General features: G+C 39.1%; 5 protein-coding genes and 1 long non-coding RNA gene across 10 annotated transcripts; 2 read left to right on the top strand and 4 right to left on the bottom strand.

Annotated features, from left to right (window-relative positions):
• Window positions 1-15,412: 15,412 nt before the first annotated feature.
• On the bottom strand, window positions 15,413-32,653 carry raf1a (Raf-1 proto-oncogene, serine/threonine kinase a). 4 transcript variants are annotated; one of them, XM_051096196.1, is made up of 18 exons: window positions 32,565-32,653; window positions 30,290-30,496; window positions 29,554-29,666; window positions 28,169-28,271; window positions 27,924-28,081; window positions 26,390-26,482; window positions 25,219-25,363; window positions 24,959-25,012; window positions 22,725-22,749; window positions 22,509-22,618; window positions 20,917-21,034; window positions 20,735-20,819; window positions 19,115-19,291; window positions 18,961-19,007; window positions 18,714-18,832; window positions 18,499-18,630; window positions 17,582-17,716; window positions 15,413-16,044 (listed from the first exon to the last, which is right to left on the bottom strand). In XM_051096196.1, exons 2-18 carry the CDS (start codon window positions 30,470-30,472, stop codon window positions 15,904-15,906), a joined length of 1,938 nt encoding a protein of 645 aa, XP_050952153.1. In that variant the 5' UTR covers window positions 30,473-30,496; window positions 32,565-32,653; the 3' UTR covers window positions 15,413-15,903. The 4 variants fall into 4 exon arrangements, with proteins under 4 accessions (XP_050952153.1, XP_050952154.1, XP_050952155.1 ...); XM_051096197.1 differs by having other exon boundaries at window positions 25,219-25,318; XM_051096198.1 differs by lacking the exon at window positions 24,959-25,012.
• Window positions 32,654-33,528: 875 nt separating this feature from the next.
• On the top strand, window positions 33,529-36,603 carry cnbpa (CCHC-type zinc finger, nucleic acid binding protein a). The gene is made up of 5 exons (XM_051096200.1): window positions 33,529-33,696; window positions 34,833-34,944; window positions 35,023-35,088; window positions 35,173-35,371; window positions 35,601-36,603. The coding sequence occupies exons 2-5, from the start codon at window positions 34,836-34,838 to the stop codon at window positions 35,716-35,718; spliced, it is 492 nt and encodes a 163-aa protein (XP_050952157.1). The 5' UTR covers window positions 33,529-33,696; window positions 34,833-34,835; the 3' UTR covers window positions 35,719-36,603.
• A 6,139-nt stretch (window positions 36,604-42,742) lies between these two features.
• On the top strand, window positions 42,743-43,218 carry LOC127154998 (uncharacterized). Its single transcript, XR_007825523.1, has 3 exons — window positions 42,743-42,848; window positions 42,928-43,001; window positions 43,088-43,218. It is a non-coding gene; the product is annotated as an uncharacterized LOC127154998 (long non-coding RNA).
• A 1,376-nt stretch (window positions 43,219-44,594) lies between these two features.
• On the bottom strand, window positions 44,595-50,471 carry gp9 (glycoprotein IX (platelet)). Of its 2 annotated transcripts, XM_051096895.1 has the most exons (3): window positions 50,318-50,471; window positions 49,244-49,432; window positions 44,595-45,489 (listed from the first exon to the last, which is right to left on the bottom strand). In XM_051096895.1, exon 3 carries the CDS (start codon window positions 45,486-45,488, stop codon window positions 44,769-44,771), a length of 720 nt encoding a protein of 239 aa, XP_050952852.1. In that variant the 5' UTR covers window position 45,489; window positions 49,244-49,432; window positions 50,318-50,471; the 3' UTR covers window positions 44,595-44,768. The 2 variants fall into 2 exon arrangements, with proteins under 2 accessions (XP_050952852.1, XP_050952851.1); XM_051096894.1 differs by lacking the exon at window positions 49,244-49,432.
• Window positions 50,472-50,811: 340 nt separating this feature from the next.
• Window positions 50,812-142,590, bottom strand: iqsec1a (IQ motif and Sec7 domain ArfGEF 1a). Its single transcript, XM_051095944.1, is given in 16 exon segments — window positions 50,812-54,042; window positions 59,987-60,166; window positions 60,693-60,854; window positions 61,486-61,585; window positions 61,725-61,850; window positions 62,874-62,903; window positions 63,867-64,006; window positions 64,176-64,342; window positions 64,574-64,696; window positions 65,714-65,751; window positions 65,753-65,876; window positions 68,391-69,592; window positions 72,050-72,335; window positions 128,215-128,322; window positions 128,594-128,623; window positions 142,042-142,590. Coding segments are annotated over 16 exon segments (3,060 nt in total). The 5' UTR covers window positions 142,272-142,590; the 3' UTR covers window positions 50,812-54,028.
• Window positions 102,229-116,208, bottom strand: LOC127154434 (uncharacterized). Its single transcript, XM_051095945.1, has 3 exons — window positions 115,717-116,208; window positions 113,908-113,994; window positions 102,229-102,799 (listed from the first exon to the last, which is right to left on the bottom strand). The coding sequence occupies exons 1-3, from the start codon at window positions 115,737-115,739 to the stop codon at window positions 102,736-102,738; spliced, it is 174 nt and encodes a 57-aa protein (XP_050951902.1). The 5' UTR covers window positions 115,740-116,208; the 3' UTR covers window positions 102,229-102,735.
• Window positions 142,591-144,179: the final 1,589 nt, after the last annotated feature.

Genomic DNA, 144,179 nt, shown 5'->3' with positions numbered 1-144,179 from the left:
GTTCTCACATGTTATGTCTGTGTCTTCAAATTTTGATGGCTACTGGGTGATGCCACTGCTGGATGGGGAGGTCGTCCCAATGCAAGTGAACACAGGTGCAGCTGTATCGCTCGTGGCAGAGTCAACCTATCTAGAGAAGTGGCCACACCTCTGTCCCAGGGAAGCGAACTTGACCCTGAAATCATACACAGGAGAGCTTGTACCTCTTTCAGGGGTTGTGGATGTGACAGTGGAGCTGAACAAACAGAAGTAAAGTTACCACTGTATATTGTGAAAGGCAGTAGTCACACAGCTCTGATGGGCCGAGCATGGCTAGAGAAAATAAAGTTAAACTGGCAGGAAGTTCACTTAGTAGCGAAAGAGTCTACCAGTTTGCAAAACATCTTGAGGAAGCATGCAGAGGTGTTTGGTGACGAACTGGGAAACATGAAAGACATTATGTTAAAACTTGCCATTAAACCTGACAAGCTAACTTTGGCTCCAGCATTGTTCCAGCGTGCCATGGACCAGATCTTGAGTGGCTTGGATGGAGTACAGTGTTATCTCGATGACCTGTTGATCACAGGAAAAGATGATGAGGATCATCTTAGGAACTGCAACACTGCAGCGGCTAAAGGAGTATGGTCTCCGGGTAAAGAAAGACAAATGTGAATTCTTTTAACCCACCATCGAATATCTTGGGCATGTAATTGACAGCGCTGGTCTCCACATAGCATCAATGAAGGTAAAAGCTATTGTGGATGCACCATCTCCAAAGAACGTAAGCCAGCTGAGATCATTCCTAGGGCTACTGACATACTATGGAAAGTTCATGCCAAACCTGGCCAGCAGGCTTTGTCCCTTACATGAACTGTTGAACAAGTCCAAACAATGGAAATGGTCTGACAGATGTGAGAAGGCATTCAGGGATGTGAAATGTGTATTAACACAATCCAAGGTCCTCATGCATTACAACCCTTCACTACCGATAGAGCTGGCATGTGATGCTTCGCCATATGGTGCCGGCGCAGTACTTTCACACGTTATGCCAACCGGTGAAGAAAGGCCAATCGCCTTTGCGTCAAGGACCCTGAACTCAGCAGAGAGCAATTACGCTCAGATTGAGCGAGAAGCCTTAGCAATCGTATTTGATGTCAAGAAATTTCACCAGTACTTGTTTGGGTGCAGATTTACGCTACTCACTGACCACAGACCACTTACCTCTATCTTTGGTCCCCAAACAGGCATCCCCTCTTTGGCGGCAAATCACATGCAGCGCTGGGCGCTGTTGTTGTCAGCACATCAGTATGACATCAAGTACAGGAGATCCGAGCAGCACTGTAATGCAGATAGACTGTCCAGGTTGCCTCTCTAGGACACACCACCAGAAGGCAGTCAAGCTGACATCTTTTACTTTAAGGAAATGCAAAGTGTACCTGTCACTGCAGCTCAGGTGAAATGATTCACAAGAACTGACCCAGTTTTGTCAGAAGTTTTGGCCTGGATCTCTCATGGAAAGAGAGGAAAGATGACCGACAACTTCAAACCTTATCTGGTTCGACGAAATGAGCTGACGGTACAATCTGGCTGCCTACTATGGGGTTATCAGGTCGTTATACCCCTGCCTCTAAGAAACCTTTTGCTGGAAGAACTACATGCAGGCCATGCAGGAGTAGTGAGGATGAAAGAGATGACACGCATACTTCTGGTGGCCTGGCATTGATGCAGAGGTCGAAGAGGAAGCAAGGGGTTGTCCAGATTGCCAGAATGTAAAAAAACATGCCACAGAGAGCCCATGCCACAGATAGCCCCTTTGCACCCATGGGACTTCCCAGAAGAGCAATGGCAAAGAATACATATCGACTTTGCAGGGCCAATGGAGAGCCACATGTTTCTGGTGATTGTCAACGCTCACAGCAAATGGCCAGAGGTAGCAGTTATGAACAGCACATCATCTGAGAAAACCATTAAAGAGCTTATATCTGTGTTCAGTTTATTTTGGGATACCACAGCAGCTCGTAAGTGATAATGGCCCACAACTGGTGTCTGAAGACTTTTAGTCTTTCCTGCGTGTGAATGGGATTCAGCACATCAGATCTGCGCCTTATCACCCATCCACCAATGGCCTGGCTGAACGATTCATCCAGACTTTGAAGAAGGCCCTAAAGACATCGCAGGGTAAGGGTTCCCTAAACCAGCGATTGAACACTGTTGTCTTATAAGAACACGCCACATGCAGTCACTAAAGTCTCCCCAGCTACTGCCCTGCTGAAACGACAACTATGCAGCAGACTGGACCTGCTGAGACCAACAGGAACCAAGCAGATTGTCTTGTCACAACAGCGAATGCAGGTGGAGAGGCGATGTAAGGCGAAGTTTAGAAGTTTCAACAAGAGGTGACAGCGTACTTGCTCGTAATTATGAAAAAGGAGCAAAATGGGTACCAGCAACCATTCTTGCACAAACTGGCCCTGTTTCGTACATTGTTAAAACTAAAGACAATTAGACATGGAGGAGACATGTTGCCCAGTTATTATCTTCAGCAATCTCTGGTGATGACCCCTGTGATTTGGAGGCCCAACAACAATGCGCATCTCACATCAACCAGAAATGTGGTACCAGAAATCTTGCCGACATCACCTTCTACTGAACCTTGGGTAAGCGTTCCTTCTAAGAATACATCTCTTATACCAGCTACACCAGTGACTGTGACAGACACTCTAGTAAAAACACCACCTGTGCCTCCTCTTCATCGTTATCTGACTAGAGTGCGGAAACCACCACAAAGACTGGATCTCTAGTTAGTGGCTAACCCACGTCGCTGGGGCAGAATAATCCCCAGGGTTCAGCCAGGGAAACGAGGTAGTCTAGCCTCTTTCCCTAGTGTTAGAAGTTATGTGCATGTATATATATATATATATTTATATAAATATTTATATATATTTATATATTTATTTAAATATATATATATATATATATATATATATATATATATATATATATATATATATATATATATATTTAAAAGTGTTTCTATCGTTAATGTTCATAAAGTAAAATAAACAAAAGAAAAACATATGTATTACGTCAAAAGTCTTTAGTTGTTAGGGTTGATGCTTAAAGTAAAAGGGGAGGAGTATGTTGTGTATTGCTTTTCAAGCGTTGCACATTTTGTCCCTACGATACCCCATACTGGTTCTCTGTTCTATTGCACATGTGCAGTGTGCGCTGAATGTCACCTGTATACCAGTGAACAGATAGTAAAGTTGCATTGTGCAAAGGCTTTTGTCAGTGTCGTCGTTTAATGGAGTACACACTCACCTAATGAGGATGTAACAGCTGTCATATACGTTGATCCAGAGCATCCCAAACATGCTCAGTGGGTGACATGTCCGGTGAGTATGCTAGCCATGCAAGAACTGGGATGTTTTCATCTTCCAGGAATTGTGTACAGATCACTGCAACATGGGGCCATGCATTATCATGCTGCAGCATGAGGTGATGGTCGTGGATGAATGGCACAACAATGGGTCTCGGGATCTTGTCACGGTATCTCTGTGCATTCAAAATGGCATCAATAAAATGCACCTGTGTTTGTTGTCCATAACATACGCTCACCCATACCATGCATTTGTCAAACCCTGTTTGTCGTTTCATGTCGTTGTCATTTGTTTGACAAATGCTCATTTGCCCACTTAAGTCGGTTACAACGACGAACTGCAGTCGCGTCGACACCCTGATGAGGACGATGAGCATGCAGATGAGCTTCCCTGAGACGGTTTCTGACAGTTTGTGAAGAAATTCTTTGGTTATGCAAACCGATTGGTGCAGCAGCTGTCCGGGTGGCTGGTCTCAGACAAACTTAGAGTTTGGATGTGGAGGTCCTGGGCTGGTGTGGTTACACATGGTCTGTGGTTCTGAGGCCGGTTGGATGTACTGCCAAATTCTCTGAAACACCTTTGGAGATGGCTTATGGTAGAGAAATTAACATTCAATTCATGGGCAACAGCTCTGGTGGACATTCCTGCAGTCAGCATGCCAATTGCACGCTCCATCAAAACTTGCGACATCTGTGGCATTGTGCTATGTGATAAAACTGCACATTTTAGAGTGGCCTTTTATTGTGGCCAGCCTAAGGTACACCTGTGCAATAATCATGCTATCTAATCAGCATCTTGATATGCCACACCTGTGAGGTGGATGGATTATGTAGCGTCTGGACCAATCAGACATACATTAATTGTTACATTTAACAAATAGTCTTTAAACACAACAGGCCAGCTACATGCTGGAGCTCTGGAGACAAACCCTCCCAAAGCAACTAACACCCCAAAAGGGCTCAGTTGCCAGGACAACGATCTGATACCACAGGTTTTATTGCTTCAAGGAATGCACATCTGCCCATGCTACATTTGCCATAGGAAAGACACAATGCCTATAGAGATAGACTCCTTCCTATTCATTCACAGACAAACCTTTCTTTGACCTTCCTATCACACATAGCCCAGGTTATTGTGTACAGTATCACTGCAATGTATTTTAATTTTGTCTGTTGTATTTGTATTTGTCTTTCTACTGTTTTATGCATGTATTATGATAGATGACTAGTAGTATAACCCACCTATGTCATGCTTGGACTCTTTGAGTTCGTATTTTAATGATCTAAAAGATGGTGTAAATTAGATGTTGATACCTTTGCAACATGTTAGTGTTTTAAGAAACCTTAGTAGTTTTTGCATCAACACCCAATCGAATTACATATGCAAATTACCATGCTCACAGACAAAGAGTCGTAAACTTTCTCTCCAAAGGTGAAAGTTACCATTGGTTCATGGACCTCCTGGAGGCACAGCCTCCAGAGAGTTTAAAGGCATCGACCCCTCTCTCTTCCTTCTCTTCTTCACTTTCTCACTCGTCTGCAACATCTTCCGATTGCTGCCCGTGTGGAGGAACCCACGGGGAGCCGGAGCCAGCACAGGGCGTGCCCGGCGGGCCCGACAGGCCCAACATACAGAGCTGTGGCTCTTGATCACAAAGAGCCAGACAGTTCGACCTAACCCTGGAATTCATCTTCATGACTCGCCTCAGTCAGTCAGTGGTTCTTGGAGAACCTAAGATGATGAGCTAGAACTCTTCAGGACTTCCCTAAGCGTGCGCCAGGCCTTGCGGCCTTGTCTTTCCATTCCTCAAAGATCACAGGACTTCAGCTGGGTCCCTCTCAGCTCCTGGTTCTTCTTCACTTTTCACATGCGAAGAAACTCCCAGTCACCAACGAGTCAGGACATCTTTGGAATTCATCACTCTTCAGACCCGGAAGAACGTGATTGCAATTCCAAAACCACCACTGCTTCAAACCACCAAGACTTTCAGAGACTGCATTTGGACACTTGTTCGACGACCAAGGCAATGCAAGTATCGTACACTTAACTAAACATACAGAGGTTTAGTATAAGCTGTAGACAGCACTGATGGTTTCACAGCAGGTGGTTAACTGATTTTTTTTCATAGCTTCATTTCCTTCTCTCTCTCTCTAACTGCTTCTCACTGACCATTCCCCCATGTATGAGTGATTTCATGTTTGTTTGTTTAGATTAGTTATGTGTTAGTCCTTCGTTAATAAACTATTGTGCACAAATTACATGAGTTTTGATTCTGATTCTGCCTTGCAAATTAATGTCCCTTTACGATTCCGATTCGAGCTACATGCTCTAATGCAATGGTACTTTAAGAAAGTTATTTTCTGTGGCCAAGAAAATATCATTTCTTAGAGTTGATATAAAGATTATACTGAATGTTCGCTGAGCGAACAGATTAGTTGATGGAAAATTGATTCTGCTACAGTTACTACTGGCAGCTGATATAAGTAATTGTAATTAATCATAATTAATTGTAATTATTTATATACATTTCCCTTTGAGCTAAAATTTGCTACAATTATCTTGGCAAAGAAGAAGTGCTCACTAACACAGATTTAGACAGATTTGTGAACAATGTTTAAGAGAAATGGGCCTTTTGTGTACATAGAAAAAGTCTTAGATGTTTGAGTTCAGCTCATGAAAAATGGGGGCAAAAACAAAAGTGTTGCGTTTATAATTTTGGTCAGTGTGTATATATATATATATATATATATACCCTTATTCAACAGTTGTGTGAGTAGTTGTATGGCACTGCATGTGGTCTGACCACCCCAGTCCATCCTAGCAGAAATACCACATTTATTTTAACTGTACTTTGTTCTGTCCGCTGTGCATTATACCTTCTTGCTAGATGAAAAACTGGGCTTTATGCCTTCCTCAAGTGGTTTTCTCCTACAACACCACTCCCCACCAGCCTACCAGTAAATCTCCATATTGTTTGGGCAAGATCCATTTTGGCCATTTAATTTTCTCTTGGGCAAAATTGAGACCAGAATTGAATCCACTAGATTTCTGATTATCAACACAGGTGGGCCCACTGGTGGAACAATGGCTTGAACTACTTTCTTTACTGGAAATTCTTTGTATTGCATTTCAATATATTCTAAGACCAGGATCATAGCCGTTTTAATTTATAGGCATTATTTGAAAATTGTTTTGTTATGAAGTAAATAAAGACAAATGAAATAGTAGAAAATTAATATAAAATAGGAAATATACAAAGACATGTACATCAACAGGAAGAAGCAATGGCTTTAAAGACACTAATAATTTGTTAGTAACTTCTGATTTTAGTTCTTTTTCTACCCTCATTCTTTTTGATCTGAGACACTGTTGAACACTCATTTATTCATCCATCATGAAATTGTATTTTGTGTCCCAGTAACTGCTTTAATTTAATTCAGATGCTATATATCTGATCGTAGGTGGTTTGTCTCTCTGAGTGGATAGAGGTCCAAGATGGGTTCATTTCATTTAGGTGTCCCTCAGGGTTCATTTCTGGGCTCCTTACTTTTTATATGTACTATTTTGTTTTTGGTCAGCTTTTAAGATTGCTCTGTCTTAATTACCATTTTTTATGCAGATGACACTCAGATTTATATTAATTCTAAATCCGGTTGACAATGAGGCAGTCCCTTGTCTTTAGCCCTTTTCACACAAAGATTTCAGAAAATACACTGATAATTTGTCCTGGGATTTGTCCAGGATTTTGGTTCATTCACACTGATTTTCTGGAATCTGAACACTGGTTCACAAAATCACTGCAGCATTGAAAAGAAAGCTTTTAAAACGTTTCATCTCCTTGCCCAAAGGGAAAATGCTTCAAATTACTCTAAATGGGTTCGCTGAACATGGTTATCCTTTGTGTGCAGCAGCCACATCCCTATAATTCCTCCCCAGGAAGATGCTGCAGCTTACTACAATCACAAGGGATGGCATTTAATTGAACTTAAAGCAGTTGTGGACCACAATTTCTGGTAAGAATATAGTTACTAAGCTGATCATTACAGTGATCATTACAATAATTTTGATATCAAGATGCAAGCCATGTGAAACCATATAGGATGTTAACAGAAGCATTTTACAAAAACCATGACAGTGAATGGAGTCGAGGTTCCCGTGCATTTACAGTTTTTCTGAAATGCTAAAACACATTTCTTAAAACCATCACTCATTTTCTCAAAACCTTAAACACAAATCCAAATGTTCAAACTAAATTCACAGAACCCCTGACTCTTCTGGCAAAATCAATCACTTCAAAACCATTTCACCTGTACTCAAAATCAAACAAAGCTTTCAAATCATACACGTATTAGTCAATACTATACGCACTACTGATCATTTATTAGACACTACATCAAAAAAATGGAGAACACAGTGTCCAGCTCATGTAGTTAAAGAAAAAAAAGAAAGTTTACTGTATATAGTAATTATTTAGCAATAAAAAAGATACACACACTCAAATAAAAACACACCTATGTTTGGTGAATATACCAAAAAGGAAAAAACTAAGGAAAAATACACACATACACACACATATATATATGTTAAGATACAAAAGCCACTAAATCCATCTGACGTATTCCTTTAAAATGAGCATTTCTTTCTGGCTACTTTGTATAGTTTTCTATGTAAGTACTGGAGTTTGGAGTAAAAGTATTTGATGGATGTATGATATGTGTCAGGAGCATTCATTCACTATCATTATTTCATTTTTGACCGAGATGGCTTTTAGCTGGTTTTATATCTTAACTCTTCATATAATATATATATATATGTGTGTGTGTGCGTGTGTTACGAATCTGGTCGTGTCCTGTGGTCCGCTCACCGCCAGATGTCGCTCTCACCCTGTCACTTCTCACAGACTGTTGCTGTGCACCCCGGACTACTACTCCCATCACCCATTGCGCCTATTGCGTCGACTCCTGTGACCTATCAGAGACAGTATAAATACCTCGGTCTTCCTGTCACTCACGGCCGAGTATTGGATTGTGTTTTCGTTGTTTCCCAGTGTTTAGTTCTCTTGCCTGGCCTATCCCGTTTTTCCATGTCTTTGTCTGGAATTATCAATAAAAGTATGCATATGGATCCGCTCGTCTCTCGTCCCGTTCCCCTCGTTACAGAATACTCGGCCACACAAGGATCCAGCAACTTTTTCCACGGACATCATCCTGGTATGGAGTATACTTATTTGACTGTGGGCTCGTCTTTCACGGTGGGTGTCGCTAATGAGGAACGCGATACCCCAGTGATGCCGGTCGCGCAACCCGCTCGCGGAGTGGCGGGCGCGTCGGAGCGCGCTCATATAATGGCGGCTACTGTGGAGCCGGCTCGCAAAATGGCGGCCGCGCCGGAGCGCGACGCCACGAACACGCCGGCCGCCTGGCCTGCTCACGACACGGCGGCCCTGCTGGAGCACGCTCAAGCAGGGGTGGCCGCGTTGGAACGGCTTCTCGAAATGGCGGCGAACGTGGAGCTCATTCGCAAAATGGCGGCGAGAACGGAGTCCCGTCACGTCACAGCTGCTATACCTGAGCCATATGAAGGTGCAGCTGTGTTTCCTGAGTTAAGTCAAGTTTCTAAGTCAAGTCAAGTTGGAGCTGTGTTTCCAGAGTTAAGTCAAGTTTCTAAGTCAAGTCAAGTTAAAACTGTGTTTCCTGTGTCAAATCAAGCCAAAACTGTTGTTCCTGTGTCAAGTCAAATTACAGCCATCTTTCTTGAGCCACTGCACAAGATGGCTGCCGCCACGCCGAGTCTGCACGCAAGATGGCTGCCGCCACGCCCGAGTCTGCACGCAAGATGGCTGCCGCCACGCCCGAGTCTGCACGCAAGATGGCTGCTGCCACGCCCGAGTCTGCACGCAAGATGGCTGCCGCCACGCCCGAGTCTGCACGCAAGATGGCTGCCGCCACGCCCGAGTCTGCACGCAAGATGGCTGCCGCCACGCCCGAGTCTGCACGCAAGATGGCTGCCGCCACGTCCGAGTCTGCACGCAAGATGGCGGCCGCCACGCCCGAGTCTGCACGCAAGATGGCTGCCGCAACGCCCGAGCCTGTCGCAAAGATGGCCGCCATGCCAGAGCCTGTCGCAAAGATGGCCGCCACGCCAGAGCCTGTCGCAAAGATGACCGCTATCGCCCCGTCAGCCCAGCCAGCGCCTGCTAATGCCACGTCAGCCCAGCCAGCGCCTGCTAACGCCACTTCAGCCCAGCCAGCGCCTGCCAACGCCACGTCAACCCAGTCAGCGCCTGCCAACACCGCGTCTGATCCCAAGCCAACTCCTAAGCTCACGCCTGTTCCCGAATCAGCTCCAGAGATCACGCCCGTTCTCAAGTCAGCCTCTGAGGTCACGCCTGATCACAAGCCTGCGCCAGGGCTCCCGTCTGATCACAGGGCTGCGCCAGAGCTCTCGTCTGATCACAAGCCTGCGCCAGAGCTCCCGTCTGATCACAAGCCTGCGCCAGGGCTCCCGTCTGATCACAAGCCTGCGCCAGGGCTCCCGTCTGATCACAAGCCTGCTTCAGAGGTCCCGTCTGGTCTCAAGCCTGCTCCAGAGGTCCCGTCTGGTCCCAAGTCTGCTCCAGAGGTCCCGTCAGTTGGAGAAGCCGCGCCAATGCCTCCTGAGGTGTCAGCCGTGGCTGTGGATCCTCCCTTGGAGGTGGCGCCCCCCTACAAACTCTCTGCTTCTCCCCTCATTCTGTCTGCCTCCTCTGTCACTGTTCTCCCCAGGTCCCAGTCTATGACGCAGGTTCCTGCTCTGCCTCCTGTTCCGCCCCGGAAGGCTGCTGCGCCTCCTGTTCCGCCCGGAGGGCCGCTGCGCCTCCTGTTCCGCCTTCCGTTCCGTCCTGGAGGGCTGCTGCGCCTTCACCCTCTATTCTGTCTGCCTCCTCTGTCCCTGCTTTCCCCAGGTCCCAGACCGTGACACGGATTCCTGTTCCGCCCGGAAGGCTGCTCCACCTCTTGCTCCGCCTCCGGCTCCGCCCTGGTGGGCTCCTCCGGCTCCGCCCTGGAAGGTTCCTGCTCTGCCGGTCCTGTCTCAATCACCGGGTCCTCCGCAGGGACCTGGCCCTCCGGCCCTTGCTCTGTCTAACCCCCGCCCCACCGCTCCCTGGACTATGGTTTGTTTGGAGCGTCTGGAAGCCGCTCTTTGGGGGGGGGCTATGTTACGAATCTGGTCGTGTCCTGTGGTCCGCTCACCGCCAGATGTCGCTCTCACCCTGTCACTTCTCACAGACTGTTGCTGTGCACCCCGGACTACTACTCCCATCACCCATTGCGCCTATTGCGTCGACTCCTGTGACCTATCAGAGACAGTATAAATACCTCGGTCTTCCTGTCACTCACGGCCGAGTATTGGATTGTGTTTTCGTTGTTTCCCAGTGTTTAGTTCTCTTGCCTGGCCTATCCCGTTTTTCCATGTCTTTGTCTGGAATTATCAATAAAAGTATGCATATGGATCCGCTCGTCTCTCGTCCCGTTCCCCTCGTTACAGCGTGTGTACATATATCTATATCTATCTATATATCTACATAGATATATATGTATGTACGTATATGTGTGCATTTGTACATATCTATCTATCTATCTATCTATCTATATACTCATACATATGTGTGTGTATTTTTCGTTTTTTTGGTATATTCACCAAACGTAGGTATGATTTCTCTATTAGGTGTGATTACTGTAATTACCATCCACAGACCGGTCAAAATCCCATGATGGTCCCAGTCCACCACCAAAAGCACCTACAATGGACACATGAGCATCAGAACTGGACCATGGAGCAATGGAAGAAGGTTGCCTGCTCTGATGAGTCATGTTTTTTGTTTAGATCAAGTGATTTGTTGGCTGCATATGTGACATTTACCTGGGGAAAAGATGGTGCCAGGATGTATAAAAAAAACGCAGGCTGGCAGAGGCTCTGGACAGTGTTCTGCTGTCTCCTTGGCTCCTGGCATTCGTATGCAGGTTACTTTGACACGTACCACTTGCCTTGGTTGCAGACCACCTACACTCCTTCATGGAAATGGTGTTCCCCAGTGGCAGTGGCCTCTTTTAACAGGATAATTCACCATGCCAACACTTGCTCAAGGGACTCACCTCAGTTGTGGTATTGAGGCATGGTTATTCACACCAACAAAACTGATCCCAGGAGGCTTCACTTCACAACTTGCAGAACTTAAAAGATCTGCTGATAATGTCTTGGTGGCAGATACCATAGGACATGCCCATGCTTTAATATGTGAGTCAATAGTTGAGCCTCAGTTGTTGAGCTTCACTCCCTTATGATTCTTTTTCAGAGTCTTTTAATTAAAAGTGATATGTTGCTGTGCAGTCTGACATTGCAGTCTTGATGTATACAAGGCTATGCTGCAGTTTAGCTTATCACTCTTAAATCTGTTTACAGTTTTTCTCAAATGCTAAAACACATTTCACAAACGTTTCCTCCATGTTCCCCAATGTCTAAACACAACACCCTTTTCTAAAGCCACATAAACACAACCACACCTTCTCACTTCAAAACTCAAACTTTCACACCAAAAGAGCAGCTCGAAGCTTTCAAAAATGTAAACACTATACACATTACACACTATAGCAAAACAATTGAAAACACAATGCTCAATTTGTGAGAAGGTTCTTTGTTTCATAACTGCCAATGCATATTTTTAGAAACTTTACAGTAACGGATCTTCTTAGATCTCTGCAGAGGATTAGGCATTTAGATTTGTGAGTTTCATATGAAGAGTATAAATCTATAGAAAATACTGCATGTACACTACTGTAACACAACTCAATGCAAAAACAGAATCTATTGCACACAACAGTACTCTTGAAAACATGATCAGGGTGTGAAGTTTTTTTTATTTACTTTATTCACACCACAATCACTGTGCGGCATCATGTCGCTGAGCTGCATCGGGCCACATCAACTCATCCACATCGCAGGCTATATTGTCTCTTGCCAGGCACCGCGGGAAAAACGCCCTGGAATGGCGAATCCATCCTTGGAAGGCCTCCACTGGGATGTCAACACAGGCCAGCTCCATTGCCCTTAGGAGGTTCTCTCTAGTGTATGGTTGTCTGTCATAAACCATCCATCTCCACGATGAGAAGAAGGGTTCAGGAAAGGGGAGTAGGGTGGCAGACAGACGTTTAAAAACTGGTTACTGTTGGTGGTGAACCACTCTCTGATTTGGTTTGTTCTGTGGAAGCGGACATGGTCCCAAATGATCACATAAATGTGATGTGCGGGCCCAGGATGGTGTTGTTGGTGGTCCAGGAGGATGTCTCTTAGCTCCTCTAGGAAGGTGAGGAGATGTTGGGTGTTGTAAGACCCAAGGACAGCATGCCGGTGGACAAGCCCCTCCGAACCCATGGCCGCACAAAGAGTAATATTACCCCCCCGTTGGCCAGGAACCTCAGTGATGGCTCTTTGGCCAATGATGTTATGGCCTCTTTGCCTTCGTTTCTGCAGGTTGAAGCCAGCCTCATCCAGGAAGAGGTACTCATGAGAAGTAATGTAGGCCACTGAGCAACACAGTATGTCTACTAACTGTACTGTGAACATGGATGTATACTTACTTGCACATACTCGTAACGTAGGTCTTTGTGTCGCGCAGAGTTGCGCTCAAAGGGAACCCTATAGACCTGTTTCATCCGCATCTTTTGGCGCCGGAGAACTCGGTCTATTGTGGCCAAGCTGACATCATCAATGCTCTCAAAGTTGACATTATCGGCAATGACTTTGTCTCTGATCTCCCGGAGTCTGATGAGGTTGTTCTCACGAACCATATCCACAATGAGGGTTTCTTGTGCCGCTGTAAATAAGGCAACCCTCCCACCTCTATGTGGCATTCTTTCAACTCTAAAGAAAGAAACGTGTTGTCAATTGACATGTTTTACAATAACAACTGATTTGAAACCAATAGACTACTTTCACAGGCTTGTAAAACTGTATTGTGACGAAGAAAGCAATAGAGTACAATACCTGTTGTGTTGTCTGAATGCCCTGATAATGGTGGCCACGGTGAACCTACTCAGGTTTGGACGGACTCTTAGTCCTGCTTCAGCCATTGTCATGCAATGGACAATGACATGGTCAATGACTGTTGCTCGCATCTTGTCCGTAATGATGGTGCGAGGTTGTCTTGCTCTCCCTCCTGGACCTTCTCCTCTCCCTTGTTGGCCTCCTCCTCTTCCTCCTCTGATTTGAACTCCTCTTCCTCGTTGGCCTGCTCCTCTTCTTCCATGGCCAGCTCTTCTCCCTCCTCTGACTCAAATTCCTCTTCCCCTGACTCTGCCTTCATCCATTGTGCTTGTTAGGAATCTTCAGCAAACTGTGCACTCTGAACTTGCCTTTATACATGTGGTCACAGCATTAACAACAAGTGTCTTCAATTTTGAGTCGTTGTGTGTAATGAATGACGCCAGGTGTGTTCATTGTGTTCAAATATTGCTGACTGTGGCAAGCATTTTGCATCACATGAGCTTTCATTTGAGAATATGAGCAGAGTTCTTTTGCAACTTGTGTTTTAGCAAGGAAAAATGTGTTTAGATTTATGAGAACGGAGGATTGTGTTTTGTGAATTGTGTCTTCATGTGAAATGTGTTCATGATATTGGAAAATGATGGCTAGATTTAGTAAATGTGTTTAGACAACTGGTCATTTGGTTTAGAGGATTGGCTTTTGTGTTTTAGCATTTGAGAAAAACTGTAATTTATACTTGCATTTAATCAGAGTGACTTGGAAAATCACTAGCGATTTTCTCTTAAGAGCTAATAATATTCATCATACAGTACAATTTATCATACACAAATTGTAACATATAAGAGTTGTAGTAAGTCTTTTTATCATTGCTGATTAGTTAACATTTGAGGTTACACCAAACTGTAGCTGCAAATGTTACACAACTTGGACATGTTTATGTGACTGACAGCAATAGTTGCTGCCAGTTTAGACAGCTAGAAATGTCATCAGTTTTGCTCAAGACAGCCCAAGCTGAGTTGCACAACATTAATGTGAACTGTGATTAAGTAACGTCCTTCTTGTACATTCCTTAGTCACTGCATGAACAGCTCTGTGCATAATTTTAACTAAATAGGTTATGTACAATTGAACATATAGTTTTAATATTCACTATTATATTTACTAAATGTACACAAATTTTGCTGTTCAAGTTTACAACTCTTAATGTCTTCTTCATGTTGTCTTAAACATTAACTGCTAACGGTTGACAACTATCCTCCAAGTCCAGTAATTTTTTATTTTATATTTCCCAGCATGCTCTGCACATTTGCGGTTTTACTCACGGTGGTTATAGGATAATGATCTTTGGCCACTTCACATGCAACTTACAAAAAACTGACAGCAGTCATTTATGCTCAAGAAGGCAACAGCCGTTATAATTAAATAACTGTAAATAAACCTTTGATCAAGATAATTATGTACAGTAACAGTAATCCTGTAACAGTCATTATTTTTATTGTGGAATATAAAGTGCCTTGTGAAAGTATTAAAATCCCTTCATTTTCCCCTCATTTTATTATGTTGCAGCCTTATGTTAAACTGCTTAAAATGACTTTTTCCCCCACATCAAGCTACGCCTCAAACATGCAAACATCACTGGTCAAACATACCAATGACATTTGGTATCTGGACGCTTAGAATTGAGGTTGAATTTGAAATTTGTTCTGTTATGCTTTTTTTTTTTTAGCTATTAGACCTTATGTAGACAAGCGTGTGCCTTTCCAAATCATGTCCAATCAGCTAAATTTGTCAGATTAACAACAATCAAAGTGTATAAACATCTCAAATATGATCCAGTGAAAATGTGATGTTTCTGAGCTAAATTTCCAGTGTCACACAATAGTGTATGAATATTTATGCAATTATTTGTATTTATTTATTTTGCTTTGTCATTGTGGTGCATGAAGTTTAGATTGATGTGGAAAAAGAAAAAAAATTAAAGCAGTTTAACATAAGGCTGCAATTCACACAGAAAAAGAAGACATACAGGAAAGGGTATTTAACTTAATTTTATTAAAATAATTGATTAACAGTATGTACTCTGAGTCAATAACACCTTCAAAATGCTTGACATCACAAAATAGAGCTTAAATTGTGTAAGACTACATCGCATCTTACTAATGAATAGCGTTCAATGACAGCTCAATACTGACTAAATCATGAAGCTCTTTTTGTGTATATAATATTCGAACACTATCGCCCTTTGAGCATCGAGGGCAACATCTTTTCAGACACATAAAACTGAGGGTTTGTTTACTTATAATCATGTTGTCAAAGTGCATCTGTCACTGGCTTGCAAACACAGGAAACAGCCTTCATTTCAGAGATCAACATCAGCTATGAATGGAGCTCTCCAGTTGAAATTTCAAGAGTTCCCTTCTTATTCTGGTTTGCAACTCTTGCACAGTTTCAGTCATTCATTTTATCAGTCACACATTCTATAAATGGCATTGTAGCAGCACAAAGCAATAGTATTTGGCCTCTAAAAGACAGGCAGCTTCATGGAGGTGAGTGTGAAGGAGTTGATGTCTTCACTCTGGGACGCTCTGTGCAGCGAGGGTTCAGAGGCGCTGCGGTTGATTTTCGGCAGTGAATGCTGCAGCAGCTCAATGGAGGACAGAATCTGTGCACACATGACAGGAAGAGCACAAGGATGTTGAGAAAGAAAGCAAACAAGTGTGCGTTATTATCTACATCTGCTACGGCTCTCAAAAAATACCGTTCATTTAACTACATTATCGAGTTTATCAAGCATTCAACAGTGCTGTAATAAACCATTTTAATGCACAATGTGGAGGTAAAGACCAACCTGATGTGAAAGCGAGTGCATTAAAATCGTGAATTAAAATTTGACTGGACAGATAAGAGCTTAAGAAGTTCATTTATAGCTACTTTATCTGAGGGTCCTTACATGTAGAATTCTAAATGAAGTATTGCAATAACATCACATTTATTTGAATGAGTTTAAATGAATGAGACAAAGAAAGAGATTGTGCAGACCATCTCTACTAATATGTTTTGTTCAGACTGTCAGTCCAAATCCTTTTTAATGAATATCCAATTGTAATCATAATTAGCAAGTGTGAATGGCAAAAAATAAATAAAAAAATTCACAAATACATATCAAGCTATGATATCAAGATATGTTGTTTGAAATCCTATTTAAATCGCAACTGGAAACTCGGTTTCCAGTTAACACTAAAAGATTCTAAAAATACTACAGTAAAAACCTGTTAATTGGTTAACAGTAAGCTTCTGTACTACATATGGTACATAATTGTGATAAAGTACTGTTAAAATCACAGTTTTTGGCAGTGAATAAGAAGTCGTCATTGTATAACTTACAGTGAAAACACGTATATATTGACATTCCCAGAATTGACACTTAACATCTGATGTTTTTTTAATTGAAATAATCATGTTTCTTCTTAGTTTTCCTCATCAGATGTCTACATTATGGTTTTATCTAACATCTAATCTTGTTAAATTAATGTTTATTGCATTATTTCAGCATCATGTGTGTTACCATGATGGTGTTTCACTGAATGACACTGTGCACCTTCTATATATATATCTATAGAAGTATTTCCTTCCTCCTTGAGCTTTGGTTCATCATGTAACAATTTCATCACCACCTATTTTTGGTGGTTATCATTTGGTACATTATCATTATATCAGTTAATATGTTTTTTACTATGAATTTATATATATATAAAAAAAAAGACTCCCTGTGCATTCACACATCTTCCAGCCAATCAGAACCGAGTATTGAGAAACAATTTTAATCCTTTTAATACCACTACATACAGTTTATATGGAGTCTTTTTATGTACTTGCATTACTTACCAATAAGTATTTGCATACTATTTAAAATATACTCTATAATGCCAACAGACTGTGCACTGCAATTTTATTATGTGCACCAAAAAGAGAGGTAGCTTCAGTTTTCTTCATGATAAAAACCCCCCCCCTGAATATTATTGTGATGGTACTAATTACTTTTAATATAGTAATTATATTTTAATATAATAACAAAAGAAAGTGATTTTGGACGTTTTTGTCTATGCCAAGCATGCTGGAGAACAAAAGCAGCAACACTATAACTGATTTTGTGTCATGCACGTTCACTTAGATGATCTGTTAAAGGAAAACAAACACACCTGCGGGAAAAGAGGCCTCTCGTCCTTTGACTTCTTGATACAGTCAGCCACCAGTCTCTTCATGGCTTTAGGACAACTCTTATAGAGCTTACTGAGGTCTGGAGACAGATATCCCCGACCAACCATGTAAATAATCTGAAGGAAAAATAAACAGTAAGTACAAAGCTTAAGAAAGCACAGATTTATATGCAATAAAGTGTATGCAATTAAATATTTGCTACTAAAAACACAGCAGCACAGTCTTTTATTGTGGGACTTGTTTAAATAATACTTACTGACAATAGACTAAACTTTGTCATAACCTTGATATAAAACTGATAAATCTCTCAAAAACCCATTCCAGTCACATTTTGATCAAAAATCAGCAGCAGAAGAAAAAGTCCATTCTATCTTTCTATATTCCATTTTTTTTTATTTTTTTTTTTATGTGACATTATTTTCTAGACAACAGGAGCTGGACATTTTGTGTGAGATTCACCCAACTACTGAGGCAGTCATTGCGAAATGATACAGAATGAATGTGTGCTGTCTGTCAGGGCCACACACACACACAGGGCAGGGGTTAGGGTGTGAGCCCAATGCGTGGTCTGGAGTCTCTGTGGCCCTGTTTACGTGTCTAAATTTAGTCCAGAGGCGCCACAAAACACGCCTGTGGTCAGACTGGGAGAGATACTGCATGCATGTTGACAGATGCATGCACAGTCATGCTGGATAAACCATTAGCCTCAGATTAGCCTCTTGCTTACCGAATGGCTTGTGAAGCATTCACTAAGTGTTGCCCTCTACAATTGCAGATACATGTAATATATGAAGTGAACTATTAGTATAACATTAGTATAACATTAATGACTTTGGTAAACCATGTGCCTCGACTATGAACAGCTTGTTTTGCAGCCCTTCAGATTTGTGCGTGTTACCTGATCTCGGTTTGCTATCTGTGAGTAGGGCAACTCCCCTGTCATTAATTCAAACAGCACAATGCCATAAGAATACACATCTGATTGGAAACTGTAAGGGTTGTTGTCCTGCATCCGGATCACCTCAGGTGCCTGAGGGGTAAAGAGCATAAATGTGGGTAAAGCTCAATGACAGATGATTCTTCAGAATCTGAGATATTAAGTAATTCACTGACCATCCACAAAATAGATCCTGACGTTTGTTCCACCTGTTGAGAACCGCTCCACCTGGCTTTCACAGTGGCCAGTCCAAAATCCCCGATCTTCACTGTCAGACCTTCATGTAAGAAGATGTCTGTGCTTGAGTTAAAGTCAAAGTCTATTAGCTTTTGGAAGTCTGCATTAAGGCTTGTCCACCTATCCTATCTGCTCTCAAAACTCTAAAGAACAGAATGAAATTAGACGCTTCATAAAAAAGGATACTGTTTGATTTCATGTCACGGTGGATGATGTTTTTTGCATGCAGATAGCTGTCAGGAAAAAAAAAAAACATGATAAATGATTGTTGAGAAATATACAATTAAGTTATACACACTGAATGAAAACACATCCATCAGTCACAGGCCGTGAAACTCACTCCATGCCCTGAGCGGTCTGTCTGGCGATATCTATCAGCTGAAACATCTGGAAGTTGGTTTCTTGCATGTGGAGGTGTTTGTAGAGACTGCTGCCTTCACACCACTGCGTTACAATCGCAAGATTGTCTTTTGTCATGTAGCCCATGAACAAAAGGATGTTGACATGTCGGGTTTTCCTGTTGACAGCAGAACACAAAAATTCACATCCATCAAATGCAAAAACACTCTTATGCAGTGCAACAGGGGTCAACGAAATGACCAAAATCTTAAATCATGGTACAGATGTGGCCGTTTTTATGTGGCATCACAATTTTTCTCATGTGTGAGTACGATGCTTGCACACTTCACAGTATCTAGACTAGATCAGACTGCTCTTGGTCACTTCATCTTGGCAAAAAGTTTTCATTGTCTGATAATTTATACATTACTGCGTGAAAACAAAAAGTATTCACAATAAGATATGAAGGTTCATAATAAACAAACATTTAGTAATATGAACATTGGGAAATTATTTTGCACACAAATATTTCTTATATAGACTGTAACTGCAGAATTGCCAACTCATGCAGTTGTGAGTTACAAAGTCAGAACTGCAGGATATAATTTCACAGTTGCGAGAGATAAACTCAGATCTGTGAGATAAAAACTTCTGTCAATTCTGACTTTTTCTTCACAATTCAGTTTTTCTTTCTTGCAATTATATATATATATATATATATATATATATATATATATTTTTTTTTTTTTTTTGGTGAGAATTGTGAGATATAAACTTGCAAATGTGAGTTACAAAGTCCAATGCTGAGGAAAAAAAGGCTTATTTTCTGAATAAAATAATTTTATTTATAAAATAAAATAATTGCGACTTTTTATTTATTTTTTTTTTCTGTTTGTTTTTAAATATTTTTTAAATGCTCTGTTCTGTCTTTTCAACCCTTTGCATGTTCAAGTATTTATACAGCTAAATATTCATGGGGCCATGAAAGTGTTGTAAAAATGATCAAAAATGTTGCTGGCATCTTTAAAAAAAGTATATACCCAACTCTGATCATCATATAGTTTTTAGTCAAACTGTCACATGTTTCTTAACCACGTAATACTATCAAGCCTGATTATCTCTTTTTCTATTTAAATAAATGTTATTTATTCTTTTTTCTTGGGAAGTTGACAGACACAAAACCAAAAGATAACAATGGCTACAATAAAAAATAAAAAAATAAAAAACAGCTTCATGTTATGGCTCACTGATCATATGTCAATGGTGAAATTCATTTACTTTTTAATTTAGTTTTTAAAAAAACAATTGTTCTCCTGTTTGTGTGACAAATTGTTACAGTAACTGTACTGTACAGGCATTACATTCAATTAGATAGTCATTAAAGCATTAAATGAGTACACAGGGACAGAATATTAATTACTGCAATACGGCAGGTTTCAATATTGCTTGGAAAATATATACAAGCTTTCATTATAATGTCCCAACACTATATACATGTGGCATGCCTCTTCACGTCAAAAAGAAATGGCAGTCAACAAAGCAGCCACCATCATCATAAAAACTAGGCACAGTGACCCGACAACAATCAATCTTACCTTAAAAAAAAAAAAAAACATCTTACCTAAGAACTGCCACCTCATTGCGGAAGGCTTCAAACTGTTCCGGTGTTGGGTTGGTGACTTTTAATACCTTCACAGCCACATCACCTACAGCGTGTTATAACACAAGTTAACCGGGTCAAAAATTGTCATCATAGTGACAGCTAGAATTTACTGAAGCTGGCGGGGTTAAACTAATGCTTACCATGCCACTTCCCTTTGTATACGGTTCCAAAGGAGCCCGAGCCAATCCTGTTCAGCAGCACGACCTCAGTAGCTTCAATCTCCCAGTAATAGCTTGAGTCTCTCTTATCCCTTGGCCGCTAAAAAACAGTAACCAAGTAATGAAATGGGCTTTTTTCACATCAAGAAACCTTTTTAGACCATTATTATTATTAACATTCTTTCACAACCATTGCACACATTAAATCCATGTTGAAGACTCATCTGTTCTCTGCTGCTTTTAATTGTTTTTAGTTTTCATGAGGTTTGTTAAGTGTTTTGTGGTGTGTCTGGAGTGTGTATTTTTTAATTTTGGTTCTGTAAAGCACTTTGGTCAACTAGTGTTCTTTTTAAATGTGCTATACAAATAAATGACTGATTGACTGATTGAATGATTGATTGACATTTTCTGGTAACACTTAAGGTCACAATAAGGTCTGATTAGTTAACATCAGTTGCATCAATGCATTAACTAACATTAACTAACAAGGAGCAATACATTTGTTACAGACATTTAATCATCTTTGTTAATATTAGTTAATAAAAATCCAACTGTTCATTGTTAGTTCATGTTAGTTCAGGTCCATTAAATAAAAATATTAATAGATACGACTTTTGATTTTAATAATGCATTACTAAATGTTGAAGTTGACATTGACTAAGATATACTAAACACTTTAGAAGTATTTTTTATTGTTAGGTAACATGTAGTTACTACAAACTAATGAAGTTAACTAATGTTAGTTAAATGGAACCTTACCGTAAAGGGTTACCCATTTTCTAACTAAATTCTCATTACTGTAATGAATATTTAAAATTACTGTAAACTTGTAGCTTTCTGATCTTAGGTTTGTTTTGTTTTTTTGCAACAATTTGAGAGGAAAATGTGCTTAACAGTCATGACAATGCAATGATTTTTATGCTTATTTATTTACCACAAGGAACACTATGTTCAAAAAACATAGTACAAACATTTTTGTGCTATGTTCAAAAAAATGACGCTATTACCATCAGACATGGGTCTAAAATAATCATAGCATTACAATGGTACGTTTTTGTATTTACACTCAGGGAATACAAATTGAAGAATCTCTTCAAGATCTGCTATAATAAAAACCGAAGTGATGTTACACTGTAAGGTGATCATGACAACATCATCTAAATGATCGTGTTCAAGCAAAGGCTCTTGGTGCTCCTGCCCCACTGCTTGAAGTTGTGGTCATTCACATGTGGACTTCTCTTTATCTCTATGATACGGACATATATGAATGGAAGAGTTATGCTGATTGGATTAGGACTGGTAAAACTCTAGACCCTGTAAGGTTTCTAAAACTGCTTACATCCTTTGCATGTCTTGGTTAAGGTTGTGTCTTTGACTTTTCTTCCAATGACTGCCTTCTGTGCACCCTAACTGCAGTGTTTTACATTGATGGCTGCAACACGACAACAGCACATTCTCAATAAAGAGTCCTGCTGAAGACGTACCTGATTCTCCTAGTCCGAGCATTTGAGATTCCTACAATACAACTTAACAAATGACCAAACAGAATGAAGACAAAGCATCAGTAAGCTTACCATTTTTACTTTGTCCTGAGGGTTAAGGGACGGTGCCCGCTCTCTGTGGGACAGGGTGGGTATAGTGGGTTGGTTCCAGCCTGTCGGGCTCTGACTTGGAGAACTGCCAGCTGTAGAGAGATGGTTAAAAAAATTAACTCTTTTCATGACCTAATTTAACTACAGCCAAAACATTTATTGCATTGACATAAATATGTTTTGATGTGTTATTCTTACCTGAGCTATGAATACGTATGGCATCCTACATGAAAAGCAAACAGAGAAAAAATGAAGAAATAACTCAAAATTGCTCATCAAAATTTTCACTCTAACAAATCCTAGGGCACACTGCAAGACAGAAGCACACTTTATTCAATTTCCAGTTATTTTTCTGATGTTATGATGTGCGCTTATCACAGGCTAATCACAGACTAAAGCATTCTCCACTGTACTCACGATCCAATAATTCCCTTCTTTTTAATGTTTTTCAGAGTTGATTTTTGACAACCAAGCAACAAGAAAAAAGGGCTTGTGGTCATACATGTACAGAACAGAAGCAGAAGAAGAAAGTTTAAGAGCTTGCTTAGACACAAACCACTTTGATGGTCTGACTGATTGGGTTCTTTTTAGATCCCACTTCCCACTGTCTCATTTCTCTCACAGTGTCAAAGGATGTTGCTCATATCTGCTGTCTTGTTAATCCAGATAGCGTGCACACATGAAAATGAGTAAGCTAAATTTCAGATAAATTTAAAATGTACAGAAATGTCATTTAGTGAAGGGATGAAGTGGCCTATGTATGGTCTCTGGTGTGACTGAGGATGGTTATAACACTGGGAGAGCTGTAATGACAGTAGATTAAACACTAGATGTTATATCCATACTACACACATCCACCACCTGAGGTGATAGCAGATATTTCTCTCTGTGTACAAATAGAAAAAGTAAAAAAAACCTTTCCCCTTTGAAGAATTAGTAAATTGTCAACTTTTACATAAATGTTAAAAAAACAAAAATATTAGAACTATCTGAGCAGATTGAAAGAGATGTAATGCTACTTTTCCTACTTATGTCTACTGGACCTACAAATACTGCACAAAATAAGGCAAAATGGACTTATATACGTTTTAAAGGAGAAGTCCACTTCCAGAACAAAAGTTTACAGATCATGTAGTCACCCCCTTGTCATCCATGATGTTCAGGTCTTTCTTTCTTCACTCCTAAAGAAATTGTTTTTTTTGAGGAAAACATTTCAGGATTTTTCTCCTGGACTGCTATGGTGCTTGAACTGCCAAAATGCAGTTTAAATGCAGCTTCAAACGATCCTAAATGTGGTTGTAAATGATCCCAGCCGAGGAAGAAGGGTCTTATCTAGTGAAATGATCGGTTATTTTCATAAAAATAATACCATTTATATACGTTCTAATGTGAAACACTTGTCTTGTCTTACTCTGCCTGAACTCTGAAATTTTTTTCTGGTTTATGACAGTTAGTGTATGTCGAAAAACTCCCATCTCATGTTCTCCCTCAACTTCAAAATCGTCCTATATTGCTGTTTTACCTTTTTTGTTAAGGGTGTTTGATCTTCTTTGCATGTTCACTTTGCAAACACTGTGTCGGTACTTCTGCAACGATGTAGGATGATTTTGAAATGATTTCTGAAGTTGAGGGAGAAAATACGATTGGAGTTTTTCGACATACCCGAACTGTCTTGAGTCAGAATACACAGAGTTCAGGGAGAGACAAGATGAGCGTTTGAGATTAAAAAAATATTTCAACTGTATTTTTTTAAGGAAAATAACTAATCGTTTCATTAGATAAGACCCTTCTTCCTCGGAGTCCTTCCTGGACTCGTTTACAACCGCATTTGTGATCGTTTGAAGCTGCATTTAAACTGCATTTTGGAAGTTCAAAATCGGGGCACCATATCAGTCCATTATATGGAGAAAAATGCTAAAATATTTTCCTCAAAAAACATAATTTCCTTACGACTGAAGAAAGAAAAACATGAACATCGTTCATGTTCGTGTTTTATATTAGTTCTATTAGAACATTTTAACGGTATGTTTTTAAAGATAACGGAAACACTGAGAGATTTTTAAAAACTTCCTTCTTCTGTGGAACACAAAATAAGATATACACAAGGGTGACTGAATAATATTTGGGTGAACTAACTATGAAAGTGTAACGTGTAAGCGAAAGTGTAAGCGTTGTATTGTAAAGTAGGCTTTACTGCAACATGGAAACAAATAATAGGCAAAGTGTATTATTGAGCACAGCAGCTCATAAACTTACTCAGCTCATTCACACAAAATGCAGGCTGCATCCAAACTTGCATACTGCTGTTTTCACAGGCAGTGTAAAAAAGCATCTATCCATAAAGCCACTACCTAACACCTGGCCAGCGAGGCAACAAGACAGCAGCATTCTGTTTTAAACACAGCCTTGCTGAAGAGAAGAACAATACCTACTCTTCTCTTCAGACAAAACTGCTGATGGCACCAGAAGCCTGGAGACGTGTCTAGCTACTCCCCAGCATGGAACAACAATAAGACAGTGAAGAGAAAAGGGAACAAGGGGAATGAAAGAAAGAGGAGAATGGCAAATCTGCTAATTTTACTTTATTTCATGAAGCTTGTGGAAATCAAAAAAATGTGGAAGTAAAGGAAGAGAAATGTCACATACAAACAATCTTCATGACTGAAATAAGTGATTTTAAGGTAGAGATTACCTCAATCTGGCTGCTGTCGACAGCCACTGTGGTGCTGACATTGGGTGTGGAGGTGGATCGCAGTCTCTGTGTCAGAGCCGCTCCAGACGGGGGGTAAGCGCTGGTGAAATTGAAGACGTGAGGGTTTGAAAGTCTGTGCACAGAGCTAATGGAAACATGTGACAAATGAACACACATCTCAGACTACAGTATATAAACGGACAATTTTATGTAATAAAGGCTGTTGCAGTATCTAGAGACTAGAATATGATTGAGATTTGGGGCTGGTATAGTAATCTGAAACTGCAATTCATGCCCATTATGAACTGTGATGGGTGTAATATGCAAGGACTCACATACAGACGTTCTCTGTTGTTTACTGTTGTTTATGCATTAATGAATCAAGCGAATGAATAAACAATCAACTTCACACTGTTTCTGATAGAGTGTGAAAACCATCTGTTCTCTGTTTTGTGATTATTTTACAGAAATCAGTTATAGATTGTCTTTATAATTACCGGAGCAGTCAATTCAAGCTCAGAGGGAGTCTATCAGTGATTTGATTTCTGCAAATCAGAGGATAAATGATAAATGATTTATATTTAAATATGACCATTTTTGATGGAAAACATTCTAAAATTATAAGTGCACCTCAGAAAACATTACAAAAAAAAAAATGCATTTCATGACCCCTTTAAAGAGTTTGCAGAAGACCAGGAGAAGACGAAGAAAATGTGAGTGGTGTTCATCCAAGCTAAGTCAAGTCAAAAAAGACCACCATATACTGCTCTTCTTCAATGTAAGTCTATTGTACAAAAAACGTAAATCTGATTGCCTTTGGAAGTAACAGGACACCTCTCAACAACAAGCAAAGTATTATTTAACAAAGTATTATTGATGTGTGCAACTGTGCAAACAAAAGGCTAATGTTTATTATGATGTTTTTTTTAATATTCTTTAAATATACACTTACGAAACACATGCAGAATGATTTTGTCACATTTAATTATCGAATCTGAGGTTTACGATGTGTTTGTAAATCCAGAAGAGTTTTTGGAAGGGTCCATTTTAGGCACAAAGTACTCCGAATTTACTGAAAGTTTCATGAATGAGGCCCATTATAAATTAACAGAAAACAAATGGTTTGGAATCAGCCTTTCATCAGGAAGTCTGAAATGAGGGCAGTGGTTACCTGCTAGGGATTCTTGTCAGGGATTCCCTCATTCTCCGAGTTGTAAATGCAGGTAGAGATGGAGTCCCACTCTCACCAGGAGTCGGAAACAATCTGTCAGATGCATAGGAGTCAGCATTTCACATCAAGTGTCATAAATTCTGGAATAATTCTTCTCAATTCTTAATTTAAATTTAAGCTTCTGAATCTGAATATAAAGCATATTTTTTGTTAGTCCACAGCAGACATGTGCCAGTACTGGTAATGCGATATATGACAATAATAAACATACACAGTATTGTTATCGAGGACACTTCAAAATACTGTGAATAATTATTTATTGCAATATGCATTAAAATGAATGTTTTTTAAGAATACTTTTATCATCAGCTGTTTAAAAACACAACACTGCTGTATGCTGTGTCAAAGACACATGTACACTCTGATGTAAACAAGCCCTAAATGGATGAGAAGTGCAATTCACTGTCTGACAGCAGATGGTGCTGAAGGAAAAGCAGAAATGCAGCCGTTACCTCATTAGAGGATAGGCCCCATTAGCTAACAAACTGCCAATGAAAATGTTTTAAAGCATTAATTAATCTTGGTTAATTCCAAGATTTAATAACATTACTAAAATCAAAAGTTGTAACTGCATTATTTAATGGATCCAAACTAACATGAATTACCAGACGTATTTTTTAAACAACAACAAAAAAACTTAACAAATATTGCTCATTGTTAAGGTTAATGCATTAACTGTGGTTAAATAATAGTTATTTTTCACTTTGCACATCTGTTTGAAACATTTGTTTACTTTACACATTTTTTATGTTATTGCTTTATTGCATTTAAAAGTTCAGCTCTTTAAGTCTTAAGAAAAAAAAAAACCTTTTTAAATCTGTTATGTTATTACAACACTTTTTGGCTTTTTTCAATATTGTAATAATACTGTATACCATGATAAAAGTTTCAGCAATTATCACAACATGAAAATTTGATACGTCACACGCCACAGTCCACAGTCAGTACACCACCAACAAACTACACTGGTAACACTTTACAATAAGGTTCTTAATAATTAACGCTAGTAAATGTATTAACTAACATAAACAATGAACAACACATTTCTTACAGTATTTATTAATCTTTGTTAATGTTTTTAAAGAAAAAAAATTTTGTTCCATGTTAATTCACGGTGCATTACCTAATGTTAACATATGACACAATAATAACGCATTAGTAAATGATAAAATTAACATTAATGTTTCAATAAATAAATGCTGTAGAAGTATTGTTCATTCTTAGTGCATGTTAACTAATGTAAATAAATAAAGTTAACTTCTTAAGTGTTATCACTACACTTGAGAGCAGGCAGCGAATGAGTTCGTCAGTCTATTTAATTGTTTATTTGTCTGTTACAATGATGTCTGAATGATCAACACTGGGCCTTTTTGCAGCAAATACTGATGTGTTTTTTTTTGTTTTGTTTTTTATATGCAAGCCCTATTTTTTAAAGCTGTTGGAGTGATAACACAAAAGTATATAAAGCACTTACAGAAGTTGTCTGATGTTAGTCCAGTCTACACACATTGTGGGCACTTTTGTGCTGCAGTGCTCATGGAACTTGTAGCCACATGTTTGGCAACGGAAACCATTTAACAGGAACTTCTGGCATATGTCGCAGAAAGCCAATTTCAGAAATGTTTTCCTAACCTGAAAATGAAATAAATAATAGATGCAGGACTCTTTTATTTGAACTATTAAAAGATATGTTTACGATCGCAAGACTGCAGCACTTACAAAATTGTGTGTAGTTAAGGGAACATGGTCCAAAACCTCCACGAGAAGTTCCTCCCCAATGAGTGAGGTAGAGTCTGTGTTCCAGTCCATACGAGACTTCTTGCTGGAAACATAAACATAAGTTATGAGATCAAACTGTGTGAGCACTGTGTGGGACCATTATGCACTTGCTCGCAGTGTTTATTTTCACTCTACTCTAAAGGGCCAGCGTATACGGTTTTACATGCATACAGTGAGTGTGAAGCAAACTGCATCATCAGCACACACTGCAGCATTTAAGACAATTAAATTGATAATTAATTAGCTTTAGCGCTTTGGCTTTGGAGAACTGCATGTTTGCCAACAATGTTCGAGGAGAACATGAGCTGAATGCTTATGAGTTACACTATACACAGCAAGCTTTCGTCGTTACTGTTTTAAATAAAAAGAGATCACTTATGCTTTGTGTGGATCCAGTACATTTCCAATTCAAAGGTTGAAGGTAATTCAATTATTTACAATAAACATGAGTGCTACAAAAGAGAATGTGTTGTAAAACAGATCTTATTAAGTTAATTACAATCAATATCATGTTATCATATTGCACATATCTTCCAGTCAGTATCAGAAAAATTCAGTCGACCTCTAATTCTTCATTGATTCTTCATAACCCGAGAAGTAATTCAAATAATGCATGTAGCGAGAGCCCCTTAATGTGTGACAGCATTTTTTGCCAGTAAATAATAGGGGTGTAACAATTTACTTATATCATGATTTGGTTTGCTGATCTAACGATGCAGTACTCCCACAATACTTTAAACATAGCAATAATAAAAATGAAAAAAAGTTAAATATGAAGTTTTTATTATTATTATTATTGTAAAGACATGATACAGTTAACAACAATTATTGTTCATAAAAATGCTATATTGGTGTATAGTGGTGAATTTGGTCCTGGAGAAAACAGAATGACAACAAGTCCTATCAACTTAAATGGGGAAATCCTGAAATCGCAAAAACTCACACTCACAGTTAAATAACATATTTCAAATCAGCAACAGAATCTGACATAAACTGTCTTATAAATGTTTTTTCTTTTGCTCAAATAGCATTACAAAAGACTTATATTTCAGGCTGGACCAGCTAAGGCACATGTGCAGTCCTAACTGCGTGTTTCCGGACACTGACTGTTTCTATAGCAACCGGAGCCTTCAACAGCAGCTGCAATGATGCGATGACTTTAGAAATGATTCTGCCATACTATGCATTGCACTTTTTCCCATTCATAGTAACATGAGTGAAACGTGGTATTTCTGAAGTCTTTGTTTTGCACGTACTGAAATTAAAAAAAGCCCCATGCTCTGTTCGTATGGGCGTTTTTGCACGTTTCTGTCGCATGAACCGACCTTCTCTGTCCCTGGTGGAGACTGAAGACAGCGCAGCACTCCGGCTGCAGCCCTCGAACCTTCAGCGCTTTGATCAGACAGCTGTGGAGCGTCATGCCTGGCCGCACATTCACCTTCAAAAGAAGCGTGGATATCATTTCAAAGAGCAAAAACACACAAGATTATCTATGCATATGGTTTAAACTGTATTTCATTTTCACTTCCTTTAAACACTAATATTTGCAAGATTCTTCTGTAAAGCAAACTTAACTGTCTGCTCTAATGAGCTCTTTCAAGGAAGAACTGGTTAAAAATTCATGCCAAGGAAAAGGAAAATATTTTAATGTCTTAAATGTTTTTGACTGTAATAACAAGTTTTGAATAGTAACACTTTAGTTTAGGGAACAAGTCTCACTATTAACTAGTTGCATATTACTAGCATGCTGGCTGCGTATTAGTGCACATAAAACACATAATATAATATACATAATAATACCTATTCTGCATGACCATATTTTGGATCCCTTAATCCTACACCATACCTAAACTTAAAAACTTAAATTTTTTAAACATCATAGTTAATAGTTAGTTAAAAGTGAGAATTGGTCCCCAAACTAAAGTGTGACCTTTCGGCCATACTCTTCTGCATACTTTTTTAGTTGCACTACTTTTTTGCACATCAGTAGCGCAAATTTGACTGAAATGCTTTCTTCCCTGTTGCTCTATCATGAACACAGATGTAATCAGGCTCTCTCACCACTGTCCGCTGCTGGTTGGGTAGAAAGACTCGGATGGTACGGCTGGTTTTGGAGTCGTCTGAGGAGCGGTGCTGACATGGCACTCCTCGGATCACAGGAGACATATATGAGCTCTCATACACAGACTCTTTCATTCCCAGACCGTTGGTGACGGATCTCCACGCTCCCTGAAGCTGCTCCATTACAAAACCCTCTAGCACTCACGTCTGGAAAAGCAAAAACAAAAAAAAAGTGTGATTCTGAGAACTGCGGCCTGCACCATGATGCTAGCTGAAAAAACTCAGGGATACAAGATTAGTTTTGAATTGACCAAAACAAACCAATTCAGTCAGGCTGTGTTGGTTTATACCATGACACTGATCATCAACCTTCTTTGTCAGCTCAGGTTTTGATCCTGAGTTTATGGAGTGCATTAAAATCTATTTGTGACCTGTTCACTAGGTAGTAAGATACCTCTCCATTAGAACTGTGAAGTACTATTTAGTAAATATTTAGGGTATCACTATGTCATGTAAGTATTCATATTACATGTAAGCAGTGCTGACAGTATTTGTTTCTTTTCTCTCTTTTTTGGAAATATAAAAAGAATATCATTAAAAAGAGATGATCACTGATGATGATTAATATGACTGATTAAAACATATTTTTACTGCAAAAAGATAAAAGTTATCTGTGAAAGAGAACAACTAAAAGAAAAAAAATCTTGCTATGTCAGTGCAAGTTAAAGTTGAGAAGATAATTTATATAGTTGATAACATTCATAGAAACAGGGAATACTCAGGACCTCTTCAGCACAGCATGACTGAACAATATTAATAAACTGTTGCTATTTACTAAATGGTGTGTAAAAGGCTGCTATTACTCCCACCAAATAAAAACCATAGAACCTACACTTTTACATTCTGTCATGCAAGTTTCAATAGTCCCTTAGGCAAATAACAGTATAACTTTTACAGTTAAGTATGATATGGGTAAGAGGTTGCAAACAAACGGAGGCTGGGACGGTGCAATGAGAGCTGCTTATATAGGCTTGTAATGATGATTGACAGGACTGAATGATTAGGCTCCTCCCGAACCTACGTTTGGAACTTCATTTCATTAGACCTATATCAGATGTGTCCATAATGTTATCAAACAACAACAAAAGAGAGAATCACTCGCTGCTCTTGAGTAAATCACTTTCGTATCTTTATCAGTCTAATTTTAATTCACACAATGAAGACTATCCTCTGTTATCTTACATGTGACTACTCAGTTTCAAACCTGAAAATGACTGACATACCTGAAAAACTTATTCACTGCTTTTATCATTTGTATTTTTGCTCTACTGCATGTATTTGTGTGATTGCTTGTAATTTGTTTATTTGTTTTTATTTTATTACTGAATGTTTACTTGTCTAATCATGTTTGAACTTTATATTAGTTAAGCTAGTAGTTTGTGCTGTGCTAAAGAGAATTGTGAAATTCAACTGGCATCTACAATTTGATGTCGTAACATCCTTATTTATTAGAATGCATAGTTATGTGGGTCAAAAACAACAAAATTAAATTGTAATGAATTTAATGAAAGTCTTCATCCAGCTGGAGAATTAATATCACTTATTTAATTAAGAATATATAGACTGTTGTTGGGCTTCACATAACTGTACTGAGAACTTTTCTCAACTATATCAATTTCAGTTTTGCAAATTGTGTCATAATAATGAAACAAACATACAAACATCCTGATCCTGCAACCTTAATGAGCTGTCAAAATAACACACCTACTACATTAAATGAACAGTATTGTTGTTATCAGAGTCCATACATTTAATAATAATAAAAAAAATAATAAAAAAATTCGGATACCAAAACAAACGCGACTTGTATAAAACGCATGTCTATTTACATGGATTCGCAGTGCGCAGAAGAGATTCAAAACAAACAGAAGTCCAGTCCGTAAGATGTCATCGGAAAGGGTGTAAACATATTGGAAAATAAGTTTAATAACTCAAATAACGATCTTTGTTCTCGGGGCAATCATTACATACTATTATAAACGTATACATAGATAGGTTACACTGGTATGAAGTGTTGAAAGAACTGCTGAGCCGTTACTTATTACATCTGCGGCCCTATTTTTTTTAGTACATAAACCTATCAAATCAAACACAAATCTCTACAAACACTTCACAAGCAGTTCTATTTTATAATCACCAAACTAAAAACAGAGATGTGACACAACCATTAAAACCCCAAGCACATAATGCATCTTTAGAAGCGATAAACACTCACAAGAGAAAGTTTGAAGAGTTCAGCTCCGCCATAACCTGAAGAAACGACAATGACGTCACCGCCACAAGATGTGTAACCTCGCTCTCTCACTCTCTCTCTCTCTCTCTCTCTCTCACACACACACACACACACACAATGATATTTGAGTAGCTGAGGGTATTTTCGAGGGGTTGTATTTTTAATGTTAATCACTTTAATTACGTTAAGTCTTATGTTTTTCAGTACGTCTTTTGGGTTGAGGTTTTGTAGTGAATGAGGAGGTAGCGTATTTGGTACGCCATAGAAATAGTTCTCTCTTAGGACAAAGACATTTTCTATCGTTTTAAATGCTAACTTAATAACTGTTTTACTAGACTAACACTAACCTTACTTGAAAAGGTCTTAAAAATGTATCATTTAATTGTATTACTATTTATGCCATGTAAAATATGACCGAAATAGGGTAGTATGCTGAGCACACGGCTTTGCTTAAATCCGAACGCATACTACTTTATTAAAAAATAATAAATAAATAAATAAAATAAATAAAAATAAAATAAAAATTGGCTACTAGATTTGATTGTAGAGAACTGATCCTGGACCAGCGGTTAGGGTTTGCTTTATCCGGGAACAGAAATAGGAAGCTAATAGCCAAGTAGCGAACTGAGTGTTTTATTAATGTTTTATGTCCAACCAAATGCTTGATTTTAGACGCATTAAACTGACCGAACTGCCAGTTAAAATAATTAATAACTTTGGGTCAGTTTGAGTTGTGGCTCATATCAAACTCTGATATGTTGTAGGATGTGTATAAAGGTATTAACATGCTGTGTTTGGAGTATTACGCCACCTGGTTATTTGTTTCAGTAGTTGTACAAATTATAGCAGGCAAGATAACGCGACAGTAACATAGAGCAGAACGCTGTATTCCGTAACGTCGTTGTTGCTTTGGGCAGGACAGTGTTTCTTTTCGATCAGTGATTGGTCAGAATGGAGGGGTGTCTCCAGGCATTCGATCCTCATTGGTCATCCCGCTCTGAATCGGGATCTCTTATTGGCTACTGTATCTGTCGCTCTGTGGATTCATGCGCAGTGTTGAAGGGAGGAGTAAACAGCAGTGAGTCACAGCTAACAGGCTAGTGTTCTGCTATAGGTGAGTACACACATTATTAGCGATAAATCCATATTTTCAACGGATTTTGTTCATACTAACTCGATGGTCCGTTACAAATTTAATGCTAGCTGTGATTGTGTCAGTCGAAGCGTTCGTGTGTGCGCTGAGTGTGTTTAATCACGTGTGTTAAGCTAGCTGAGGCCTGCATGAGCTCGTGCCTGCGCGGGAAAGTCTCATATAAGTGCACGTGCACATGTGCGATTACAAAAATAAAACCCACAGCATTTCAAAAATACACACATCGCGGCGAAATAGTGATAGAGTTGAGTGTATGTGTGAGATTTTTGTATGAAAAAGCATGCTGAGGCCCAGTGCTGAGGTTCTGAGGCTGTGTAGCATTTAACGTACATGTGGCTTTCCTTCAATCATGTGTCATTTAACCCGTCTATCTCTGTACACATGTATTGATCATGAAGATTTCATATGTGTACTGTGCTAGCGTATCCTTGATGAAAGCAGTTTTGCTTACGTACTGCATTTTCATAGACTGGTGCATGATTTGATTATCAGTACAGGTGTTAAACCAGTATGTGTGTGTTTTGCATTTCATGAAACCTCTTTTTAAATACAGTTGTGAGTGTTTATAGTCGTTTCCCATGAGAACCCTGTTCATTTTGTTAGATTTGTTAGTCTTTTTAGCTGTAGCATTGGTGCTAGGACACATGTGCCATGTGCCATCAGCATTCCTATTTACTGTAGATTCTTTATATGAGATTGGAAGTTTTTAGTTTTATGTTTGTTTGTAATAACTTACATTTCAATGGAAAAAATCCAAAGTTGGGTGTCATAAGTGTGCTGGCAAACTCACACTACAAAGTTCAATTCGAGTGATTGTCCCTGAAATATGATGTCATTTCAGTTTTGAAAGTAGATTTTGGAGGAATAAACGAGAACTTAAAGACTGCACGGTATATGAATACAGAGACTGCATATATAGAAACTCTTGTCACAATGAAAAAATAACCCTAAATTTAAACTGCAATGTTGGTCTTTCCAGCGTGATGTTACCCCATGAGCTTACAGTTTCGAACTCCGTAACCCTGCAAAGAGATTCTTGCAGTGAGCGCTATGTGGTTAGCATAATGAAGTCAGAGTTTGTGACTTTATCTCCACAGATAATGGACATGAGTACCAGTGAGTGCTTTGGATGTGGCCGCTCCGGACACTGGATCAAGAATTGTCCTAATGCTGGCCGAGGTCGTGGCCGGGGCCGGGGACGAGGAAAGGGTAGGGCCTCTTGCGGTATTTAAATAGTGCTGCTTCTAGACAGATGCAGTCTAAGTAAGTTGCTCTTTCTCTCTGTAGATCTGTTCTGTTACAGGTGTGGAGAGCAGGGCCACATTGCGAGAGATTGCGAACAGACCGAGGATGGTAAGATGCTCTGACTCATTGCGTTTCAGTTCTCATTGTATTTCAGTTACAATGCTTATTAAGCTTTTTCTGCTTCAAATACAGCATGCTACAATTGCCACAGGAGTGGTCATATTTCCAGAGACTGTAAAGAACCCAAAAAGGAAAGAGAGCAGTGTTGCTATAACTGCGGCAAAGCCGGTCACGTGGCACGCGACTGTGACCACGCCAATGAGCAGAAGTGCTACTCCTGCGGGGGGTTCGGACACATTCAGAAATTATGTGACAAAGTGAAATGTTACCGGTAAGACCCATCAGAGCTTGGTTTAAAAAAAATGTTCACCCATGGTGCACAGGGTTCATATGAGTGCGCGCTATGAACGTTGTCACTGTACAGAACAAATAGCATATAAGTTTGTAATAACATAGCGACATGAGTGAGGGGAAATAATACAGTTTATATTTTGGGGTAAATGACTACTACTTTTATAACAGTTACAGTACAGGAAACTAAAATGCATGTTGATTTGCAGGTGTGGAGAGATCGGTCACGTGGCAGTGCAGTGCAGCAAGGCGACTGAGGTGAACTGCTACAACTGCGGCAAGACCGGTCATCTGGCGAGAGAATGCACCATTGAAGCGTCCGCGTAACTTGTTTCCTCTGTCGCCCCCTCCTTTCCTGATTGATGGTTGTTTCTCTTCTCTGAATCCTCTTCATTGGCCAAAGGCTGGCAAACAGAGGCCTTTCCCAGGCCAGTGAGCAGCTTTGAGTTTTGTTTTTCCTTTATGAAGAAAAGGGGTAAAAAAAAAAAAAATCATATTGCGTTTAAAACAAAATGTTTATTTAGGTAGAGGTGTAATGTATGACGCTTTGTCAAGGGACCCCTTTCCATGCCACTGGTGAAAAGATCCATTACTGGGACATCCTGCGCCACAGGGAACCTCTGGGTTCATGGACGTGAACCTTAGATCAAATGTAAGAGAGAAGTCAGGTGAAGGCTCAATTCTGGTGTTTTGTTTTCTTTTGTTTTGTGGTTGTATGGAGAAAAGTGAAAGCAGGCTTAAGAAAGACCATTTTCATCACAGGAAGTCCATTACGATCTGGTCCCCGCTAGCAGCTCACAGCAAAGTGTATGAGTGTCTACTAAGGAAATGTTGTATTTGAATTAATTTGACTTTCAGAAATCATACATTTTGATTTTTCTTTTTTGTATTTTTATTTCAATGGACTTTTTTTCTAAAAAGTCTTGTTTGCGGGTTCAGCAAACAGTGCTTGTTAATGCTGAACGTTACAGAGTAATTTTAGTCCTTTCTACCTTAAATTATCCAGTACAATAGAGAGACGTGAAATTAGCAACAATTTGCAAAAAGAATGTTTTCACAGAAATCAGATATTTTTGTACAATATCACTTGGACTACTGTAAGAATATCATTGCTTGTACTCAGTTTTTAAGTCGGAAGGAAATTGCAACTTAAGTCCTAGAACATAGATATGTAATTTTAAACTGTCAATAAAGTTGGAGGAGGATGAGGAATCTGCCTGCATTCATTCAATTAAATTTTTTATTAGAAAAATAGGAAATAGTTGAGTTCCATTCCAAATGGGTTGTATACGTGTGTGTGTGTGTACTTAAGTGTATTTAAAAAAACAAAACAAACAAAAAAAAATCAGATTTTTAAATTATATAAGACAGACACAATTTGCCCGTTTAGTAGTTAACATGCACAAAATGTAATACACATTTAAGCAGGACAGAAGCAAAAATAGACTTTTTCATCTCATCAGGTTGAAAGTGCTTTACTACCAAACCAGTGTTGTGACAGTCAAACAGTCTATTTAAATTAAGAGCAAAAAAAAATCTAATTTCATAGCAAATTCATCTTGTTTCAGCTGCCCTGCCATCCAGTGATTAGAAATGCAATTTCAACTGTCATTTCTGGTCGTTATTGCAGGTTTTCTTTCTAAAAGATATTTTACAACCAATTGATGGTAATTTTTTTTTTAAACAAGTTATTCATAAAATATAATTTTTTTTTTTCCAAATATTAAATTATACATTGAAATTTGTAATTTTATTTTATTTGATATTTTTTTAAAAGTGAAAATGCAGGGTAAGTAGAAATCTAAACTTCCACCAGAAAAAAGTAAATAAATAAATACTTGAGCCATGCTTAGACATTTTCTATGCCATTATTGCAGGGATTAGAGGGTATGAGTGATTGCATATGCAGTCTTGTGTGACAAGAGTGAGACAAACTTGCAGGGCATTTTAAGTGCTTAAGAAATTACCACTAGTTAAAAATATAATGTATATATTTTTTTTTTTCCCCAGTAATGCTTAAAAAGTGCTTGTGTCTGCAGAAGTATTTAGCCACTAGATGCCAGAAGTACTTTGCAGAGACAGGAGCAAGTAAAGAGAAGGGTTATAAAACTACAACAGTACCTAGATTCTGTACAGGCACCGTCAACTACATGTGAGTTAAGAGACACAGCAGAGCAAGGGCTGCGAGAGCAGCTGCTGGAAGTGAGTGGCCAGTTCACACTTTTGCTGGAACTGGACTTCACCTCTAAGTATGAGGTCTTGAAAGTGTTGCATAAAAGGAGTCAGAGATTATTTCAGATACATCACACGTTTATGCCATACAGAGTCAACACACTTGAATGCCCACTGCAGGAAAAAAGACAAAGGCCTTGGGCAACCTTGAGACAGCAGTGTTCATGTTACCTTTGCAGAGAGCCAACTGCCACCAGGCTAATAAGCCAGCATGTCCAGCAGCTAAAGCAATATGCAATTCCTGGGAGAAAACAGAACATAGCTAACATCTGACATTCATCTTTACAGAAATGTGCATCAAACCAGAGCTTGCTGTATTCAAAGCTAAAAATATATATATATATATATATAATAGAAGATAAAGTTATTTGTTGCATGCAAATTAATACACATGTTGGACATTTTTTGTTTTACATTTTAGCAGTAGTAAGCCGCAAGTCAAGTGTTGGGGGAAAAGCATTACAAGTAACGCGAGTTACGTAATATTACTTTTTCCAAGTAACTAGTGAAGTAACACATTACTTTTTAATTGACAAGAAAATATCCTAGTTACTTTTTTCAAATAAGTATAGCCAGTTACTTTCTTCTGCGGTCTACTGCACAGACGTGAATTTACTTTTGTCAAAGCCTGAGGCTTTTGGTGTGAAAAGGCTTTTTCATTTGCCAAAAATATAATTTTTTTATATTAAAAACAAACAAGCAAGCCCTGCCCAGATTTAAAAAGTAACGCAAAAGTAAAGTAACACATTACTTTCCATAAAAAGTAGCTAAGTAACGTAATTAGTTGCTTTTTTTTTAGGGAGTGTCGCAATATTATAATGCATTACTTTTAAAAGTAACTTTCCTCAACACTGCAAGTCATTTAGTTTTAATATCAACTGTATTCCATTAGCTTTGTAAATTGGCAGGTTAATCAGGTACCCCAAGGAAAATGTAAAACTGAGTATCGTCAGTGTAAAAGTGACTCCATGTTTCTAAACAAAACAAGGTTAACAGCAACAATCCTAGTGCTTAGCCTTGCAGCCTAGTAATGCGATTGATATGACTTCATTCACTACTATAAAATGATAATGGTCCGATAAATACAATTTAAATCATGCAATTCCACTAATGTTGTGGTCAATAGTATCAAAAGCAGTACTGAGCACACAGAACCATTCGTCCCGTCAAGTCTTCCTCCAGGTGAAAGAAAGTATTAGACTGTGGAGAAGGACAGGGCCTTCTAACATCCAAAGGCACAGGAAAAACTGGCAAACGAATTTGGACAACTGCAGACTCCCTCTCCCGACTACCATTACCTGAGATGAGGTGAACTATTCATTGTAGGACTGCAGGTTGACCACCGTCTAGTGCAGGGGTGGGCACTTCCAGTCCTGGAGGGCCACTGTCCTGAGAGTTTAGCTTCATCCCTAATCAAACACAGCTGATAAATCTAACCACAGCCTTCAGGGTTGCTTTAAAACTGCAGGCAGGTGTGTTTGTTTAAAGATGGAGTTAAAGAGTGGGCCTCCAGAACTGGAAGTGTCCAGGCCTGGTCTAGTGGAACCATTGTCATTGCACAAAGACTTGCTTATTTAGCTCATGAAGGGCACCAGTGGATTGTATAAAACAGTCTTCAGGAGATAAAATAATCCACACTGTTCAAAATGACCTTTTGATGACTTTCGCTGACATCCAGTACACTCTAGTATATAAGCCATTTTACAAAATTGATTCAGAAACATCCTGAAATAAATGTATTTTCCCACAAATTTTGTATGTATGCAAATTGTATAATATCCAAGGTACACATTTCTAGCAATTGTGCAGTTAATTTTCATGTTGTATTTTCAGAAAGTTTTGGAATATTTGTCACTACCAAAACACAGTAGCATATAATTTAATAAGAAGGGTTATTTTGACCTATTAAGATTTTGCTTCCTTGTAAATATATCTATTTTTTTCTATTTTATAAAAATGTTTTCAGAGATAAATCAATAACAACTACAATTTAAACAATATTTTAAGAGTGATTCATGACATTGTTCTATTTTGAATCCATTTTTTCTTTGTAAAAGCCAAAAAGTTGATCATACTGATTTCAAAGTTAAGGATTCGTTTAAGGATTTATCAAAAAGTTAAGGATTCATCAAAAAAAAAAAAAAAAAAAAAAAAAAAAAATTCATTAGTTTGAATATACATTGAACCAAACACTATCATAACATCTTAGTTCATAATTGAATAAACTTTATTTTTGACAAAACATCCCATGTTTTGGTCATGATTGCACATTTTCGGTAGTGGCAGTAATGTTTTAGTAGTGAACCACATACTAAAACACTACTAAAACACACTAAAATACAAAAAAACTTGGTAGTGACGTTCCTTAAAGCTACACACAGATTTCAGACTTTTGAACACATTTACCTCAAAATTGATGGGGCCTGTCTACTCATCATGTAGCTATGAGAGAGACTGACGCATAAATATTTCCTGATGATAAATGTAGGGGTGTAGTTAAAATGTGGGACACATTTTATTTTTTCAGTTATTTTTTAACTTTACTTTTTTACAAAATCAAATATATATATATATATATGTATATACAAAAATGTATATATATATTTTAATATAATTTTCATAAGTTGAAATGTAGGGGTTATTCAGATACAGTGGTTATTTTTTGGGGACAGCAGTTTGCACCAATTCTGTAGAATGTCCCATATACAGTATTGCCCACAAGCTAATGGAGCAGTTCAGCAATTTAGTGTTGAAACAATGTATCCAGTTTGCAATTCAGGAAAAGAAACCTGTTCAACTGTTACAATGTTCCTGCATAATTTCTAGGCAACACCACATGCTACCACATGGGCTACACCGTTTGAACTGTTTCCATGTCAAAGACAATGTGACATCTGTGACACGGTTTCGAGTTAGGTGTTTAGCGTAAAGGGTGCTGAGTAAGTTCATGATTTAAAAAAGCTGGATATTGTTCTTTTAGTTGTTTCCTGAGATTAGTCTAAATCAGGGGTGTCCAAACTCGATCCTGGAAGGTCGGTGTCCTGCGGAGTTCCAGTGGCTCCAACCCTAATTAGGCACTCCTGAACCAGCTAATCAAGCTCTTACTAGGGATACTAGAAACTTCCCGGCAGGTGTCTGCCCTCAGGAAATTCTCTGCTGGACACCGGCCCTCCAGGACCGGGTTTGGGCACCCCTGCTCTTAATACTATGTACACACTCCTCAGGAAACATTCTTCAGTGTGAGAATTTTTTAATTTTTTAAGATCGTGTTGCAATGTTTATGCTGTGAAGAAAGAGGAAAATGTTGTGTCTATGGAGGTGTTATTTAGCCACTAGATGGCAGAAGCAGTAAAGTCTAAATGATCTTTTCACTGATCAGAATGTAGGTGTAAATGCACTCTCAAATGCATTTGAGATCAATTACAATACAATTACTCAAATCACTTCAGATGGCAACAAAGAAAAGTCTTTATTACAATAATATTTGGCTTTATATGTAATAGAAGTCTTCCGGTGCATTACTTAGGCAATCATTACAACCTGCAGTCTGCAAGAAACCATATGTGCAGGCAGTGGTTTATAAAGTGACCGTCATCAGTTTGAAGAAGGCAGTCAATGCATGTGAAGGCAGACTCAAAGCTGGAACTGGTGTAGTCTCTAGTAACTTCAGCATGGGCACCCCGAGAAAAAACAAAACAAAACAGAAAAGCAGAAGGTGAAAAAAAATGTGTAACTGCTATTCCTCTTATTTCCAAGCAGAGATGATTTGGGGCATTTGGTATGATTCTGCCAGATCTAAATAATGTAGCTGAATTATAAGTTTGCAAGAAGAGTTACATAAGGTTGATATGAAATGAAGTGGGCCTGTCTCAATACACACACTTGTGGTTTTAACCATTTTAGGGCTACGTAAGTAGGTATCCAAAGCTGTCCCAGATGAAAAATATTGACATTGCAAGATCTCAAGGAGAAAAAAATTTCAGTGCAAGTAATTAATTAGCTATAACATATATTTTGGTGGTAAAAAGTATTGGTAGTAAAACAAAGTGTACTGGTGCAGAGAAAGTAGGCCTATGCTTATTTTGTTATATATCTTATTTACGTTGCAGCTGTTTTTTAATTACTTAATTAGAAGCACACACATGTGGTCTTCACATCCACTTGAGCACTTTAACCTAGCACTGGAAATATGTCATGTTAGTAGTGGTCTAACAGTGGTCAAATGCAAACACTGCAAACATAGGTATTGGAAAAAGCCCAGTGTGTCCCAAACAGGGTTTATGTGCACACACACACCTGAACCAATCGTGTTCGTGATTATTTGGAAATTACAGACAAGTATGTAGGTATAGGATTAGAGTTGAAGTCTGCAGGAAGGTATCCCACCAGGAGCAGGGCTGGCTACCCTGAAGATACTGATGCAGATACCATAGTCTAGAATTGTGCATGATAAATGGTGTTCAGCTCCTGCTGTAGGCCATCAAATCAAACTTTATATTAGACTTGCACTGAAGGAACTAAAGGGCGCAAGTCTATGCAGGGCCCTTGGGCCCAGTTGTTCAAAAGTAATCACATTAAATAAGATAAAATACCATGATTATAATGACAGAACCAAGTATTTTTCTATAATTGCATGCCTTATTATTGCTTGTGTATTTGTTTCTATTTATCTATGAAGGATCTGACTGGAAATGAAAGGAGATGTTTGTGTTGTGTTATTGTGCTGTTATCTGTCTCCACAAATAAAATACTGTACATGTTCTTTACATACAGAAGCTTACATTGTGACATGTAGCCCCATTCATTCTTATTTTCTGTTTTTTTTTTCCTGATATTTTTCAAGAAGCAAAAAATAAATAAATAAATAAATAAAATAAAATGGTGATGCAGCATTTGTAAATGATATTCCAAAACTATGGAATGCATTACCTTTAGATATTAGGGAAGCTGGTGTAGCAGAGTAAGTTATAGCCCTGGTATGATGGGCTGGTGTTACTTAAACAGGTGAACTTATCAGTGTTTTTACTTCATTGTGATTGGTCAGTTGTGTACCTTTTATGAGCCAATGAGTGCCTGTGTTGCGAGTAAATAAGAGGGAGGTATTTGGCTGCTTGGGATGCATCATCCCTGGTACCGCCCCTATGTGACATGTGGCATTTTGATTAAGGGCTAGCAGTTGGGTTATCCTCCTGTCTTTTGTGTACTTGCTGTTGGCCAGTGTTCAGGTTAGTTCCTGTTTTTTTTTTTTTAAAAAAGGCCTTTTGTCTGTTAAATAGAGAGGCTTATTACTTTGTTTGTTTTTAGTCATGAGCGTGCAAGTGGCTGTAACCTTGCGCGGTGAGCGACCATGTGTATTGCAGCATTGTACAGTTCTCTTGGTATGTATGACGAGAGTTTGTTTTGTTTGTTTTGTTTGCTTTATAAGAGTTTTTATGAGTAACTGTCTCTGTTTAATGTCTGGCAGGGCTGATGGCATGTCCAGGGGTTTTCCAATGATTCCAAATGAAGCCTAACAAACATCAAGCAACATGACTGCACTGCTGCTCTGTTTTTTTTGTTTGTTTGTTTGTTTTTTGTTTTGTTATAGTTATAACCATTTTGTCTGGAACTCATTTTGGTCTATTTTGATATGTGTTTTTATTTTGGTTAGAAGCACTGGCACAGGATTGCGCTGATCCACGCTTGAGATTAGCTGGGAGGTTAAGTTTTGTAACCTGGCTCTTTTTGGCCATTTTGTTTTCCTCCTTAGTGCCAGTGGCTGTGTTTGTGTTTTGGCGTTTTGTATAATCTGTCATTAAGTTAATTTCTGACTTTGTATGTTTTTTTTTTGGTTGTTTTTTTTTGTATTGGTGGTGCCGGTGTGTGGATTTAGGTCCTCAAAGTGAGAGGGGTTGGCCATGGTACTCTGTACTGGAGTGTCCACATGGAGTGCTGTGTTTAACATTTTTGTTTGGTTTTCACAAGTGTGTGGGTATGTGTCATGGGTATTGAGTGTGGGGTAAAAATCGGAGTGTCTCTGCCAGTCACCTCCCGCTTTATCTTTATTATTTTATTCTTTGTGTACTGTATTTGTATGTTATTGGTATTGTTGGTTTTTTTTTGTTTTGTTTTTAAGTATTGTATTGTATTGTATTGTATTGTATTGTATTGATTTTTCTGTTTTTTTTTGTTTGTTTTTTGTTTGTTTTTTATTATATTAATTGTATGTTTGAATAAAGTGATTCTTGTCGATTTTTAGTTTCATCTACATTTTAATGCTTACCCTGTCTTTGGGAATGAACCTGTGTGCCCTTGTAAGGGCTGTTGTTCCCGGTGTATTCCGGGTGGCGTAGTCGACTATAGAATTTATTTTATGTATTTTTATTTTATTATTATTATTATTATTATTATTATTACTTTTTTTTTTTTTTGTAACTTCTTCTACCTGACCGCTTTCGCCACACTAGCACACTCAGTATTTTTAAAAGGAAGTTGTGTGTGTGTGTGTATATATTTTTGTTTTTTTTACATGTTGTACAGCACTTTGAGTCGTATTTTAAAGATGCTATATAAATAAATGTATTATTTATTCATTTTATTGTTATTTTACTATCACTAATATAGCTTTTATTAATGTTTTAATGTAAAGTTTTATTGTTGTTGTTTTATTGAATATGTCTTTATTGTTTTTATTCATTTTTATTTCAGTTTTAGTCTTATGTGGACTTGGTCATCAGAAAAGTGTGTATCTGGATCAGGTTCCAATCCAATGTTTCTTTGGAAAAACTGGTACAAAAGTAAGATGTATTGCCTGATCCAATATAGCGACACTAGGATTTCCGAATCCAGATCATTCTGATGAAGATTTAACGTTTTAAACAACTGGGCTCTGGTGAGCAGCACCGTGTCCCAAAGACAGCCTCACTAACCTGCTGTGTAATCCAGACTTGAGTTTGAAATTAATAATAGTGAATAATAATTCACTCACAACCTTCTATCTGGCTTAGAGGTTGTTTTCATTTTCTTTTATTTTTTAACACAATATAAGAAGTAAAATCCAACTTAAAAAGCAAAGTATTAACGTAACTGGTAAGATTTACAATTTCCCAATATCACAGTCCATGTTACAAATCAAATGAAAGTGTATTCGATACACAGTTAACTTTTTAAGGTACTTTAATCTTAATGTTGTGTTGCTTTTGCAGGACATCCAGTATCTGAGGTAGAATCTCCATGTTGAGTAAAGGCTTGTCCATGTCGTCGGTTCCTGGCATCAGTGACCCGATACTGACCCTCATCCTCGCTCTGTGTTTGGGTTTGAGTGATCGAAGAGATTCTGCCTCAAATCCAGTATGCCTCTCATCGATTCCCAGAATAAACGTGGAGTTTCTTGCTAGTTGCAGGCACCACAGCAGCAAACCAATTAGAAAGCAAAGCATTAAGCATAAGATGCCATTATAAACCCACCCGAAGCAGTGATCAGAGGCACAGGAAGCGAAATCAGCATCCGTGAGTTTATCAATGGGCCTTCGGGCTAGTTCTGCAGGACTGGCACACACCGGCATCACAGAGACTGCTTTATTTCTCTTTAGCCATTGTGTTAAGTACTGGATGCTGCAGTCGCAGTGGAACGGGTTCCCAGATAAATTGACCAGCTGCAGGTCGTGGAACTGGTCTAAATGCCCTGGAGGTACGGTGGTCAGGAGGTTATTCTGCAGCAGGAGCTCAGTGATGCTGGCAGGAAGTTGAGGGACGTTTCTCAGGCCTTGCGAGCTGCAGTTTACCCTCAGACTTCTGGACTGTAAAGTCACGCAGCTGCAGGACTGGCAACTGACGTGTGCAAAGATTGAGCATAAGAGAAGAGTCAGTCCTGAATGAAAGAGCATCCTGTTTGTGAAGAAACCACAAATACTTTAGCACATATCTTTAGAAGCAGGGAGTTATGTGTAGATATTTAAAGCTCACTGACATTATATAGTAATTATGCAATTATGCCAATCTGAAGCCTGAGTAGTTTCAGTCAGCTTTGTTAGGGTACATAACCTCTGATTCTTTTGGCTGGAAAAGACATCAGAAAGGCCTGTCTGTTCATGAATATTGTTATATTAGTAAAGTAATATCAACCAAGTACAATCTAATGAGTATGGCAGCATGATAAGACATGACAGACCTTATCTCAAGCCTTATCTCAATTCATAACACTAAACCTACAATAACAAGTTTTATTTAAAGCTGTCAGGTACTATAATGCCTTCAAAGATAGTAATTTTGTTTCCCAAATTCTAATGCAACTGCGATGTGTCCTATTCAGTCATGCACAGTAAGAAGCTCATGAATGAGTATAATGTTGATTGTAAATAAAATTAGCACACTGATTGTTAATAAAAGAATTAAGAAAGTGTACAGTAAAATATTAGTTGTGTGCTATTACACTTGCAAATTGCACTGCAGCTTAAAAAAAACTGTGTGCGTTTTGCTTCAAGAGAGCAGCTTTACATTTGTGTTGTTTTACTTACTTTTTTATATTTTTTGTTTACTCCTCATTCATTCATTTATAATCATTTATCATTTAATCATTTTATTATTGCATTTAATCATATTATCGTTTATAATAATCATTATAGTCATTTGTATACCCATTTCATTGATTCATTATTTGATTATTCATTTATATTATATTATGGTTGTTTTTAAATATATTTTTCCATTGTTGTTTAGTCTTACGACTGTGTGGTTTTAAAGGCTGTTTGTCTTCATGAATAAGAGATTCAAGGGAATGTTTATGGAAACTCAATGTTTATGGGATGTTGTTGTAAATCAGTTTGGTGTAATACTTGTTGTTTGGTATAATAGTACTACTGATGAAGTCTGAGCACTGAGACATACACAACTAAGACTATTCAATAAACTCTGCTCCTTTGTACCATTATCACTTTAGCTTTTTCTTCATTCAACTTCTTGGCTGATAGAAGACTGTTAATAGTGTTTTGGGGTATTTTGGGACCTCCTGTTAACAAGGTTTGGATATTAGACTACCGGCTGACAAGTTGTTCTTTTACCAGACAAAATGAATATTTTTTGACAGGATCTGGCATCCAGGGCTGGATCTTAATAGGCATGGGGACTCGATCTAACAATACTAAGTGGGGCAGCAGGGGCGTGGCTAGACCTGTGATGTCATGTCATGTATGCTGTCTATAAGCTTTATGCCAAAAATTGCAAACTGGAACAAACTGGAAAGCAGGTCTCATCACATCCTCTTACTGGATGAAGTGTTGACAGCTGTTTGAACAGATGGCAGTATCTATGGACTTTGAAATTAATCAGTATGCATATTATTTGATTTTAATATCCAAATGTTAGTGAGAAGAAGAGAGAAGAAGAAAAAAATACTCTTCAGTCTGCAACAGATGTCTATTAAGCTCATCTTCGGTAGCTCCTTTAAAGGCATCTTGAGTAAAACATCTTTATATTTAATGAAGCACATACTAAAGACCTGAACCTGAAGCGATGTGACTGGTTTTACAAAATACAGAAGTTTGTTATGCACAAGGTCAGGGGTCTTCAATCCTGCTTCTGCAGGTCCAGCCAATTTAGCACTAGTCCTAATTAAACACACCTCTCTAGGTGTTGGAGCTAGACTCCAGGAAAGTCACGCTTCAGGAGCAGGATTGGACTCCGCGGTTTCAGGTGATTTAAAAGACTAGCAATGCTAAATTAAACTCTGTTGATGTAACTGGTGAAATGGGTTTGCAAAAAGGTCTGAAATAGTTTGTGATTCAGTCTGATACTTTCAGTCAGTTCACTCATGCAATGGGGGACAAAAAAGGGGGGGAAAGACTCATTTACAGAGGTTTTTCACACTGTAGTGGATACTATAAGATGGAAAACAAAGGTCTGGATGAGGTGGGTGTTTATTGTGCATACAGCTTGTGAATGACTCAGGTATTTATATCCAACACTATTGAAATAGCTTACTAAGCTTGTCTCTGCAAAGTTACTTCAGCTATTATATATAACTTACACAACTCCTGTAATAATTATTAAAAGACTAATGAAAATGAATGTAACTTTAGCATGATATGCACAAGTTTAACAAAAGGTAAACTATTTACATAGATTAAAAGATTTAACGGAAGTTCATCCACCTTGAACAGTAGTCCCACAACTCTTCACTACTGTAAAAGCTTTGTGACCTTGAATTGGTGTTCAAAAATAAAGCACAACAATAAAACAGCTATTACAAAATGTGACACCAGTGTATAGAGTGTTTCGGTAACACTGTCCAACAGTGACTTGGAAGAGGTCAAACATCTCAAAAGGTTAAACAGCCGAGACATTTTAAACAGCCCTGAGGAGGACTGTGGCTGCCACAATCCAGTGCTGCGTTGCTGTGCTGTGACCAAACATATTGGCTACTTTATAGTGCTGTTTCTGTTTCAATATATATACAATATATATACACTGCTGTCCAAAAGTTTGGGATCAGTAAGATTTTTTAATGTTTTTTTGACTAAGTTTCTTATGCTCATCAAGGCTATTTATTTAATCAACAATACAGAAAAAATAGTAAATGTAATATTGTGAAATATTATTATGATTACAATATTATTATGTTTTTCTATTTTAGTATACATTAAATATAATTTATTCCTGTGGTGGCAAAGCTGAATTTTCAGCATCTTTACTCCAGTCTTAAGTGTCACATGATTTTTCAGAAATCATTCTGATATGCTGATTTATTGTCAGTGTTGGAAACAGCTGTGCTTCTTAATATTTTTTGGAACCTGTGAATCTTTTTTTCAGGATTCATTGATAAATAAAGAGAACAGCATTTATTTAAAATATAAATCTTTTCTAACAATATACACCACTGTTCAAAAGTTTGGGGTCAGTAAAATTCTTTTTCTTTCTTTCTCTTTCTCTCTCTCTTTTTTTTTTTTTTTTTTTTTTTTTTTGTAATATACATATGCCTTTTATTTATTAAAGAACCTTGGAAAAAAGTCTTACAGGTTCCAAAACATATTTGGAAGTAAAACTCTTTCCAACATAGATGATTTTAATAGTAAATCAACATCATAGAATGATTCCTGGAAGATCATGTGACACTTAAAGTCCACTTCTAGAACAACAATTTACAAATAATTTATTCACCCTTTTGTCATCCAAGATGTTCATGTATTTCTGTCTTCAGTCGTAAATAAATTGTTTTTTGAGGAAAGCATTTCAGGATTTTTCTTTAATAAAATATACTTCATTGGTGCCCTGATTTTGAACTTCCAAAATGTAGTTTAAATGCAACTTCAAAGGGCTCTAAACGATCCCAGCCAAGGAAGAAGGGTCTTATCTAGCGAAACGATCAGTCATTGTTTTAGAAAAATTTGTATACTTTTTAAGCATAAACGCTCATGTAATACTAGCTCTGGGATGCACGTCTACAATGCTACACACTATTGAATCATGTCAAAAGGTCACTCCGAACGTATGCGGAACTACAGACCCAGTGTTTACAAAGCAAACGTGCAAAAACTAATGAAGTGCAAGTAAGTCAAATGCAGTTTACAAACAAAAAGGTACAACGATGTTGGACGATTCTGAAGTTGTAGGAGAAAATGAGATGGAGTTTTTCGCCATACCTTACCTTTTTGAGCCAGAGTACACAGATAATGAACTTAGACAGAGAGAGGAGACTGCTGCGGAGACACAAGTCTCTCAAGCCTCGGGCAGACCATGTTCAAACGAGACACGGTGGTGCACGTGTGGAAAATGCCAACCATTGCCAACGGAGCAGGAATCTCAATGCTGTCAAGAATGGACCATATCTATTCCACTGTCAGAAAGAATCAGCAAGTCAGGTGATGAGTCATGCGTGAACTTTCAACGTGATTCTGTAGTACGTAGCACCGTGGACGCGCATCCCAGAGCTAGTGCTACACAAGCTTTTGTGCTTAAAAAGTATATAAATTTTAATTTTTCGGAAAAAAAGGACCGATCGTTTTGCTAGATAAGACCCTTCTTCCACGACTGGGATCATTTAGAGCCCTTTGAAGCTGCATTTAAACTACATTTTGGAAGTTTAAAATCGGGGGCACAATTGAAGTCCATTATATGGAGAAAAATCCTGAAAGGTTTCCTCAAAAACCATAACTTCTTTACAACTGAAGACAGAAAGACATGAACATCTTGGATGACAAGTTTGTAAATTGTTGTTCTGAAAGTGGACTTCTCCTTTAAGACTGTATGTAATGGTTGAAGAAAATTCAGCTTTGCATTACAGAAATAAATTATATTTTAAAGTACATTAAAATGGAAACCATTATTTTATGTTGTAAACTGCATTTTGTAATTTTGCTGTATTTTTCTGTATTTTAATCAAAAAAATGCCTTGATGAGCATACGAGTCTTCATTAAAAAACATTACAAGACCCATACTTTTGAACAGCAGTATATATCAACAGATTGGGGAAAAGCTGACTACCAACAGAAAGGCCATTTTGTCATGACCATTTAAGTCTTAAAATAACACAAAATAATTAAAAAGCCTTTAAGCAGAAATGCCTGATTCAACACTTTGTAATTACCAACTTATAAATTATTTGAAGTACTTAAGGATAAGGATGCTATGTGTACATAGAGGGACCCCAAAATGCAGACAGTCTCACTTAAAACGACGGCACATACTTGAATAAAACTGACTTCTGTATGTAAAGCTTACCTTTTAGCATGTGATTGACAGCAACTGAAGATGTATAATAATCATCCTGGCTTTAGGCACAGAGGTAGATCTGCAATTTCTTGCAAGTGCTTCTGTATATTAAAACAGGCATTACTGGCGCTGTACGTGTAAACGACTGGAGATGTTTCTCCTATGTCTGATAATCTGTATTGACCATTGGGGGCTCTAGGAGCACTGTGGGTCATGTGATCAGCACAGGGTTGGCCTGTGTGAGCAGAGGATAAGACTATCTGCCAACAGCACATTATAAATGCCCTGCTTACCGAAAGAGCTGCGTGCTTGAGATGAGTTTCAAAATTTCAAAAACGAAATAACTTGCTATACACAATGAATGAGCAATGTTTAGCCAGCTGTTTGAAACAAAAGACTCACATTTAAAACATCATTTTAATCATTTGCTACAAGCCACTTATGCATATCTCTGGAAAACTTTCAGCTTGGACTAACTGAAAAAAATCAACCAGTCAACCATATGTATCATATATTCGTTTTATTTTATGTTCTGAATGTCATCACAGTTTGAGTTTTACATTGACTGTACACTGACATAGATAACCATTACATAAAATAAAACTTCAGATGACAAGCATTCTCTGTTCTACAACAACAAAATAAAACAATGCCCTTTTCTATGAGCCAGAGTGGTTGATTTGGACAGTGTGATAGCAGCCTGTGAGGAGAAAAACATCCAGACAGAAGATCTCAACAGTCTGTTTCAGTAATGCACAGTAAAACAGACGGGAACACACCGCTCATATAAAGATAGACGTCATATTATGCAGTCAGGATACTGTACACACTATATACACAATGATTCCTAGCTTGGTCCCCTTATATATTTATTACTGCTCAAATGTGTCTTCACAAGCCCTCTTTACATGGGCTAATAGTGGGACACAATCATTTTATGCCATCTTTTACATGGATGAGTTGCATTGTCTGAAGTAACACACAACACAGTACAGAACAACAGGTCGAACACATGAAAATGCTGCTGAGATGAAACATAAAAAGAGAGAATAAGAAATACACAGAATAATAAGAAAGAGAGGTAAAGTGAAATAAAGTAGAGTTAAGGCTGAGTGTTGATCAGCTCACGGTAGAAAAAAAAAAGAATGATGCATTTGAACCTTCAGTGCATTTTGGGGCATCATCTGTCAATCAAAATATCAGAATATCTTTTCATGTTATGAACATTTTATGCAGAACAAAAAATCTTTGGAAAGTGTTACTATGTAAGTAATATGAATGCAAAATCTTACACATTTTTCTTAAAGTCAACATGAAATAACACACAAACCTATTTTACTTCCTTAAATGTGAGCAATGTAAGGCGGGATTTTCTTTTATCCATCAGGAATTGATCAAATTGTAAAAGAAAAAGGTGACTGAAGGAGCTGGGTTGACAAATAACAGGGTGTGACGATTTCAAGCAAACTTTTCAAACAGAATATGAAGACCATTTTACGCAATAAGACCAGGAATGTGTTAAGAAAGCGTAGGGTCCGTTTTAATCCGTTTTCATGTTGACTTTAGTACATCAGAATGAATATTGCACTCAATATATGTGATATGTTGAAAAGAAAACCTAACGCTTTGGTTTGGGGTCATGAAAACGTGCTCTGAAACAAAGATTACAAAATTTTGATACTGAAAAAACGAAAAGTTATTCTTCAGTTTTCAGCTTATGTATCTGATCAGAATGCATCTTTACAACAATCATTTTCATTTGCCTCACTTCACAGATCCAAAGTTAATTTCTAGATACATTCCTTTAAACATACAGATGCTTGCATAATATAGCAGAATATTCACCTGAAACAATCTCCTGGTTGTTTGAAAGTAAAAAAGAAAAGTACTTTTTACATGATTGCACTTCATTGCCATGGTAACACTGGTTTATTTTCAATAATAAATAAACACCCAAGAACAACATCAATAACAAATCACAGTTAAAGCCTAGCCGATCACTTTGACATGTCATTCCATGTAAAAACACTTGTTCGATGAGAATCTATACGCCACTATGAGGAAGTAATAGTAAAGATGCTTCAGCCGTGACCAGTTCATAAAGACAAACATATTGCACTTATGAACAAACAAGAACAATCCATAAAATATAGAAAAATAATTCCATCACTGGCCCTCAGAAGTCCTGGAGTTTCCTCCAAAGGAAAAGAAAATATGAAAAAAATAAAATCAGAAAGAGTTCCTAAAAAAACTTACTCCAGGCATGCAAACATGTCTCCTCAAAACCCTTACTGTAAGATTCAAACGATGCTGTACAACGTCACTGTAGTTGAGCAGTTCAAAGTGCCGCATGATACTGCATTTGTGCTTCAGTCACCTTATAACAGATCACAATGGAAGGTTTCTAATAGCTTCTTTAAACATGACCTCGACTCAAACCGACCAAGATATTGTTCTCAAAAATTTGTGAATACATCTTTTACAGTATTCTCTAACATCGCTTTTTGCTTACAATGGTTTTAGTTACACTACTGTACTACTGTACTACACACAAAATATAGTGGGTGCAATGGTCATTGGCACGTTCATTTATGATTAAGACAACATGTAGAGCTGTCATCTACAACAAATACAGCATTAGAACATCTACTCTGTCATTCTGCTAGTCTGAACGAATGTCAGGCTCAAAAAACACAATGTATGAATGCAAGCAAACCTACTATTTTGTTGTATGTTTTTATAACCTCAGCAGGGCATATTTAACGAAACCCGTCAAGGAGATCAAGAAACCTGTCGGAAAAAAAATCTATCATATTTTGCATAAAGGCAGCAAACCCATATTTGGGACCATTAAGATTTTTTGCTGATATTATTAAGCACAATTCTAACATTCTAAATAAATATACAATTGTGAATCCTATTAGGACCAAATTACGGCAATGTGAAAAAAAGTATTTTTTTAAATGTAAAAATATTTGTGCAGCACTGGATTTAGTGTATGCTAATATTAATTGAAAAAACATTGTTTTACAATATTTCCAGGGTTAGATAAAAAAAAAAAAGCCTTTAAAATGCATTACAGTAATATAAAATGTGTCATGACAAAATATGTTTCAGTGCAATAGATCTTAATGGTCCTTAGCATTCTTTATGCAAAACATAAATTCCTAATTCTAATCCTGTGACATTCACCCGTAGGCAGAATGCTATTAGTATGAGAGACATCAAACACAGATGCTGTTTTTGCACATGCGCCATTCTTTTTGCACCGTTCGGATTGGCTGGTATGGCTCAGTTTTGCTCACCACGTGTCCGTATAAAGCTCACACCAGCGTGCTGATAGCGCAGGGTTTGTGTTTGGTGATCATGTGTTGTTCTCTGTGTCGGGGCTGATGGTTACTGCGCAGCTGTTTGAAGAGATACAGGCCACGTTGGCTGCGTGTTAGTGGGAGGTGGTGATAGTGCGGAGGATATGGGGGGAAGTGACATCGATGTGAGTGCTGTGCGTGCAGCTGGGCCGTGTGATGCAGATTGAATGGATGTGGCATGTGGAATATGAGGGTGGGATGGGGAGGTGGAGATGGAGGGCAGCCCGAGACGAAGTGCTTGACCCGACTACTGTCGAAAAGTGACCCAAGGTGGGAGGAGGAGGAGTTTGGAGCGCTGCGTCTGTCAGGAAACAGATGGAAGGAAGGTTCTCTCCGGCGCAGAGGAGGACTGCTAAAGATGGAGCCCTGTGAGGAGAGATGTGGAGCGAACATTAATGAACTAATAAAGTATTTAAAGTAGGGCAGTCAGTCGATTCAAATTTTTAATCTAATTAATTACATGACGTGTCGATTAATTCATCTAATTAATCACAAAATAAATTTAACTGTGAAAATACCCACAAAAGAGTATTTAAAGCTTTTTTTGTAGCTTTAGAAAGAAACATTACATTTGATTCAGCATAAATTTTATTACACATAAACATTTAAGCTGCAACGTAAGGCTCTAACGTAAACTATGGAACATAAAAGAAGATAATCTGAGAAACATCTCAGTATATTCTGTTCATATAAAGTCATTGGTAACCAAAACAGCTTTGTTACCAACGGTCTTCAATATACCCTCTTTTATGTTTCACAAAAGAAAGGTTTGAAACGACATGAGGGTGAGTAAATGATGATAGAATTTCTTTAATGTTTTTATTTTTTATTATTATTATTATTTTTTTAATAAAAAAAAAATACTCTAAATAAAAAACTAAATCTACCAGCAGGTGGTGGGAAATGTCTTTATGAGTCATTCACTCATTCGATTTAATCAAACGGCAGATTCATCCAGGAATGATGTAAAGGCTCTCTTTATAAATGGGCCTTTGAATCATTGATTCACACGATTCGTTCAAAACGTGGATTTATTCTGAAACTAAACACCGCTGTGTTGCTTGGAGATGTGCAACAACTCTGCTATGGTTTCAAAGGTAATATGTTCTCTGCAAAACTGAGCAAAAACACATAATATTGTCAAGTCAAGTCAAGTCACCTTTATTTATATACCGCCTTTAACAATACAGAATTGTGACAAGGCGGCTGTACAGTATTAAATAGGAAACAGTACATCTACAATGCCAAAGGCAAAATTAAACACTCACATTATAGGTAAAGGTAGTTAATCAAAAACAATAAAATAAAATGCAATATTGTGTTAAGAGAAAGTGTCCCCAACTAAGCAAGCCAGAGGCGACAGCGGCAAGGAACCAAAACTCCATCGGTGACAAATGGAGAAAAAAACCTTGGGAGAAACCAGGCTCAGTCGGGGGGCCAGTTCTCCTCTGGCCAAAAAAAAATTGTGTTTACAATATAACACAATATCAACTTTATACTTACTGAACTGCTGTATAAAATCACATTTTAGCTTGTGATAGACTGGGACAAAATCAGCACTTTTGTCATAGGCCTATTGCTCTTGCTGTCCGTGTGATATCGTGTGATATCATGTGATACGTGATATATATATAACTATGAGACAAAACACATATAGGGGCACAGGTGGACTCTTTTGGCATGAACAGCCCTATATTTACAATACATGCATTCTGTTTTTTTTCTGTGCTACTCTTTTCAGCAGGGGATGGCTTCTCTGTTTGGGAAATCTTGTCTCACTGTAAAGATCTGCAAATAAACTACTGAAGCTCATCCCATTGCTTAACAAACCTCTTAAAGCAGGTCTATTTGAAAAGTTTAGGTCTATACATTATTACTTAAATTATTACATTATTACCTGAATATTACTCAAATTCTTCCATTTGTAGGGTAGATGAGTTGTTGTAATATGATGAGTTGTAGAATATTCATATTAAAATAAACCTAAGTAACATAAGAAAAATCCTCACACATGCACATACTAAGGAAGAACAGATCTTTAACATGCAAAGCCTGAAAAAATGCATTGATCTTTGGAGTGAGCAGTACTTCTGGCATTCAAAACTGACACATCTTCAGATGTTTTGTTTCTTTTCTTTGACAGACAATTACATTGTTTGATTCCCAATGTTAGATATTTTAAATGGATAAGGTAAGAAGATCTAAGCAGCAATCCACTTTTAATGAATACTCAAATCATCCATTAAAATCAAATAAAAAAAAAAGCATGAAATATAATGCATGAACAAAACCAGACCGGAATCCTCATTTGACTCAGTCTTCAAAGGTCCAATCTACATGTTCTGATGAGATTTGCAAGGATATCTGGCATTTAATTCAAGAAGAGCAACTTGGGTAAAAAGGTAAAAAAAGAATAAAAAAAGTTTCACTCTGTGTCTGTAGGTGTGAGGTTCATCAATCATCTAACAGACACAAGTGAAAGCCCCTCTTTTTTTAAAAAAAGAACAGACTTGCATGAACATCAAGAAGCCATCATCAGACTGTTCGGAAAAAATGCATGCTTAAAAATAGGTGCCAGGTCTTTCTGAGCGCCTGCACTTACAGACAAGCTCCAGTTTCAGTATGCGAGCAGTTCACGCATGCATGTGAGCAGGCGGGCAGGTAAGGCATCAATAAATACAATACGAGAAAGAAACAAATGGACCGCTTTTTGCAGTAGCATAGATTAGAGATGTACATCACACCTGTAACATCCCTCTACTCAAAACTGATGAAAACACACAGCAAGCTGAGACTTTCTGAACTTTCTGAGTCATTATCGGCAGTAACTGACTGCCAGTTTGCTGTGTTTACTCCATCTGTGCATACTGCTGCCTTTCATGAGCCATTTTAGCAAATACACTTAGGCCGAGACACATGATGCTCACAAACGCTTGGATAGATGATATATAAGACTAAAAGAGCAGTTAAATACAATGTAAATACAGCAGAATGAAGAGAGTTTTGTGCCTCTGCTGTATTGCAAACTGACCTGAAAAAATCACATGGGATTTTTTTTTATTTCTCAAAAGTTGCCTTTATCTGTCTACCACAGCAGAGCCTGGTTACTTCACAAAAAAAATGTTTTCAACAAAAACTGCTCTCTAAAAGCGACAATCACAAGTTTCAAGGAACATCTCTTTCAAGACATACCTCTTAAGTGTACGGTCTCTGTGCATTTAGCAAAGCAAAGGTCCACAAACCAGGACTCAAACTCAGGCCTCCTGAAGTGTAATGGTGCTATATGTCAGTGCGCTGCTCAAAAAGCTATTGCCGTCAACAGCTCCTCTGCATTTTAGCATTCTTTCTGTTTGCCTGCTTTTGCTAGTTCCCTTGTTTCCTAATTTGTTCCTTCTCACCTGTTCTGTTTTACCCTGATTACATCCCTGTTATATAAACCTTATGTTTCTTCAGTTCCTTTATCTGTTCTCATCTATATTTTGAGTGGTCATGTTTCCCAGTGATTCTCCAGAGTGTTGTGTTGGAGTTACGATTAAAGTCAGTTTTGTATAATTTGAAGTGATCGTGCATTTCTTCACAGCCACCACATGTGACAGAAGAATGGACTCAGACATTTTTTTTTTTTTTTTTTGCAGCGTTTTTTCCCCTTTTGATTATGGACCTGCCATCCAGTTGCTCTGCTTAGAACAGTGGGATCGGCTACTGGAGGACTTTATTAATCTGTCTCTCTTCCAGGACTGCTCAATGTGTGTCTTTTCTAGTGAGCGGTCCAAAGCCTTTCTTTCAGTGGATGGTCCAAGGGAAGATTTGACAATGAATGAACAATGAATTGGCTTTCACCAGCATTCCCACTCTTGATCCAGAGCTGAGCCAGCCATCACCCCCGCTGCACAGAACATTTATCAGAGCCCACCGCTGATCCCGCACCAAAACTCCTTGGGACAAACCAGGCTCAGTCGCGGGGTTCTCCTGAGGCCTGACAAAACCAGACGTTTAATTCCAGGCTGCAGCAAAGTCAGATTGTGCAGAGGACTGGTTCACGACTGGTCTTATGCTGATGGCTGTCTAGGTGACGAGGTGTTCATCTGACAATGTGCAACACTGTCTGTCATTGTGGGAGTTCTTTTGGAATTCGAGGGTATGGAAAGAACCCCCCTCCACACTCCCGCCACTGAGGTTTTAAAAGGAGCTGGTCCCCTGTTTCTCTCATCCCCACTAATCCTGCCCAGCTCATAGTCTTTGTTGTCACTGGTCCTGTCTAGCCTCCCACTCCCTCCTCCTCTGCCTAAGCAACCCAATTCTTCAGTCTCCACTTGCTTCACTTAGCCCTTCGGGTCCTTGTTTGCTGGCTCCCTCTACTTGCCTGGATCGACCTAGGGCTTCCTGTCAGCCAGCTTTGCCTCGGAGCGTCAGCCCTATAGCTTCACTTCAGTTCTCCGACCCTTCAGCTCCTCCTTGGCTCCATGCTCCCACAGCTTCACTGGGGTCCATCAGTCCTCAGACTCCACCAGGCTCACTCGTCCTTCTAATTCCACCTTGGCCAGTCATCTGCCTGCCTATACCACGGTCTTCCAGTCTTTTGGGTGTGCTGAGCTCCTCCTTCCCTCCAGGTCCACCTAGGTCCTTGGTCCCACCGACTCCATCCCACAGTCCCACGGTCCCACAAGCATGTGGCTTCGTCTTGACCCCCCTTGCCTCTGGTGTCACCATCTCTTCGTCTCCACTTGAGTCTCCGCTTCCATTGGCTCTGGCTTGTTCATCCCAGAGTTGTCGTTGAGGGCATATTAACCATGGCTCCTCCCTCCCCAGTTCTGGGCCCCACCATGAGAGAATCCCCATCAAAAAGACCCACAAGGGCTCACAGGTAAAGCCTGCAAATCATCAATCCTTTTGAGAGATGTCAGGACCACTAAAACACTTGAATGGCTCAAATAGAGACTGCATCAGACCTTATAAGATTAAAGAGAATTCCTAAGAAGGAAAAAACTGAATGGAAATGCCTAAGCTGTCTAAGCTGGAAACAGGATTGTCTTCTCAAAGAAACACCATTAACAGGGACATAATGAGCAGCAAAACCCTCTACACACATCTTGTACAAATATAGTTGAAGTCACACCAGCAGAAAAACACTTCCAGAGGAATGCCACCATTGAATCATCAGGGAAAGACCAAAATGGAGCTACCTGGACTCTGGATATGCTCATCAAAACTGCTGGAAGCAGGTGTGTTAGCAGGAAAGCATTCAGAGTGCCAGAGGAATGGAGGAGACATTAAAAAAAAACAAAAAAACAAAGGGTGCTATGGGATGTTTTGCTCTGCTGTTTCAAACCTCAGCTAAATCAGACTGACAGTCTGAGATCGCAACCTCCATTCTCCAACATTCTGAAACAGCACATACTGAGCATAAAGTTCATTGTACAAGTGCTGGATCGCCTGCAAACCATTGTTCTTTGTGAAACAAGCCCATTGCAGTCTACCAATAACAACAGAGTGACACTAGGAAAACCCATGGGCTGTGAATGCAGTTTTACAGTACAGTAAATGATTTACAAAGGAAATGAATTAGGTCAATTCGAAGATGTTAAAATAGTATAAATACAAGAAAAAAACAATATGTGTATTACCAGGACTTTGGTGTTAAATCACTAACCACTTGCTTATTACACAAATTTACAATGTTTAAACTCTACATACCCTATAACCCTAAAACGACAGTAAAAAAAGTGAAGATGTAAACAACTTTACAGCTCAAATAATGTTTCTAACAGAGGAAAAGAGCTTTTGTAAAAAAAAATATTACTGCTTTTAAAACCTCCTAACTCTGAGCAGATTTATTTTAATCAATATTATGCCACAAATGCTGTTCAACTGAATTGAACCCAGAATATTCTTTTATTAACACATCAGTTGAGCAGGATTGTGTATGACCATTACTCTAATGCTTCTATGGACCCCCAAAAGCTCTGACACCATTCGAACACTGCCAAGATCAATTATTACTTGTGAAAAATGATTCAGAATATAAACAGTGGACCTATTCACACCACGGATTAACATTTTTTTTCTTCATTCTGTGAATACAAACTGCAAACCCTGTATTGTAAGTCTGCAGTCATCTAATGTTACCAGTGAAAAAAAGAATATGTAATATATTTATATATGGAAAGATTAGGTTTAAGAAACTTCAGCAATATCATTCTACATAGGGAATCAAACAAACAAACAAACATGAAAACATAATTTTATTTTCTGGTTTTGCTGGCAGGAAAGGCACATCTGCTCATCAGCACATCAGATACACTGAGCTCACCTGCATCAGAAAGATCACGTAAGGAGCTACTGAGCGCACTCCGCTTCAGCCCCTCCCCCATGGCGTACGTGTCATCCAGACTAGTGCGGCCCATGGTGCCGTTTCCGGTCTCTTTCTTCAGGCCTGACATGCTCTGAGACATACTGGGTCTGACCACTCCTTTCTGTTTCTCCAGCTCAGCTACAAACATTAAAACAAACATACAGTCAACAATCATTTCAAACATATAACACTTCCACAAGAACACTATGACCTACATAGGAATTGAAAATTGTTAGACTGAGTTTTACTGTTTACATGGCCATCCAAAAAATATGATTTGGGCCACACTGGGGTTTTGATGTGGGAACGTAGCCCTTACAATCAGACATGTAATTGACCATTATAATATGTTTGGATGACCTTGTTGCATGTAAAATGAGTAACAGCATTCCTGCAAAGTTGAATATGCATTAACTTGTAAATGGGGACAGTTGTATGTTAATCAGACCATGGGTATGAAATTACAGATTTCATAAAGATCATGAAAATTTCTGATTTTTGCAGTATATAAGAGTGTTTCTCCTGACTTTAATCCTAACAACTGTAACTTTGCATCTGCTAGTACTCTGATGCTCAGCGATGTCTGAAACAACATTTAACGCGCTCAGCTCACAAAACCTGTTTTGGTAATGGTGAGGATGAAGAAGAATAAATGTTTATTTACACTCTATCCGGTACTTTTCCATTTCCTGGACCTCAGCGATGGATTCTCGCAGGTCACTGGTGAATTTCTTGCGGTCCTGAGAGTTGGGAGCATTGAAATTGATCAGGACTTTGAAGTCTGCACCAGGAATTGCTGAAGTCAGCCTGATACCGTTAGGATAGACTGAGAACATACGAAAAATAAGAAAACATCATTTTACTCCAAAAAAAATATTATGAATGAAAATAAAAATTTATTTGGATTAAGGCCAATTCACACCTCACCGACAGACACTGACAGATGGCAACAGACAGTCGGGTTTTGTGTGATCAGTGTGTTTCCCCTGTCAGTGTATGTTTGTGTCTGTCGGATCTCACTTTCACAGACTGAATATGCTGAATCGGCTCTTGTGGCGTCGTGAAACGTCTGAGAAGTGACATCCTGTAATCTGGTGACTGTCCACGTTGGTCGGTGTCTGTCAGTGCAGTGTGAATTGGCCTTTAGGGCACATGCAGCATTACACAGGACTAAGAGTGCCATGGAATGAAGGAACAAAATATTCATTTATTCAAAATATTAAAGTCAAAAACATCAATAAATCACTAAAATAAGCTACAGTACATTAATGTATCACTTACAGCATGTCGCAACTTAATGTAATTAAAATAAATATTTCTACATCATCTGAGAAATGATTAGTGATTTTACATTACAATTTTTTAATTAATACAATTTTTATTGATTCCTTAATTTTTTTTTTAATGGCATTCCTAGCCTTGCATTCAGAAAGATTGACTGTGCTTTTATTTCTTACACTGGTTCTCAAAGAGCATCACTTGCATCCCGTACAGAGAGAAAGATTGCCTGAAACTATACGTCACTGAATTTTTCTTCTTCTGGAAGATCTTGGTAACCTGTCACAAAGTTGCAGAAATCACAGTGATCAGCATCAGCACATTTGTAGATATTTGTCCATTAATGAAAGTATTTATCTTTAATAAGCGTTGTAACATTGTAATGTCATTTGTCATGTGTATCTTTATGATTTCTCACCACCAGGAGGTCATTAAATAGGAAGATCTCCCGCTGGTGCTGCCCGAGTTTTTGCAGTCTGTTAGGATCTGGGACCTCGAATAGTCTGCAGTAGCACACCAGCCTGCGATGGGCCTGAGACAACACCTGTAACACACACACAAACATGTTTGTTTCTCCATCATGGTTTGGACTTTCCACTGACGCCTATTTTAATAATGAGCTATGATATTTTCTCTCTTCTACTGTTATTATATAGAGCTAGTTACAAAACACGCCCTAACCCTTTATTTACTTTTTAAATATTGTTTTCACAGATGAAGATGTCCCCAAAAAGAGGATGTTTTGTCAGATTTAGCTTGCTTATGAGGAAAATCTGCATCCAAAATACAGTTTAAGGGATAGTTCACCCAAAACATGAAAATTCTGTCATTGTTTACGTTCCCTAAAATTGTTGCAAAACTGTATGAGTTTCTTTCTTCTGCTGAACACAAAAGAAGATATTTTGAAGAATATTGTTAACCAAACAGTTGACGGTACACACATGCTTTCAGACTGCCAGATTAATTTATATGAGATGTCAAGCATTTCACTCAGATTCTAACTCTTGGAAGTGGCGTTTTTTGTGAATATAAGGGTCCACTTTATATAAGATGGCCTTATCTACTAGGCACTTACCTCAAAAAATAAGTACCATGTACTTATTGTGTTCATATTATATTGCAAAACACTTTGCTGCTATTGAGGTGGGTTAAGGTGTAAGGGATGGGTCAACAGTGTAATTATAAAAGTAATTCTAGAAAACAATTACAGATGTAATCACATGCAGTTATTTTTTAGAATACAAGTACAATGTAAAAACGTATGTATACAACTAGTGCATTGTATTAAACAATTAATTTAAATGTAAGTACATAGTAGTTAAGACCACCTAATATAAAGTGGGACCAATGTGAGATTAAATTTGGTTCTGTTACAAAATCTATACATACTGTATCAGTATTTAAATTCTCTATGAGAATATTTAGTTATTGATTTTAGGCTCACATGTGACATTTGGAAAGATAATGATAGAAGGAAAGTGACTGTAGTAGTGAAGTGTGGAAAGGTGTAATGATTTGCCACACAGAGACTGACAGCTATATACATCTTGAAGATGTAAACACTTACACATCCAAGGCCATGGTGAAGTGATCCCATCTGTAATGCAAGAAGAAAAGTCAAGATATATGTGTGTACTAATGCAATTCTATTTACTAAATTCAAATTGTAATATCTGAATATTTGAAGAATGATCAAGCCTCCTATACTACAACTAAAAGACTCTCATTACAGTTGAAGTCAAAGGTTTACATACACCTTGAAGAATGTGCAAAATGTTAATTATTTAACCAAAATAAGAGGGATCATCCAAAATGCATGTTACTGACCTGAATGAGATATTTCACATAAAAAGAAAATTACATATAGTCCACAAGAGAAAATAATAGCTGAATTTATAAAAAATGACCCCATTCAAAAGTTTACATACACTTGATTCTTTATACTGTGTTGTTACCTGAATGATTCACAGCTGTGTTTTTTTTTGTTTAGTGATAGTTGTTCATGAGTCCCTTGTTTGTCCGGAACAGTTAAACTGCTGCTGTTCTTCAGAAAAACACTTCAGGTCCCACAAATTCTTTGGTTTTTTCAAAAACCACAAACCAGCATTTTTGTGTATTTAAACCCTTTCCGGCAATGAGTGTATGATTTTGAGATCCATCTTTTCACACTGAGGACACCTGAGGGACTCATATGCAACTATTACAGAAGGTTCAAATGCTCACTAATGCTCCAGAAGGAAAAACAATGCATTAAGTGCAAGGAGGTGTAAACTTTTAAACAGAATGAAGATGTGTACATTTTTCTTATTTTGTCTAAATATATACATATATATATATATATATATATATAATTTTTTTTTTTCACTCCCAGCTCTTAATGCATTGTGCTTCCATCAGTGAGTGTTTGAGCCATCTGAAATAGTTGCATATGAGTCCCTCTGTTGTCCTCAGTGTGAAATGTAAACTTTTGACTTCAACTGTACACAGATAGTGTTTAAGAAGTTCAATTACTGAAATTATTTTAATACAGTTTCATAGAACATTATTATGATGAACCTACTTGCTTCTTGCCCACAATGAGTTTCTCCACCTTCTGCACCTGAGACACGTGGTCCTCATTAGTTTTGAGCTCCTTCTTTTGGATCCGCTCGTAAATACCAACCAGCATCTCCCGAGGGATGTCCTCGCCATCATCAACTCCTTTCAACAAATACACAAGACTGGCATTAGAGCTGGAATGCAGAGGAATACAATATCCAGTACACGTGTATTTGTTTTGTTTTCCTATCTATCTGGTGTTCAGTTGAGCTGCAGCCACAAACTCATCCTCATTTATTATTATGAAAACAACACTGTGTTTCAGTCAAACCTCGTAGATTCTTGACAAAGTCCTCAAGTTTCATCTTGCGTTCCAGCTTGACATTGGGGCTGTACATGTCTGTGTTGAGGAGGATAATGGCGAAAGCCAAGATGAAGATGGTGTCAGGGTTTCTGAACTGACGAACCACATCAGGGTTACAGATGCAGTAGCGCTGGCTAAACAAAGACACCACAGATCACTGTAACTCTGATCAGTCACGTTAAAAACAACGCATGTTATAAAGCAATGAAAATTATCTTTTTAAGAATTAGTGCTGCTTGATTATCTTTTTACCATGAGTATTTGTTATTTCTAAGTTATAATATAAAAATTTGCAGTGATAGTGAATGAATGATTGCTCAGTGCTCAGTGTGTGTTTGTATAGTAGCTAGATGTGTATAACACACCTGAAAGCCTCGATCAGGCGCTCCACCTTCTGTGCCTCCCCCTGAACCCGGATTTGAGCCTGGAATTTCCGCAAAGCTTCATCCAGCTCCATCCCTGAGAAATCCAGCTCATCCACCACACAGCTGCAACAGACACACATGCCCTCAAATGTCATGTCAATTGCCAGTTTACACAAGAAGTGTTGTTGTTGTTTTTTTGTTTTTTTCCATTATCAGTGGAAAAACTAAAATTCATAGCCTATTTGGGAGGAAAAAGGTTTGCAAGTAGCTAGGTTACAAATTTCACTTCAATTACAGGGTTGAATAGTTGATCTTGTTAAACACAGTCAGAGATACAGTTTGGGTAAAAATGGTCTTTCCAGAAAGGCTGATGATGTTACGTTGCTTGAATTAGATATTTAATGTGTTTAAAACTAGCTACTGTATGCTAGGTTCATTTATTTTAGGTAGTTTTTCTAACATATCTAATAGTTTTTTTTCCTACAAAATATGCGATTTATTAATATGTACCTGTTTGTATTTTATTTGTGGAAAGTGGCAATTATAAACTATGAAAACTGACATCATGTACTAGATGTATTAAAGGAGAAGTCCACTTCCAGAACAACAATTTACAGATAATGTACTCACCCCCTTGTCATCCAAGATGTTCATGTCTTTCTTTCTTCAGTTGTAAAGAAATTGTGTTTTTTGAGGAAAACATTTCAGGATTTTTCTCCATATAATGGACTGATATGGTGCCCCGATTTTGAACTTCCAAAATGCAGTTTAAATTCACAGAGTTCAGGGAGAGTGAGACAAGAAGAGCGTTTGAGATTAAGAAGTATTTAAATTGTATTTTTTTTTTAATGAAAATAACCAATCGTTTCGCTAGATAAGACCCTTCTTTCATTTACACTGTATTTGGGATCGTTTGAAGCCGCATTTAAACTGTATTTTGGAAGTTTAAACTCGGGGCACCATATCAGTCCATTATATGGAGAAAAATCCTGAAATGTTTTCCTCAAGAAACATAATTTCCTTACGACTGAAATAAGAAAAACATGAACATCGTGAATGACAAGGGGGTGAGTACATTATATGTAAATTGTTGTTCTGGAAGTGGACTTCTCCTTTAATGAAAAAAAAGCAAATACTTACTCTAAAACATCCCTGTTGAACTGTTTCTGTCTGTTCCCCGAGAAATTCACCAATCATTTGTCTACTCAAGCCTTTCCTCTGCAGCAGGAAGTGGGCCACACCCACGGGCGTGTCAGGAATAAAGCTCCTCTCCGTCAGGTACTGTATTCCCTTCTCTGGCTTTCTGAAAGTAGATCAGCACTTTAAGTTAGCGTCTAATTCTACTGAAAACTTAAAATCATACTAGTCAAATTCTGACTAGTCAGACATGCAAAAGGAAAAATAAATGCAATACGAAACATTTTAAAAGAAAGCCTATAAGAGGTAGAGAAGAGCTCTGTGTGATTAGTAGATGAATGATACTGATACAACTGATTTTAGCCTTATGACATACTACAGCTAACCAAAGAAGACACTGAAAAAAGCTAAAAAAGCTAAACACCTTTTGATTTGTATGATGTACTCTAACTCTAGTGTGGAATAAAAGAAGTTTAATTTGCTTTTATTGACACTGAAATATTATGCTTTTACAGTTTAGTTTTGTCTAAAATGCCTTTTCTGTGGCAAATGCAGGTTTTGTTTCTGCACTTTCTATTCAGCCTTGTTATGCTGTGACATTTCACAGTTATATAAAATTGCTTTGAAATTTCAAACATCAAATTTGAAGGACTGACATCGTAAGTCTTTTTGACCACATGAAACAAGCATCCTTCTTACAGTGTTCATCAATATTATCGTTGCTTCATCAAGCTCAGTAAGGCAATAAAGTGATGTGATGTGGTAATATTTGCTAACCAAGGCCAGTCTTGACGAAATTTGCTCATTTTGATCACTGGTCTCCACCCTGAAACTTTCAACCATTCTAAACATTTTGAATATATAACCGGCACAAACCTCAACAAAAGTGAGTAGTTACACCAGAATTTAAAAAGCATTTTTAAAAAGTATAGTTTCAAATTACAGAGTATATAACTTGCAAACTTACTATTTTGGGGCATAAATAATATGATGTTTTAGATTTGGGCTTGCATAAATGACTATTAGTAGTTTGCTAGGCTGTAATTATGTATTTTAAATCAAAAGTAATGAGATCTTTCTATAGCAGTCACAGGCCTGGTACCTTGAAGATGTGATTTCCAGAAAGTTCCGAGTTTTGGCAAAGTTTTATGAAAATTATATAATACCCTCTAGAGTCCAGCTTATTCTAAATTAAGATAAAATTAGTGGAAATACACCTAAACAACAAATAAAATAATAAAAAAGATAAAGGCTGACATAAGCATAAAAAAAATATAATTCAGTTACTGTACTGAATTCAGTCCCTTCAGCACAGATACGATAATACACAGTAATAATAATATTCACAGTCACACTTTATTTTAAGATCCACGTCTCACTATTAACTAACTAATAACTATGACTTTTGCCTCAGTAAACTTCTTATTTGCTGTTTATTAATAGCTAGTAAGGCAGTTGTTAAGTTTAGGAATGATGTAAGGGTCCTAACAGAATAAGGCATTAAAGGAGAATTTCACTTTCAGAACAACAATTTACAGATAATGTACTCAACCCCTTGTCGTCCAAGATGTTCATGTCTTATCTAGCGAAACAATCGTTTTTGTTTTATCTTTTTTCATAAAAATAATACAATTTATGTACTTTTTAATGTCAAACGCTCGTCTCATCTTACTCTTCCCGACCTCTGTTTTTGTTCCGGTTCATGACAGTTAGTGTATGTCGAAAAACTCCCATCTCATGTTCTCCCTCAACTTCAAAATCGTCCTATATCGCTGTTTTACCTTTTTTGTTAAGGGTGTTTGATCTTCTTTGCATGTTCACTTTGCAAAGACTGGTTCGGTACTTCTGCAGCGATGTAGGATGATTTTGAAATGATTTTTGAAGTTGAGGGAGAAAATACAATCAGAGTTTTTCGACATACCCTAACGGTCTTGAGCTAGAATACACAAGAGTCCAGGCAGAGTAAGACAAGACGAGCGTTTGAGATGAAAAAGTATTTCAATTGTATTTTTTTTAATGAAAATAGATTTCACTAGATAAGACCCTTCTTCCTCAGCTGGGATCGTGTACAACCGCATTTGGGATAGTTTGAAGCTGCATTTAAACTGCATTTTGGAAGTTCAAAATCGGGGCACCATATCAGTCCATTATATGGAGAAAAATCCTGAAATGTTTTCCTCAAAAAACAATTTCTTTACGACTAAAGAAAGAAAGACGTGAACATCTTGGATGACAAGGGGGTGAGTACATTATCTGTAAATTAATTGTTCTGGAAGTGGACTTCTCCTTTAATATGTGCTTTTTAATTACTAATAAATAGCTAATATGCTAGTAATATGAATGCTAATAAGCAACTTCTTAATACTTAGAATCGGTCCTTAAAAAGTGTTACCGACATCCCTTCGTACCCAGTTCTTTTGGTAATAAAATGTCAGTTACACTTTATTTTAAGGTGTCCTTGTAACAGTTTAATTATACATTTAAGTACTGAGTAATATTGATTAACTACATGTACTTACTATATGGTTAGGGTTAGGATTAGGGTTTGTCTTAGGGTTACCTGCATGTAATTGTGCATAATTTATTGTTATAATAATAGTAGGTACGTAGTTAGTACATGTAACACAAAGACACCGTAAAATAAAGTGTTACCAAAATGTGTAATCTCTAAAATACATACTTATTGAAGAGGTTGAGGCCGATGCGGTATTGTCTCTTGCGCATGATATCACTGCTGAAGGCCGGAGAGTCCCAGCTGTTGCGAGTGTCTTTGTGGTAGGTCTGTTTGCTGAGACTCTGTTCTCTCAGATTCTCATCTCTAGATGACAATTCAGAGTTTATGGTGTCAATGGAATTTGAATTGCTGTTAATACTGTCATTGTCTCCGTCTGAAAAGTCTGACTCTGACTTGCTCTGCCTGTTGCCGTTGGTGGCCAGGTGGCTCTCCACCTGCCGGTGTCTAAGCGGCTCTTCGTCTCGAGAAAGCGAGGGAACTCTAGGAGGTAGTCCATGTGTGACTTGTTTGGGGCCTGCCCGTGGTGCCGCTGCAGTGCGTTCGTGAATATTTAGTGGCTGGACTGAACCGTGCTCAGAGCGATCGCTTACATCTGCTGAGCTGTCGCTGGGAGGCTCGATGGTCAACAGGGGTAAGTCTGCACAGATCCGCGGCCCCTGGCATTCGAGAGAAGGAGTGCTTCTGTAGCTAGTGTCCGAGTCCACCTTGTCATCCTTGGCATTCACAGACCAGCTGACAGTCTGCATGTGCTGTTCAGACTCAGAGCCAGATGGCTGCTCTATTGGGCAGGACGACTGAACCAGTGGAGAGAGCTCCTCTTCATCGATAAAGAGCGTCACGTCACAGATCTCATCCAGCTTGTGGTGCTTATCAGGCTGAGGAAGCTCATCATCCTGCTGCATCCCCTCTTGACAAACCACTTGCTCAGGCTGCATCTCGTCTTTGTGCAGACTACGGCAGTTCAGCGCGTCGTCGATCGACTCCGCCAACGACTTCACTTGCCTTGAGAAAGTATCCTCTAGCTCTGTGATCGCATCTGTTAAGTCGTTTTGCGGTTCTGGGGCTTCCAAAATGACAGGAACCATCTCTCCAGCCTGCACCATGCCTCCTACTTGGCTGACATCGTCCAGGAGAGACATTTGCCTCCCCTCCAAAAGAGGGGCGTGGACTTTCTCAGGTCCTTCAAAGGAAAACTGCATCCTCATGTTGGACAAAAGAATCCTGCGGGACATGCGGTTCTCCGACATAGAGCTCCTGAGACGCTCAAAGTTCTTGTTCATTTGGTACTGGCGGAAAGCCGTCTGGATGGTGCGTGCAGCATGGCGGGTTATGAAACGGCCTCCATATTTCCGCTCAAGCATTTCCACCTTGGGAAAACAAGAAACATATAATTAAGACGGTATCATAACAAACCAATTAGGGTTAATTAGGGGGTATAACACGTACTGTATAAACAATAATGTTTAACGTCCCCTTTAGACATTCTACTAACTTTACGTAACAGAACATCCAGTTCTCACTCTATTAAATAGCTGCTCATTAGCATGCATATTACTAGCATATAGGTTGTTTTTTAGTAATTATAAAGCACATATTAAAGCAGTGGTGCCCAAACTCAACCACTGTCCTGTAGAGTTTAGGTCCAACACCAATTAGACACACCTGAACCAGCTAATCAAATTCTTACTAGCCATACTAGTACTAGTAACTTCCCAGCAGGTGTGTTGAGGCAAGTTGGAGGTAACTCTGCAAAACACTGGTTCTCCAGGGCCGAGTTTGGGTACCTCTGTATTAATGCCTTATTCCATGACCACATTTTAGATCCCTTAATTTGACCCCATACCTAAACAACTGCCTGACTAAGCAGTAGTTAAGAGTTTTTTTTAGGCAAAAGTCATAGTTAATAGTTATTTAATAGCGAGAATTGGTCCCCAAACTAAACTGACTGTAATTCTGCAACTATATCTCAAAATACTGTCATGAATTTTCAACTATAATGTTAAGTAACTCTCATTAGATTTTTAGTAGACTGTTAGGATTAGTAGAATAGGCTGACATGTACTTGTAAAGTTACTTATAGTCAGTAAAATGTCTGTTGAGGGAACATCAAAATAAAATGTTAGCAGATACAGTATACAGTAAGCAGACAGTCACTTTTTTAATGACTGCTAGTTGACATGTAGCTACAAAGTTACATAATAGTAGAAGGTCTGATTGTCAACAACGCTGTGTGTGTGTTTCAAAAATATATCAAAATACAGTGTTACCCAGGTTTTGAAACACACAACGTTGTTGATAATCATGATTGTGCAAAATACTTTTTTTTTTTTGTTTCCGCACATTCTGTTCAGCTTCGTTATGTTGTGACATTTCTAGTTATATAAAAATGCTTTGATAATTCAAACATCAAATTTAAAGGACTGACATCATAAGTCTTTCTTGATTACATGAAACAAACATCTCTCTTACAGTCTTCATCAGTATTTCATTATTGGCCTTGTCAAGCTCAATAAGGCAATAAGGTGATGTGATGCAGTAATATTTGCTAATTAAGGCCAGTCTTTTGCTAATTTTGCTTATTTAGATCACTGGTCTCTACCCTGAAACATTTGGCACAAAAACTCTCACCAGAGTGTTACTAGAGTATTAGTAGACTGGTAAGGTTAGGGTTAGATTAAGTTGACATGTACTTGCAAAATTATTTATAGTCAGTAGTACGTCTGTTGGGAGACCATCACAATAAAGAGTTAGCAGTTATTAAGCAGACAGTCTCTAATGAGAGTTAGGGTAGTGACATGTAGGTGCAGTGTTACTTATTGTCAACAATAGTAACAACAAAAGTGTTACCAAAATGTTTTATTAAATTAGAATGTATGATTTACTGTATGTTTTAGGTTTGGTCTTGGATAAATTCCCTTTAGAGTCCCACTTATTCTTAATTCTGATAAAATAGGTGATAAAATTAGTGGGGCTGCTTCCTAATAGTCGACTATCGATTAGTCGACAAGAACAGGCTTTTAATCTGAAAGATGTACAGTATGTATTAGCAACTTTACATGGCCGCTCAATCTAATGTTAACCTAGAAAAATGTGCGCTATTGAAGTGTCTGTGCTTACTGCATGACAGATGGAGGCGGTGGAGCGCTCACTGGCTCTTAAAATACTCTGTCATTTTTGGTCATACTGATAAGAGTAATACATCTTTCGAATCTGTACTCAACATTTATTTGTGTGCACTCACAATAACAAAACATTGCGATTTTGTAAAATAATGAAAGCAAACAGAATGCGTTTTCTGCCGACTTGGTCTCTGTGAACTTGTGAACTTTTAAACTCTGTGTATACTTGCCTTACAGACATGAAAAATATATCTATAGAGAGTGAAATGTATAATTTTTAAATGAACCAATTTAAATAGAAAACAAATATATATAGTCAGTGTGGCCGACTTTATCTCTTAAGCCGAAAACAAAGAAAGCGCTAGTTTATCAATAAATGATAAAAACATTAATGCAGTCTCCTAGATGTGTCCCTGACACATTCATAATTATATTATATCCGCCGGTGTGCTGTGGCGCTTATTAGGCTATGTAGGCAATTAAAGGCTCATTAATATGATTTAAATGGTTTATTAATAAACATGCGACTAATAGCTGAATAATGCTTAAAATGAAGGACTACTAGACGACCAGAAAACTCTTTAGTCAAGGGCAGCCATAAAAATGTGTGACAAAACACTTAAACAACAAATAAAATAATAATACAAATGCAGATTAGGTTAGTTCAAACTTCTGGGCCAATACTAATTTGCCAGGATTCTGTACCTTCTTGTCCTGAAGGTCTGTGGAGAGCTCATAGCTTTCAGAGAGGGAGCGTGAGCGTTTGATGGCCTCCTCCTCTGCCTGCTTGCGGAGGATAGATTGAGAGTGCTGTAGTTTGGGTCGCTGAGGGCGCTGTGGGCCTGGTTGGACGCTGTGGCCGTACACTGGGCTCTCAAACTGGTCCGGACTCAAGGAAGAACTGTGTGTGACAGGGCCACGGCCATGGCCATATCCTATGCTGGTGTCCAAGGAAGGGCCCGGCTCACTGTTTTGAACATTCCCCTCCACACTAGACAGGAAAACAAATTAAAGAATGTAAAAATACACATTTACAACATTTACATGGTACGGTGTGTCATAATTACTAACTGCACACGCGTTGCATACTTACATGTACAGAAAAGTTTCTCATGTAAAGTTATGTAAACTTATTTTTTCTTAGCCTTTTTAATGTTGACAAATCCATCCTAATTGTTTTACATGGTCAAGTACATGCCAATAGTATTAAGCATCTAAGCTTTCTGCATAACCCCTCCTACACTGTAAAAAACAATTTGTTGAGTCAACTTAAATTAATTTGTTACCAGGCTGCCTTAAAATTTCAAGTTCGGTTGACTTAAAAAAGGTTTGTCAACTTGAAATGTTAAGTTGTACTAAGTGACAACTTAGATATTTAAGTTGATTCAACTTAAATTTTTTAGGCAGCTGGGTTACTTACCCAGCTTTTAAGTTTAACAAACCAATTTTGTTGTTAAGTCCACTCAAATATCTAAGTTGTCACTTATTTGAGTTTTTATGTAACTTATTTTAAGGCAGCAGGGTAACAAATTATTTTAAGCTGACTCAACAAATTGTGTTTTTTTTTTTTTTTTTATAGTGTATACAGGTATTAATAGTCTCTATGCTCTCTAAAGATGTCTTACAAGCTGAGATATGAAAAGCTTTTATATGTTTCTGTGTTTGCTTCTTTTTCACGCCTGACCTATCCCTGTGCTCACACTCAGAATCATAATGAAACAGTCAATGGAGCACTAATGAAGTTACCGGTTGGATCAATCTGTGCCGCAATGTAACAATTCCATCAAGATAGTAGTTACATAAATCATGCACTGATCACTGCATAGCAAAAATATAAAATTTCTGCCTTGTCCTTTGCAGAATCAGATGCACATTGTTGTGATGTTTTGTCAGCCAATACAGACAAAAGCATTGGCATGCTAAAAGCATTACATTTGGTTGTGCTCATATTCAACACTTGTGAGAACTATTGCAGGTGTTGATGTCAGTATATTTTGGCAGTCAGGTGAGACTTAAGTAAACAGGATATGTGTCAAAAGATTGGATCTATGCAAATGCAGCCTTCGTTGTTCAAGTTAAAAAGAGAATAGTATATGAAGAAACATTTAGGGGTGAACACATTCAGGAAGCACCAGAAGAGAACTGTGACTTCTGCACTTGAAATTTCAAACTAAATTTATAATAAATCAAACTGTGAATATATTAATAATCATGACTTTGCCTTAAAGCTATTATACACACCGTTTTTTGGCACATATGCATGTCATGTAATATTTGAACAACTTGTATAACCTGATTTCAATAAAAATTTTAAATCATGCACCTTGTTAATGAGAGCTCTGTTACTTTTCTAAGTGACATGGCACACAAGAAAATTGGCTTAATTTATTGGCTTAGCTGAGTAATAGACAAACCAGAATATAGCCAGAAACCCCTAGAAACCAACCAAAAAGAAACTCCCTTGAAACTGCCCACAACCCAGCAAAAAAAAAATGTTGGTAGAAAAATGTATAACATTTCTAATCAAAATCCAACCACAGAGGGGCAAAAGTAAGAACATATACACATAACAAACAACCTCTGACAGCAGGCTTGCTTAAAAGTCTTCATGTATGACAACTGCTGAAACAAACATTATGGTAAAAAGGAATATTAAAACTAACAATTATCTCAGCTGTTTTGAGGTCCAATCTAAATATATTCAATCAAATTATACCAAATACATTCAGGCTATCCAAATAAGAGATAAGACAGTTGTCTGATGGTCTGCACATCTATCTAGCACATGTTTAGCACACAAACTCAGTAACAGGAGACCTTTTCTTATTGCAAGCGAGCCACGTGTGTGTATGGCTCAGCTATGTTTACTTCAGTCAAAGCATATATTTTCCATATTAACATAAACACTACTCACTAACTCTTATTCTCTGCAGCATTTCGACGTGAACGTTGTCCAAAGAAAGACCTCCTGCCAAAGAAGTTCAGCTTCTTCTGCTTATCTGCCATTACAAGCCGCAAGTTCAAAGGGCAGTTCAGTTTCCTGTTGGGAGCCAAAGTCTGCACTGATGAAACCAATCATTTACAAACCAGCACCTCAGCGTACAGTCATGGACTCGCTTGCATGTACAGGATTTTGCTCTAATAATGTAGAAAAGAAACTTCCTTCAACAACTTCCTCCTCCAAGTTTGAGATTGTCATGCCTCTAGTCACATGCATCACTGTACAAACAAGTGTAAACAAGACCTTTCAATGCAGCAGGAGAGGCGCTGAATGCGCTGAATAAACTAAGCACACCTTTTTATGAAACTTGAGAAGAATATGACTAGTGGTGCTTCATCCATAAATACACTCTCAATCTTACTTTTAGTTACAACCATCCTGAAGTTATTTACACATCATAAATTTAGTTTTACAGAATTATCATAATACAGCTTCTCTAATCATGCTAGACTTATTAAGCAGTAGCAAAAATAGCATTGGTATTAAAATATCAATGCTTGCTATCAGGCACCATTTTTCATCCTCATACAACCAATACAAGGCAATGCAAGTACAGTACAGAACTGTTTGTCTAATTGTGATGCATTAAAAGGGCCTTCAGGGTGAAGATCTCAATGACCAAGACACCAGACGAGTGTCATGTCCACACATTCACATAGAGTACATGCAGTCATGGAGATGTGCTGTTGGCACAGTGAAATTCACACTTCTTGCATAATATCTCTCGAGACGAATCTCATGCACCATCTGTCCTGGCAAACACTGACACGTTCCTCTCTCGCGGGTGGCCAGCCTACCTAGTGCTCAAACATAAATGCCAGCACGCAGTTTAGAAACCATGTTACTCATGTAAAATCACTGAGAATTTCAGTGTGCATTTACTGCTAAATTGTGACATATTTAGGATTTATCCTTTGCCTTTAACGTGCAAAGGATAAGGCAGCATCCAAAATGTTATTAGGGGAAATTTAGTTCATAACTAGTTCCTGTCATTCACTGACCAACACTGACACTTACGTCACTTTTGTTACTTATGTCAGCAGTTGCAAAGCTCAAGTTTACACAAATGAGCAGCGAAAAAGACACGGCAGTGACCAATGGGAGTGCACATAGTGGCTTGTGTCATACAGATGGGAATGTCTACCAGCATCCAACAACACAACAACTCTGTGATCTCCAGTGATTGAAATACTGCAGCATGAATTAATTCAGCCCTCACATACATTGTAAGGCAGCCATTCAAAGGGCAAGATCCAATGAATTGGCAGAATTACAATGTACTGTAACAACTTCAACTACACTCTGTCCTTATATGAGCAATCTCTAGTGTGTAGAGATGCTAAGACCCTTGGGACATCTCTAGTTTTCAGGACCATTACAAACTACAGGCCAAATTTACTGGGCAATCTGCACAAAAGAGCAGATGGGAGTGGACAGTTCTGTGTCTGATCTACTGACAATGTGCACATTAAAGAATGCAGACCAGTGCATTTCCATAACTCTTATGAAAAAGAAGATTATTTATTTATTTTATTTTATTATTTTTTTTTTTACAAGCAGATACCCTGTTTCTTTTGGTGTTTTGTATCCTCAGATATTCTCATATATCAAAAAATATACGAAGTAATACCTAAAAAGTAGTATACTTAAAGGAGTCATCAGATGCCCATTTTCCACAAGTTGATATGATTCTTTAGGGTCTTAATGAAAAGTCTATAATATACTTTGGTTAAAAATGCTCAATGGTTGTGTAAAACAACACCCTTTTTACGTGTCAAAATCAGCTCTGCAAAAATCATCTCATTGTAAGGGATTGTTCCTTTAAATGCAAATGAGCTCTGCTCGCCCCCGCCCCTCTCTTCTCTCTGTGGAGTGACGAGCCTGTTTACTTTAGCCGCGTTTAGTCGCTAAACTTGCTAACTAGTACGTTATTCAGAAAGGCGATCGCAAATATTCATAAAAGAAAAACCCTTATACTCGATATACTAGATTGGGAGGCGCATTCCCTTCACACACAAATGTAATCCACTGAATCTTCAGCGGCTCAGATGTCGGGAGTAAATGACGACCACTATTTCATTATTACATCCAGCAACACAACACCTCAATCGCTCAATCGGAGATATTCTTGTCTAACCTACACTTCGTCACTTCCTATGGATTTTTTTCCCTCCGACTAAGCGACTAATAAAATTTTGGTTGACCAAGCCTATTCTCATTGACTAACGGTTAGTCAACTATTAGGGGGCAGCCCTACTAACAACACAGGCACAAAATGGCTGAAGATGTGCTTTTTGGGGGGCGTTAAATGATTAATTCCTTACATTTATATAGCACTTTTCTGGGCACTCAAAGCACTTTACATCGAAGGGGGAATCTCCTCAACCACCACCAGTGCGCAGCATCCACTTGGATGATGCGACGGCAGCCATATTGCGCCAGAACGCCCACCACACACCAGCTTATTGGTGGAGAGGAGATGTGAGTGATGAAGCCAATCAGAATATGGGGATGATTAGGAGGCCAATGGGCACATTTGGCCAGGATGCCAGGGTTACACCCCTACTCTTTTTCGAAAGACATCCGGGGATTTTTAATGACCACAGAGAGTCAGGACCTCAGTTTAACATCTCATCCGAAGGATGGTGCTCTTTTGACAGTATAGTGTCCCCATCACTACACTGGGGCATTAGGACCCACACAGACCACAAGATGAGCACCCCCTGCCTCTTCCAGCAGCAACCTTGTTTTCCGAGGAGGTCTCCCATCCAGGTACTGACCAGGCTCAACCCTGCTTAGCTTCAGTGGGCAACCAGTCTTGGGCTGCAGGGTGATATGGCTAAAATGATGGGGCAAACACAAGAAAACTGACTAACCTTATTAAATCATTTTACATAATTCATTTAAATACTCTCCTCCCATAAATTTTGCATCTGAAAGAGAAACTTCTACAAATGCCCGTAAAAAAGGTCAGAGCAATTCTGTTCATGATATTTGAATAAGTTCTCAAACAAGTTAACATTTAGAAACTCTGTAAATGAAGTTTAAATTAGTGATTTGAGTTTTGCCAAAACTCTGTGAAAGTGTGCATGTGCTAAAGCATGAATGACTCAGACTCTTCTAGTGAAGTCATTTCCCCATCATAGGTCACATTAAAAAGGAACAGCTGCTGTATGATTGAGGGGAAAATGAAGAACAGTCTAAAATGACATTTCCTCTTACAGTCGCAGAGACTCACAGAGCCTGAATTGTGTTTCTAACAGTAAATCTAGAGTGGCCACCATAACTACAGAAAATTTCCACATGTAAACTAAAGAAAAAAAAAAACAACATGTTCTCTCACTTCTGGTGCCTTGTCTATTAGTAAAACAAACAAATACCTCAATCCAAAAAAATAAAAAAAACCCTGACGGTATTAGAATTTGGCATTTTCTTTTGGGTTGGGGGTGTGCAAGAGGATGTTGCATCTGTCAAACGATCCCCACTGGGTGTTTGACAAATAGCAGAGGAATTCCAGCATTCCAAGTAAATAAAGGTGGATGAGAAAGAGGGCAGGAAAAATCTTTGGGAGTTTTGGGAGTCCATCACATTAATGAAGAGCAGACTTCAGCCCTGTGTGTGTGAGTGTGCGTCTGAGCATGCTGGTTGTCTCAAGTGGATTTCCATATGTGCCTACAACACACTGCAGACCAGATGACCCACTTGCAGTTTTACTGTAGATGACATAAAAATGTACAAACACAGCATCACATGTTTAACAAACAGTGATCTCAAAAAGTGTTTGGACACTTAAGCCACAAAGCCACACCAGCAAGTCACTGGATTAGATAACTAAAACAAACGCCACTTGTTTTGATATTTAAAGGACAGCTCAAGCACATATATGACACTGCTGGTCAAAAGTTTGGGATCAACATGATTTTTAATGTATTTCTAATGCTGTACTCTAAGGCTGTTTATTTGATCAAAAATACAGGAAAAAAGTATTCAGTGTCACATGATCCTTCAGAAATAATTCATATATGCTGTTTCATTTTCAGTGCTGGAAACAGTTGTGTTGCTTAATATTTTTTTGAAACCTGTGAAACTTTTAAAGTTAAAAAGAACAGCATTTATTTAAAATAGAAATCTTTTGTAACAATATACACTACTGTTCAAAAGTTTGGGGTCAGTCTTTCTTTTTTGTAAGAAATTAATACTTTTATTCACCAAGGATGTGTTAAATTAATAAAAAGTTAATAGATTTACATTGTTAGAGAAGATATATATTTTGAATAAATGCTGATCTTGTTATTCATCAGAGAATCCTGAAAAAAAAAAGAATCACAGGTTCCAAAAAATTATTTAGCAGCACAGCTGTTTCCAACATTGATAATTATAATAATAAATCAGCATATTACAATAATTTCTAAAGGATCATGTGACTGGAGTAACAGCTGATGAAATTTCAGCTTTGCATCCCAGGAATAAAATATATTTTAAAGTATATTAAAATAAAAAAAAAACATTATTTTATGTTTTAAATTATATTATATTAATATATATATATATATATATATATATATATATATATATATATATTATGTTTTTAAAGAAGTCTTTTCTACTCACCAAGGCTTCATTTTTTTTATTAAAAATACAGAAAAAAAGTAATATTGAGAAATATTTTTTCAATATAAAATAGTGGTTTAATAATAATAATAAGTAAGGAATGTGACAATATTTAAATGTGCCAGACATATAGATTCAATTAGACAAATAAACATATATACTAACAGCCAACATTACAAGTCCATTTAGATAACTCCTGTGTGTATATTCATGCGCCTGTGATCAACAACAACAACAACAACAATAATAATAATAATAATAATAATAATATTTATTTCATTTAGATTTGGAAAGGGTGGAGGACAATAAAGAGGGCAAGTAATAATAGTAATTTTAATAATATTATTAAATTATGTCATAATAATAATAATAATAAAAAAACAATAATTATTAGGGTTGCCTCTGATCCCTCCGTGGCTACCACATACTTAGTGCCTGACGCATTTCATCAGAATATACAATACTGTTCAAAGTTTGGGGTCAAAGTTTTTTTCTTTCTTCATTGAAAGAAAGACATATTGTTAGAAAAGATTATATATATATGTATATATATATATATTATGTACACACACACACAAATGTGTTGTAGATTTGATGGGAAAACAGCTACAGCAGACAACAGATATGCAGCTCAAAATGACTGACATTGTGACACTTTTTTTTTTTTGCTTTGTCACATGTTGGTGGAACATGCTCATAGCTGTGATGTGATGAACTATATATGAACTACACCTGTGGTCAGTCTGCCGTGTGTGAACTTGAGGAGAACAGGCTTATCAACTTGACACCAATTGCTTAAAAGTCAACGCAAAAGTGCAAGGTAATTGAGAAAAGAGAAGTCAGTTCTGAGAAAAGCTTTAGGAGAATTAGTTTACCGCTGTCACTTGCTTTGATTTTTTTATCCAATGCAATAACAGTCGGGCATTTAGAGTGAAACGTTCTAATATATTTTGAAGCCACTAAACATCCTACATATTTCAGAGCTCTTGCAATTAGTCATTGAATTATTGGATGACAGAGTCACTGGATACCAAAGAATCACACAGGCTCACAAAACCAACAATATTACAATAAAAATAATATCTCCAGAGTCAGATTGTTTGCTGATTTTGTAGTTTTGCTGTAGGGCTGTTGGCACAGGACATGAGGTGGCTGTTATGTGTCCTCCAGCAAAGGAAGCAGCCGTTCCCTGCTGATCTTTCTGTTGTTATTCTGTTATCTAGCTCAGCACTGCAGACATGTGACATAGCACACAACAGATGAAAACACAACACACAAGTGCTGAACTGAAAACTCAGGCCCTGCCTTCCATCACCACAGGGAAAAAAAATTCCACAAAAGGTAATAACAAACCACAAACTGCAACTGTAATTTGAAAATTCTTCCAGAAAGACGAATGACTCATGACCTTCCAACAGTTAACAGTGAAGTACAGACCTTCCACAACAGCAGTGGACATTATAAATAAACCATAACATGAAGCTTTAAAGTGCTTCTCTGCATGAAAGCCTCGAATAAGATGTCTTACCTCAGGACATCTCTGACTAATAAATAACGCAAATATATTCAGTTTCACACTGTCTAAGAACTCTGTGTTCAAGACCTGAAAAATGTGGACTGTCACGTTACACTGGGCTAAAAAAAACACCTTCATAAATGTGATCATCTCATAAATATAGAGCAATGCTTCTGTCAGGACACATAACCACTGCTACAGAGACCAAAGCATGAATGAAACCAGTGCTAAATTTACAGGTCAACAGCATATGATAAGCTTCTATATGCACATTGACTTTCAGATGTATTGACAAATGCCACTGTCAGTAACATCACTGAATATATCAATAAGAACAACTATTCTTTAATGGCATGTTTTTAATGAATCCACACAATCAATATCAAACCACACTGTTTAAACATTAGATCAAACTTCCACACAAACACTTGTCATAGTCCCGTCTTACCAGCTGTCCAGCTCCAGTTCAAGCAGGGACTGCGTCTTCTCTGAGTTGCACTGCAAACACCACATATCTGCAGAAGAAAACACGTCCACAATGCAGAAAACTCAACCATCACTGGATTCAAAAGCTCCACTTCTTGAGCTCAGCACTAGAACGGTTCTACCGCTCACTACGACTGCTGTCTCCGACAGAGCCTGTCTCCCTCTGTCTGTCTGTCTGTGTCTGTGTCTCAGCGTGAGGGGGCGAGGCTATCTGTCACATCCACCAAGAGGAATTCCACCGAGAGATTTGATGCCAACAGCCAATGAAACTCAAACCCTGCTTCAGATGTACAGTAAGAGGTTGTGCTTCTGAAAGAAGGCGGGAGAGAAGGAAGGAACCAATGAATGAGTGAACGCTCACAGGGTGACTTCTGCACGGGGCGGCATAGGAATGCAAGTGGGAAAAAGAGGAAGCACCGCTATTAATAGAGCCTTTCAGAGAAAGAGAGCAAGAGAGAGAGATTGTCCTGTTCGAACTATCCAGCATTTGCTGCTCTGCACTGACGATCATGTGTTTATGCTTCACGTCTACATGCTTCATGTGTTTAGAGACTCTGAATGACAAATGCACACTCTTTCTCAGCATTACAAAAACGTGCTGCATGTGTTTAGAGAGAAAAGGACGTTGAGTTTTCTTTGACCTTGCTTCAGTGACCTTCATTTGAATTCATATATGAATACTAAAGCCTTACTTTAATGGCTTTATAGAGGTTGAATTAATTCTTTTTCATATATTGTCAATTTATAGTTACACCTGTTAAGATACTGTATAGATACAGCTGAAGTCAAAAGTTTACATACACATTGCATCTGCAAAATGATTATTTTATCAAAATAAAACGGCTCATACAAAATGAATGTTATTTTTTTTTATTTAGTACGGACCTGAATAAGATATTTCACATAAAAGGTGCTCACTAGTCTACAAGAAATTTATAAAAATGGCCCGTTCAAAAGTTTACATACACTCTGAATACTGTGTTGTTAACCTAAATAATACACAGATGTGTGTATTATTATTTTTTTTTTTTTTCAGTGATAGTTGTTCATGTTCATTCTGTTCTTTAGAAAAATCCTTTAGGTCCCACAAATTCTTTGGCTTTTCAGCATTTTTGTCTATTTGATCCCTTTTCAACAATTTTGAGATCTACTATTTCACAGTGAGGACAACTGAGGGACTCATATGGAACTATTACAGAAGGTTCAAACGCTCACTGATGCTCCAGAAGGAAAAGCAATGCATTAAGAGCCAGGGGTGAAAACTTTTGAACAGAATTAAGATGTGTTCATTTTTCTTATTTTGCCTGAATATCATTTTTTCATTTAGTACTGCCCTTCAGAAGCTACAGTAGATACTTACATGTTTCCCAGAAGACAAAATAAGTTCAATTTACCCTGATCTTCAAATACAAAAAGTTTTGAGGTGACAACACAGTATTAAGAATCAATTGTAGGTTTTAAAAGGGTGTAATTGTATGTCATTTTTATAAATTCAACTATTATTTTCTCTTGTGAACTATATGTAAACGTCTTTTATGTGAAATATCTTATTCAGGTCAGTAGTAAATAATAAAATAAAATGCATTTTGTGTTATCCCTCTTATTTTGGGTAAATAATTAACATTTTGCAGATTCTGCAAGGTGTATGTAAACTTTTCACTTCAACTGTACCTATACAGTATACAAACAAACTAATGAAATTAAAGTGGCATGTTGGGCCCTAAATATTTTTATTACATAATAAGGCATTATATATACAGTGCAAGTACAAAAACATATCATGTGACAAGCAGCTGTAGGTCTGCACGCATGTCCGTGGACTGACAGTGCTCTACATGACGGCATGAGGAGGGTGAGATGGGGGTGTAGAGGTGCTTGGAAGGTTCACTGGCCCTCTCTGAATAATGGCGTCTGAGGTGACAGGAAAAAGAGAAAATCAGTACCAGATGGCCAACTGTTTCCTTTACAAGGACACCAATCACTGCGCCTGCATTGCTGGATGAAGGTGACCACGTCCTCTAATTAGAAGCGGGACATTTCTTTCCCTGTGGAGAAAATGACTGCTTCCTTTGGTTTGCTTCGACTAAAACTTCAAACGGTGCATTGCTAAAGGAAACAAGTTCACAAGTTCAGAGAAGCAACGCAAACATCCGTAAGTCAGAGAATGAATGACATGATGTCTGTGAGCATGTGAGAGAATGGGCTATTTTACTCACTGAAGCTGTGTCCATAGCAGTGAAGTGCAGCTGTCCCTCCCCCAGAACACATAGTCAACCTATGCACGCGTCACCTGTCACATCAAACTTCCCAATCACACATGCCCTCTTTAGCTCAGTAGTGAAAAATACAGACATGCATGCAGCAAACCTCAACTGGAAAATGGAATAACTCATCTGATGTGATTCTAAAGAACATCTTGAATGTGTTCACCTCATATCATGCTAAGACGTGCTGTATGTTGGTGGTTTGGGGGAGGGCTTGTTGTTTGGATAGACTGTTATTCACAGAAAGAGTCTGCCTGACATGCTTGCAGCCAGATCCGGGAAACCCAACCGGCCTCTCATAAAACATCTGCTTCAACTCAAAGCATATGCCTGCAATGACTAACTCCCACCAGGCCCACAATCATAACGTCGTATTATTGCGCTAGCCAGTCATTATTATATTCTCATTAACCAGCCTTAAGTAATCACAAAGTTATATAGCTTAACAAGAACTGAGCAGAAAATATGAAAAGAGGCCTCCACCCTCAAAGAGAGTTAAAACGCAACACCACCCATGAAAAATGTCATACAGTAACACCAGCGGAAACTGATGTCATTCCATATTTCTGATTCTGATGTGCTTTTTCTGGAAGTAGGCATGTAATGTGGTCATATCTGCTGAGGTACAATTAACAGTCTGAGTCTAGAAAGGAGATTTGGGTGAATTCCAATGGTGTTTTCACTTCAGGAAAGGTAGGGACATTCCAACTAAATCCTTTCCAAAAGTCTGTTAGTGATGGTCACTTCAAGGAAGGCATTTTACCATTTATGATCATGTGACCAAGGGTGGTGAGGCCTCGCAATTCATTTTAAAGCAAGATGGCTGAAGAGTTTGAGTTAATGTAGGCCTAGAATAATTTGAGCTGTTTTGTTGTATTACACAAATGTTTACATTTTTGTCATGTATTTCATGTGAAGTTTAAATAAGTAGGTAAGAAATATGTAGTAACAGTAAATACATTAAACAAATGTGACTGCCTGCAGAGTCCAAAGAAGAGGTGGCAGTTTTTTTAAACTTTCCCTGACAGATTTTTGTTGTATAAGTATCTGAACATCTAAACAATAATCATACCCTGTGAAAACCTTTACCTTTTGTCACATTACACATTACCTTTTGTCTGCATGTACACATTATAACCCTCATCATAAAAGTAAAAATATAATTAAAAAAAAAATTCTGGAGGATTATTAAACATTAATCAGTGATGGTTAGGTAAAGTGATCAGCCCCTTAGAGTACACCAATTATAAACTTGCTCAGGTGCAAGCAATCAACTTCCAGATTAAACACCAGGCTAATTGCCCCACCTGACATCAGTAATAGCGGTGTTAATTTCTTCAGAATAAAAAAAAAAGTTGTTTCTTGAAGATCCCACTGTTAGTAGTGCATGGTACAGCAAAGAATTCATCATGGTTGGGAAAGTGCTTTCAAAAGACCTCCGGGACAAGGTTGTAGAAAGGCACAAGTTAGAAGAACGCTACAAAAACAAAGGCTTTAGCTATCCCTCGGAGTACTGTTCAGAGTATCATTAAGAAGTGGAAAGCGTATAACACCACCAGCACATTGCCTGGATCAGGACGTCCGTCCAAAGTGAATGGCAGAGTCAGGTGGACATTGATAAGAGAAGCTACCAGGAGGCCAAAGGCATCTTTGAAGGACTTACAGGGCTTTTATGTCTGGTCAGTCGGGGCATGTGACAACTGTCTTCCAAGCTTTACACAAAGCTGGCCTGTATGGCAGGGTGGCATGAAAGAAGCCTTTTCTAAAAAGGTGTCACACTCAGTCTTGTTTGCGTTATGCAAAAACACATTTGGAAGAGTCTGATAGCTTCTGGAAAAAGATGCTATGGTCTGATGAGACTGAACTCCAAGTGCTATGTTTGGGGAAAAGCAAACACAGCAAACCACCCAAAACACAACATAGGATCGAAGGGAAAATGGATGCTAAGTACATCCAAATTCTTGAGGAAAACCTGCGTCCCACTTCTAGACAGCTGAAGATGTGCAGGTCATTCACCTTCCAACATGACAATGTCCCTGAACATACTGCCAAAACAACAACGAAATGGCTTAAGGATAAGAAGGCGAATGTCCTTGAGTTGCCAAGTCAGAGCCCTGACTTAAATCCAATCAAAATCTGTGGATCTGAAGAGAGCAGTCTATTGCCACTCACTAGAAAATTTGACTGAAAAATGGGCAAATATTTCCCAATTAAGGTGTGAAAATCTAGTACAGACATATCTACAACACTGACGGCTGTAATTAAAGCAAAATGTGGCTCTACGAAGTATCAAATCAAGGGACTGATGACTTTTCCAACCCTGTTATTCTAGTTTTTTAAATTATTATTAATTTGCAGAACCGTTGTTTTTTCTTTCTTTGGATTGATGTTGTAAGACCAAAATTTAAATAAACCTGGAAAAGTTATTTGGAATGGGGTTTGATTTCAGGCTGTATGGCAAATAAAATAACTATTTCAAAGGGTTATGATGATTTTCTATAGGCACTGTATGTCAAAAGAAAGAACAGAGCCTCTGCTTTTAAACAATAACAATAAAAATGTTTATTCTAGCTTCATTTAGTCTTTTTTTATCAACACTTAAAGAAGAAGCGGAGAAAATGGCATTTTTGTCAGTTATTACATCTGGACCAAATTCAGAGTGATTATTAAAACATAGATGGAGTAGATCTGTCAACACCCCCAAAGTTGCACAGTCCTAAACCACTTCCTGAACCATCATCTCATTTGGCAACATTATGCAGTTTGGATTTAAATGCTGTTTAAAAACTGATGATCGCATTATTTCACATATGCAATTGCTTGTTTCAGCTGTGTTTTAATTCAGACATTCAGCAGTCATTCAGAAAATGCGTAACAGCGCATCCTACCATATAACAGTAAAAACACGAAAAAGACAGAAAATTCTGTCAGTGGCAGGGAAAGAGTTAAAAGCCTTTGCACTTTTAAAGGCCTTTGCCCTTCAGGCCATAGGGATGCTCACTTCCAACTGGAATTTGCCCCTGGTGTCATCTAGGAAAGAGGACATAGTGTAGCGTCTAGAATCCTCTAGGGGAGGATCTGGTGTATGATATAGGGTAGGGCAGCAGCAAGTAATAATAATTATATGAATATAGAGCTGCACAACCTTGCCAAAAGCCAAGGGACTGTCTCATGAGAGTCTTAAAAATGTCTGTTAGCATCATCTCTTTTAGATTTCTGTGAAATCTGGCCCACCGATGCAAAGATAATTGCTCTTTCAGTCTATTGTGCTCCGAGGCTCGCTGGCTATAGCATAAATTCCCGCTGGATAATTTGTGGCTGTTGCTTTGGAAATGAGAGAGACTCACTCTCCATTTATTCAGGCTACAGACGGCGTCCCCAGGCTCATGCGGATCCTCTAAACTTCGGAGAAACCACAGATAGCACTTCTCTCATTAGAATGCATGAACACTAATACTTATGAAATAACATCTTGCGGCAAAACTCAAAAAGAATGCGCTGATGTGTGTTGATGACGATGCAGAAAAAGAAACTTGACTATTTCTTTTTAACTCACAGTTAACCAAATACCAAAGCTGTGTTGAAAAAGCATAATCTTTGATAGCTTAATAATCATCTGGAATAGTGAAACCCAAGAATCCAGGGAACTGAAATTCTGACACTGGCTTTAAAATGAATCTAAGAAAAGGAACTGGAAGAAAGTGGATCTTTTAAAGGATCTGAAATCATTTTAGCAGTTCCATTGCCATTGTGTAAATTGTGTCAAAAGGGAGGCCCACTGACTTCAACTCCACAGTCAGATGTCACAAACTGCATTTACCACAGTAGTTTTATAAAATTTCATAAAAAGCCAATCCAAACATAAGCTGGGACTGATACAAATTGCCTACATTTACAGCAAATTTAATCAAAGAAATACCATAAAATTAATCATTTTGAAATAAAACATACCTGACCTTCTTCCATTGCTTGCTTATACATGCCTTCTCTCATCTGACTGATAGTTTTTTACTTTTTTATCAAGTAAAAATAACTTTTTTATTTTTAGTTATATGTGACCCTGGACCACAAAACCAGTCGTAACTGTAAATTTCTCGAAACTGAGATTTATACATCATCTGAAAGCTAAGATAGGGCAATATTTGGCTGAGATACAACTATCTGAAAATCTGGAATCTGATGGTGGAAAAAAACAAAATATTGAGAAAAATCGCCTCTAAAGTTGTCCAAATGAAGTTTACAGCAATGCATATTACTAATCCAAAATTAAGTTTCAATATATTTATGGTAGGAAATGTACAAAATATCTTCATGGAACATAAACTTTACTTAATATCCTAATGATTTTTGGCATAAAAGAAAAATCAATAAATTTACCCCATCCAATGTGTTTTTGGCTATTGCTACAAATATACCCGTGCAACATTTTGTGGTCCAGGATCACATATTTTAAGATGAACACTTTTAACTGAAGCAACTTGGTTAAGTTTACTTTATTATCCAGACATCAGTTTAGAACAATCATGTTAAAATGTATCAAATAAGATACAGTACATCGGTTCTTGAGGAACATTTATTTGATCATCTCTCAGCTGTCACCATATTGCATGCATTATGAATATGCACTCTATGAACACTCACAGAAAAAACAGAAGCTAATAGTTCAGAGTCCTGCTCCCATGGCTATATTACACAGGGAGTACAGCACTCACTTGCACATTGTGTACCTACAGTCTGTGTACAACGTATATACCATCATACATTACGATGTAGTTTTTATAAAACTCCCTATTATTAAAACAACTCACTTATTATATTACATTACATTAAACTGCATGTACATCTCTGATATGTACTGTAACAGAATGACAGATTTGTGCCGATTAAACTAGTACTGCATTGTTTTCCTAGCACATCACAAAAAACACGCAATACCAAATCACTCCACTGTATAGACAACAATGAAACCACATACAAAAACATACTTAATCCAAAAGCTAAGATCAGCAGATCTTCAAGAGACAGTGGCTGACACTGACGATCACTTCAGCAGGTCAGACACTCCAACACTCAGTGAGTTCATTAGTCTCAGCACTCATTACACACACACTCGTTAACAGAAGGACTCACAAGTGTCTGACACGCGTGTCAAAACATACGTTCTCTCTGTGATGTTTGTAGTTGAGATCAGCTATCCACATAAAGAACCAGCAACAGCATCAATATCAACACAAACATGATGTTTTACTAGGGTTTTACAATCGAAATAAACTGAAACTAACCTGAAATGTTAATAATTGTATCAAGAAGGATAATTTTCTGTTCCAGGAGGATCACTGTCTGAAGAATTTAGTTTCAACCCTACACAAATGCATGTAACTTAAAGGTTAGCGATAGGAGATCCCAAGGTTATCTCAAAGATGTTCACTGCTGTGACAGTGGACTTTGATCCTAATGTTATCTGTGAGGTTTTTAACCTTTTCTCAGGATTTACAGAAGAAACACTGGTTTTGAGTTGGTTCTTCCTGTAGGAGAGATGATACTGAATCATTCATGAGAATATCGCATTCCCAATCTGACCAGCGCAGATCACACGACGCCCTCAGGACAGAAACAACACTTCCACCGCTCATGAGCAGCTTGCATAACAGGCTTTCAGATATGTTTTTGCACTGTTTATAGTTTTTGTACCCAGTAGATGGGGCAACAACATCACATTTGAGCTCTAGTTACCAGCACTGAAACCGGAAATCAGACAATAAATCTCCCCACACACTTTTGTGATGATCTAAATTCACTGTTTCTTTCACTGAGAGCCAAAGATGAACATCAGGAAAATTAGTTTTTGGCATGAAAATGATTAAACGCCTAATAATTGCCTCCTAATAATAAAGTGATAGTAGGGCGTATTGGTTAAAACTGGCCAGTAAGTAAAGGTTGTTGGTTTAAACTCCATGAACTATCAACATCCCTGATAAAGATTTTTTTTTTTAAGTGATCAGACCTGGCAGACAATCAAAAAAAGTAACTAATTGTACTACTTAGTCACTTGTTATGGAAAGTAATGTGATTTCACAGAAATCTGAAGGAGATGATGCTAACAGATATTTTTAAGACTCTCATGAGACAGTCCCTTGGCTTTTGGCAAGGTTGTGCAGCTCTATATTCATATCAATTATTTGATTATGATTTTTTTTTTTACTTCTTGCTGCTGCCCTACCCTATATCATACACCAGATCCTCCCCTAGAGGATTCTAGACTCTCATCTGGGCTGGGCTTGCTTGTTTTTAAAATAAAATTTATATTTTTGGCAAATGTAAAAGCTCACCTCAAAAGTGAAATGAATAAGCCTCAGACTAAAGAAAATGTACATTCACGTCTGTACAGTAGAGTGTGCAGTTCTGGATTGCATGAAGAACAGGGTGAAGGACAAGAAAGTTTAACAGCCTTCAGCGATTTAAAACACATAAATGTTATGTTTATCTAAAGTCATTTTTGCTTATTCTTAAGCCTTTAAAATGAATACAAATTAAGAATAGTAATATTCATTTTACTGATTTAATTTTGTGGCCTGTGTGGCCGTGAAACTGACACCAAACAGACATCAAAGAATTTCTCTGAGATGAAAGCCAACTGTTTTGTCACCTGCATTGTCTTGGGATCGTCCAAAAAAAGGCAGGATGATGCGTCCCGTATTGATTTGATACGGCCTAGATTGAGCACACATACCAGCAGGTGGCAGTAGTCTATATTTGTCATTTAAACAGGGAAAGCAAAACTAGGACTACAAATACACAAACACTAAACAAAGCAGTCATGGCTTACCATTTTGAATATGAATTATGTTGACTATTTGCTTACTTTTGTTTTTCTTCTTGTGCAGTTTTACTAAGCTCAATAGCCAGTTAGTGTGCTCTGCGTTACCAGCTGCCCGACACTGATTTAACATTCTCAACTGGCCAGAAATCAGCCAGCAAGGTCTGATTAGCTCAGACAATGTGGAAACACTGAGAGAAAAAAAAAAAAACTATGACAGCCTGACTTTGACCATCAGCATGTATTGTAACATTAATGGGCAGGATAGTGATGGAGTGAGGTAAAAAGCGGAAAAAATAACTAACTTGGGACAACATGAGGCCTCCTGCCTGTAAAATCCAGCAGCACATGGATGGAGGGCTGTCGGTGATGTATGACAGTATCTGTTAATGCGAAAACAATCTACTGTAGCCTCTAGCAGTCATTCCATTATACAAACTTACAAACACACACACAACACTCTTAACAGTGCTGTCCACTCGAGTGTTTCCAGCTGTTTTCTGTCAGTCTGAATGCTGCTGACTGCAGCTCTACAGAACACTCAGCCACACGACTATCACGACTATATGAGATTGAGCTGGGAAAACCCAGATTCTAATAATACACTGCGAATGAAATGAGCAAACACACATGCATGCACTGCAGTGCTGCAGCATGAGCACATAACAAAGCCCCGCCCCTCTGCTCCTGCAGCCAATCCCTTTGCTCCCTGAACCCTGCCCCCTCCGCTTGAGTCCACCCCTCAGCTCTGTGAACTCGCCCCTTTATCATCAGCACCCCACCCAATCTGATCCCGTAAATCCACCCACCTTTTATATTAACATTTGTTTCATGAATTTGCACTTACATATAATCAGATCGAATGAATGGTAAGCATATTTGGCGTGCTGTCCGAGGGGAGCCTGAACCCAGAGAACTCCCCCAGATATAAGCTGGGTTTAGAATAGGAGTGTGGAGTTGGGGTGGAGGAGGCATGCCAGAAAAATTCAAGTGGCAGCATACAGTATATTTACTATATGCTAATTAAGTTGATTATCAGAATTTTGCTTCTCCCAAACTTAATAAAACATCATGTGTTTAAAAGATGATTTTATCAAAAGAGATTTACAAGTGAGAAACATCAAGCAAGGTTGAGAAAGTGAATGCGGTCTGATGTATGAGACTCAGACCACACACTATCAGCTTGACATTATTCTTCATGTGTTCAAAAATCCTTAAGGAAAATTCCCACTTTCTATGAAGCCCATATTTCTAATACAATATAAGGGTATTCTTAAGGTATTATAATGAATGCATAATGCATTATAAAAAAACTTTAATAAAACCTAATGTTTTATCATCGTATGAATATTCACAAGAACAGTTTTAATGTATTATAATATTTACTTATTTGTAGTTATAGAGTATGATGATTCATAACACAATGTTGCATCCACTTAAGTTGCAATGGATTATATTTCTCATAGTTATAATGTATTACAAGTTTCATATCGTATGCTACTTTACTTAAAGCAATCAATGACCACTTATAAGTATAGTTATAATAATATGTTTTTTCTCAAACAGCCATAAGATCAAATATTAGATCAGATGAATGTGTAATATGACACGTTTGCTTTGAACAATTTTTACTGTAATATTAATTTGATTATTTTGATAGTAACCTTTAGTCAGCTGTTGATTAGTAACTCTGCAACTACATGTCAACTAGCAGCCATTGGAGTATTAGTAGTATATCTGCTAAATGCTAACACTTTATTTTGATGGTTCCCCAAAAGACAAACTGACTATAAGTAACTTTGCAACACGTCAACATTCTACCTACCCTAACCTTAACATAAGCCTACTAATACTCAGTTAGTTGACATGTAGTTGCAGAGTTGCTTATAGTCGACTATAGTCAGTAAACTAAGGGGAGCATCAAAATAAAATGTAACCTTACATATAAACAGTGCAATTTTTTTTCAGTTGAAATTATTAACTAGCTCACATCAAAATTAATATCAGCCTCACAGGGAACACTCAAATAACACTCCACGCTTAACCACTTAAAAGATGTAGAAGTATATAGAAGATACTGTGCAGATCTTAAATAAACAATGTCAAGATACATAGTCCATTATAAATGTAAAATAAGATTTAATATGGTGTTCATTATGTGCTATAAATAATAGTAATCTATTGTTTTAACTGCAAATGTGTAAGCATTATAATTGTATCATAATTGTTATGATTATTTCTAAGATGATATAACATATTATAAGGTTTTTCCTAATGAATTATGCATTCATTATAATGCCTTAAGAATACCCTTATAATGTATTATAAATATGGGCTTCATAGAGTGTTACCAAATTCCCAAATGTGGAATAATCCTAAAGATTATCTCAAATAAGATCAAACTGAAATTCAGCGCTCTATGTTGAATTTTAACTTCACAAAGAGCAGCTTTACTCTTTCACTGCCAGCGTTTTTGTGTCAGCCACTGCCGGTGGCTGACAAAAAAGGTGTCAGCCACCGGCAGCATTTTTGATTATTTTCACAAAACATTCATGGCCCTGAGAATATTTAGTTGAAGGAATATTTGAATATGCAATATGTTAAAGGAAAGAATAGAGCTGCTGCTTTCAAACAAAACAAGACAAAAATAAATGCTGGATTTATGCATTCTTTATTTTATCAACACCTGAATGTGGGTTAATAAAAAAAAAAAAAAAAAAAAAACATTTTGAACAAAAAGCTAAGAAAAGCATGTTTTTGTAAATGATTAGGCTTAAGCTTAAACCTAATCTAAAATGTAAGGCTGAGCTGTTTCAAATGAAACAAACTTGCACTGACTGATCTTTAAATATATCAGTGCCTTTGTTTTGTCTTAACATGCACACCAGTCATTTTTTTTCTAAACATTTATAAAAATTACTTAAATGACTTAATTGAACTTTGGCCTTATCCTGCCTTAGGCTAGACCCTTCTATGAAACCGGGCCTATGTCTGGATCGGATTCAGATTGGTGATCAGATCGGTGGGATTCTGACTATATATTTAATCAAAAGGGGCTTGTGTGTGTTTTTTTTGACAAAAGCAGCATAGAGAGCCACTTCTAAAACGTGCGCAGCATGGCTGGTATAAACACAACCATTGACTAGAGTGGCTGTGATCAGCTCCGGTGGCCGCATCGGAGACGTGTGCAGTGTAAATTGTCTAAGCATTAATAGCAGGGAAAGCCTCTTATACTTGAGAGCGGCCACGTATGAAGTGTTTCTTGGCGGTTAGAGTACACTGAAAAATGATCATATGACTTTTTACATATGCCGTGTGACCTGTAAATGCGAAAAAACTGTTTCCATTGCAGTTTTGTAAAGTATTCCTTTTTCAAATTGCCTAAAAAAACACCTCATGTGAGCGTTAAAACTTGTTTGCTGTATTTTTGCATTTTTGCGAAATGTATGCGTTTCCATTAGGCGTATTTTCAATTCGCAGTTTCAATTTGCATGATTCAAAAGGGTAACTGAAACACAGCCACTGCAGATGCAGATGCAGTAGAGACTAATCAGCTCGCATTAAGGACTTATCAGTCTGCGCTATCTAGAGTCTCATGATTGAAATATAAGGTGTGTTCAACATGGAGCGACACCGCACAGACCGATTGGTGTTGGACATCAAAATACAGTGAGAGCAATTCAAAAGTACAGAGCCATTTGCGCAGTGAACACACGTATATATTCATTCAATCACATGATCTGTTGAGGCAAAGTCACCCGAGTTGTGGTTGCGCAGTCAATAGTTCCACAGTACAGACTTACAAAACCTAAGAGAGGATGGACCCAGCAGTGAACAAATACCAAATTTCCTGAAGCACACTTTTGTTTGGTTTTTAAAAGCATTCTCTTTTAATGTCATGCATAATACAGACAAATGATTGATTAACTGTCAAACCAAGAAACCTGACTGAACATGTCTACTCATGATGAATAACGGATTAGGCAAAGAAAAAAAAACTCTTTTTTATTATACTAAAGCCTAAGCTCAACATGTATCAGACTATGAGTATGTGTTCAATGAATGGAAAAGAGAGGCACACTCACGTCCCGGGCAGCGCACACGAGCTCAGAGAAGACCACTGATGTCAGCCAAAGACACAAGCACCTTCAACACAACAATCAGATCCCCAGCACTAAATGATCTATGAGCTGCTGTCACAGTCCGTGTGCTGGCCCAGTCTGCTGCAGGTGGTTGGGACAGTCAGTAAATAAGTAATGCTGTCTGCTGTCTCAGATGAGTAGATCAAGTTATCTGAGGTCTCCGATGTCACGCTGCATCTTTTCTTCTCACAAAACATCATCCACCTCACAGAAACTCTAATTCAGATGGAGTTTTTGATTTAATTAGCTTGACAATAAATAAATAAATACACTAACATGTATTTAAAATACATTTGTTTCATGCTAAGTATACTACAAATATATTTACATATTACGCATTTAATAAAAATACCCTGCGATTGTGCTTTTAGTATACTAAACTGGTATATTTAAAGTCTGCTAAACTGGAACAGCTAAGTTTGTATTTAATGCACTTTAATTGTGCAGAAGTAGTGCTGGAGTCCAACTAAAGATATACTTAAGTATATCTGATTGTGCTAAAGTGGAACTGTTGCAAGTATACTTTAGGTACACTTTAAATATTTTGTATTTAAAGGCAGATATTATTTAAAGATTATACAATCCTCGTCAATAGTGACATTAAAACATATTTCAGGCTTTATATTAAAATGTGCATTGTGCATAAGTAGTACTCCAAATAAAGTTTAATTGCAATTTTTATATCAGTAAAGTCTTGAGTGATATGTAAGTAGATATGTTAATAGACTTGAACTATACTTAGTATAAAATTAATACATTTCTGGAAAAAGCAGACTGGTAAAATATCTCCAAAATAAAAATAACATATGAAATTACATATTTGTGAGAATCAAGCCTTCTTTAAAAACATCAGTATTCATTTTCATAACACTTAAGCCAACCCTGTATATGTTGCCTTCCTTTTGTTTTCAATTTTGTGCTGTTTTTATATTTTGTGCTTCTTGTGTTCATAGTTTCCTGTATCTGTTTGTAGTGTTTCTTGTCATTAGTCATCATGTCTCTCACCTGTGTCTTATGTTCTTGATTAGTTCCCCTGTGTAGGCAATTTATTCCTTGTTATATGCTCAGTTTGGTGTCTGGTGTTGTCTGTCTTGGATGTTTTGCATATGTAGTCATCTGTTCTGTTTCTTACCTGGATTTACTTTAGTTTTTGTCCATGTTTCACCATGTTTGGGTTTGTTTTTGTTATTAAATGTTTGAAATGCTTAGATCCTACTGTCTTTGTCTTCTATGAGTTAACCTGTGATACAATTATACATCAAGGTAATATTTGTTGTTCTACATTAAAACAAATACATCCACACATCCAGATTCCACCTGTAACTCCAGTGAATAATTATCTCTCCTTCATATGTCTGTCAAAGACTTTTAAACCCCCTGAACCAGAAAAGAAAAGAAAAAAAAAAAAAAAGCATTGTTACATCTGTGTGAACTTTCTGTTTTCAGTAACAGGTAGGTTAAAAAAAAAACAAAACAAAAAAAAAAACTTATACTTAAATTACAATTTTTTTTCAAGTAATGATTGATGTAATTTAACTCACTGATCACCACTACAGCCAAACAGCCTTTATGGTCCTCAATACAGTAGTAAGGAGTGGTGTTATGTAAAATAAAGTGATGTTTGATCAAAATGTATTTGCAAATGACATGCATTATTTTAAGTTTATAGTATGGTATATTTTACAGTTAAACTGAATATTTAATAAGAAAATAGAGCGAGACCTGATGTAATCAATCTGGAATTGGCTGGATGATGAAAAGTGGCTCATCTGTTCCTGCACAGAGTCAGAGCTGAACGTGAGTTCATAGTGGATTGGCTAACTCCCCACCCGAAACACCACCGGCACCCACTTCTGAAGGGGCTTTTTGATTGGTATAGAGCATGTGCATGTATCCCAACGGTTACACATCTTGTCAAATCTATTATTACTTGCTGTTATTGCTGTAACAATAATGATAAAAGCTTAAATTACTGAATAAACCCTTTGCAAGATTTTAGTTGGACTGCTTTACCAATCACAACCAGCTGAAAACAATGCCTGTATAGTTATTTTTCTATTGGTTAACATTGACCAATAGCCCACATGGTCAAGGTGACATCAGCTAAAGTAACTTTGATTCATGATTAAAACACACACACACACAAATGGGCCAGTTATGATTGCAATGTGCAACATAAATTTTGTCTGTGTTGTAAATCCAGAAATATTTTTGAGTAAGCAAAATGTGTATTATTTGACAGTCAACTCACACTTACCTTTTGAAAAATGCAGTATTAGGCTGCAGGCACAAAAACTGCCAGTAATCCAAACACAGAGCTTTAAATCTTGACATTTTCAGGGCTAAACGCTCAGTCACATGGCAAAATGATCAACCTCGATTTTCACCTGAGAGACGCAAGCCAAAGATTCATGCAGCACAGAACATCACTGTGCGTGTTTCATGCTGTCTGCAGGTCTTGCAATGCTGCAATGAATCTGACGGGCCAAACAGACATGACAGTCCAACCGGGCAGCTTTCTGAAGAACCCAAAGCATCCTCAAACCCGGTACACTTAGCGTATCCAGCAGGAGATTCCTACAGCATTCAGCCTCCTTGATCAGGAAACCAGGTCACTGCATCAGCTTCAGCGTCTTCATATATAGATCCAGCAAACACCCAGAGGATGGAGTCTCTGACATGCACCTCAGCGTATATATATCAGATTGGCATGCATTTGCTGCCTCTGAGAGTGAACTTCCAGAGTACAGGTGCTCCTTGCTGCAGGATTTTCCTCAACTGTTCCCTACGAGTGCGATTCAGCCACTGCATCCATGAAGAGATCTCCACCTATATATGCTGAATGCCGGTTGCCTGGCAACAACATCACTACTGAACTTGCAAATGGTTTGCTGACAATACCCCGGTGGATCGGCTGTCAGAGGGGAGGGACTCCCTCATCCTCAATACTATGATGTCATGTACATAAGCCACACTGTATGTTAATTCTACTGCATTGAAAAATAGTGTGTGCTTGCAGTAGCTAGAGACATGTAATGCAGCTTTTCTCATCAGACCCATCAGTAAGGCTCAAACACTCCTTCAAATGGTCATTATTACAATGATTTGTAACAGAAGTACTAAGAAGCAGTATACGAAACGTACAGCATTTCTTTTGATATTGGCGTGATTGATGGCACATGCCCAGCTAACAGGGAATGTTCTCACAACTTTCACTAATGTTTTTTTAAGAGTTATATAAATGTTAAGACAAAATGTTCCTAGAATAACATTCTAGAAATGTCCTCATGATGTTATTTGTACCTGACGAACATTCTTACAACATTAAGAAAACGTTCTTAGAACAACATTCTTACAATGTTATTTGTACCTGAACATTCTAAGAAATGTTTTTTGTAACCTTTAAATAATGTTTCATGTCAAGAAAACTGGACATCTGAACAGTATTATAATATTACATAGAGTTATAGTCATAAGTTTACATACACCTTGCAGAATCTGCAAAATGTTAATTAATGTATTATTTACACCAGGGGTGCTCAACCCTGTTCCTGGAGATCTACCTTCCTGCAGAGTTCAGCTCCAACCCTAATCAAACACACCTGAACCAACTAATTAGGAGCACTTGATAATTACAGACAGGTGTGTTTGATGAGGGTTGCATCTAAACTCTGCAGGAAGGTAGATCTCCAGGAACCGGTTTGGGCACCCTGATTTACACAATAAGAGGGATCATACAAAATGCATGTTAAAAATGTTATTGTTTATTTAGTACTGACCTGAATAAGATATTTCACATAAAAGACATTTACATAAAGTCCACAAGAGAAAACAGAGAATTTATAAAAATGCTCTCATTCAAAAGTTTACATACACTTAATACTGTGTTGTTACATGAATGATCCACAGCTGTGTTTTTTGTTTAGTGATAGTTATTCATGAGTACCTCGTTTGTCCTGAACAGTTAAACTGCCCACTGTTCTTCACAAAAATCCTTCAGGTCCCGCAAATTCTTTGTTTTTCAGCATTTTTGTGTATTTGAACCTTTTCCATCAATGACTGTATGATTTTGAGATCCATCTTTTCACACTGAGGAAAACTGAGGGACTCATATGCAACTATTACAGAAGATTCAAACAATCACCGATGCTTCAAAAGGAAAAACAATGCATTAAGTGCCGAGGGGGTGAAAACTTTTTGAATTTGAAGATCAGGGTAAATTTAATTTATTTTGTCTTCTGGGAAACATGTAAGTATCTTCTGTGGCTTCTGAAGGGCAGTACTAAATGAACAAATATGATATTTAGGCAAAACAAGAAAAATGTACACATCTTAATTCTGTTCAAAAGTTTTCACCCCCCGGCTCTTAATGCATCATTTGTCGTTCTGAAGCATCACTGAGTGTTTGAACCTTCTGTATTAGTTACATATGACTCCCTCAATTGTCCTTAATGTGAAAAGATAGATCTCAAAATCATACAGTCATTGTTGGAAAGATTTCTGAAGAACAGTAGCAGTTTAACTGTTCAGGACAAACAAGGGACTCATGAACAACTATCACTGAACAAAAAAACACAGCTATGGATCATTCAGGAACAACACAGAATTAAGAATCAAGCAAACTTTTGGCCAAGGTAATTTTTATAAATTCAAAATATTATTTTTCCTTGTGGACTACATGTATACTACATCTATGTGAAATATCTCATTGAGGCCAGTGCTAAATTAAAAAAATAACATGCATTTTGTATGATCACTCTTATTTTGGTAAAATAACATTTTGAAGATTCTGCAAAGTGTTTGTAAACTTTTGAGCGCAATGGTATACACATTTAAATTACATTACATTTTGGATGAAAATAAAGTTAGTAGAACATTGTGAGAGACATTTTTCTAACCTTAAATGTTATAATCACAAGGAAGCTGGTGACTTCAATGTTTTAGAAACAACATTCCCACAATGTTTATAACCTAAATTTGTTAGATAGGAATATGTGTTGCACTGCTGTGGAAATGTTTGCTCAGTTTTTTTTTTTTTTTTTTTTTTTTGCAGCAAATATGAGCAATCTTTGCTAAATAAGGTTGTTAATGTTAAGATTTTCTGAATTGTTGTTAGCTGGTAAATATGTAGCTGTTCAGTGGTTCAGCGGTTGTTACTATAGGTGTTTGCTTATTGATCACAAGTGAGCACATTTTTAGTTGCAGAAATGTTTGTTCATTCATAACTTCAAGGCTTAAGCACTTGTAGCTTGTAGGTTTATTCAAAACACGGCAGCTACAGTTCTAATCAGGGCCAGGAAATATGACCACATTAGTCCAATATTATCACTACACTGCTTATGCATTATGTTCAGCATCACTGAAATAAAATGCTCTTTTGTTTTTACTAAAATGCCACTGTCACAGTAGACTTGAGTTTATCATATCATAATATGCCACACTCTGTGTAAACATAATTCAGCATATAAATTCATCCAAAATGTAAAAATATGCAATTTACCCCACTTTGCTGCAATGCTGCAAGCATGCAGGTTTAAAATGTGCATTCTTTTAATTCAACTAATAGGTCACACTGTACTCAATCAATCTTCTGTTGGTCACAAACACTGTGAAATACAAACGAGCTGGCACTTCCTCTCTCGTGCATTCGCATTCTGAATGGAAGAAAACACTCCTTTACTGTGGGATTTTGTTGTCTGAGCTTTGTGTCAAAGACAGAGGTCCAGTAGCATGCAGGTACCATGGGGTAAATCAGCACAACATCATAATGCCATCATATTCAATCCTCCATACCTCCTTCTATGAGCGCTGCATTTAAGCTGAAAGCACATGTTTCAGTGTGGACTGATTAGTGCAGCAGAGACAATGACAGTTTGTTAGTAGCACGTACTGTATGCACTGCAGGATTCATGAGCATCTGCGAGCATCAACCATCAGCATGAAAAGAAACTGCCGTCAGCTATAAAGGGCTCACAAAGAAGAGAACACCTACAAGTGATGTAGTATTAACAAAAGTTGTCAACAAAACTGCATTAAATTTTCATGTTTTAAACATAAGCATTGTTAAAATGTATGCTTAGAAAGAACAGCATGTTAAGAAAAAAAAATACTTACCGCAATTATGTGAATTTCATTTTTAATTCTACCATATTCAATTCAAATTGTAATATTTTGCATTTTGTTTAGTACAGGATTTTATCTTTTACAATCCTGATCTAACATTTTGTTGTTGTTGCTGATGAAGATTTTTTTTTTTGTATGTGTCTTGAAGTGTCTTCATCAGTTGTAAAATGATAATAACACTAGTGCTTATCATGACATGACTGGTGAACTGCTTCACTCTAGGTGTGAATTGGACCCATCGGCAACATCATTTATGCAAACCGCTTGTCCCAAGTCATGGGGATGCTGGAGTCTATCCCAGTGTTTTGGGCCGTTGACGAAAACACCCTGGATGGACAGCCAGTCCATCACTGAGCTCAAACACACTCACACCTTTGGGCAATGTATTCTGCCCAATTCACAGATGCCACACGTCTTTTGGCTTGTAAGCAAACCACAGGAAACTCACACAGACAGGAGAACATGCAAGCACCACATAGAAAGACCTGCTATCTTACTCAGGACTAGAAACAAACCAGAAACCTTTTAACAAGGATGTTGATTGTGCCTAAGGCCACTGTCTACGACTGACCAAACTGCAGCTCTAGCTTCATATTTCAGCCTGCTGGACAGACTACAACACTTCCTTCCCACCTGATGCCAGTGTGACATATCCTGATCAATAGCACACCATGCTCATTCATTTAGGCCAAAAGAAAACTGGGCCCTAGACTGAGCTGGTTTCCCGCAAGGATTATTTTTCTCCGTTTCTGTCAGCTGATGGAGTTTGGGCTCTTTGTCATTGTTGCCTTCGGCTTAATTAGATGAGGTCTGACAGACACTTTCATTTTCAGTAATACCGATTTGATGGTACTGACACAATTGGATGAGAATAAAATTTGAACTGACTCAAGCTGAATAAAGACACTAACCATATTCAGTAAAGCTGTTTATAGCTGAATTGAACTTGTTTCACAAGTTTACACACTTACTGAACTGAACTAAACCAACACTGAACTGACTGGAGCCAAAGCTTTACCTTCATTTACAGAGTTACAACTGAACAGGAAGTAATATCAGCCTGAACTTGTTCTTGACTCTGTATTTGATAAGACTGACAAGAGAAAAGTGATTTTTCTACAAAATTTGATCAAAAAATGCAACATAAATAAATAAGGAGATGATGTGATGTGATGAGGTCATGTGGCAACCATGCAGAATACACATATTGCATAAAGTATTACATTAAATACAGACACACATTAAGCAGTATACAGCACTTACTGAGTAGAATGCAACAATCTGAACACACTCCTGTCCTAGTGAAAAATAAATATACTAAAATGTTTTTAAATACATTTATTTATTTTATGCTACGTATACTAAAAATACATTTACATATTATGTACTTTACAAAAATGCCCTGCAATAGTATTTTTAGTATACTAAACTGGCATATTTAAAGTTTGCTAAATGGGAACAACTAATTTTGTACTTAATGCACTTTAATTGTGCAGAAGTAGTGCTGAGGTCCAACTAAAGATATAATAAAGTATATTTGATTGTGCTAAAGTGGAACTATTGCTAGTATACTTAAGGTACACTTTAAATATTTTGCATTTAAAGACTGATACTATTTAAAGATCATACAATCCTCATCAATAATGACATTAAAACATATTTTGGGCTTAATATTAAGACCTGTGCATTGTGCACAAGCAGTACTCCAAATAAAGTTTAATTACAATTTTTATATCAGTAAAGTCTTGAGTGATATGTCAGTAGATATGTTAATAGACTTCAATAATATTTAGTATAAAATAATTGCATTTTAAATCTATTACTTTTTACTAGGGTGAACACAGATAATCACTGAAAATTAACTTTAAAAAACACTGCACAAATGAAAGAAAAACTATACAAATAATAATCATATACAAGAGGGTCAAAAATGAAACTTTTAATTTGAATCTTGTTACATGTTCAAGACAATAAGCTACTGATATCAGGCAAAGCAGATACAGCTGTGATACAGTAATTGATTCTTAAATAGATATTGCTTTTTCATTTCATGCATCACTCTGAGTACTGAATGAAATTGCTCTTTCACTCATTTTACTCTTCCACACTGTGCATAATACACTTTTAGCTATCTATCTTTGTATCAGAGGTACACGTTTGAGGTTGACTAACACTCGACTGTATTAGTTCTAGCGCTACAGTTGTGTTCTTCCAGCGTTAATGGACTGCGCTTGTAAATGAACTACTGCAGAAAGATTTCCATCTGTCCTATATGTGAACGCAACGGCACACACAGTGACGTTTATTCCCCAGAGAAACACACTGTTCCCTCAGGAGACGAATGGATGGATGGATGGATGATGTAGCTCTTTTGGAAGAACGCTTTGTGAGAGAGGACAGATCCTTGGCTGAACAGGAGATGTCATTCCTGCTATCTTGAAGGACTGCTGCTTCCAGATGGAGGACAGCAGAACTGATGCAGCACATTATCATCCCTGTGAGAGAAGCACACTATAAGAACAGCACACCGCACACACGTGATTGTCACGCACTGCATACTATAGGCCAGCACTTCTCAGCAACTATTGCTTCAGGACCCATACATTTTTTATCAGACATCCCCCAAAAACACAATCAAAATAGTTTATTGTGCAAAGGTAAACAAAATGCTCTACACTGCATAGATGCAATGTCCATTTTTGTTGTTGATGTCCAACCAAACTATTTTGGCACATTTATTGAATGCAAAAGAAGATATTTTGAATGTGGGTAATATGTGGGTAACCAAAGTTTCTGCTCCCCACTGACTTCCACAGTATTTTTTTCCAAACTACAGAAGTTAGTGGGGACCAGAAACTGTTACCCACATTCTTCAAAATATCTTCTTTTATGTATAACAGAAGACGTCACAGAGGTTTGGAACTACCCCTAGTAAAAAAGTAATAGATTTAAAATGCATTTATAAGTATAGTTGAAGTCTATTAATATATTTACTGACATATCACTCGAGACTTACTGATATAAAAATTATAATTAAACTTTATTTGGAGTACTACTTGTGCACAATGCACATTTCTTAATATTAAGCCTAAAATGAGGACTGTATGATTTTTAAATAGTATCGGTCTTTAAATGCAAAATATTTAAAGTGTACCTAAAGTATACTAGCAATAGTTCCACTTTACGAAAATAAAATATACTTCAGTATATCTTTAGTTGGACTTCAGCACTACTTCTGCACAATTAAAGTGCATTAAGCACAAAATTAGTTGTTCCAATTTATCAGACTTTAAATATACCAGTGTAGTATACTAAAAGTTCAATTGCAGGGTATTTTAATTAAGTACATAATATGTAATTATTATTATGTAATTATATTTTTAGTATACTTAGCATGAAATAAGTGCATTTTAAATATATTTTAGTATATTTATTTTTCACTAGGGACCCTTTAACATGACATAGACTAAATAAGAGAATTGATACATTTTTGTATTTAATGTGGATAGGTTACCTCTTGTCGTTTTGTTCATGGTCTGTGAAGGCATCTCTTGTTGGCATCTGTATCATTGGCCTCTAAATATGCTAAAATACTTATAAGTTTGGTTAGATGTCAACAACAAAAATCTGGTTACATTTTATTGTTTCCATTTTATCACCTGATTTTATTTCACAATCAGCTCAGAGACTCATTTTATGGTCGTCACCCATCAGTTGAGAAGCACTGGTCTAGAGATCCTAAAGCACATATGATCTGACTTCTCTCAAGGCTGTTTACTCAAGCATGCTTTATATAACCATATTTCTGTGTACAGACCAATCCCAATGTCTGCAGCACATCTACACTAAATGATGGAAGAAAACGTACTCGGTTACTATCGTAACCTCGGTTCCCTGAGATACGGGAACGAGTACTGCGTCGTTAGACGCTATGGGAAAAAGTCCTTTTTTCTCCTTGACTGAAGCCTTTTTCATAAACGCAGTGCAACTGCACGGCCATTGGATCGTGCAGAGAAACGAAACGAGCCAATGACTCGGCAGCGGTGCTGCACGAGCCTATGGCGAAGATGCCCGCCGAAGCCCGCCAGAAGTGGCGGGGTCAATGGCTATATAAGCAGCCGCTTCGCCATAGGGAATCAGGTTACTTCGACTGAAGCGACGATTATGTCGTGCAGCGACATGGTATGGCCCGTAACGCAGTACTCGTTCCCGTATCTCAGGGAACCGAGGTTACGATAGTAACCGAGTACGTTCCCTTTCGATACTACACTCGTACTGCGTCGTTAGACGCTATGGGAACCGGTCCATAAACGCCATGCCATGGAGAGAACGACCGAACCCGTACTTAGACCCAACAGCCCTAGTGACGAGTAGAACAAGGTCTGGTCGAGAATCGCTCTCCTGTGATTACTCATGCAGAAAGGATTCCCGCCTGTAGGGCGGGGATGTCTAGGCTGTAGAACCTAGTAAATGTGGACGGCGAGGCCCAGCCGGCCGCCGCACAGATTTCTGCCATGGATACACCACTAGACCACGCCCAGGAAGAGGCCACGCCTCTTGTTGAGTGGGCACGCACTCCGACGGGGCATTCTAGACCCAAGGAGGAATAGGCTAGGGAGATAGCATCAACTATCCATCTAGAAAGTCTCTGCTTTGTGACCGGTTGTCCCTTATTGCGGCCACCAAAGCATACAAAGAGCTGATCCGACTTCCTAAAGGGGGCGGATCGCTCGACATACATTCTCAATGCCCTAACAGGACGGAGCAGACTCAACTCTTGATCACCTTCCGAAGAGGGAAGAGCAGAGAGCGTTACCACTTGTGCCCTAAACGGGGTGGAGGGCACCTTAGGCACGTAACCATGCCTTGGTTTCAGGATGACCTTAGAGTCGCCTGGTCCAAACTCAAGGCAGGAGGGGCTTATAGAGAGCGCTTGCAGATCTCCTATACGTTTGACTGACACTAAGGCTAGCAGCAAGGCGGACTTAAGTGTCAGGGTCTTAAGGTCTGCATCCGACAATGGTTCGAAGGGGGAACTCTTTAGCGCCCTCAGAACCGTGGATAGGTCCCAAGTAGGGATAGTGTGGGGGCGGGAAGGATTCATCCTTCTAGACCCCTTCAGAAAACGAACAACCAAGTTGTTCCTGCCAATCGACTGGCCTGCTATTGGGGTATGAGAGGCCGCTATAGCAGCCACATAGACCTTGAGTGTGGAAGGGGAACGACCCTTATCCAACAGCTCTTGGAGAAAAGACAGTATCACAGATATGTCACAAGAAACCGGATTTTTTCCACGGGTGGAACACCAGGTGGAAAAAACGGACCACTTAAAAGCGTAGAGGCGCCTAGTAGACGGAGCTCTAGCTTGAGAGATTGTGTTCAAAACTCCTTCCGAGAGGTTCTCAGGTTCCCGTTCAAACACCACAGGTGTAAGGCCCATAGATTGGGCTGGGGATGCCAAATGGCCCCGTTCGCCTGAGAGAGAAGGTCTCGTCTCAAGGGGATCGGCCAAGGGGCTGCGCAAAGCAGCTGACATAGCTCCGGGAACCATGGCTGAGTCCTCCAAAGCGGGGCCACCAGGAGGAGCTTGTGACGTTGTTCCCTGACTCGTTTGAGTATTTGAGGAATCAAAGACGTCGGGGAAAAGCATACAGGAGGAGGTTGGGCCAATCGTGGGCCAACGCATCTCTCTCTTTCGAAAAAAATATATTGGGCAATGAGAGTTGTCTTTTGAGGCGAAGAGGTCGACCTCTGCCTTGCCAAAGACCTCCCAAATTTTCTGAACCGTCTGCGGGTGAAGCATCCACTCTCCCGAGGGGACATTGCTTCGTGATAGCATATCCGCGCCCTGGTTCAGTTTGCCCGGCACGTGAACCGCTCTCAATGAAGCCAGGTTGCACTGAGCCCATTCCAGAAGATCCTTCACCAGAGTGAAGAGGAGTCTGGAGGAGAGACCCCCCTGGCGATTTATGTAAGACACCACAGTCATGCTGTCCGAGCGGACCAGTACGTGGTGTCCCTTCAGATCTGGCAGGAAGGCGCAGAGGGCGTGACATACTGCCAGCATTTCCAAGCAGTTGATGTGAAATCCCTCCTCTGCCTTTGGCCATAGGCCGAAGGCTGGGCTGCCATCGCACAACGCCCCCAACCCCTGTTGGAGCATCCGTTGTGACTACCTTCCTTCTGCAGACCAAACCCAAGGGCACGCCCCTTTTGTACCATTGCAGGTCCTTCCAGGGGGCCAGGGCTTTCACACAAGCTCGGTCCACATTGACATGCAGACGGCCGTGACGCCATGCATGAGGCGGAACTCGTGGTTTCAACCAACGCTGAAGGGGTCGCATACGTAGTAAGCCCAATTCCAGCACTGGGGATGCCGAGGCCATAAGACCTAGCATTCTCTGAAACCGCTTGAGGGGGAAGCGGGCTCCGGCCCTGAACGAACCCGCTAATTGCTGTATTAACAGAGCTCGCTCTGGCACAACCATAGCCCTCAGCTGAGTTGAATCGAAAATTGCTCCCAGAAACGATATTTTCCGGCTGGGGTGCAACATACTCTTGGGCAAATTGACCTTGAGTCCTAGGCACTCTAAGTGGCTGAGGAGAAGGGTCCTGTGAGACAACAGTTCTTCCTCCGACTGGGCCAGAACGAGCCAGTCGTCGAGGTAGTTGAGGATGCGGATTCCCCTCTGTCTCAGGGGGGCGAGAGCCGCGTCCATGCACTTTGTAAACGTGCGGGGAGCCAGGGACAAGCCGAAGAGCAGGACCGTGTATTGATAAGCCACTCCCTCGAAGGCGAATCTCAAGAATCGCCTGTGATGGGGGGCTATCTGGATGTGAAAGTACGCGTCTTTCAGATCCAGCGAGAGAAACCAGTCCCCTGAGCGAACGTGCGAGAGGATCTGCTTCAGAGTTAACATCTTGAACGGCCGTCTCATGAGGGCCTGATTCAAGCGTCTTAAATCGAGAATGGGTCGAAGAGTCCCATCCTTCTTGGGGACAAGGAAGTAGCGGCTGTAAAACGCCGAGTCGCTCTGGGCTGGATGGACCACTTCTATGGCGCCCTTTTCCAGCAATATCATCACCACTGAGCGCAGGACGTGAGCGTCCCTGCTCATCACCACGGTGGGGACCACGCCGCTGAAACGCGGGGGCCTTCGAGCGAACTGGAGTGAGTAGCCTCTTTTTACTATCCCCAATACCCAGTCTGACACTCCGGGGATGGCCTGCCAGGCCTCTGCCCGAGTGGCCAAGGGTATAATCGGTTCGGGCGGTTGGCCATCGCAATGGCACGAGACACCCTTTATGATTGGAAGAGGAAATTTGCCCTCTTTTTGAGGATGTTTGTGTTTTATTTTGTTCGCTGTCACAGCGACTGTTTGTATGGGCGCAAGACACATGGACCCAGTATTCACAACAGCTTTTACACAAAACACACCGCCCTCGGCACCCGGCATTGAGCGAGGTGCTTGGAGGTTCAGCAGAGGCCTCTTGGGGGGTGGTCCGGCCAGCGCGAGACTTTGCCCCCTCCTCTTCCTTTCGCCTGGATTAGGACGACGACGGAGGCGCCGGATCCAACGCCAGCTTAGGACGCGGTCCCTGACGCATGGGGAAGGGGTAACGTCTAGCAGAGCGAGAGCGCAGTCTTGGCTCGGCCTTGGCTGGCTGGGCTGCGGCAGCAGCGGCAGAAGGGGTCGTAGACGCGGGTTTCACCGGCTGCTGGGGCGGTGCAGACTTGGGGCGCCCGGAAGCAGCTGTGGAACTCGAGCGTTTTGGCAGAAAGTGTCGCATAGCCTGGGACGACTTTTGTGCCGCAGAGAAACGCTCAGCGAATCCCTCCACGGACGGCCCAAACAGACCTGTGGGGGAGATCGGGGCATCCAGAAAGGGGACCTTATCCGCATCCTTGATCTCCGTTAACGTGAGCCAAAGGTGGCGCTCGAGCACGACCAAGCTGGCCATGGATCTGCCAATCGCCTGGGCTGTGGCTTTTGTAGCGTGCAGAGCCAGGTCCGTGGCGCTTCGCAACTCTGTCAAAGTGGCAGGGTCCAAGGCAGACTTGTCTGATTGGGCGAGAAGCTTGGCCTGGAACACCTGGAGAATTGCCATCGAGTGCAGAGCTGAAGCAGCTTGTCCGGCCGACGTGTAGGCGCGTCCGGCGAGAGCCGAGGTCGTCCTACACGGCTTAGACGGGTGGGAAGCCTTGGTTTTCCATCCGATGGCAGTGGGCGGGCAAAGGTGGGCGGCCACTGACTCATCCAGGGGAGGCAGCTTCTCGTAACCCTTGTCTTCGGCGCCGTCGACAGACGTGAGGGCGGAGGAAGACGAGACACGCAGGCGCGCTGAGTAGGGGGCGCGCCAGGATCTGGTGAGTTCCTCGTGGACCTCAGGGAGGAACGGAGAGGCCCGCTGGCGAGGGCCTGACGGCGCCCGGCAGGAACCACTCGTCGAGGAGGCTGCGTGGGGGCTCCTCCGGAGGAGACCACTCCAATCCCAGCTCGTCCACAGCTCTGGTCAGAACGCGGAAGAGCTCGGCGTCCATGCCAGTTTTGGACCTGGGATCGCTGGTGTCGGCGGATGGCAGGGGGGCGGGGTCATTGATCGAGCCCGACAGCTCCTCAGCATCCGAAGCAGCCAGTGACATGCTGTCCAGCATGTCATCTTCACTCCCGCCGAAGGAGACCATGTCGCTCGCAGCCGCAGAGGGACACAGATCCGGGCGGGTGAAGAGCACAGGGGAACCCTCTCTTTGTGGAGAAGGCGAGGCACGCGGGGGCTGAGCCGACGTGAGCTCACCTAACTCCGAGCGCTGAGATCCTCTACCCCGCTGTTTCTTCTTCACAGGCTCCTGTGAAGAAGGAAACGGGAGGGCGCGAGGGGCGGAGTCGCGTTCTGAAAAGAACGCTATCCGTGAGCGCAGAGAGGAGAGACTCATATCCCCGCAATGGGGACAATCCGTCTCTTTGAGTGCTGCCTCCGCATGGGGAAGCCCCAAGCAGGAGACGCACTCACCGTGATTGTCGGCAGCATGCAAGGGGGCCTTGCATGCACGACAAAAACGGCGCGGCATTTGAAACAACGCCTTATTTGCTCTTTTAGCGCGAGAAAATCGACGGATGGCGGCAGGGGAGAATGCGTTGCAGCCGGCGTCAGCGGGCGGCGAGTCAGCTGCAGAATCACTCCGCTTGCAGGTGCTTGTCACGGCGAGTAGGCTTCTTTCTTGTAAGCAAAGAATCGTCGCTGAAGGAGAAGAAATCTGATTCCCTATGGCGAAGCGGCCGCTTATATAGCCATTGACCCCGCCCCTTCTGGCGGGCTTCGGCGGGCATCTTCGCCATAGGCTCGTGCAGCACCGCTGCCGAGTCATTGGCTCGTTTCGTTTCTCTGCACGATCCAATGGCCGTGCAGTTGCACTGCGTTTATGAAAAAGGCTTCAGTCAAGGAGAAAAAAGGACTTTTTCCCATAGCGTCTAACGACGCAGTACGAGTGTAGTATCGAAAGGGAACTAGCAGCATGTTGTATTCAAAAAAGTAGCTAGCCAAATCACAATGAATCCAAAGGATAATTGCTCTGACAGTTTTCATGGTTTGTCTGCTGATCTACTCATCTTATCTTCTGCTGTACCAATTTGTGGCCACGATTTACTAAAATTAGGGAACGAATTGTGACCACAGTCTACATAAATTGAAACTAACAAAATAGAAATCTCTTTAAGATTTGAGACCAAATTCTGACTGAAAGCATTAAGGTTACAAGCCAAATCGCAAAAAAAGATGCTATAGGCTTTTAACATACAGTAGGTATGTTGACAGGCAGAGCATCAGACGCTTCGGGAGTGAGAATGTGTTGTTTTGACAGGAACAGCACAGCACTGTAGTCTCCCGATAGCATTGGGCTTATGCTTTAAGTCAGCCTTTTGACTGTAACTACTTCGGTCATTTTTGCCACCACTTTAGTGTGTGACAAGCTGTGACATTGACAAAAGATTGGTCTATAATTAACACATGACATTATTTTATTTAAACAAATAATAAAAGCAAATCAAATTCCAGTTCATGAGAATAACAGGACTGACAACAGACATCTCTAAAAACTCTATAAAAAATCTCAAGTGAAATCAGACATTAAACAAATCTAATAAAAAAAATACAATTGCACATAAAAAAAATACATTTTCATGAATAGGGGCTCTTTCTAGACTGTATTTTTATTCCTGTAGCTAAAATGAATATCAACTAGGGAGCAAACTGAGCCACATTCAAGCTTCAACAGGCGACGTTCACACAGCAGACACATAACAAGAGATTCACAACTGAGAGAAAATAATGCAGCTGTCAATCACAAACACCGAACTGACTCACAATACTTCAGATTTGAATTAGGCAAAATCATAAAAAAATGCTTTGAGGAAAAAATATATTGGCATTTGTTGGTAGTTTAAAAGAAAAATATCACGAAAATCTGATTTTTTTCATGTTTAAGTTTCATGTATAATTGGGTCCAGAAAACGTAAAAAGGGACAACTCAGTAACTTTGTTTTGGTAAGACTTTCTCTGCATGAGAAAAAACAAGCCTCTTATTATAATATTATTATAATATGATAATATTATAATAATATTATAATAACAGGGCTTGTCTGAAGCACGCACACAGAAAGTGGCTGTCACACAGCATGTGAGTATTAAAGGGGTCATCGATTGCAAAGTTCACTTTTACATTGTTTGTTTGAACATTTACGTTGTTTGAACATTAATGTGTGTTGTCAGTGTATGTACACATCTACCCTATAGTGATAAAAATCCATGCAGTGGTTTCTAATTAATCTGTAAAAATAATATCCCCTTTTTCAAATCGAGCCATTCTCAGATGCCTGTCACACCGACAGAGGCCGCTCCCACAATAGTTGACTGACATGAGCGTCAGGCCCGTCCTAAATCAGCTGTAACAGTCCAACCTCCATTGTTTCGATGTTGGAGCAGGGATTTAAGTTAGATGAGAATACCTCTGATTAAGCGACTGAGGTGTTGTGTTGCTGGATGTAATAATGAACGTAGTGGTCGTCATTTACTCCCGACATCTGAGCCGTTGAAGATGCAGTGGATTACGTTTGTTTGTGAAGGGAATGCGCCTCCTGATCTACATATATCCGTCTATGTTCGCACAAATCATTCGTGATCCAGCTTCACCTACAGCACAAGTGAGTATAAGGGTTTTTTTTTAATGAATCTCTGCAATCACCTTTCCTAATACCATGCTAGTTAGCAAGTTTTGTGGCTAAATGCGCTGTTTATATTAGATCTGTGTGGCAGCAGCGTAATAGTTCACGTAATAGTTTACCATCCCTTAATCTGCACGTATCCACCCACAGCACAGCTATTTCGTTTTTGCAAGCAACAATGGTGTAGCAGTTCTAATGCCATGGCATGTTCAAGCAAAGTATGCTATCTTTTCTGTCATTGGCTGCACAGAAGAGCACAGACCACTATTTAGAGTCCCAGCCACAGAGGAGACAAGAGAGCAGTGGATTTATTGATTTATTTACTGTATATTACGCTGCTGCCACAAAGATCTAATATAAACATGCCATTTTTTCCCCAGCTGTTTACCTTCACAGACCTAACTGACTGTTTTTGTAAATCGTATGTTTTTAACATAAATTTGTGTATTTGAAAGTTTAAGCGCAATAAGACATTAAAGAGAACTTATTTTAATGCTCACATGCCGTGTGACAGCCACTTTCTGTGTGGGTGCTTCAGATGTGTGTGCTCAGAAAACCAAATATCAAAAGTTTTTAAACTAATATGGCTTTAAAACACATGATTTCAGAGTGACAGACATGATAATCAAAATCAAGAGTATCTGAGATACGAGCTGTTAGGGCACAGTGCTATAGCGGGTATGCACGTGACGCCACCGTCAGCTGGAATGAAAAAAAGACTGAGTGGCAGCATTGGTTGAATGCCGCGACAGAACACACGAAACACCTCTGAAATGAGAAACAGCTTTGCGATTGACTGTAAAAAGAGATTTGACAGGAAATCTGAGGTATAGTTTTACAGACTGCCGAACGCTTCAAAAAAGAGAAGCAAATGGATCCCTGCAATTCACAGAAACAAATGAACTCCAGAAAGCGAAACAAAGCGAAACCCTATGTATTGTATTATTTAATATATCATATTGACAACTAATCAATTAAATATTTAAATATTTGTTTTGATATAAAATTGATATAAGTGATCATCCAGATTTAGAACAACCTATTTTGTATTTACAAAATGTGTTCACTGGCAATTTAGCTTTATTTATTTCCCCGGCGTCAAAATCAGACAGGAAACATGATTCCAGGCCGCATATCAGTATCCATGGACCACTGGATATTTGGTAAGTTGTAACGAACACTATATCAATTCCAGCAACATTTAGTTTAAACTGATTATCATTTGTTTTACTCGCATTTTCACAGCTTCCCTATATAAATTTTGCCACTCGATTAGTCCGGCTGAGGGGGCGTGTTCCGGCGGGAAAGTGACATCAATGCACAACCTCTAGAGACAGAGCGACACGCATCATAATCTGAAAACCACACCCACCGGGGGGAAAACAATCCAACGCTCTAATGTCTAAAAGCTGCTATGCGACAATGTGCACAGCAAAAAAGCTAAAACCCACATAACTATGTTGTCATAAAAAAACGTGCATTGTCGCATAGCAGCTTTTAGACATTGTTCTGTTTTTTGTTATAAGTCAGAAATGACAAGGAGGCAGCTTCCCACAATACAAAGTCAATGGAGAGCATTGGATAGTGTGGGCATGGCCTAAATGCGCTCTGTCTCTATTCTGGAAAAGGGGGCGGGGAACAGCAGCTCATTTGCATTTAAAGAGCCACGCATGAAAACAGCGTGTTCTGCTTCCACTCAAAATAGGCATTTTAAAATTATCTGTAGGGTATTTTGAGCTGAAACTTCACAGACACATTTTTTATTACATATTGTAAAAAGGGGCATAATAAATCTCCTTTAAATCATTTGGATTGTAATTTCATCTACTCATCTTTTCGTTTAAATTGAAGCAATTTTAAACAAATCACATGACATTTCCGAACAGCTTGATACAGTATGGAAACAAACAAAAGTCATTCTCATGAACTGGAATTACAATATACAATTGTAAATAAAAATACAAGAGGTCACATCACATTTCAGAATTTCATATTCACAAATATCTTTAAATACCCCTAATGCAAAGATTTCAAGTTCGTTAAACAACAATTACACTTGTTTTATAATGTTAAATGGTAAATAAATGCAGGTATGGCAACTGTGAACCAGAAATAATATTCAAATTACTACTGTTCCATAATATGTTTCTGTGATAAAGCTAGCCAACATTATTATTGGCAACTTATAGTATACAAAAAACCTTTAAAATGAGACACAGACCAAAATAAGAAACAAGCTGATATAACTGATACACTATAACAGAGACAAAACAAACAGCTGAGCTGCTGAAAGTTTGCACAGTCACTTCTAATTAAGCTCAGCGTGGAAAGCAGTTCAATCTGTCAGTCTAGAGAGTGAGTTTTTGGACTCGAGCGCCTCTTACCTGCACTCAGAGAGAGGAGCAGGTACAGCTAGCTGCTTAGAGCGCAACGGCGCGGGACAGCAGTACTGGTGCAAAGCATTTACATACCTACGACACAAGGAGAAACAAAGACGTCATCTACTCAACACTACAAACACTTACTTACATTAGTATTTTCTACTGTTTTCTTTCCATTGTAAGGAGAATTCAAGTGCTTGTTAGCCTATTCTCATCTCCAGATAACATTACAATGGCTCGCATCCTGTGAAACACTAGCCTTATAAAGAGTTTGCTGTGTGAATGGTTGTGTTTGTGTCTGATATTGATGAATAAATGACAGGTGAAGATGTGAGTTCATTTCTCCATGAGTACCCAGGTCTTTATGTAACTCTGCACCAGACTGCTGTCAAATACACAACGTCACTGCTTCAGTCACAGATTTTCATGCACTTGAGACAAAAGGTTAGATGAATGTAACAGGAATAGTTCACAAATAGAGCTTAAAGGTCATTAATGCATTTAAATGTTTCTCAAACATAATTGCTTCTCATGAGTGATCACACACAACTCTTATAAGAGAGGGTTTTTTTACATCCACAAAAAATGGCTAAAAATATTAATGAATCATCTTGGCCACTTAATATTAATATTGTTCCTAACTATAACATTATGAATAAAGTCTATTGCTTATTGTAAAAAAAAAAAAAAAAAAAAAAAAAAAATGAATAAATAAATAAATGAAAATAAAAAGCAATGTTTTGTCCCAATTATTTTTTTTTATTTTATTTTATTTTATTTTATATTATACATTTCAACAGTTTGGCCAAATTGTGCAGCCATATAAACAACTGTTTGTTTTTTTGTTTTTCTGAAACTGTGCAACCCTAAATACAAGATATACAAGAGCTTTATAGCAGCAATATCTGTCATACAACACAAAATAAGAAAATACATCTATTTCTGATTATAATGATAACTGACATACAAAATGCAATGTGATGAGGTCATGTGACAACAATGTAGCACACTACAATAAATGTACACTTCACACTGTTTTGCATGCTTTTTGAAAAATAAATAAAAATAGTAGTTAAAAGTATGCACTGTGCAGTACAAGCAGGACACCAGTATTCCTTACTGAATCACTTTGAATTCACCATTCGAACGTCCTACAAAGTGCCCAAATAGCATTAAGCCCATGAATTAGTGCTAATGTGCCCTTCAGTTTAACCTCAGTCACCTTGAAAGGATTGAATCTCCAAAAAACACTCACACATCTCTGATGCTGTTTTCAGATGCGTATTGTACGCTTTATGTGACAGCAAGAATATACAAATAAATAGCAAAAATAACAATCTAAAGCTAAGTTAATCATGGCACAGATAGCCAGACTGAACACTGCACACGAAGGATAAATGCATCACAGATCACAGTTCATAGCAGCACAATGTGCTCCAAGCATGTGACTGTGAAATTGCGTCATAATGCACATCAGCTACAGCCAAACACGCGCACACACACACACACACACACACACACAAACACACACAGGGTCACAGCTCCTTGTGTTTATACGACGCATGAAAACACCTCAGCTCAGCAGAGCAAACACAAGTGCTGTCACTGTCATTTACTGCACCAGCACATCCAGATCACATTATTTGCACGTCCTGAAGAACACTGCCTCAGTCCTATCAACACAAGCTCCCTGTGGAGTAAACACACAATCGCAAGCCCATTCAACAGCCTCCATGTAAAACACATGCCTCAGCACCGCAGTAAAACATCTTGAGAGCACTGTCATGCATGCAGACTGCATCTGATACTCACATCATACTGAGTCTGTGTGCCATGGCCGTGGGTCTGCGTGTGCCGTACGCTCGCTCATTCAGACTGCTCACAACACTACAGCGCTGCGTCCTGGGCCGTGATGTCACACGCGCATCACGCACTTACATCAGCAAGATGTGGATTGTTACATGCTGCGGGGGAGCATGCACTGACAAGGACAGAAATTCAAAGATGCTGCTGAGGTAACGTGTGTGTGTGTGTGTGTGTGTGTGTGTGAGATTCCTTAATGTGTAAGACATGCTCTGCCTCCTCCATCTGCAGCCTTTAGTACAGTCCACGGCCAAGGCAGCTGATTGGCTCTCTGGTCTCCATAGAAACAGGAGGAGAGAGATCCTGAATGCAGAGCCCGTTACACACGTAATAATACATCAACATCACATCCAGAGGTCAAGGAAGGAAGGGAGAGAATTTTCTGTGAAACGGCATGGACGGTAAATTAATCATTTGTGAATGTGAATTTCATGTAAAAAGGTGTTGTGTCACTGCCATGAATATAAAGACTCTATATAAATAAAACATGAATAGTACTAAAACAGTCAATTAAAAAATGTTCATTTATATCATGACTTAAAAAAAAATATTGGCCACCACCTATTACATTATATATCAAACACGTTTTGGTGCTACTGCTGATATATATTATGGCATGACATGAAAATTTCAAAATTGTAAAATCAATTTAAAGTATCCTTGCTAAATAAAAGTATTAATTTCTATTTTATTTCAGATAAATGCTAATCTTTGGATCTGTCTATTTATCAAAGAATCCTGAAAAGAAAAATACTCAACTGTTTTAAATACTGATAATAATAATAATATATATATAAAAAATTGAACAGCAAATCAGCATTTTATAATGATTTCTGAAGGATCATGTAACACTGAAAACTGGAGCAATGATGCTGAAAATTCAGCTTTGATCACAGGAATAAATACATTTTAAAATATATTCAAATAGTTATTTTATATAGTAAAAAATATTTCAGTGTTATTGCTTTTGCTGTATTTTGGATCAAATAAAAGTAGGCTTGGTGATCAGAAGAGAATTCTTTAAAAACTGGTAGTGTGTGTTTGTGCGTGTATATATATATATATAGTCATAAGGCATAAGGGTCAATTTTTCAAAAGATTTATCTCAGTGTATCATCTGAAAGTTGAATAAATAAGCTTTCCATTGATGTATGGTTTGTTAGGACAGGACAATGTTTGGTCGAGATACGACTATTTGAAAATCTGGAATCTGAGGGTGCAAAAAAATCGAAATATTGGGAAAATCACCTTTAAAGTTGTCCAAATAAAGTCTTAACAATGTATATTACTAATCAAAAATTACGTTTTCATATATTTACAGTAGGGATTTTACGAAATATCTTCATGGAACATGATCTTTACTTAATGATTTTTGCCATAAAAGAAAAATCTATAATTTTGTCCCATACAATGTATTTTTGGCTATTGCTACAAATATACCGCAGCGACTTAAGACTGATTTTGTGGTCCAGGGTCACATATATATATGGGCCATTCTACAGAATTGGTGCAAAGTCAGTCTTTTTCCACAAATTTTGTATGTAGGCAAATTGTTAAGGTTAGGGTATCCAAGGTACACATTTCTATACATTTTCTTCACTTATCCTTGGTATCTTGTCTAAAGGAGGTGACCAGCTGGTTAAAGCAAAAGTGCCTGCAGTTAAATGCTAGTAAGTCGGAAGTCATGGTTTTTGGGATGAACAAGGATGGTTTCAGTGGTTTAACTGATTTTTTAGGTACATGGGAAACAAACGTTCAGCCTAAAATAAGAAACTTAGGTGTAATTTTTGATTCTGCTCTTATGTTTGACCATCAGGTTAAAAATGTGGTAAAAAATTGTTTTTATCAGTTAAGGACTATTGCGAAAATTAAATCTTTTTTGTCTGTTCCCGATCTAGAAACAGTGATTCACGCATTTATCTCTTCTCGCTTGGATTACTGTAATGCTCTTTATGTAGGAATTAGTCAATATCCTATTTCAAAATTGCAGCTGGTTCAAAATGCTGCCGCGAGGCTTCTTACTGGTACTAAGAACAGGGAGCATATAACACCAGTTTTAGAAAGGCTTCATTGGCTTCCTGTGAAATATCGAATACAGTACAAGGTGTTGTTGTATGTTTATAAAGCTGTTTACGACTGGGCCCCAGAATATATTAAGGACTTGGTGCATATGAACTCTGGTAGATCACAAAGGTCTTCTAATTGTTTACTGCTCTTTGTTCCGAGAACTCGTTTTAAAACTAAAGGGGATCGAGCCTTTTCAGTCGTTGGCCCCAGACTGTGGAATGCGCTTCCCCCTGATATTAGATCTGCACCATCAGTTGATGTTTTTAAAATTCGTGTGAAAACGTATTTGTGTTCTGTCGCTTTTAATTCTTGATTTTGTTTTGTATGTTATGTATTTGCACGTTTTCTTTTCTTTTTTTTTGAGATGTACAGTCCTTTGGTCTACGTTGTAGTAGAAAGGGCTATATAAATAAATGAGACTTGAGACTTGAGACTTCTTGTAATTGTGCAGTTAATTCTCATATTGTATTTTCAGAATGTTTTGGAATATTTGTTACTACCGAAACACACAATTTAATAGAAAGGGTTATATTAACCTAAAATTGTGCTTACATCTACCTTGTAAATATATTTTTTGCTATTTTATTAAAACATTTTAGAGGTAAATCAATAACAATTACATTTTTAACAATTTCAAGTGTAATTTATGAGATTTGTTGTATTTTGAATCCAGTTTTTCTTTGTTTTCTTTTGTTGCTGATTTCAAACTTAAAGATTCATTAGTTTGAATATACATTGAACCAAACACTATCATAACATCTTGATAATTCAGTATACTTTATTTTGAACAAAACATCCCATGTTTCGATTTGCATAACTGTACTAAAACTGTACCCCCCCCATATATATATATATATATATATATATATATATATTTTTTTTTTTTTTTTCCACATCACTTGTGCAATTTTTATCATAAGTTGATAACTTGAAAGTATCCAATAAATGATGCTTTTGTACATATTAAGCTGACTGATATTTTAAATATTATTGTGGATTTCAATAAATAATAAAAAGATTTTAGTAAACATCTAGGATTTGAATACTTAAATGCAGTTGTGCCACAGCAGTTTGCACCAATTCTGTAGAACGGCTCATATATATATATATATATATATATATATATATATATACACATACATATGTGTGTGTGTACTTGTTTTTGCTACATTGTGGGGACCAAATGTCCCCACAAAGATAGTAAAACCTGAAATTTTTGACATTTTGGGGACCGGCCTGCGGTCCCCACAATGTTAAAAAATTATTAAAAATAGTAAATGGTGTTTATCTAAAAGTGTAACGATACAAACATGTTTTCTGTGAGGGTTAGGGTTGGGTTAGGGGAATAAAAGTTTGAGTTTGCCTAATAAATGTGTAATAATTACACACAGTACACACACATATATATAGGCAAACTCAAAGTCTTTTTAAGCCCTAATATATCTATATATCTATATATCAGAGATAAATATCAGAGAAACTAGCTGCATAGAATTACTAGCTGTGTAGAATTCATATGGGTTGAATATGTTTTGTGGTCTGCCTCGACTCACTTATATGACCTGCTTCATACTATAGTGTCTTTGAACCAGGGCACTGTGGTGGTTCATATAACACTGACGCAAACCAGGCTTCATTCTTCTCAACGGAAACCATATTTACACTCTCTGAATCATTCACTGTCCCCTAAACCAGTGGTTCATAATTCCAGTCCTGGGGGCCCCCTGCTCTGCACATTTTGAATGTCTCACTTATTTAACACACCCGTTGAGATCATCAGCTCGTTAGGTCAGTTAATGGATCTGTCTCCTATCAAGCTGATGCACTGTGCACTGTGTACCATTTACCAGACAGAAAATGTAAATGTCTGACCAATTGACTGATTTCATGCACAGCTTCGGTGTCTTTTTATTGTGTGAGCATTTGATCGAACAGAAAGTCTGCTAAGTAGGGTGACCACCTGTCCCGCTTTGCGTTGTACCACACATATTTTCACCCCTTGTCCCACACGTCGCATATTGAGAAAATGTCCCGCATTTTTATCAGTCTGTTGGTTTTTAATTATTATATTAAGAAAATGTCCATGCGTTCTTTTGCCTTTGATGCGTGGGCCTCATCAAGTGATATGGCACCACTGATGGAAATGGTCATGCGCGCACGGAAAAACATGATATTCTTCATTCATTTGAACAAATTTAATAAAATTGAGGCAGCTTTCAGACGCGACTTTCTTCTTATTTTAATAGTTCGGTTGGTGGTTAATAGTTTTATCATTGAGTCTGCACCGTTCTGGTCTGAATATCTTTCCTGCAACACTAAAGATTCTCTCAACAGGTGCAGAGGAAGCTGGTTTGGCAAGATATTTACATGCAAGTTGAGCTAGGGTAGGAAAACGGCTTTGGTTTTCTTTCCAATAGACCAAAGGATCAGTATCCTCTGTAAGACAAGGGGTACTGAAGTACACAGGGACCTCATGTGGGGCTGTGTCAGCTGGCATGGCAGATGATTGGCTTACCATGTAGGAAAACAGTTTTGGGCGTTTCTTTGGTTTGAGCACTGCCATTCATGGTTGCATTCCCTTTTGGGGAGGCATACTCAACTTTTGCACTGAGAAGGTTTTTGATTATTACCTGCTCTTCACCAATACACCAGTCCAACTTAAACCTTGGGTCGAGCGTGGCAGCCACCTGGAAGCATTCCATCTCTTCAAATTTTGTTAAACGGCTCTCAAGTGAGGATTGTAGAGTTGACACAAACTTTTTATTACCGGTCATCTTCATGTTTTTGATAGCATGCCTTAAGCCCCTGACACAAGGGATGATGAGGCTGGAGGTTACTATTTTGTCAGCCTGGCATCTGTCTGTAGCCTCCTCAAAGGGTTCCAATACCTCACAAAGCTCCTGGATTATTTTCAGCTCATATGACGTCAGCTGGATGGGGCAATGGAGCTCAGCAAGTACATCACTTGGAACATTGAGAACAGACCTCAGCATCTTTAACTGGCTATTCCAGCGTGTGGCATTTGCAGGCTGCAGTTTGTGCCCTCCCTCTAGGGCGTCAGTAGCCAGTGTGGACTTGTGACAAAAAGAAACAAGTTTTTGGACCTTGCCCAATAAGTTTTTTATGGAGCCAGCCTCATCCATGGCATCACGAACCACAAGCTGAAGGGTGTGGACAAAGCATGAGCTTCTCTCTGGTGGGAAGTAGACCATCTCCTCTTCAACATTCACCACTTCAAAATCAGATGTGTCATCCTGCTCTTCCTCTTCACTTTTAGCAACTTGTATTGGTGGGAAGAAGGTGAATGCCTTTACCATGTTGGAGGCATTATCAGTCACAATGAATGAGATTTTGTTCTGAATATTGTAATTTTGAAGAACATCCTCATAAATTTTACAAATGTTTTCTGCTGTATGCCTCCCTTTAAAACGCTGACAGCTCGGCATTACACTCTGCAACATGAAATCTATAATGAAATGGCCAGTCATTCCAAAAAATGATTTCATTGATCGGTTTGACCAAAGATCTACTGTCAGGCAAATATACTCCGTTTTTTCCATCAGATTAATCAGATGTGATTTTACAGTAGCTGAGCGCTGAGGGATAAGATCCTGGCTGAGAGCTCTTCGGGAGGGCATTGTGAAGGAGGGTTGGGCCAAATGCAAAAGATTAATGAAATCCTTATTTTCAACAGTGTAGAGAGGGAGGAGACCATTTGCAATATATGTAACAACACTGTCAGTCAGAGCAACTTGTTGTCTATTAGTTGGTGACCACTTAGAGCTGGAACTCGCTGTTTCAGAAGGATTACCATGATCTTCACTCTGGTTTGGCTGGATTGTGTAACTGTTGGTTTCACAGTCCATCAAGATTTCCGGATGTTTCTTCTGTAGAAAAAAAGTCCCTCAGATCAATCTTTAAGAGAACAAATATTTCTATTAATTCCACAATTGACAAGAATTGTTTTCTTAATTTACAACAAGTCATAAGAAAAAAGAAAGTGTGCTTGCATGCTTTTAAACACATATCCAGTGTTGGGGGTAACATAAGTATAATCACATTTGGCTGTAACGGAGTAATGTAACACATTAATGTTACTGTTGTGTTGTGAGTTGAAGGTGTGTTTAAGGCATTTATGAGCTACAGTATATGCCAGGCTCTTGCTGTGTTGCACTACCGTAATGAGTAGAGTAATGAGTTACTATTCATAGAGAATAACAAGTAAGGTAATGCATTATGTTTTTTAAGTGAATAATGTGTATTACACATTCTTGAGTAGTGACCCCAACACTGATGATATCAAATATCAGTAGCATAATACCATCAAGAGATGGTTTTCAAAATAAAACACTGTCTGTCTGTTAACTTACTTGTAGATGCCTTTTGAAATTTGAAGTAGCCTTGATGGAGCCACAGACTGGAGCACTGCAGTGCTTGCATATGGCTCTGTGGTTTCCTGGTGTTCTTGTTGGAATTGGTTCTTCAAAATGTACTAGTACAAATGACCTTTTAGGCCTGCTATTATTTTCCATGTTGCTGTTATTACAGGTGTTAAATCTATAAACGTTTTTAATCTGAAGTTGTAAGGGACTTCTGAAACAGTCCGGTGTTGACCATCAAATTGTGTAGAAAAGAAGCTTTCAAACAAATGTCCACCTCAAATTGTTTGGCAACCATTTTAAATACTTGGTTAAAGCAAAGCATTCTGGGATATGGAGTCACGTTCCATTGTGTTCCACAAAATTACAATTCCAATAAATCAAACTTAATTATGTGTTCTGTGACTAGAGCTTTTAACATTCATTGCTGGGGGGAAACATTTCCTGTTAATGTAATCCGTACAATTAGTTCAAACTAATATCATTTATAGAATATGTAATGAAATCATATCTGACATATATTGTAAAGCTTCATTGTTAAACACTTCACTTACGTATATGAATTTCTTTGAATTTGTATTGAATTGCAATTCTGCTTTCTTTAATTCAAATTTGAACTGTAATTCTAGATCCTGTTTTTGACATCAATTCAAATTCAAGAAATTCAAGAATTGAACGGGAATTTAGGAGTCATTCTCAATTCAATTCTGAATTGTGCACAAGCCTGACTGCTATGTTCATTATTACATCTAACAACAAAACACCTCAATCGCTCAATCTGAGACATTCTTGTCTTCCCCTGCACCAGAGTCGAAACAATGGCGATCAGAGTATTTACAGCTCACTCAGGGTGGGTCTAAGATAAGACAGTCGTGTCAAACTATTGTGGGAGCGGTCTTGGTCTGGATGGATTTGAAAAGGGGTTGTTACTTATAAAGATTAAAAAAATTCCTGGGTGGATTTTTATCATTATAGGGTGGATGTGTGCACACACTGCCAACACACATTTATGTTCAAACAACATGTAAAAGTGAGTTTTGCACCCCTTTAAGCTCTAAAATGGAATGAGACAATAAATTGTGTCCCATAAAAAAGCATGTGCTATGTAGCTGCAGTGATGGTGCATGGTTGGGAATTCCTGCTTCTGACACCTCGCAGACTATTTTTGCCATGTAGCTGTGCTAAAAATGGACCTGAGAGGGTGTCTGCACTGCAATGAGCTGCTTCCATTTTATCCACAGACTAAAACACAAGACAGATTTAACTGTAATATATACAAGGCTATGATGCGACAGAGGTTAAAATAATGTGTGAAGTTGCAGAATTTGACCTTTCTGACCTCTGAATGATGCTGGTCATGTCACCACTGACTTAAGAAATAAACCAGCCCAGTCTGCCAGAAATCTTTTAAAAAACACACATCTTTTTTTATCATGTCATGTGTGTATGACAATTAATGTCTCCATGTCCTGTTTCATTATTTTATATGAAATGGAAGTGGACAAGAATGCTTTACTTTTTGTACATTTTTGGTCACAAAAGGGTCCAGGGTCGATTATCATTAGTGAAGCAATGCATGAAGCACAGCTCACACAAAAGTCTCACTTTCTCCTTGTGTTTACATGGACAAAACACTTTTCAATTTAAGTGATCAAACCACAATCTGCACAGGGACATTTTTCAACCTTATTCTGCATCAAAATGACAGGATTTTGTCCGTGAACATTTGCCAAACAACAGTATATGTGGCGGCATCTTAAAGCTGCAGGTCAGGGGAAACGTGTAATCAACCAGTAAGCATATCACACATACTGTATATTAAAAACAGACAAGCACATTTCTTGATAATAAGGTTCCTTAAATTGAATATGTAACATAGTATAGCCACCAGATGGCAGTACAAATTTAGAAATGAATGCAGAGACTATGCAAAGTAACTCGATCATGTTCAATATTTTTTCCATCAACATCTGCCTCTGCCTGTCTGTCCGGTTGTGCACTGGCACAGTCCTAATCATGTATTGGTAAACTATAGCAAATGCTGTTTCAGCTGTGAGAAAAGAGTAAGACTCTACTGCTGCAGAAAAATACTGCACCTTCCCCTGGGTCTCATCTGATGAATGCCTGTGCTACTGAAAGATGTTGCAATAGTGTGCAAAGATGGCCTTCTGATGAACACTTCCATTGATATACATAGTTCAAAGGGTAATTCAATAATGTTCAAAAGAGAGTCATTAGCATGCAAAATTCCAACGGTTTGTTGTATAGACAGGAGAAAACTATTCACAGGCAACAAAAATGAAGATTAAAAGCCTGATATTTAAATGTAGTGCAGTGTATTTACTAAGAAACCCATTTTAAGTGTATCTTTTCATAACCTTAAATAAAACAAGCATTTGGGATATGGTAGACAGCTGTTCTCATAAAATAAACGTATTTCACTATAGATACATTTAGGCTACATTGTTAACATGGCTGCCATTTGTAAAGCTTTAGAGCACGGATGAACCACAGTCAGAGACATTTTATCCACCTGTATTATCCTGGATGAATTCTGGATCGAAGTCTTATGAACAGACACAGTACAAGCAGAGCAGAGTGCAACAAAGGCTAGTAGTCACTGCACTGTGATTGTCAGGAACATCATGTTATGTTTCACTGTAATTTCAGACTGAGAACATGCACCTCGACAGCATCTGCTGGTGGAATCCCTGAACTGCAAATAGACATGGTTTTCAGATGTCTAACATGCAATGTCCTACTCATCACAAAAACAGTGCTCCTGTATTTACATGGACATCCCATATTGTACAGTTTGTCCTGGCACAAAATCAAATTATGATCCAGAAAAAAACTGCAAAACTGAATTTTGGAAACAGTAAAATGGCTTTCATAGGTGACAGCATTTCTGGTTTGGTTCTCTCTCTTTCTCTCTCTCTCTCTCTGTTCACCAGCGGCTAACACACACTGACAGCTCGTCCCATGAGCGTGAAGGACACGGCAGTGCCCTGGATGAGGCTTTGTTTTAGACAGGTTTATATCTGTGAGGTTTCTCCGGCCCACAGTGTAATGAAAGCTGATCTTTGCTTCACATCACATCAACACGTGTCCTCTAATAGCACTATATTATCACCACATTCACTGCATCACATGTGTAAATGCACGTTTAAATTCACAATTTCATAGACTTGTCATGTAGCATATTTCTGTGGTGTGACGTGATATATTTAAAATACTTGATTGATTCCAAGTACTCACTGAATGAATACTAAAACAATACTAATACATTAATACCAGTCTGATGCTGTCTATAAGTCCAAATTAGTCTATAACTAAACAAGTCTATACAAAAAAAAAAAAAATAGGCTGTAGTTTCTTTTTAGACCTCATTAAATCTGAAAACCTGCCAAAATCTGAAAACCACTCAAACATGATCAGTCTTTACCCTCTTTCTGAGCCTCTGTTGATTCAGTGGTAATCAACAATATTCTGCAAATGCTTTAGTGCTCTACCTTAACAGAAGAGTGTCTGTTGCTCTAGATGTGTGTTAACTGGCAATCTGATGTGATCTCACAAGACATGAGATGGCTTAATTACTGGAATTGAAATACAGAGCATTTGTTTCCTCCCAGCAGACACAAATCAGTGAAAACTGCTGGAGCACAAAGATTTCATGAAAAAAATTCATGAAAAATTCATAAACATCAGGTCACCTTCCAAAAGGGCTGCAGATAACGAATCTCAACACATTCAAACAGAACATTTTAACAGATGTAAATGCAGCTCATATTTAAAGTCACCACTTCAATTTCTGCACTAAAAGGCTGCAGGATTTTGTGGATGTACAGATATTAAAACTAATAAACTCATCTCAACACACCTACAGACCACCAACCTGTTCACTCACTGTATGATAATCACTAGCTCCAATCGCAAACCAAAAGTTGGGTGGACAGGTATGCTGTAGAGAGGGTTTGCACCGAAGTCACGTTCTGGTCAGTTACCCGGATGCGTGGCCATTGCGGCGATACTCATATGTAAACAGAAGCATTGCTTGCATGGTTAATGTACCACTGAAGATGTTGTTCTACTAATTTATGTTGTCTAAACCACGGAAAATGTGTCCCTGCTGTGCCCATATTTGGTTGTTCCTGTTTCCTGTCCTCGTTTAGTCATCATTAGTTAACCTTGTTTCACCTGTGCCTTAATTATGTTCATCATTATCACCTGTCTTTATAAGTTGTATTCAGTTCTATGTCTGTGTGCAATCTCAAGGTTATTTTGATGTGTGTTCTCCTGCCCTTCATGGATTTACGTGTTTGGATTTTGATTATTCTCGTCTTCGTGCGCTTCCTTGAAACACACACCCGTGACAAACGCTAAGCACTACGCTACTTATTAACACGGCTTTATAATGCTTTATACAAATGCTAAATGAGAAGAAAACGTAAACTTTTCTGAAAACAGACAGTTTTCTCCCTCAGAGATACATGCATATAAAGTCCAATATTTCGTGCACCGTGAACAGTCACATTTGATCTCCCTGCTACATTTTTTTTTTACAATATTTTTTTTTTTTTTTTTGGTGTTTCTGGACTCTGTTAGCGGCCTTTTACAGACTAAATATAATAATAAAGCAATATTTCCGAACAAGCAACATTTTGGAACATGAATGCAGTGCGGTGAATGTACGAGTTGCACCGGGCCACAGGGCAGTCCATATCGTTGAGCCCTGTAATAGGTGGTAAATATCTGTATCTGCCTCCTTCGTCGTGGACTGATGACCCTACAGTTCTTCCCTCTATTTCTTATCCTGACATTGAATTACTGAATTACTTTCATTTTTTTTTCACCAAGCTCATGCTCAAGTTCCATTCGGTTCAGTGGCATTGTTTATATTCAATGCCGCCACAATGGCCGACTTATGGATTGATGACGTAACGTGAAAACACTCTATATCGGTTCCAGCAGGCTTTTAAGAATAATAAATGATGTACGGATTTGATAGTTTTCAAGGTTACTATCCAGGTCAGATCATTGAATAAGCTCAATTCTGTACTGTTATTGCAACTATATATAATGAGTAATTTTTTAAATGCATTCATTTATTTAATTTAACATTATAACTGGTCAGTTCTTAATGTTAGCAAACCCAAATGCACAAGCTGGAAGTGTTTCTGGGAAAGTTTAAGAAAAAGCAAAGATCAGTGAGCCCCAGGGCTGCTGTGATTTCTCACAACACCAATGATATCTGTCAAGTAGCAGTGACATTATATGTGTTATTGAAAAAAAATAAAAGTTTACAGCACCTTCAGTTACTAGCCCAGTCTGCCTTTGTCGACTGTCTTTTATATGCACACATATATTCTGCTATGAGTGTGTTATTCGCACAGTCTGCCAAACCCAATAAATACATGGAATATTTAGTTTTCTTCTCTTAAATGTCACAGCAGCTCCACTGGTTTCTTTCACAGCAACAAACTCACAGTCAAAGCCAAATGAAGAACATGAAATGTTACATTTTAAGATGACATCACACCACTGACACATTCATCACATCACAAGCATCCTCACTGAGCTCATTTCTCATCACATATCCTGGTTTTTTGGTGATTTTTACAAGAGTGACTGTGATTTTTACACATACAACATGAAGTGAATCTGATTCTGATCACTCATTCAAACTTTAAGTTTCTTTAGTGCATCAATACTGTTTATATGCTATTATAAATATAAAGATCGTTCTGTGGGTGTGTTTCATGTAGTAATGTACGTAATTGCCCGAAGATGTTAGTTCAGCATGTTGTACGAGCTATAATATTCTATCAGGTGTAAAAACAAATGATGAATTGTGACTTAATTTCAGTGTCATTGACAAGTGACTAATGATGTGTCTTCATTGAATTAGACAAAATAAACAATTACAAAGTAGCCAAAAACTCTATGAGCTCTATGTATACAAAAACAATATGATCTAGAGAAGGATGAGAGTTTACTGTACCCGAAAGATGCAGACTTCCACTGTCGGCACGGCACGGTTCTCATACACACGGCTGATCTGAGGCTGCTGGGACTGTCTGTCATTTCCACAGGAAGAGAGGCGTGTCTTCTGTAGACAGAAACACAACACAGACACCAGCCACTTCACAACAGTCTGTAGCACAACATCCGAGCTGATACTACTCCAATTAAATAAACACGGATGCTGACCAGGACAGCTGCTGTCACCGAATGTGATGCATCCAAAAGAACACTCAAACACCTAGAACACCTTAGCAACCAAATAACAATGCCCCGGCAACCACTCAGGGAATGTGGTTTATAGTAGACATCAAGTAAAAATAATTAAAAATTCGCTAATACAACAGAAGCAAACTTACCTGACGATTCTTGTACTGCCATATTCTGGTCTGAAAAACAAACAAACAAACAAAAATTCAGGATAAAAAAAACATATCTAAGCAGCAGAGAACTAAAACGTAAAACTGTCAGTAAACCGTTGGTAAACTGTAAACATTTATTGTAAATACATGTACTTTTTAACAAGTGCTACTATACTATACTATACAATACTATAATACAAGTGCATTATAGTAACAAATTCCAGCATATATTTCAAGAATTAACCCTTGTGCATCAATTTAAAAAAGTTACACACAGGTACATAGAGGAAAAAAATGTCCATGTCAAAAAAATGTGAAGCTTGGGAGTACAGACTTAAGTTTGGTCTCATTTTAAAGAAGACCCTTGGCAGATTATTGTTAAAGGTTTAAGTTTATGATATTTTTTATATAAAATATAAATTTATAAAACATTTTGAATGCAAAAATTGATAGAAAATTAAAGCAATAAATCTAAACAAGTTGTGTTCCAAATTTAAGGTTGATATCTCAAAAAATTTGCTTTTAGTAAGATTTTGCTGATGTTGCCGTACAGTACAATTTCTCTCTCTCAAACATTACAGGTGCACACACATAAACACACAAACAAACATTTTATTTAGGACACACATACAAACCGCACTCTGACATCCATACCAACATACACACACAATTATAGCTGCATAATTTATCCAATTGACTCTATAATAGACTATAATATGCATAAGCAGAAAACATAAATCATTTGAGCATTTGCCAAACTTGAAAAAATTGCACAATCTAGAAAAAAAAAAGAATAATTTTGAAGCCTTTCAACAAATATTGCATCATTTTATAGTTAAATGGCTCTGGGATTAAAAATAGCAGTTTTAATGGGTTTCAGTGAGGAAACTTTTTTTCCTTAAGGTCCTGAGAGGAACTATTTTTTGTACCTAGTGTAAAGTAGATTTATTAAAGGAATGAGGGTGAAATATTAAAATTCCAATAAGAATACACACCTGTGTCAAAATTTATGCAGTTGGCATTAACACAGGGAAAATGATAAAAAATATAAAAATAATAATAATGAAAAGGACAAAAATGTCCATAAGGTCGCACAAGGGTTAATAAAGTACATTTCTGTATATAGAGTGCTGTGAAAACCCAGAAGACTAATGCGCCACTGATTCCCCTGATTTTTTTTTAGTTAAAAAGAGTAAAAATAGATTTTTCATGAGTAAAATAAGACCTGTGGTAAACATAACTTGACGATACTTGGACACTTTGCTCTAAAACATGAATTATACACACCCATATTGAAAACGTCTAGGTTACGTACGTAACCCTCGTTCCCTGAAGGAGGGAACGGAGACGTTACATATGGGAACTCGCTTGAGAGTCCAATCATCTCCAAGCCTTATTCAAAAGGCCAATGAACATTCATGAACATTGGCGAGTGGTATTTGCATGCCGAGCCACTCCCCCGTATATATGGGTATATAAGAAGGCGGCGTGCAACCACTCATTCAGGCTTTTGCTGAGGAGCCGAGCTGCAGCCCGGCGTCAGCGCGACGTCAGGTCGTGGCAGGGGATGTAACGTCTCCGTTCCCTCCTTCAGGGAACGAGGGTTACGTACGTAACCTAGACGTTCCCCTTCAGTCGTTTCACTACGACGTTACATATGGGAACAGAACCATGGAACAGGCCACGAACCAGACGTCGCGTTACGCAACACACCGCGTGCCGACAGGCGGACGTGTCAGCAGACGGATATGAGCGTAACCTTCCCAACGCCCTGGGGGCCAATAGGGGGCCCCACAGGGATGCCAGTTGTACTGAAGCAGGAGTTGGGGGGGCGGAGCACATGAAATCTCTACATGTGGAACACAAGAAATTCAATATATCCATAGATTTTAGGGATATATGAGGGAAACATCGGCCTTCTGGCTGACCGTGGAAAAATACTGAAACATGTTGCCACAACCTGCTGGGCAAAGGAGACCCAACCGGAGCACAGACAAGCACTACTCCGCACTAGGCCTGACTGCGGGGCATGGAGGACCCAGGTTCGCCGGAGGGAACAACTGAGGGAAATAGCACACGGATCCATTAGGAATGGCGCAGCAAGCCGACACCAGCCGGACTCCCGCTCGCCTGTGATGTCTATGTTAAGACACGGGAGGATACGGCCTCTATGCGAAGGTTGTAGAACCTGGCGAAGGTATTAGGTGTCGCCCAACCCGCAGCTCTACAGATATCTGCTAGTGAGGCGCCATGAGCCAACGCCTAGGATGAGGCAAGAGCTTGCAGGTTCACCACCTGATCGCGGAAAGGCGTGGTGGGAACCTTGGGCACATAACCAGGCCGGGGTCTCAGGATGACGTGAGAATCGCCGGGCCCGAATTCTAGGCATGCTTCGTCAACAGAGAAAGCTTGTAGGTCCCCTACCCTCTTGATGGAGGCCAGTGCAGTCAGGAGCGCTGTCTTGAGTGACAGATATTTTAGCTCAACTGACGCAAGCGGCTCAAATGGGGCCTCCCGCAGACCCTGGAGGGCGACGGAGAGGTCCCAAGAGGGTATGGGGTGCGGCCTGGGGGGATTAACCCTTCTCGCACCCCTCAGGAACCTCACGATGAGTTGGTGCTTACCTAGGGATGTTCCATCCACTGCATCGTGGTACGCTGCAATGGCAGCAACGTACACTTTGAGAGTTGAAGGGGACAGCCTGCGCTCCAACTTTTCCTGCAGGAAGGAAAGCACTACTGCAATCGTACATCTCTGTGGGTCCTCCCTGCGAGAGGAACACCAGTCGACGAACAGACCCCATCTCAGCGCATAAGCCTGCCTTGTGGAGGGGGCCCTGGACTGAGTGATAGTTTCTATCATGGCCTGTGGAAGGCTGGAGAGGTCTGACGCGTCCCGTCCAGAAACCAGACGTGCAGGTTCCACAGGTCGGGGCACGGGTGCCAAATTGTGCCCATCCCCTGAGAAAGAAGGTCTCTCCTCAAGGGGATTTTCCAGGGAGGGGCTGCCGCGAAGGAAATGAGTTCTGGAAACCAGGTCCGGGTGGGCCAGTATGGCGCAACCAGCAGAACCTGCTCCTCGTCCTCCCTGATCTTGCACAGTGTCTGTGCAAGGAGGCTCACTGGGGGAAAGGCGTACTTGGGCCCCGGAGGCCAGCTGTGTGCCAGTGCGTCCCTGCCGAGGCTGTTGGGAGCCTCGTTGAGGGAGTAGAACCGCTGGCAGTGGGAGGATTCGGGGGAAGCAAACAGATCTATCTGGGCCTCCTCGAAATGGCTCCAAATCAGCTGGACTGTCTCAGGGTGGAGTCGCCATTCTCCAGGATGGGTGGACTGCCGTGAGAGCTGGTCGGCTGCACGGTTGAGTTCTCCTGGAATGTGAACGGCACGTAGCGATTTCAGCCACGTTTGACTCCATAGGAGCAGATGGCGGGCGAGTTGTGGCATGCGACGGGAGCGTAGACCACCCTGACGGTTGATGTAGGCTACAGTCGCTGTGCTGTCGGTGCGAACAAGCACGTGCTTGTGACGCAACGTCGGTCGGAAGCGACGAAGGGCCAGAAGCACAGCCAACAACTCTAGGCAATTGATATGCCATTGCAGTCGAGGTCCTGTCCAGGAGCCCGATGCTGCTTGCCCGTTGCATACAGCACCCCAACCCGTGGAAGAGGCATCCGTGTATACCACAAGATGCCTGGAGACTTGTCCCAGGGGGACTCCGCCTTGAAGGAAGGCCGGGTCTGACCACGGGCTGAACAGGCGGCGACACTGCGGGGAAACGCCAATCCGGAGTGTGCCACGGTGCCATGCCCATCTCGGGACTCGATCGTGTAACCAGCGCTGAAGCGGTCTCATATGAAGCAGGCCGAGCGGCGTCACTGTGGCTGCGGCTGCCATATGCCCCAGGAGCCTCTGAAATGTTTTGAGAGGGACCGCTGTTTTGTGTCTGAATGACTCCAAACACTTCAGCACTGACTGCGCGCGCTCGTTGGTGAGGCGGGCTGTCATACTGACCGAGTCCAGCTCCATGCCGAGAAAAGAGATCCTCTGCACTGGGGAGAGTTTGCTCTTCTCTCGGTTGACCTGAAGGCCCAGATGGCTGAGGTGCCGGAGCACCAAGTCCCTCTGTTCGCACAACAGATCTCGCGAGTGAGCTATGAGAAGCCAGTCGTCGAGATAGTTGAGGATACGAATGCCCGTCTGCCAAAGAGGGGACAGGGCAGCCTCCGCGACTTTCGTAAAGACACGGGGAGAGAGGGAGAGGCCAAATGGAAGCACTTTGTACTGATACGCTCGACCCTCGAAAGCAAACCGTAGGAAGGGTCTGTGTCGAGGCAAGATCGAGACGTGAAAGTACGCGTCCTTCAGGTCGATGGCTGCGAACCAATCCTGGGGACGAATGCATGTTAGCATGCGCTTCGTCGTGAGCATCTTGAACGGCAGCCTGAAAAGGGACCGATTCAGGGCTCGAAGATCCAGGATGGGTCTTAACCCACCGCTCTTTTTGGGCACGATGAAGTAAGGACTGTAAAACCCTGACTTCATCTCAGCTGGAGGGACAGGCTCGATTGCGTCCTTCGCCAGTAGGACTGCAACCTCCGCACGAAGCACAGCGGCATGTGTGTCCGAATGGACAGAAGTGGAAAGGACGCCTCTGTACCTGGGCGGACGCCTGGCGAACTGAATCGCATAGCCGAAACGTACCGTCCGAATCAACCACCGCGAGGGGCTGGGAAGCTGAAGCCATGCTCCCAGCCTGGTCGCCAGGGGTATCAAAGGGACGTTGACCGACGTGACCGCAGTGGGGCAGCCTGGGGGGGGAAGGGGAAGGGGACTGATCCCAGAAGGAAGAACGTCCTGGAGAAAAGTCAGACTGCACTGGGCAGCGCTTACCTTCTTCCCTGGTTCCCGCGCTGGCGACATCAGGCTCCGAGTCCGAATCCGAGGAGACACTTCTTGGGCGCTGCTCAAAGATGGAACTCGGTGCCTGAACCCCGGAGGTGAGAGAATTGACTTTTTCTGTGACAGCTCCTGGCCCTCCACCGGGAGTGGGGACGTTGATGTTGTCATCCCCCAAAGAACGATTCTCTCCACCTCCGGGTTGCCCGTGTCAGGGACGCTTCGCAGATCTTTTGCAGGCGACCGGTCCCTGAGATGCGGGCGGCGCCGCTCTCCCACGGCCGGCTCGACGTCGGGCTGCCAATCTGGTGTCATGTACCTTAGCAGGGGACAGAGCTGGTTGTTTGGAAGCCGCGGGGGGGCGCCCTCAGCGACGAGCAGGCGGAGGTTGGGGCCCTGTGGACATGGTTGGAATGTCGCGGCGGGGCAGGATGTGTTTAATCGCCTCTGTCTGCTTTTGAACCGCCGAGAACTGCTGGGCAAAGTCCTCGACGGTGTCGCCGAATAGGCCGCCCTGGGAGATAGAAGCGTCGAGAAACCGTGATTTGTCGACATCTGCCATCTGGGCCAGGGTCAGCCATAGATGTCGCTCCTGGACCACTATGGTGGACATCACCTGACCAAGGGAACGCGCCGTCACCTTCGTAGCCCGGAGGGTGAAGTCGGTGGCGGCACGGAGTTCCTCCATTGCACCCTGGTCAGAACCCCTCTCGTGCAGGTGTTTCAACACCTTGGCCTGGTACACCTGTAAGGTGGCCATGGCGTGCAAGGCAGTGGCAGCCTGTCCAGCGGCGTGGTAAGTCCGGCCCGCGAGAGCGGACGAGAACTCACACGCCCTGGAGGGGAGATGGGGCCGATCCCGCCAGGTGGCAGCGCCGGGCGGGCATAGATGCACTGCGACAGCACGCTCGACCTGAGGGACCGCCTCATAACCCCGGGCTGCACCGCCGTTGAGAGAGGCGAGGGGAGAGGAGCTGGTCCTCATGCACCTCCGGGAAGAAAGGCACTGGGGGAGAGCGCGGCGGTGCCGCGGGAGCCCTCCCCAGAAACCAATCATCCAGCCTAGAGGGATTGGCCGGAGGTGTTTGGGGCACCTCCAGACCGATCTCCTTGGCGGCTCGGAGGAGCATAGCCGACAGTTCAGCATCCGTCTCAGACGGGGCGGCAACCGCAGAGGGGTACCGACCGGCCGAGCCGTCAGCCTCATCGTCAGACTCTCCCTCTGATGCTGCAGCAGACATCTCGATCTCCTGGGGAGAGCCAAAGGAGATACCCAGCCCGCTGTACGGGGAGGTATACTGCTCTGGCAGCTCAACGGGACTGCGCAGTGACGCAGAAGTCCGCAGGGCTTTGGGGGCCGACGGAACATTCTGCACAGTCACCTGAATGTCCCCCAAGTGCCTCACCGCGGCAGCCGAAAAACCTTGACGGCTCAACGACTTACCGCGGGAAGACAATAAGGGGTGCCTACTCATGAATGAGCGGCAGGACTTTAACGCAGCCATGGACATACGTTCGCAATGAACGCACGTACCATCCGTGAACGCTGCCTCAGCGTGCTCTCGGCCCAGGCACGTGAGACAGCGATCATGTCCGTCCAAAGAGGCGAGGAAACTACCGCACCCGGAAGCGCACGGCCGGAGAGACATACCGGGAAGATGTCCTCGACAGCTGCGAGAAATTCACTCTTTTGAAATCCCGGTCCGCCCAGGGAGAAACCGCGGCACAACCGTGCACTCAGACGGGGCGCTCGCTGGAGTGCGGGAGGCGTTGATGCCGTGAAAACGGCAGCCCGCAGGATTAGGCTGGCGGCTGCCAAACGCTCTTTTAGATGAAGCTCTTTTAGTAGCTCGGCAGCACGCCAGCAGAGAGAGTGTGAACTCAGGAACTCTTTTTCTTTTCTTTTTTTTTAAATGGCTCAGAAGACGAGGCTCCAAAAGCGAAAGTCTGAATGAGTGGTTGCACGCCGCCTTCTTATATACCCGTATATACAGGGGAGTGGCTCGGCATGCAAATACCACTCGCCAATGTTCATGAATGTTCATTGGCCTTTTGAATAAGGCTTGGAGATGATTGGACTCTCAAGCGAGTTCCCATATGTAACGTCGTAGTGAAACGACTGAAGGGGAACATGAATTTTGAAGCAGTTACATTAATTAAAAAAAATAAAAATAACTAGTAGCTAGCTACATATAGTTTATGGTGTGTGTAGTTTATGTTGTACAACAGTCAACACTTTAACATATAAGTTATGTTTATCACAGCTGCATTTTACTCGTGAATGTAAAAACCTCATTATAAAAACCCACAGGAAAATCTCAAGGGAAACCAGTGGTGAATTAGTCTTCTGGGTTTTGACGTCACAGCTGCAGCACTCTATACCATCAGCATCTGTGGCCATGACCCAGCTCATATTAGTGTTCTAATTTAATCAAACTGCAATTAAACTAACATCAACTGCAGTACATGCAACATTGAGATAAAATTATAAATGTGCGCCACTGACTTGTACAGATATATTGGCTTTTTTTAAAGGTTCCTGACTGCTCAGACTCAGCTACATGTCTTGACTGAATGCTAACATTATGCTGGAGCTGGATGACAAATGCCTGCGGATCTAACGGATCTCAAGCCTGTAACATTAGACAACAGCAGCCATTAGAGGTGAGTCTCCTCTCAGCTGCCCACTGCACTGTTTGAAGACGCCACTGTAATAAACGTCACACAACTCCATGAGAAAAGATGCATTAAATGCTAAGTTTTACTGCTGACTTATGACTCCTGATTTATACACCTGATGAGAATAAAGAACAATGAAGATCCCACAGTCTGGCTTAATATGGTTTAAAATTACAGCAATTAAAAAGAGCTAATTGTATGGCTAAAATTGTATGGTAATAAGAATCATGAGATGTGGTGGAGAGGGAGATTTTCAGTGGATAACCCTTTAAATGTCAGTTTGTTCCTCACACAAAGCCATGGATTCAGAAGAGTGCATTTATAGTGTATGGGTCATATACTTGAAAAAGAAATGCATTCATTTGTTTTGAACATGCATTTGTAATCTAAAGTATATTATTAAAGGAACACATAACTTTTTTTGAAAATAGATCGAACTTCCCTAGAATTAAACAGTTGAGTTTTACTGTTTTCAAATCCATTCAGTTGATTTCTGGGTCTGGCAGTAGCACTTTTAGCATAGCTTAGCATAAATCATTGAATCTGATTAGACCGATAGCATCTCGCTCAAAAATGACCATATAAAATGACCATATTTTTCCTATTTAAAACTCTGTCCTTAAAGACTCTTCTGTAGTTACATGGTATACTAAAACTCACAGAAAATGAAAAGTTGTGATTTTCTAGGCTGATATGGCTAGGAACTATACTCTCATTCTGGCATAATAATCAAGGAACTTTGCTGCCGTACCATGGGTGCAGCAGGCGCAATGATATTACGCAGCGCCTGAAAGTGACCGGCACTAACTTTGTGTAGATGCAGAGTTGCAGTGAGAGGGGTATAACTGCAGCCTGGAGATCTCCAAATGGGGGCGGGAACTCCAAAACGGGGTGGGCACTCCAAAATAGGGTGTGGCTTCCTCCCTTTGACAGACAGGCAATTACACGCATACACAATATTTCAGCAAAAACTCTGCCCCACAGCTGATTTTAAAGATTTTATTGGTTGTGTCAATCACAGTGTTGATTTCCTACACTATGCTACACAAATGCTAACCTCTGAACCTACCTCACACCTTACCCTAACCTTTCCCAGTGAAACTGACTGCACGGCGGGATTGGCGCTGAATAGCGAGGCAGATAAACAGTTAATAAGATCATGCCATATGAGATTGTCGGGCCGTTATGTAACTCCTCAACCGGACCTCACCGGAAAATTGGACCTTTTTAGTTACATCCAGCATCACTACCCCCTCCTACCCTGTGAATTTCATGCTTAAAACAAAGTGATAGAGTAAAACCTTTCCCCTGCACTTCACTGGGACGTCTCGCGGGACAGCTCGTGGGTGAATCCCGTTTATATCATTAACCACTGGCCATGAGCTTTTGGGGCTCTGCTCTCACTGAGCATATTTATTTATATAGCATAGATTATTTAGCATAGTTCCCAATGGGGAAAGTCTTTGCGTTATGAGACCCCGCCCCATTTTGGAGATCTCCAGTCTGCAGTTATTCATACTTGGTTGCAGCCAGCAAAGTTGATAGCTGCGTAATAACATTGCGCCTGCTGCACCCATGGTACGGCAGCAAAGTTCCTTTATTATTACGCCGAAATGAGAGTGTAGTTCCTAGCCATATCAGCCTAGACAATCGTAACTTTTCATTTTTCGTCCGACTTTGTACACGATGTAACTACAGAAGAGTCAAGTTTTAAATATGAAAAAATATCGAAATTCTTTGGTCATTTTTGAGCAGGATGCTAACGGTCTAATCAGATTCAATGATTTATGCTAAGCTATGCTAAAAGTGCTACCGCCAGACCCAGAGATCGGCTGAATGGATTCGAAAATGGTAAAACTCAACTGTTTAACTCTAGGGGAGTTGGACAATGAGCCTATTTTCAAAAAAGTGGAGTGTTCCTTTAAGGGTAGCCCATTTATGAACATGTCTCAGAATTACTGCCACAGCTGTTTGATAGAAAACACTGATAAACTTTCTAAATATTTTATCTGCTTTAAATGGGGTGCTTACTGATTTCTATATGCTGTGTTAATGGTGGAGTGTGTGATGTCACAACTGACTGAGCATTAGTTCATAAATATCAATTAGGTTTTACACAAATAATTCTGCTTGATCTTTTATCATTTTGATGAATGAATTCCTTTACTTACTGAATCATTTATAAGCTGCTATGATGGTTAAGTTGCTGTCTTAACCAAGAATGATGACTATAACAACAACCATAAAATGTAAAAATCGAGTCCACACCACAAATATAATAATAACTTTTCTTCCAGCTTACGAACGATTATGTCCACAGAATAAACATAACATTTTGTCCTTTAGTCTGGATGCTGATACAGTTACAGTTATAGTTTTTGTTAAAGTCTTGGCTTTTGTTAAAAGTCATTCTTGGCTTAATAGCTCTCTAGGTTTTGGAACAGAACACGACTTTTTATAAGAACTATATTTTTTTTTTTTCATGAATATGCAAACAGTCTAGTTTTCATTAAAAACACTCACATCTTAATTGCTTTTAAATGTAAAAGACAAATATTTTGCATATTTTTCTTCAGGGTTCCTGCACAGATTTACTGTCAGTTTTTACTGGAAAGATCATTCCACATACAACTGGCTGGACAAAACTACACGGCATGAATTATCTGGACTAATTTGGTCCTGCAGCTTCCTGTAATGTCCTCCTGTCCTCACAGCTCCTCTGATTCAGCATCTGAATGAAGGCTTGAGGCAGCTTTCGTCTTGAGTTCGGTCTGTGTATGATCATGACATTTCAATCATTGCAGCACATGGCAGAAACATTCCTGTGCCAATACTGCTGTGTAAGTATCAATAATTTTTGCAGTAGTAAGCATAAACACATCTTTATCCATTAAAAGAGTGTAAAAGACATGCACCTAAATGTGGTTTAAAGAGGCACATCTCATTCAGTGATCAGTGACCCAATGCTCTCTATTAATGGGAAGCCTGGCTCATTTTTGTGAATCAATAAACTATTTATTGAAACAGTTCATTGATTCACAAAAATTATCCAGGCTTCCCATTAACAGAAAGCATTAATAGAAAGCATGTTTAAATGGACATCCTAATAAAGTATATTATTCAATGGTTCTTTTACACCATCACATGATCCTGACACCCTGATGTATATTACATGCTCCGCAAAGCACACACAGATTGCTATTTATCAAGGTTTTTCTGTAAACGTTTTATTATTAAGGGAGATTATTTTAATTTCATATGTCAGTCAGTCGTATTCATTCAGAACCTACTATGAATATAATTTGCATTTACAACAAATAATACTAAAATACATTACATTACTAGGTGAAATTACTAATTAGGAGAGACCGGGGGCAGTTATAACACACTCAATTCTTCCAATCAGAATCAAGCAAGAGTGATGGCACTTGATCTGCACATGCTCAGTATGATTCTCCATCTGCCTGTGAAAAAAGGAGCACGATGATTTCACCTCAGCAGAATTTTACAACAAAATACTGATTTTGAGGTATGAAACTGACTTTTTGGATCTACATTATTTTTCTTTTGCGGTCTAAAGTTTAGATGACTGCAAATTTAAACTTACATAGATTTTATCTCTAGGTTATTGGTAAAAAAAAAAATTGAAATGAACAACCTATGCTAATATAGGTGTGGCTAGCATTCAAGATTTTATCATGGCTGCAACACTGGGGTCATTTGTAACATTGCACTACAACTGACCCCAATTCACATGGCCCAGTGTAAGCCCCTTGTCTGTCTACATTGAAATACTTTTCTGTTGGAAAATGAACATATTGAAATGTACAACTACAAAACATAAATTATGAGTTTTACACATTAAACAATGTGTTGCTTTTAAATCTCCACATGATTTTCACCATTTCATTAAAGTTTGGTTAAAGATTGTTCTTGACTCATGAGCTGATTATGGAAGCCCATTTCCGCCACTGAATAAGAATAAAAAAGGTAATTGTGACTTTTTATCTCACAATTCTGACTTTTTTTCTCGCAATTTCGAATTTATATCTCACAAGACTTTTTTTCTCAGAATTGTGTCATATAAACTCGCAATTCTGACTTTTTTTCTCAGAACTGTGAGATATAAACGCACAGCTGCAATTTATAAAGTCAGAATTGCTAGATATAAACTGACAATTGTGAGAAATAAAGTCACTTGCAATTGCAAGTTTGTATCTCACAATTCTGACTTTTTTTCTTAGAATTGTGAGATACAGACTCACAATTGCGAGTTATAGTTCTAGTAAGTCCAGTTCTGAGGAGAAGAAAAAGACTGACATGTTCACAGAATTGCGAGTTTATATCTCACAATTCTGACTTAATAACTTGCTCCATTAATCACCCCAACCAAGGGGGCAATTGTAACACTCTGGCTTCTTGCATTTAATTTAATATTATAGGCTTGTCCTTATTAGTGAAAATATATCAATTGTATTATTAATTAGTGCACCTATAGTTGTTTCTTGTATTAAAAGTTATTAAAAGGTGACTGGAGTAGTTTTGAAGGAAAATGTAAAAAATACTACAACTGCCCCTGGTCTGCCCACTAATGAAATTACTAAAACAAACTCTCTTCTGTATGTGTGTTGATAAAATGGTACTTTTTCCCCAATGCAGCAGACAGGTCCAGACAGGTACACTCCATATTCTCTCATTATCAGCTCAAAACGATTTGTTTTTTTTGTTTTTAATTTAATGAGTGTTTTGACTCAAGAACTGTTTGGGCCAATTCAGCCTGGTTTTGTGAACTGGTTTAAATGATTTATTGAAAAGATTTGACTTAAAACAATGACACAAATTTCTCAGCTGAGTTATGTTTGACAAAACATCCATATGTAAAAAAGGACAACAGTACAGAGCTTTGTGGGACCTCATGGTAGAGAATATGTTGGTCTAATGGATATGATATGATATGATATGATATGATTCTACTCTGCAGATGTCAGAAAATCAAAGATCCAGTTACAGAGAGAAATGTCCTTTAAGGACACAATGTTACTGAATACCATAAGAGATGAAATATCAGTCTCCTATCTGTTCCTCTCTTATTCAAGGAGTCAGGTAAGTGATTCTGCCTTTCTTGTCAACATCAAGTACAGTAGTTTTATTCATGCATGAAATAACTACAGACTGGGCAAGAGAAAGAAAATTAACCTGAAGGGCCGGTATGTGTGATGTTGTGATCTGGAGCGTGTAAATCTACTCATCTCACCTGACATGTTTTAGAAGTTGCAGCAGAAATGTGAAACACAGAGGTAGCAGGGGCTTCCTAGACCTCACTAACCTCTAACCCTAAGAAATTGTATCACTTGAGCTTATTTTTTCTTTATCTTGATTGCTGTTTTCAGTAGATTTAACCAAAACCTGCAACATTGCTTCTTTGCAGCCTGTTAATAGGATCTCTTCAGTCAGAGAATCATCACACACACCAATTCAGAAAGCTAGTTTCAATATAGAAAATAGTTTGAGAAGTTAGTTAGTTTCGCTTGACAGTATCTAAATCTTAAACCAGTCTAAGCTGGTCGGTCAGATCTGTAGATGGCTTTGGTCAGGCTGTAAGACTATAGCTGAACTGCTGCCAAAAAAATCCCCACAATCTTATCAGTTACTTTAATAGTACTCTATACGTACCGAACACTGCAATTAAGTATGTTTCAATATCAAAGCAAACACGTTCCAAAATAAGACCAAACAAGTTCCAAAAAAACATATAGGTATAATAATGAATAAAATGCGTTGTTTAAATAAGCGCCTTATGTCTTCGCGTTCACCTTCTAATATCTGATTAACAAGCACGTTTTTGAAGGAGTTACATTAGAGGAGTCTTACTGCTGTTGCGGGCTGTTTTCTTGGATGGAGCGCAGTCTGCAGGTGAGCAGATGCCGCTGGTACTCGTGTCTCAGACGGCTGTTTTCGGCGCACAGGTCGGACACATGCTGCTCCAGCTCAAAGATGCGCCTCTTCTGCCTCTCCAGCAGCGTCTGTTGGGTCTCTATGATCTTATTCAGCTCCTTCAGATAACCCGCTGCCTTGGTGGGATTCTCGGTCCGGCTGTCCATCGTCTTCTCATTCAGCCTCACTAACCTGAGTCAAATATTCTCCCTTTTCTCCATGCAATGACGCGCTGTGATATGTGAGAGGCGCGCACGTCCCGCGCTCAGCCATGCTTATGTGAAATACTGACTCTGCGTCTCTGCGGTGGCTTTGTGCCACTAAAGCTTAAATATGGCTATAGGTTAAATTTCGTTTCCATAACAGTTCTGAAAGCAGTCAGAGGTGCAGTAGAGATTATTTAATCCACTTGCCATACATCAGAATGCACTTATAAGTGGTGGCGCAGTAACACCCCAAATACACCGCATACGACGCGACGCAACAACGCAGCTGCAAACGCGCGACGTCGAATAAACCCGCCGCACGCATAAACAAATGCTTTGATAGGTCGACTGCTTGTTTGCGTCACGACTCCACCCGCCACCCTGACAGACGCGTCACGCGTGCACTGCAGCAGCTTCGTCTGCAGCGTCCCGTTTCGCGTCGCGTCTGGCATGTAGCTGTTTTAAAACTGTAATCATTGATTTATCTATACAGTTCAGTGCCTTTTCTTATTTTGTTTAACGATTATATTTCCCCCATTTAGAATTGTCTATAAATATGCATTACTTATAATGCAAAGACATATACATTTTTAATTGTGGCATAAATGCATTTGGGGCTGTAGGAATTCCAGAAGGAGAAATAAAGGCAGGTGAAGCACTAAAGCAATAAAGGTGCAAAGAGCTTTTGCAATGCTGCATCAGGAACATCATGCAGCAGCAATACTGTGAAAAGTGGCTATATTAGACTAGTAATTTTTAGTACTATTTAGCAGTGTAGCATATACATTTATTGCTACAAATGATTTTATTGTTTATCAAGTGAAACCGACCTTAAGAGTAGAGAAGGATTTGAATACATTTTGATTCATTCATTAACAGACACTTTTCAGTGATTATGTGAATGGATAGTTTTAAAATAGGCCATACATACATGAATTATCTTCTAAAATGCCTTTGACCACTGACAACTACTGTTGTAATTTGGTGGCCGGACATAATGGCAAAATCAAAGCATATTTGTAAAACTATATATTAAACACTCTGGTCTGAGTGACATTCTCATGCTTTAGTCAGTGATGTAAAGTTGTGACATGCTGAAACCAAGCTTCTGTCATTAGTTGTGTTCATGTCCAGGCTCACAGGGAAATGATCAGACAGATTTAGGTTGTGTATGTCACAACTTTCCACATAATTACATCATTCTCAAACGCGAAAACACAGTCTAACCTTCATTTACTGTGTGTTTATTTACTGTACACTCTTGATCATGATTTTCTCTGCAGACATCTGACCAGTGCTGGTTCTCATGGGGGCCCCTGACAAAGTTTTGCTTAGGGGCCCCCATGAGAACCAGCACTGGTCAGATGTCTGCAGAGAAAATCATGATCAAGAGTGTCAGTGCATTCAGTAAAAACCTAAAATGACCCTTCAACGCCATTTAGTCTGTTCTCTCACAACAGTTTCACTGTAAACAAATAATGGTAAGCTGAAACAGTAATACGAAAATAATCAAGAATAGAACAAATACAACAGAAAAACAAACAAAAAAACATATTTAATAATATTTTAGTCTGCCAAAAATAATAGCCAGAAATTGAAATTAAATGAAGTAATAATAAAAGTAAAAATTAAAAAGCTGCATAATTTTCACCATAAGAATTAAATATACATTGATTATTATTAAAGTTACAAAAGTTTTTCAGCGAAGAGCATTGAATGATTCTTTTTTTTTTTTTTCTCTTATTGTTTAATTAACATTAAATGACAGACAGAGCAGCAGGTTTATTAGGCTGCATTCAGAGCCAAGCATTCAATTATTTTATCAACTGTTTATTTTCACTTAAGACATAGCTGATGAGCTTATGTGAA

Source organism: Labeo rohita, chromosome 23 (genome assembly GCF_022985175.1).
Source record: "Labeo rohita strain BAU-BD-2019 chromosome 23, IGBB_LRoh.1.0, whole genome shotgun sequence".
Lineage (NCBI taxonomy): Eukaryota > Metazoa > Chordata > Actinopteri > Cypriniformes > Cyprinidae > Labeo > Labeo rohita.
Note: the sequence above shows the minus strand (reverse complement) of the source record. Positions and strands in the feature narration are given on the sequence as shown.

Coding starts and splice junctions, on each gene's coding strand:
- gp9 (XM_051096895.1), bottom strand. CDS start 45,488: ATGCTCTTTCATTCAGGACTGACTCTTCTCTTATGCTCAATCTTTGCA.
- cnbpa (XM_051096200.1), top strand. CDS start 34,836: ATGGACATGAGTACCAGTGAGTGCTTTGGATGTGGCCGCTCCGGACAC. Junction 34,945..35,022: donor GGGCCGGGGACGAGGAAAGG/GTAGGGCCTCTT, acceptor TTCTCTCTGTAG/ATCTGTTCTGTTACAGGTGT. Junction 35,372..35,600: donor GACAAAGTGAAATGTTACCG/GTAAGACCCATC, acceptor GTTGATTTGCAG/GTGTGGAGAGATCGGTCACG.
- LOC127154434 (XM_051095945.1), bottom strand. CDS start 115,739: ATGGCACACAGACTCAGTATGAT. Junction 113,995..115,716: donor GCACACAGACTCAGTATGAT/GTGAGTATCAGA, acceptor CTTGTGTCGTAG/GTATGTAAATGCTTTGCACC. Junction 102,800..113,907: donor GCTCCTCTCTCTGAGTGCAG/GTAAGAGGCGCT, acceptor CTTCTCTCACAG/GGATGATAATGTGCTGCATC.
- raf1a (XM_051096196.1), bottom strand. CDS start 30,472: ATGGAGCAGCTTCAGGGAGCGTGGAGATCCGTCACCAACGGTCTGGGA. Junction 25,364..26,389: donor CTGACAAGAATCCCTAGCAG/GTAACCACTGCC, acceptor TGTTTCCATTAG/CTCTGTGCACAGACTTTCAA. Junction 20,820..20,916: donor ATACAAAGGGAAGTGGCATG/GTAAGCATTAGT, acceptor AACACGCTGTAG/GTGATGTGGCTGTGAAGGTA.